Source organism: Neopsephotus bourkii, unplaced genomic scaffold (assembly GCF_033783945.1).
Source record: "Neopsephotus bourkii isolate Nb327-2 ecotype Australia unplaced genomic scaffold, CSIRO-AGI_Nbou_v1 NB_1292, whole genome shotgun sequence".
In the NCBI taxonomy this organism is placed as follows: Eukaryota; Metazoa; Chordata; class Aves; order Psittaciformes; family Psittacidae; genus Neopsephotus; species Neopsephotus bourkii.
The window spans coordinates 8650397-8794176 of record NW_026901776.1 but is presented as its reverse complement, the minus strand read 5'-3'; the positions used below and the strand labels follow the sequence as shown (position 1 = coordinate 8794176).

General features: G+C 47.3%; 2 protein-coding genes across 5 annotated transcripts; one reads left to right on the top strand and one right to left on the bottom strand.

Annotated features, from left to right (window-relative positions):
- Positions 1-100671: 100671 nt before the first annotated feature.
- MRPS18A (mitochondrial ribosomal protein S18A) lies at positions 100672-122308 on the top strand. Its single transcript, XM_061365946.1, has 6 exons — positions 100672-100881; positions 101053-101084; positions 104706-104816; positions 111377-111500; positions 112323-112389; positions 121749-122308. Exons 1-6 carry the CDS (start codon positions 100782-100784, stop codon positions 121891-121893), a joined length of 579 nt encoding a protein of 192 aa, XP_061221930.1. The 5' UTR covers positions 100672-100781; the 3' UTR covers positions 121894-122308.
- A 1215-nt stretch (positions 122309-123523) lies between these two features.
- Positions 123524-143282, bottom strand: RSPH9 (radial spoke head component 9). Of its 4 annotated transcripts, none has more exons than XM_061365942.1 (5): positions 142920-143281; positions 142528-142690; positions 141827-141956; positions 141121-141267; positions 123524-123787 (listed from the first exon to the last, which is right to left on the bottom strand). In XM_061365942.1, the coding sequence occupies exons 1-5, from the start codon at positions 143249-143251 to the stop codon at positions 123627-123629; spliced, it is 933 nt and encodes a 310-aa protein (XP_061221926.1). In that variant the 5' UTR covers positions 143252-143281; the 3' UTR covers positions 123524-123626. The 4 variants fall into 4 exon arrangements, with proteins under 4 accessions (XP_061221926.1, XP_061221928.1, XP_061221927.1 ...); XM_061365944.1 differs by lacking the exon at positions 123524-123787 and adding an exon at positions 123923-125364 and having other exon boundaries at positions 142920-143282; XM_061365943.1 differs by lacking the exon at positions 123524-123787 and adding an exon at positions 126832-127314 and having other exon boundaries at positions 142920-143282.
- Positions 143283-143780: the final 498 nt, after the last annotated feature.

Below are 143780 nucleotides of genomic sequence, written 5' to 3'. Positions count from 1 at the left end.
GAGTGGTATCTGCTCACATGCCTGAAGATAGCTAGGCTTAAGCCTCAGCCTTAAACCCAGCAACTTCGGTTCAAGCATTTCTGCTGCCACCTCTCTCCGCCAGCCTTCCTCTTCATGCTCTTCACGTTAGAAGACAGCAGACAATCACTTGTGCAGATTCCTATTTTTTCATTTCTTTAATAGAAGGGCTCAATGTCATTTTATGCATATTCCTTTTCGAATTTAGCTACACTTGCCCGATGTCAGCATCTCAACAACATCATTAAAGACACCAATATCACCCCATAACTGAAAAGCCTGTTTTGTTACGAGGAATCATTTCCCAAACCAAATTTTCCAAAGATGTCTGAGCAAAGAGGGAGGGGCTTTGTGAGCTTGTTCTAAACTTCCTTCCTAAAAAAGTGGAAGTGTCTGGGACATATTGCACCCTGAATGACCTTCTAGTCTCCGCTCTTCCAGTCTTCAACACTGCTTTAATTTAGCTTGAGTCAAAGGCCTAGTAGAGTCCAAAATAACTATCCACAATGCTAATTGATCTTCCTTTCAGACGGTCTACTGTAAGGAGTAATTTCCAAGCACTCCCTCTTTGCGTTATGAGCTAAGATTGTTTTTCTCAGTTTTCTTTTCCTTGTTCTCTAGGAACGCCTATTGGCAGAAGTGTCTTTGTTTCTTAGAAGTTCATCAGCTCTTGCCTTCTGTTTTCTCCCATGATGTCACCACTCTCACTTTTGCCTCATCGTTGTTTCCATAGAGGTCACTGGATGCCTCAAATGTCTGACCTCCACCAGGAATCAGAAACCAGAACGGAGCATATGGGAAGGAAAAAAAAAGGATAATGGGAATCAAAACCAGGGTAAACAAGCGCTCAAAGTTTCCAATTGCCTCTAAGTGTGATTCTTCTTCTAAATCTATTGTAGTATCTTTTAAGAATGTTTTAAATTTGACCTCCATGAAAAAGCTGTTTCAGTTTATAGGTTTTAAAAGCTAGATGTTTAATAATGTTTTCACAGCATTTTTAAAAGAAGTGCTTTCTCCTCATTCTTGCATTCAGACTGCTATAACCTATAATTAGAGATGGTGTGAGAACTATTGACAATTCTTACATCATAAGAAGATGAAGGCATTTTAAATTGAAGGATTAATTTCTTTTTCTTAATATTGGTGCCTAATAAACATAAGGAAATAGTAACTTTGTTAACAGTTACTCTGTGGACTTAGACACCAGACATTTGTTGGGTCTGAAACATACATCGAAATCAAGAAAGACACCACTGCAAAAGCTTTGATGCTTCTAGCTGAGAAACAAGCAAACCATTCCCTCTTCTCATTTTTCTTTCTTGTCGTGATCACACAATGTCAATAAACAAAAGGCCATAAACTCCGTTGTATTTAGACTTGGCAGGGCACCTGTAACATGTGCTTCTTCTTACATAAAACAGAGCTTTTTGGCTGTTTTTTATTGCTCTCTCCAGTATTAAGGTGCCCACGACATTCCAGCCAGAAGCTCTCTGCTGCTTCTGGGGTTGTAACTATGCCAGAAATACCACTGCAAAAAGGAAGGCTTCCTTTCCATACACCAGAAATAATATTTTCCACAGATCCCCAGCTTGCACAGGTTTGTGTGACCGCAGGCTTCTTCCTCAGCCCCCTGTAGTGTCTATCATGATGAAAGCATTTGAAAGCGCTTTGTACGCTAAACTTCCTGGACCCAACGGGAGGGCTCAGTATGGCGTTTTGCAATCTGAGCATCCATCTAAGCAGCCCATGTTCCTCATGAAGTCCCAGCGCTGCGTATGTTGCATATCTGCGCGAGCAATTACTGCAAAGGGGTGCAGCTGAGCCTGATCTCAACACAGCTGAAGCTCAAGCACTGCCAAGAACAGAATGTGTTCAGCACTGTTTTAAGTAGTATGGTTTCTCTTCACATGCAGGAGCTCTCCTTGTTCTCATTACCTCTCTTGAGTGCCAGAGACTTTGAGGTGAGAGTCCTCTCCTTCCTTGCCCATGCCAAAAAATACTTGCCTCAGTTTGGAACCCCATTTAACTAGGAATTACCCCCTCTAGATGTTTGTCTGTCATTACTGGAGGATATGGTACATCCCAAAGCACAAATCCGTTAAGTGTCCATCCAATAATCTCCAAGAGGAACATTTCCTCTGTGCCTGATAATGGAGATATCTCTCACTGTATCCCCAGTTTGACCTTCAGATTGTTTCATGGGTCTTTGATTTTATCCTTTTACCTCCTAGAAGGAGATTCTTTTTCTCTTCATCTCATCCTTGGGAAAGAGAAAAATGAGTACAAAGCTTTTTACCTGGATTACGTGTTTGTCTCGTTAGTAGCATACCTATCTTGGTGGGGGAGCGAGGCTGTGGTGGAACAACTTTTGTGCTTGGTGTTTTGCTAGCGTAAGCCAAGCAGAGGAAAAGGAGGATGTAAAGTCTCAGAAAATAGCATTTGGGTTCATCCCAGAAAGTGGATTGGTAAGATGATTATTGTAAAGATATGATGGCTGCATTACTGCATAGTCACCATACCCCTCCAGGTGGCCCTTCCCAGGAGTCCAGTGTTCCCCCTATGCAGTTTCAAGCAAGGCACCCATCAGTGCCACCCTCTTCTTCAAACATTACATGACTGTAACTGATCCTTTCTGGTAGTTATGGATGAGCACACTGCTTCTGAAGGCTAAAGCAAAGAGGGCCTCAGTAATCTCCAGTTTGCATTATTTATTTCTATATATGCATACTCAGACTATCCTCCTCCACTTCCCTATGTCCCACGTCCTTGGTTTCAGCTGCTCTTTCCCTCATCAGTTACTCTCTGTATGTCACTTTACCCTGCAATACTCTAAATCCACCTCCCACCATTCACCTTTACTTTCCCCAGCTCTACCAGACTTAAGTCTTCTTAGAGGTTAGGGAGCAGATTTTTCCTCATGTGCGTGAACCACAGTGGGTGGAGTGGCTGCTGAAATCTTACTGGATCCGTGATATAGGTCGTGGGGTCTGTATGCACTTAAAAACAAAATCTTGAGGGAAATTCTGAAGCCAAGCTAAGACATCAGGCTTTTGCTCAAAAGGCCAATAGATCCGTAGCTGAGAAAATGAACCGCTGGCACCAGAAAAAGATAAGCAGGAGATGTTGAAAGTTAGGCTGTTTGCCTAGAAGTCCTTCATACTAATCCCTGCCTCTGACTCTGAGGGTCACCTGGAAAGAGACTGTTAATTTGTCTCTAGAGGATGAGGGAGCTTCAGGAGGAGGAACAAGGAAGACCATTAGCATCTCATTTCTTTGCTTCACCTAGCCTGGCAATGACCACTTCTCTCACAGCTGCACTGACCCAACTATCTGTCTCATGGAAAGAAACCAGAGTTCAGTGTCTATTCTGGGAAATACAGATGGGAGTGAAGGGAAGGAGGGGGGAGACCCGTTTCCATGGTTTCAAGCCTTTTCTTTCTCGATGTTGCTTCCCTCCTTTTCAGCAGCTAATTTCTTCAATCTTGGGACTCAGGCCAGGTCTGCCTTGTGTGCCATGGCAGGGTCTTTCACACCTCAGCAAGTCCTTCACCGAGGGAGATGGCAGGGAAGTGAGTAATCTGCTCCTGCTTGTGCTGGGGTAGGCTCTGCCACGTGTTGCAACCCAGCTTTCAATGCGTTTCCAGGCTGATGTGCCCCACTGCAGCTCCCTCCTTCTCTTCAAGCTGCCCCTCACACAAATGAAACTCAGCTGCCTTGGCTGCCTCCCTTGGTTGCCCCAAACCACTGGGGATGTAATACCTCTAGAATAAGCCACAGGTCTCCTCTGTCCCTTCCCCAGGCCAGTAGGCTCTTTACAGCTTCACTTATTTCCCTCTCTTAGCCCCACTGAAAGGACATCCCAGCAACCCCATCTTTTCAAGGACAGCAGCCAATCCATCCAAATCCCTCAAAAGCTGCACTGGAGTATGTCCTGCTGGTGGCATGCAGGGCGTCCTCCTGGCAACTCACTCTGCTGCAGTGCCCTCCATCCCTTCCAGCCTGTGAGACAACCTCATGCCACTTTCCTCCCAGGCACTCCCTCACTCTTTCCCCCTACCCTTTCCCAGCAGATGCTCCCCACTGACCAAAGGCAGATAGTCCCCCCCCCTTGAGACTCTATAAAGTCTCCAGCTGGCTTAAAGAGATCATTTGTACTGCCCTGAGCCTGTGCTGAATTTTCCTGGGAACACCTCCCACCTGCTATTCCTGGGAAAGAATGAATGTAAAGGAGCTCAGAGTTGGGCTCATGGCTACAAGTCCAAACACAAGAAAAGTGAGACTGAAAACCTAGGTGTCATTAAAATATGAAAAGGATTAAGTTTATCTTCTCTTTAGGAAATAGAGAAGTGGGAAGTGCCAGTGTAAGGGGCCTACAGTTGAACAAGGTTTGTTTGCAGGATAAATGGCTTTTATTCCTGGTGAGGAGGGCTAAGCCATGTTTGCAAATAATGCTGACGGTCCAGCCCTGACTGTGCTCCAAAAATGCAGCATCCCGACTCCTGGATTGCCTCAGCACTGAATTCCCAGCGGCAGAGAGAAGCAATAAATCAAAGGAGCAATCCAAAACATGACCCAACTTTTAAGCAATATTTTCTTGTGTCTTGTGGTACATAGAGGGATGCTGTCCCCACATCCCACTGACAATTGCTCTGGTAACAAAAATATTATTGTCTGCACTGTGATGGACAGTAAAGACCCCTCAGGCTCATTGTTTTAGAGTCGGGATTTAGCCCAAGTATCCTTACCACGCCTCTGCCTCCAAATGCTGTGATTCAGTAACTTGGCTGTGATCTAGAGAGTCGCTCCCTCCCATCTGCAGCATGGGTCAGCCCTGTAGGTGGGACAGAGGTGATGTGAGGACCTCGGGCTGGTCTGCAAGAGAAGGGCAAGTTACACCCCTGCAGAAGACAGTACTTCAGAGCCCTTTAGGTGAGAGCAGTGGCAAGGTGACCCATGTGTCTCCTTTGCCCTCTTGCCCAACTCATGGCTCTGCTCCTGTGGACTCCATCCCGCATCCGTGAGTTCCCAGGTCCTGTATGTTCTGAACCCTAGAGGGTACTAGAGAGCAATATTCAGCCTTCTGAGAAGCAGGCTACTTGCCTCTGGTCCTGGAGGTGTCATTTGTGAAACTAGGAAACAGTCCTGTGTATCTTGGAGGAGCCTTGGAGGCACCAGGGCCTAAGCATCTCTCATTCATCATTGCTCTCTTAAGGAACACAAGCAGGCCCTGTTCAATGCAGGGAACATGCAAAGCCTAGAAAAGGATGTACTTCCCTCTGGAGTTTCAGTATAGGTGTCTCTGGGCTCTAGGTGATGATAAAAGGATGTTAACACACATACCTGTCAGCACCACCCTGATTTTAATAACCAGGCATCGCTTCATTCTCACCTTCTCTGTTTTACAGGGCATGTTGCTCAGATACTGGGGACCATACAGGACCAAAACACTGGTAGACTAGGCAGCCTGTCCAGGCACACTTTTCCATCCTCCTGAACAGTGGCTCCACAAATCCCAGCATAGAAGAGAGCGCGCAGTGTCAGCGCATACCCTGCTCTGCCTGGAATTGTAATGCAGAATGGGATCATCCTGAACCCATCCCATCCAGGCACTCATCCAGATTTTAAATGTTCTGTGAGTTCAGACACCAGAGAAACATTTCTGCCCTCCCTGCTTTGCCCCGTGATGACAGCAGCAGAGACTGGGTGGGAAGTCAGTCAAGGACCCCACCAAATGATGTCCTTGCAAATGATGACCAGCCTTGGTGGCTTGTTTCTCCCTCCTGGACCATGCAGAAGCCTGACGTCAATGAAGCCCTTCTGCTTCCAGAGGAAGAAACATCTCTGATTCCTGACAAGCCAGGGTGACAGATGTCAGCAGTGCTGTGGAGCATGGTGGCCATTTGCCAGCTTCTTGAGGTTGGCATGTTAATTACACCTAACTATAGAAGATTTGAATCAGATCTAACTGCTGACAGTTACAACTTCCTACTTGGGCAGCAAAAGCATGTAGACTTGCACAAAGCATGGGTTAAAACAAAAATCTGCTTTCAGAGCAATAGAGGAAAGGACCTAAAGACCATCCTGAAAAACTAGAGTGAAAAAAATGTGCCCCACTTATTTTTTAGCCCTTTTTAACCTGGTGGAACTGGTACATGTCCTATACTGCACAGCTCAACCTGTCCCGGAAGCTCTTTTTGGAAATCACTTCTTAAAGGTAAGATGTTCTTGTTCACAACTTCTTTCCTAGCCTTGCAAAGCTGTCGCTTCAGTGACCACTGAAGCTGTTCCCAGGGCTCAGAGAGAGACAAAAGTGCAGTTTTAGGAAGGAAAGAGGGTCTCATCTGATAGCACTTCATGCCATTCCTTCATACTTTGTGGGTGTGAGCTTCTCCTTTCCACCACCGGCAGGTCTTAATCTCTTCTTCTTGTCCATGGCCTCCACTGCTCAAACCTCTCCTGGCTGTTGTCCCTGCACAGCTATGGGCTCTTCAGTATTTCACACTAACAGCAAATTTGGTCCTGATATCACTTGCACCACAGCCTGTTTAAAAGAAAGAAATGAAGGAAAGCACAGGTTGGGATGGGATGATTAGCTGTTTCTCTGGTAGCTTATTGAAAAGCTTTTAGAAAGAGCTTAGAACAAAACTTTCACCTAGAAGGAAGAACAGGTCTCCTAACTGAATCCAGGAGGTGTCTTCTTTCTGTAACTTTAATGGTTTAGAAGTTCTACGTGGTTTAATTTGTTACTGGTTTTGCTGTTCAGATGAATGAGAGAAACAGGATGTTGCCAGATATGTTCACAAACCACTTCAAGGAATGCCAGAGAAACCCAAGCCCTCCTGTGGTCCTGCATGTCTATCACTCAACAGGCACTGACAGTAGTGTGCTGCGGCGTCCTCTGCAAAACTTCATTGCCATATTGGAGAATTAACAAAGAGTTCAGCTTGAAGGTGGAAATGGATCTGCAGTCAAGGTGAACTTTTCGTGTCCCTGACCACCTCTAAGCAGTTCTGCAAAGCAGTGTTGGTGTTCCCTGTGCCTTTCAGCATAACTGTTGTTGTTACCTTGGTATTGCCTTACAGTCTGAAAGAAAAATGAGAGACATTACTTTCCAGAAGTCATTTTTGAAAAGGCCACGATGGTTTTCTTGTCATCTTGCAAGCAAGAAAAGAAATAACTCATTCCTTGGCCTAAATATAAAGGACAATTTAGGTGTCTAAGAAAGCCAGATCGCAATGTGCCTCCAGGTACTTCATGCTTTCATTATAAATGTTTAGGGATTTTTGGTTTCAGAGGCACACCAAATTCTACCAAAAAATCTGGAAAGCCCCAGACAATCATTGACCATGCTATTTACCTACAAAAAGTATGAGACTGACATGACCAGCTCCCTGCCACCTGGCAGTCCTCACTGTACGAGCAAACATCCGGGATTTACTGTTTCTCACATACGTTTGCCTGCAGTACCTGTTTGTGGTCACCTGGATGAATTCTGTGCTTAACTTCACTTCTCAAGGGAGGCCCTGCCAGGAAGTGATCTAAACGCCAGCAAGCTCCCAGAGCCCTGCTCCATGCAGCCATGCCCACCCATAGGCACAGAGCACCTGCAGGTCAGCACACACATGGCCACGCACAGAACACCCCACAGCCACTGATACCACACCGCAGGCATGAGGAGAACCAGGGGAGCACCAGATGAAATTGGTCATAAGTGCAGGCCCAGACACAAATTCGAGGACATGTTCCTTATGAACCCATGGAAGAGGCAGCAGCCACCTTGACAGCAGCAACCAAAGCCCAATTTTACAGCAGGCTTTTAAAATTGTCAGACCTCCTGCAGTAGCGCAGAGATGAAGGCACATTTAGAAGCTATTTATTGCACTTCAGGTTCTGTTTTCACTCCATAAAGAAAATAAATGTTTTGGCTATGAACACAGTCAGTTGTTTGGCTTTTGCTATGCATACGCAGGGAAACTTCCTAGTAACTTCTTGCACTGTCATCAAATACCATGAATTTGTTCCTTTCCACTGAGCTAGGCTCAGGCTTGAATTCTCAATTCATAGACTTTGAACTTGACTAAGGGTAACATCGTTTTAGCTGAGGTTCACAGCCTTTTGAGACCATAATAGGGCAGCCAGAAACATCTCTTCTGACCTCCTGCAGCCCCTAGGCCACAAACTTCAGCAGTTCAAGAACTACAAATCAATGCTAGCAGCACCAGGAAGATTCCCAGGATTTTTGAAGGTTCTTTTCCAGTGAAGAGAAGGCAAGATATTTATTAGGTGTATTTTTCTAATACAGCTTTGATAGAAGGAGCCACACAAAGACAGAAGTGTGGGAAAATCTCCATCACTCCAGTCCTTTCTCCCCATCTGGGTTAGAACAGACCAGACCATTTCCAGTTGTTCTCCTGGGTGTCAATACAGGCCTCAGGATGAGGCCTCTCAAGCCAGCAATTCTGCCACTTGTGGTGCACAGTCACTGGAGGACTTCCCTGCCTCTCACCCCTACCCTCTCCACCTCATCCTTCCCCACTGGTGAGCCCACAAGCATAAACAACACCTAAAAAAGCAACATTTCTGAAGGCCGGTTATCCACCTTAGTAATAAAGGCTGAGATCTCTGTAATTGCAACCAAGAAGCTGCGTTGCAAAAACTGAGTTCATTCATGAAAAGAAACAAGGGGGGAAGATGTATGCAAGGAACAATTCAGAGAGCACAGCTCCATCAGCTCTGGCCCTTCAAACCCTCCACGGACCTTTGCTCTGGTACCTATTTACACAGGCTATTCCCAGGAAACCTGTATGGGAGAATGGAGATGAAGGTGAGATGATCTCCTCTGCTCACAGGCATGAAACAAACTACATGAGGATTTATGAGATGCTTTTCTTTTGCTTTCACCATCTTCAGACACTCATACAAACTGTCTAGCTAGTATGAATGCTCATGGCCAAATTCCTGTGGGAAAAGTTCTTGCTGAGTCAAGCTGGTAGGAAAACAGAAATTCTGCTTTGTGGGAAATTCCAGGACCTGTTTTCTTCCTAAATTAATCATAACAGTCAGAAATAAAAACTTTCTGCAGAATGACATTTCCAAATATTTTTCTTGAATATTTGGAAGATAGTTCAGCCCGAGTTTTACAAGCCACAGCAATGTGAGACATGCAACAAGCATAAAATCTTTTGGACACTTTTATGCTGCAATTATACACTGCAGTAAATAAGTGCAGCATCAGAGACAGTGCTCCTAGCAGCATCGGACTGCCCCACAGCGTGTGTGCAGGCAACATCTGTGATCTTCCTCTAGCAGACACACCAGGTTGGAAGGAGATTCCCTTCCTTGCAGGGCCATTTGTGGAGCTCTCTTCCGCTATCTGTGCAAGGTGAAAGTATGTTTACATTGTGAGTACTTTCTCCTTCCACTGTCATTACCTCTCCCACACACTGCGTGTGTCCAGTGACGTGCAAAGGAAGTTACAGCTGACATAGGAAAGGGACAGGCTTTTAAGATGTCCCCAGAGCCTGGAAACAAAGACTATTACAAGGAACTGTCTGTGCTTCTTCCAGTGCACAGAGTGCATGTACACCCACATGGCAGCTTCTGAAGCCTGAATTGTGCAATCCTGTGCAGCACCGGCAAGGCTTCGAGCAAATAATCTCATATAGCACCCTCTGAACTGAGCTCATGAGACTGAGTAATGATGACTTCAACCCTGCATCCTTTCTCGGCATCAAGGAAAGGGGGTAATCATCAGCAGCAGGCAGCTTCATAAAGTGGTATGCAGAGGATAGATCGTTTCCAGTGCAGCAGCATGGAGGACTGCAGCCTCCGAAGCCCAGGCTGGAACTGGGGTGAGAAGAGGGACAGGAATAGACCATGCTCTTACGCCACTCCCCTGTGTCAGAGCTGCACAGGCTTTCCGTAACTCAGGCCAGAAACAAACACAGATTACATTAAACAAAGCAGTGCCAGGACAAAGTTCCTCCAAGTGCCCAGGCACCACGGACAAAAGATGGTTTAATAGAAGTAGGATGAAAGAACTGTTCTGTTAAATCCAACCAGCACCTCCTGCTTCCAGACTGCTCTGTGGCCTATTTGTAACAGCGGCATGCTGGGGAGACTGCAGACACAGGTGTTAAGACTTACGCTCTGGGTGCCGCAGACCTTCAGTTAGTCGAGGCAGTGAATTTACCAAGGATTGACTGGAGCACAGAGGAAGGGGGGGGGGGGGGGGTGTCTTCTATCTATATGTCATGCTACCCACCTCCTAAAGCAAAGGGGAATGTCAGGCCTGTGAAAAGGTGATGTCCATGGTTTGGCAGCTACACATTTTTGTGGTCGCTCTGTGTTATCAGATGGGCATGGGAAATTCCCGCTGGACTCTGGCAACAAGTTTCTCCCTTGGCTAATTTTTAATGGCAAAGGTTTTGTAATCACCATCCGAGCCTGAGGAGCAGAAATTCCTGAGGGGTAATTGGCTTTGTCGGTCTGTTGGGCGCACTCAGCCTTGATCTCTTCAATTACTGTACGCATGTACCTACTCTCACACTGACACGCTGGTGAGGACGAGCCTGCCAGCTCCATGGATGGGTGCTTGCCTTCAAGCAGCACAACCGCCCTGGTAGCTAATGCAGCGCACAAGACATGGGGCAATGCTAGCAAGCAACACTGATATTGTCTTGGTGGCAGCCACTTCATGAAGAAGATCACATAGGAGACAGGACCTGTGGGGGCAAGGGGACAAATGAAGTGGCCCAGCAATTATTCCTCTTCTACCGCTTGACACAGATTGCTGACCCCAAACTTATCCACTTGCCACCACATAGGGCACCTTGTTCTCATTGACAGCTAGGCCTTCTTCACATGGAAAACTGGTTAGCCCCTGTAGCAAATCCTCCCAATGGAGCTTCCACTGGCTAAATGTCTGTCAGTGGCTTATCCCAGATGAGTTTACTGCCGGCAGAGCAGCACATTGTTTTAAGACTCTTGCCAGCATAGTAGTATCGATGGGAGGGACAGGATGACTTTTCCTTTACTTAATTAATGCGGTTATGCACGCAAAAAATTGTTGGGAATGAACGAGGCTGATGACCCCTTAATGCTGCCTCATCAGCACACAGCGTTTAAAGGATGTGTATGACATTGAAGCATGCTTTGAAGCCCCTCCATGGGGCCCAAGAGGACTACACATAGCGACAAATCTTCAGTCCCAGCATCTGTTCTATCAGATTACACACCAGGGTCTCAGGCACAACAAACAATGTCAGGATATTCCTGCACCAACCTCCCCATGCACCCCAAACCTTCATCACAGTGTGACCAGCACGTTCCTCCACACTGTCTCCTGTCCGTGTCCGTCCCACTCATATCCCTCCTGTCCTGCATGCTGCTCCCATCCTGCTCCATCCTTCCCATGGCAGACTGCTACTGCCTTTTCCCCTCCAGCCCTCAGCTCTGCTGCCCTTTCCCGGCTGGCCCAGAGAGCTGCAGCCCCTCTGGCAGAGGCTGGAGGGTTGGTCCCCGGAGTTCACCGCAGGCAACTTTCACTCCCTCATCTCCTCTAATTGCGGTCAGCACCCCCCGGACTGGGGGAGCTCATAAATACCACGGCCTTGCGGGGGAGTCTTCCAGCCAGTAATTGACTAAACTTTCCAGATGCGTTTCCAGCAAGAAATTAGAAAGCAATGTGACCCTTGTCGAGGGCACAGGCACCCCCCACAATGCAAACACGCTCTCCCAGGAAAGGGAGACATGGGGCTGGGGAGGCCAGCAGAAGCCATGGTGGCAGGATGCATTGGAGGGGTGGGGGACAGACATAAATCAGGCCCTGCTCTCCCTCAGACCATATCAGTGCTGCTCGGCATGGTGGGCAGTGCAGGAGGGATGTGATGAGGGCAGGCGCTACCACTGCTGGAGATAAGGGCCCCACCAGGGCAGGCCTTGCTCCCCTGGGAGCCTCCAGACCCTGTGGCCCAACTGTGCGGCTCCTCTCTGCCATCACAGCCTGCTGCTTGGCAGTCCCAGTGCCTTAACGGGGGCAGGCTGTTACTTTCCCATCCCTCGCCCCTTTGTCACACAAGAAACAGCTTTGGGGCTTAAAAAATAAGTAAGTCAGGAGTTTTACCTTTTCCCTTTCCCTCAGCACCCAAGCAACAGCATCACTTTCCCAACAAGCTTCTACTCCCCCCAGCAACACAAGGATGGGAGAGGAGGTGCAGCAGAGCCTCTCTCCTGCTGGAGACTTGACTCAGCTCAGGCTCCAAAAATCGTGGCACCACCCAGCAAAGCTGCCACCTCACTGTGCTCTGCAAAAGGCCAAGGAATTGGGACAGCATGGAGTGCAGGGTGGAGAGTTGCAAGGACAGAGTCCAGGTACGGAAGAGCAGGGAAAGGCAGACATCCTTGGTAGGGGTGCCTGCTAGCAGTGGGGTCTGGAGCCACTTGGGGATACAGCTGAGGGACCAGAGGGATCTTTGGGAGGGAAATGTGTCCCCTGTGTGCTGGGCTCCTGCACTCCCTGGCTACTCCAGCACAAAGAGAGACAGGGCAGAAATGAAAGTCTCCCAGCTATAGGGCTTGCAGGCAGGGGAAGGGAATCTAGTCTGAGGGAGGACATCCTCCAGCACCAGTGTGGGGTGAGGAGGCAAAACTGGGTGTGCTGTGGTGAGCTCCTGGCCAGCCATGGTTGGTGGCTGGGAAGTGGTGGCGGCCAGGGCCAGTGCAGGGAGAGCAGCACTGTGGGGCAGGATAGGGCTCCCTGGATGGTGCGTGGAGGGAAGTGCTTGGGGAGTGCCAGTGATTCACAGCACTGTGGGCAGGCACAGATAAGTAGTTGAAAGGTCTTTCACCCTGCTAATCCCACTTCCCTCCGATAGCTTTAAATCCATCAGTTAAAAATTCAGTGTTTCTCTGTTGGAAAGCTGGGTGGCCCACAGGATGAATGCAGCTCTTCAACCCTGGGGCAGCGGGGAGACTCCAGAAAACAGGGCCAGGAAGGTGCTGGCATGTTAGCACGTAGCTGGGTTATAATTTACACACATACACCATATGCTTACTCCCATTAGCAACTTGGCTTGGAAGGCACCCAGTCTCCTTTCACCCCTGGAGGAACCGGCCTCATTAGAAAGCACTTGGAGGCATGCGTGGCTCTATTTGCCTACAAAATAGAGGCAGCTATACTGAGACCAAAGCAAGCATGAACATCAGGTTTGGTCCTCTTTGATGGAGTCAGAAAGATGGCACTTCTCACAGTGCGCAGTCTCAAGCTGGCCGTTTTCCCTGAGGGAACACAGTGCACAAAGACACCCATACTGCAATTTCAGTGACCTCAGGTGGCATGCAACAGGGATCGTTTGTGTTTGCATATTTAAAATAACACCTATGAGAGATTGCCCAAGGGTCCAGTAAAGATCACTTAGCTGCTAGAAGAGAAGTCTAACTGCATGTCTGTCCACATAGCCAAGACCTTGGGGGCATTTAAAATGTGACTGAGTCCATGCTTAAGGATGGTATTTTTATTGTCACTGGCACCATTCACACTGAGTGCAGCAAATACTGTCCCCCCTCCCGCATTCGTTTAGGAAAGATGCAACCATTTCAGAAGCCTCAAATAAGCTGCAAAGGTCGGTGAGGTCCTCAAGGGTAAAACCAGCACTCCCAGCTACTTGGAAGGGCTTTGCCTTCATGTAGACTTACCTCCAAGCAGCTTACCCACTCTCCCACCACTCTGGAAGGCAACAGCCCTACACTGTCCCCTCCTCTGCTTTTCCACCATGTTTCCATGACTTCTGCTTAAGCCAGCTCCCTGATCCTGAGACAGGCCCAGTGCAGGGTCCCAGATGGAGGGCTGGGAGGAGGAAGGCTGCTGAGTCTGTATATTCTTCCAGATCAGCCCCTGCACACTCCTCCACGCAGAAATATCCCTGCTCCTATCAGCGGTTTTGGAGCTGACGTCCTTCCTGACGCAGGTAGCATCCCACAGGGCTCCCCGTGCTGGGCTCCTCGACCCTGCCCGCCCCAGCTGTGAGGGGAGACCTCACACTCCCCTCATCACTGGTCCTCCCAGGACCAATACAAGTCATATTGGTCCCCTGAAGGCCAGGCCTGGTGACAAAGTGCAGTAACACTGATTTAGACGCACCCAAAGAGCTGCCCTTTGAAATTCTGCTTCCCTGCTCGCAGCACTCAGTGTTCTCCTTCCTTTGGGCTGTTAAAAGGCCATACTTGACAAAAGCCTTTGCATGCCCTCTTGACCAGCATTTCCAAGCATTGAAACCAGGACTGCAAGTGTTGAAAGTGCTGGAGCTCAAGCCCACAGGCCCTGGCTAGTGCCTCTGTCATGTTGTCCTAAGGAGGACTTGGATCGCATACAGGAGCAATGGACTGTATGGAGTAGTTGCTTCAGGCAAGGAGCAGAACTCTCAAGGAATGGCCTTAAAGCAGCCTCACCATCATGCCAGCATATACCTGCCATGGAACGGTGTTTCCAGAGACCCTATCTCATTCTCTGTTCTGATTTGATCACATAGGAACCTTTGCAGTAGGAAGAAGCATGACCAGACACTGCAGGGCCAGAACAAAGGGAGTTCACATAGTGAATGCCTAAAGAAAGGTGCTGAAATCCTGTCATGCCCTGGTGCATAGGGTCAGAGCATTCTCTGACTAGTTAGGTGCTAAATTCCCTCATCCGACCCAAGCTACTGACTCAGGTCAAATACAACCTCCACCTCCGTGAGAGAAGTAGCTTCTGCACCTCCTTAAATTCCTTTCCTTCCTTTCATTCCTTCCATACCCATCACCCTCATGATGTCCCCAGAGCTCTTCCCTGTCTTGCTTTAGGAGCCACAGGCAGGGACAAGCTGGGGAAGGGGCACAAGAGACAGTTCTGCTTATCTCTCCCAGAGGGAATTTCTCACCTCCCCTCTATTCTGCTCAGCTGCCCATGATGCAGCCCTGTCACCAGAGACAGTGTCTGGCCTGCTGTATTGACAAAGTCACAAGACATATGGAGTGCACAAGGAGATCAAGGCAGGGCTGACACAGGCTTTAAGCCCATTCCCACTCCTCTGCTGATCAGAGAAAGGAGGTGCATGTGGGGTAGGAAGGGGAGAAGCGTTGCCTTCTGCACTGTGCCAAGAGCCAGGAGCAAACCTTGGCTGTTCTTCTCCTCCATCCCAGCTTCTCTCATACTTCCCTGCCTGGTCCTGGCTGGAAGCAGCACAGGTTGACAGATGGAGGCATCATTCCATGACCTTTGCAGAGGGCAGAAAACTCTTTCCTCATATCCAAGCAGAGCTGTGTCAAGCTCCTGTGTCAAGCACACCAACTTTTTGCTTCCTGAGTTGACAGTGAGGCAGGCTCTTCTGGACAGGCATCCAAGGGCACATCGTCTCCCTCCTCCTCTTCTGCTCTCCTATTGCATAGTTCCTCATCTGGATGATTCCTCATTCAGATGTTTATCTGCTGAGTTTGGCATCAACCCTTAGATCTGAGCACTCTGCCCACGATCCTGCTGCACCTCTGTTTGCAGAGGATCACGATGTACACTGTAACTGCCTGGCAGAAGAGGGCAAGTTAGCATTTGCCTGGCAGTTTTCACACACACTGCTCTACCGATTACAAGTGCTCATCCATGCCTCCATTTAGCACGGAGTTCACTTGCCAGGAGGGGTTTGCTCGTTTCCACAGGCTGGGGCTGGAACTGTTGCCAGCACCTCCAGCAGCAAAAGCAAAGCCCTGCTCTGAGTGCCCCCTTCCTGCATCCTCACAGATATGCAGATTCTGTTCCTTTCCCTTCACAGCCCCCAGCTGCCCCCTCTGTTCCCCAGTCTGCCCTTACTGCTCACTTCAGCTAGGTGGGAAACTCAGGAGCGTTCAGTGCACTCAAAAATAGTGCACAGGGGTCCCCCCAAGTACTTTGTGCTCTGGTCTTTGGATGCTGGGGCCTGGCAAGAGGTCAGGGAAAGCTGCTGGTCCCCCTGGGCTGAGTGCACATCCTCAGCCCTAAATGACTGCACTGAGAGTAAGTCAGACTCAGGCCAGGGTACAAAGCGCATTCATCAGGCTATGCATAGGGACTGCCGAGGCAAATGCTGTCCTTGCCGCTTTGGCAGATGGGACGAGCTAGCTGTGCTGGTGTTACAATGGCTATGCTTCCTAGGATAGAACACCCCATGCCCTTACATGTCTCAATTCCACCATGAGGCTGGCCATAATAAAGGCCAGCTTAGCCTGAGATAGCTGGATTTTTAATGGTGCTCAACTCCCCCTGAGCACAGCAGCAAATCCCACCCCTGAGGTCCAGCAGAACGGGTGCTGAAAAGCTGTCCAGCAGTGCTGCCACTGCTGAAGCCCCAGAGTGCAGCGGTGTGGCTGCAGGACGCCTCATCGGGAGGCAAGAACAAGTAGGACTTCCCCTTCCCTGGCGCTCTGTCTCCACCTTTGTGTTGCAAAAACAAAGAGGTTTGGGTGTGATCCCGCCCTGTGCCCAGCAGCAGCTTCAGTGGTTGCGTGCACAACGTGCCCGCTCCTGGTGCAGCTCATGGAGGAGGGCTCGTGTGCCCTGGGCACGTTCCTCAGCCCCCGAGGCACCATGCTTCTCCCTCTCCAAAGTACACACGCCTGTACTACCACCCCCATGCCGGCACTAGAACCGTTGCTGGAGATTTTTCCATGCTGTAAGCCAGGCTGGATGAGGAAGACCGGGCTCTTCCCAAGGTGCCTGGCTGCCTCCTAATATGAAATCATGGGGCTGCTCGATGCAGATGAGCACGTAGGGCAGTGGGAGGGACAGTGTGTGCTGTCCTACCCTGACTAAAAGAGCTTAGAGTTTACAGCCAAACCTGGCTTGACCTCCTTCAGGACTGCCCCAGGGATCTGGGTTCCCCTTCTCCAGCTTTCCTTTTCTCATTTCACTGTTTTAACCCTTATAGCGATATCCAAGTGAACCCCTCGGGCTAGAAATCAAGGGGCTGCAGTTTTCCTCAGTGGTCAGTGGAAGTCAAGAACAGGGAGAGACATACTAGCTCACCCTGCCGCCTAGAGCAACACATAGCGGATCCAGGATCCCACCACCAAAAACTAGAGGTAGGGTCATAGCTGTACAATGCAGGGCATCAGGTGTCAAAAGAAGAAAGAGCAGAGGAGGAGGAAAAGTCCCCTGACACTGCACACACACGTGTCACCAGCTAAAAGCCACTACCAGAACAAACTGTGAAGACCCCAGGCCAGAAGGAGCAGTTACAGTGGTGTCTCCATCCAGCCTGGCTCCCATGCTGAGAAGAGGAGACTGTGGCAAGCAAGTTGGCAAAGCCTGCAAAAGCCAAACTCTACAGTAACACTGGCTCTCAGGAGCACAGCCTCTGGGCTATTCTGTCTAGGATGTGTTGGGTTTTTTGAAGCCTTACTCTGCTTTTTCAGGCTCCAGACTCTGGCAAGCGTTCTGGACAGCCTGGTAACCATGTGCTAAGTCTGGCCTGAAAGTGTATCATTCTAATGAGAATAAAAAGACTGACTCTCTCTGTGGGCTCCTGCTAGGCTTCAAAGGCTCCAGGACTTACCAAGCAGTTTTGAAACCCATCCATGACTTCTGGCCCACTTTCTGATCACTCACAAGGAGGGAAGGCTGCATGCATGCCTGGGAAGGGGCATGGAAGAAGAAAGCAGGGGGTGTTCAAAAGGACGGGGGTAGGAGAGACAGGGGTCCTCATGCAGCTGGGGATGGCCCGGGGGAGCTTGTGTGTCAAGATGGGGCTAGGAGGAGCAGGAAGGACATACATGAGTTTTCTTCTCGTTGGTGAAGAGAGTACAGATGGCATGGTGGAGATGAAAGGGTGGGAGAAGGGAAGGTATCCGCTAGTGTCCAGGGGGAAAGACAGGGCAGCAAATAAGCACAGATCTGGGTGTCAAGGTAGACATTGTCTACAGACAGGAGAGGGCTAGAAAAGACACCCTGGGAGCACACACTTGAGCCTGCATGGATGCTCACATGCATGATGAATTGGGACTCCTATTTGTTCATCTGCCCACTGAGCACCAACCCCCTGGACCTTGTAATACTGTAAACACCTCTCCCAAAGAAAAGTGCTTCCTAGGGCTGGAGGGGCTCCGAGAGAGCAGGCTGGCTCATCCCTAACACTTTCCACCTTGTGCCAAAAGTCTGGTGATACCCAAGATGTATGTGTGGCACACTGCTAGTGCAGAGCAGGGCTATCACCCCCACAGGCACTGCTGGCAATTCAGTGCCTTGATTTCTTATGGATTTATACACATCTGGCCATCCTGCTGCTGGAAAGCCTTGTGTGGAAAGCCAACTGCAATGCATTTAGCAGACTGTGTGGAGATGCTCACCTGCCTGCCAGCTGCTTCCTGTTGCTCTGCTGACTTGCTTCATCACTCCCTCCTTGTGAACATCTGCCTTTTCGACACCAGTCAGCAGCAGTCATAGCTGATACTTAATGACTTGCTCCACAGGAGCTGCTTGCCCAGAAACAGAGACAAAGGCCTGTCTTCCCTGCTCTCCACATGTCCCAGGCTGCATCCCCAGGGAGGACCCAGCCCCACTACCCACTTCACACCTCCTGGCAGCAGCGAGGTGGGTGGCAGCATCCTATCCCATGCACAAGCCCAGCTGCACTCATCGCTCAGAGCTGGCAAGGCCAGGGCATAGCACTAGTCTGTACCCCAGATCATAATGCACCAGCCCTCTTAGGAGCCCCAAGAGCACACACACATGCACATACACACTCTCAGCCTAGGCCCAAGCAGAGCTTCTGATGCAGATGTGCTTTCCTACCCAGCACTCATAGACAATGGAAATGGTCTCATTAAAAAAGCTGGACACAGAATGAATCAGAGCCTCCTGCAGGCCTGGTCTCTGGGCTCTTCCCAAAGAGATGGGTCTAGCAAAAAGCAACCAGCCCGTCACCTGGAGCAGCAGCAGGTGGAAACATCCTGCTCACCACTCTAAGATCAGGCTCACCTTGGGGAAAGAGTGGAAAGAGAAGCCCTCCAGCAATATGGTGAACAAGGCCTAATACTACAGCAGCAGTTGCTGGAGAACAGCACTCTTGGAGTCACAGCCCATGCAAGGAGCTACAAACACCAAGGGATGCTGGAATGTTGTAGCAGTGAGAGAAAACAGATCTCCTCTGAGAAAAACAGCCCAGCTTTTTCCTCGGGGTGTGGAGGTGACTGTATCTTGCTCTGGGCTGGTCTGCTTTCTCCTAGCGAACATGAGAACTAGCACCTATTTGACTTGTCTCTCCCAGCCCTGGTTTCAATTGCTTGTAACTTGCCACTCGCCACTTGGGCTGATGTTTTCCAGACCAGGCAGATGCCTTAGCCTGTTAAGAAAAAAAAGAAGGAATAAATAATAATAATAATAAAATAAAAAAACACAACACACACGCATATTTAGAGATTTTGACCATTTTCAGACTATAAGAAGAAAAAGAGATTATTTTGTCCATGTCCAGCTTGTTAACTGAGAGTTTACATTTTAAAGCAAGAACTTGAAATTAGGCAAGGGAAGTGCCTAGCTGCCAAGAATATGTCTTTACTGTCCCCAAGAAAACTATTCCTAAATTTTCTTCCAGTTATGAGCTTGATACACAGAACAGATTTGGCAGAGTTGGCAGCTCCATGCTGCAACATTCCTGCTCAAAGTGAGTGTGTGATTTGTCCACATGTAACTCCCAAGTGCTGAACCGAACCGGTCCTACATGGGAACATCTGCATCTCCCCATGTCAGTGTGCTTGGGGTGGGAGGCTGTTACGGAAATTTTACCTTTGCTCCAGAACATAAGCATTTGTCTTGTAAAATTTTGCTGAATCACTCAGTCCCAGCTGCCAAACATTAACTGAAAACACTTGCCAGGCCTGCCCTAACTTCATTCACTTCACACACCTTTTGATTTCTGTTTGTGTCCCACAGACAGCTCTGGTTTCCTCCCCTAGAGAAGCCTAATTCATGTCCACCAATCCTGACATCCGTGCAAGTCAGGAAAAGCCATAGAAAAAAAGTAACGTGATGGTATATCTATAGTATCTGATCTCCTTACACACCTGGGAGTTAAATCCTAGATGCAAAGATAAACTTTATTCCATCACTTCCTCACTGGGGAGCTTTGACAGTATTTTTAAACTCTATTGCCGTGTAGTCTCTTACAGCACTTTTGTCTTTGCGGCTTCTAAGCAAGTCCTAAGTAATATTCATGTGCCTCTGAAACTCAGGCCTTTACTCTGTAAACATCTTTCACTCTGAACCCAGGAGAGGAATCGGGGTATTGTAAAGCCTCCTGTCCCAGGCATTATGCTTTTGGATAGATGTGGCAGAGTGGGGAACACAGCCCACGGGTGTTCACTCCCAGAAGAGCTAGCTGTAGCACAGCAAGCCCAGACACCCATGCACCCCTTGGTGCTCCTCAGCTCTAGAGAGGAAAGCTGGCTAAAGGAAGGCCACGGCACTTTTCACCAAGGGCTACTGGGCTGCATCTTTCAGCGTATTTGGAGGTCCAGATTTCCAGATTCAGCTTTCACATCAGTGGTGCAGAAAGCAGAGTAAACCACAGCACTAATGAGTGTACACAGCACTATTCATATACCGGGACCCCTAGGCACTTTGTGAGTGTCAGTTTCACCTCTCAACAGGGAGACTGGGTGATAATTATTACTCTTGTATAGAAAAACATAAGGCAAGTTTCCCACAGGCAACAGATCATCCATATGCAGAGTTCCAAGAGACCCTTGTGTCCTGACTCCATTCTCCCTGCTCTGGCTGTGACAGTGAGCTGACATAGCAAATATCTACCATTTACAGAAAATAAAAACACAGGACTACTGCCTCACAGAAATGTTGCACCCTCTGATTTTAGCCAAGACATTCGTGTCCACATCTTCCTTGTTCTGCTAAATATTAATTTGTAGCTATGCCTAGCCACACTGCTAATGATGGATGTAGCAAAGGGAGGTGAAGGGGAAAAGAATGATGATCCAGACTGATGGGTATTCATGGGGATGGGAGATAGGAGTGTTTTCCTCTCCTGCCCTCATTGTTAGCCTGTCGAGGTTTGTAGGGAGCATAGCGGGGTTTTCTAATTAGACAAGCTGATGTATTTGGGAAACGATGGACAAGCTGTCAGGAGAATGAGCTCTTCTAGGGTCTGAAAAAGACACATCAAACTTCAAGCTAAGTATAGACTGCAAACAAGCATTCCAAGTTCAACTTCAGTGTGTTAATCAGCTCGCTGTTTTGAAGGAAAGGAGGTTGTTAGTGCATCCACAGCAGTAAGAAATACTAGCGAGAGAGAGGGGTAAAGGCTGCTTGTTTCTATATAGCAAGTAGAGGCAGAAGTTCTTGCCAGGCAAACAGCAAAGGACTGGTGGAAGAGTGGGGAGCTGGGAAAAATTGTAAAAACAGTACTGGTGCTGCATCTTTGGTTTCTAGCATCCATTAAAATCACAGGTTTTAACTCCCTGCTCATCTTTTGAAGGTGTTTCCTAGGTGTGCCATAAGAATGAAGTCTGTGATAGAGTGGCTGTTCTGTGAACAGTGCTCTTCTGCCTGTGTAAGCCTGTTTCTGTCATGTACCAATGCCCAGTATGAGTTCATTCATGGCACAGGGATGGTTTGGTCACCCATGAGTTACCCTGAGGACACGGAGCATGCTGGAGGACATATGCCACAATCTGCATGCCACTGTGTTGGCTTTGGGAGGTCTTGGTGATTTTATCCGCTGTTGTTCAAGCTGAGTCTGACTCCAGGGTGACAGTGCTTTGTTGTGCCATGTAAAATCCCCAGCATGGATTGCTTCTCCCTAGCCTGAGTTATGCTAGCACCACCCAATGCTTCATCCCTGTCTTTTGATGACTGCCGTTGCGCATCTGTCTTCCTCTGAGACCTGGCATGGGTCTGGGAGCTCCCTGCAACTGAAGCCTTGCACTATGAAGGCTGTCCAGCCTCTCTGCAGGGGTTACAAATAGTTATCCTGACACAGGCAGGACTATGCTCATCCTCAGCCTGCCCTGAGTGCTGGGAGCTGCCATCACAGTAACCACACTTGGTTACACTGGATGCTGTAAATCTGGATGTCTGTGTAGGAGGCATGAGGCAATTTCTAAGGACGAAAGAGGTGGGACCAGAAGAGCCTTCCTTCCAGCCTGGGGAACTGGGTCTAAATAATACTCTTTGCTGAGTCCCCACCACATAATTCATTGCAAAGTATATTCTTCCTCCTGCATCTCACCCCACTGCAGACTTTCTGACTCTCTCATCCCTCTTTCTGTTTCAGTCTCTGCTGTTTGTTCTATGAAACTATTCATCAGATAATTCCCACAGACAGCTCCTGAGCATCAGTTCACTCATGAACAGCTCTGTGTACATCTGCTTGAAATACCAGCTGCTCTGAGTGGACATGCAGGTGCTGCAGGATCCTTCTGTCCTCTGCCATGAGGGGAATCCTTTGGATGGCACAGATATGCTCAACTACAAATTCCAAGCTTGTTTCCTCAGGCCACTCTTTGTTGTCCAGTGTTCATGTCTCTTTGGAGCACAGAGAATGCTCAAGGAAGAACCACCATGTCCAAAAGGAGTTCGCTAAATGAATAGCTATGGATCAGCTTAACCAGAGGTGCAAACATCTTGGGTAGTTTTGACAGCAGGGCTAGCAGCAGCCAGTTCTGCAGCACGTTTTTACGAAGTTTCCATGCCCCTGCTAATTGAAACAAGCATAGAGGTGGATAAATCAGTATCCACTGTGTGCTCTATCCTTTTACCATGGTTTCCTCTGTGAGCACAAACCAACCAAGCCTTTGCTTGGACCCATCCCCAGCACCACAGCTGAGATCATGTTGGAAGGCATTTCTCATGGTGACAGGCCTGCTTTCCTCTGAAGAGGGACTTAAACCAACTAAAGCCACTCAATTAGAGTTTGGGGTTTAGAAGGCCCTTTATCTCACAAAAAAAAAAAAAAAGAAAAAAAAAGAAAAAGGAAAAAGAGATTAAAGCTTTCTGATAATTTATAAAGCGCTTAAAAGTTTAAAGGAGAATTGGGCTTTTATCTGAACTATCAGATAACATGAGGCACAAAAAGGCTACGCACAAGGCAGCCCCAGGGAGCAGTCATTTCATGGCAGAGAGCTTGTGCTTCCAACGATGGATCTGATCCCCGTCACTGAAATTAATAGCCAGACTCTCAGGCTCTCATGGACCAGTAGCCAGGCCAGTCTGACATGTCCCCATGGCTCAGACATGCAGTCACGTAACTCTCGCTTAGAAAGTCCTTGGGTGTCCTCACTTAGTAGTGCCTGACAGCTCATGTAGTGAGATAGGCTGGATATCCCGGATGCCTTTGAGCGAACATCCTGGCGTTGAGGGCTTCTCCCACCACACTGACGGCCACTGCTTACTTAATGAAGGTGTGTGGTGTGCTCAGCATGCCCTAAGCAATGTATAGTTGGCCCAATTGCTCTCAGGGACTTGCCCAACTTGTTTTAATTTGAGCTGGTATTTCAGACAGCCAGTTATTATTTGGGTGGTTGAGGCCATCATTCATTGCTCTCCTTGTAGACTTTTTCTGTTGTCCCAGCTCTCTCTCTGCTCATTATCTACTTTGGCCACTGCTGAGACCACCATCAGACAATGGAGGGAAGAACATGTGTGGGACACAGAGTATGCCCTGGAGCTGGCCCTGGATGCTGGAACTCACTCCTGCAGGAGGTGGGGACTACCAGGCTCATGGCAAAATGCCAAGCTCAGCTATTCCTCAGCACTGCCCACACATAAAGGAAATGAGTTGCCCTTTGAGCAACAGAGCTAACAAAGCCCAGGGTTCTTGGGGGAAAGAGGGTATAGTTTGTGCCCAGGCATCTTCTCACTCTCTGCATTATCCCTGTCCCACATGTGCAAGAGACAACAGCGGTGTGCATAATCTAGAGCTAGATTTGTGCTCGTGGGCAGGTCATGTTCACATACAGTGATGGTGTGGCCTCCTGATGTCTAACAGCTGGGTTCTCCCTCTCTTTCCTTCAGAAGTCACTGGTTTGCATCATTTCATCTACTCCGACAGCCACAAAGTTAGTGTTTTTGAAAATTCTACTGCTCTTTCAGATGTGGTTGAAACTGGCTGACATGTGGAAGAGCTACTTGAGGAGGAAAGGATGAACAGCCAAACAGGCAGTTTCCTTTGGAAAATGGACTTCAGAAATACCCTGCAAATAAACCAGACTTTCTTTCTTTGTGCTGACCCTCAGTTAAAGCATATACTTCACCCAACAGATAAAAAAATCCTAACCCAGTCATCCTAGCATGCAGACCGAGCCACCCAGCCAGGCCCATCCTCACTTGACCGAACTCCTCACTCTCTCATGAGTAAATGAACCAAAACTCCACCTTGCATCTGCTTTGCTGGCAGCCCATAAGAGGATCAAAATGTTCCCAAACAAATGCATTATGCAAATTGTTTGCCAAATACTCACTTGTTTTCAAGGGCCTTTTTTCAACCTTTCAAGGCCAAGTTGAAGACGAAGGTCACCTCTGGAGATTTGGGTAGGTCTCAGGGAGACAGGGCTTTCTCAAGTTGCTAAAGCTCTGGTCTGAGGGTCAGGAGACCCGAGTCCTCCTTCCAGCTCTCTCCAGGACCTTCCACATGATCTTAGAGAAACAATTCTAATTTGTATTTTATTTCTCAGAGTTTATCCACCTGCTTCATTTTAACTGTTTTCTCTTTGGGGAGGAGGCTGGTGTTAGTGAAGATTTGACCAGCATTCCCAGAATGGGACCATGAACTGGACAGCAAGGCCACTGCAGCACTACCAGTGCATAAAAATATATAAGGACTTTGCAAGTCTTAATTTCTGGAGAAATATATTCAAAAAAGTAAGTATGAAAAATATATTTAAGGGAATACATACATACATATATATACACATATTTAATGTTCACATTTATAAAGAACCCAATATAAAGGGTGGGAATTGATGTATTTAAACCTTAAGAAGTCATCTTTGAAATGTCTGCAAGTGTTTGATCTGGTTACTGGTACTGGCAATGTGCATGGGACACTGGAAACTGGCAGCAGTTACTGAGATGTGCCACACAGCCATGCCTGCCTGACACTTCCCATGCAGGAGAAGGCCCACTCCTGGTGCCCATGGGCATCAGTACTCAGTAGCCAACAGCTGTCATCTGCTGAAGAGGACATTGTGTGTGCATCGCCACTGGGCCTGTGTGGTGGTAACCGTGAGAGCCACTGTGGGATGGAGGTGTTCAAAACACTTGAGAAGCATCAGAACATTTCTGGGGTTTGTGCTGTGGTTTGTCCCTTGTGTTAGGACACCACCAGAACCAGCCAAGAATACTTTTGCGTTACAAAGTTCTCATTCGCATGGCCAGCACGCTAACATCCTCATTCTTACCTTGCATGTCTGTCAAGTGTAAGCAAAGTATATATTAATTGTGTCTGACTGAATTTCAGATGCTCTTTTAAAAGGTCGCTGATTTAAGTTTTAGACAATAGGCCAAGAAGAGGCTGAATCACTGTGGAGAACACGAAAGGCATTCTCCTGTGTCACTGATTTAATAAGGAAGAGGTGAACACATTCCTCTTTACAAAAGCCCAAATACTTTGACGGTTTCTGCTTGAATGGGAACTGGAATTCACTTTGGCTGCGCTCTCACCCTCTGTATGCTCACCTCCCTGTGCTACCCCAGCCAAGTACTTTTACTGTGAGAAACATCTGCAATAGCGAGGGATGCTGCTAGCTTCTTGTGGGAAATCCTGTTTCCAGTAGGTACCTCTTTCCAAGTATGAGGTGCATCCTCCAAGAGGTGACGCATGAGACTCAACTTCCAATACTGTAAATGAAATGATCAGCATGTTCCAGGAAAATGAACTCCACTCTTATTTTGAAGCATTGGGAATTTGCAAGAAATAAACTGCTGAGAGTTCATCAGGAGGCAAGACATAAATGTATCACTTAGGATGGCAAATAATCAATCATAAAGTCATGGGCTGCTTGAAAACTTGACCAGGGCTGAAATGCCCAGATGGATGATTGGAAGTGTTACTCACTTGGTTGCAGGCATGTATCCTTAGGTCCACCTCAGCCAAGATCTCACCAAGTTGGTCCTAGCCGCCAACTCCAAAGCCCCTTTGCTTAGTCAAGTCCTCTGTGCAATACACACTTCCTGATCTATCTCTTGCCAAAGTCACACTCATCTGCAGCTCACCCCCAGAAGCAGATGGAAAACATCCACAGCAAGAAGCAATGGGAAAAACCAGTTCTGGTTGGCTCCTTACCCCTCAGCACATTCTGAAGCCGGTGAGCTGTGCTGGCTCTCTTATCCCAGAGAATGCTGCCATCTCTCCCTTCCTATTTTAACTGCCTCACATAAGGAGTGGAAAATTCTGTGAGGGAATTAAGGTGCTGGGAACACTGGTATGCACTGAGCTGTGAATAACCTCCCACTTGTCTGAGAGGCAAGAAATGCAATACTGAGGGAAGCAGGGCAGACCAATGGGACACTGGCACAGATGCCCTGCCATAATCACTCTGTGCCTCGCACACCATAAAAAACAATACACCATGCATTATATTTATTATATACCTTCATAAAAGCTCATAAAAGCTCCAAGCAGCAACACATGCCAGAGTCTGTGCTGCATTACACCTTTGCAGCAGCTCCAGACACAAGGTCTAACCAAGCACTACTCACTCCCTGTTGAAGTACATCATGGAGCAGCATGCCAGAATTTCATAAGCACTGTAGGTGCCCAGCTCATGAAAATGAGCAACTGTCACATGCCTAACACACTAGGATAGGGAGGCTGTGCATTATTGCAACTGCCATAATCACAGCTTCGCATCTCCAGCGTGATAACAGACAGACAGTTTCTATTACGCAATCTGCGCCAGGTAAGGCCAAGCAGCCCACAGCATGGCATCACTGGCATTCTAGGAACGGCTCTGCTCCTCTGCTGCCAAAACACACTACCCGCAGCACGTCCCAGTGCGGTGGCACGCACATGGGGAGCTACAACCACAGGGAAACATCTTCCTGCAGTCTTTTGGAACTGGCCAGGAGCATGTTTTATGGGGAATACTGTAAAGCCCTACTGGAGAAGGCCAGCGGCTGGGTGGCTGTGGAGCAGCTCAGGCAAGATCCAGCACCACCCAGGCTGCCTGTTACTTATATAAAACAGCTAATAAAGCTGGTTATCATCCAGGCAACTCCTGCATTAGGTGTCAGTGGCCATGTGGAGGACTCCCCGAACCAATATACATGCTGTCTTTGCTGCCAAAGGAGAGGAATGTAAAGTAGGAACTCAGCAGTTGGGTTTTGTTGGTCTTTTAACAGACATCTAGCAACAAACGTGGAACAAAGCTATACTCAAAAGGCACTTAAGCATGTGTGGATTAAAGTTAAGCATGTGTTTGTGTGCTGTCCTAGATGATATCCATTGCAATCTCAAGGCCTGTGTCTGGGGAGACTTTCTTGGCAGAAGGCATCCCAATACAAAATGCCACCTACTGAGAACAGGCTTTGAATCGGGTCACCACACCTAATGGAAGGATATATCAAATCAGTATGCAGAGACAGAGAATTACCCCAGTAGGTGTAGACACTCCAAGCATTTTTGGTAACACTCACCAGCAAAACCCAAACAAGCTCATACAGATGGACTGTGCTTCCAGATTTTTCTGTAAGAGCCTAGAAGGCACATAATAGTGGCAGGCTCATGCCTCTGCCTGGTGAGGACACATCCTTCCATTCCTTAGGGTGAGAATATACCGCAGTGTATTCAGTTGCAACCAAAAGCATGAGAGGCAGATAGGTTTCAGTGAGATCTCATCCAAGGAAATTGTTAACATGCATTACAAGAACCAGGGGCATCAAATGAAAGTGGCAAACAAAACAAGCAGTAGGAGGTGTCCGTTTACACAACAGGTAGTTACACTGTGGAAGTCCTTGCCTCAGGATGCTGCGGACAGTACAAGTTTACAGGGTTTCAAAATAAAACACAACAAATGTATGGAAAAAAGTCAACAAAGATACTAAGTCTGCCACAGGAAGTCCCCAAAGTACAAACTGTGGGAGGCTGGGGAACATTTGGGAGACATACCACTATACATTTGCCTGCAAATAACACTCTTTGTTGTGCTTGCGCTATCAGCCATGGCTGGAGCCAGGCTGCTGGGCTCCATGAACCCTTGGTCTGACACAGCACAGCTGTTCCTCCCCTGTGCACATGCACTTTGTGCTTGGTGGAGGCAGAAGGGAGCCAGAGGGAACACCCAAGCCTTGGATCAGGCTCTGTCCCATAGCTGACTGTGCACGATCAGGGATAGACATTTTACTCAAAATGAGATTGGGCAGAGGCTTGAATCCAAGCACCTCTCAGGCCATTTCCCTAGGCACAAACACTAGCATGCACCCCTCATCTTCCAGCTCTGAAAAATGTAAGTTTCAGTCTGAAAATCACATTTCACACACAAAAAATGGAAATCTGACACAACTCTGTCTCTGCCAGCATAGCTGAAATATTGTGGCTTTGTCCCAACACAGGCTGAGAGCTAATTAGGAAGCTTTGAAAGTTGCTCCCAAAAGGAACTGCTTTTCTCTGGGTACCTACCATGGCAGCCTCATTCCAGAAATGCATAAATATGCAAAAAAGACCCACCCCAAAAACCAAAACAAGACCCAGAGAAACCCATAGATGTGTATCAGTGCATCAGCAGCTCATAAATGTATCTGGAAAAGAATGGCATGGTCTATTTTACACAAAAGTAGGAGCATGGCTATGGTTAGAAATTGAAGCTCTGAAAACTGCTCCAGCTCTCTTTCTCCAAAGCTATGATAGGGAATTCCAAAACCCAAGGAGATGGGCAGTGCTAGAAGGGAGCTGCTGAAGGGTCTGGGCTCCTCTCCCATGTCAGCAGAATTAGGAAATGTCACGGATTCAAAAGCGCACCGGAAAGGCAGTGAAGCACCATTCTAACACAGCAATGGCTACCCCAGGCACCCAAAAGCATAAAACAGACAAAAATCTTCATGAGCTTTGTTTAAAATAAAGACATTAAAATCCAACATAAAAGTGGATTTTTAAAGTAAAGTGAAGTGACGCTTTCATGTCTGCCACGGAGTCTTTAATCCTTCAGGGCTCACAGTCCCAAGGTTTTCTTGAGGACTGTTTGGGCTGGGAATGTGTTTAAACAAAGCCAAGAAATGTGTGAAAAATAAACTGATTTAGGGTTTTTTTTTGGATCTAGTTTTTTGCCAGGGCCATTTTGAAATCCTTGCTGTTATGTGCAGAGCAGCTCCTGCCTAAATATTTACCCTGAAAAAGACTTCAGAAAACAGCAAGGTCACAGAAGAACAGGGCCAAGGATCCATCCATAGCTATCAACATTTTTAAAGAACAGAAGATGTATTTGCTACATGTCTCTCTGAAACAAATAAATATCAGCACTATCATTAAACAGTGGGGCCAAATTTTCTGGACTAATTGGTGAGTAAATTCACTCAAGTCAAGTGGCCTGGGAGCAGAATAGCCTGCAGAGTGTTAGGAAATAAGGAACAAAGATGTTAGGTGGTTTTGCAACACAGAAAAAGAACTGACAGAAATACTTAAAAGTCGTTGATGCTCCGTGCAGACAGTTCCTGACATTCAAAGTCATTACTGAATAATTAAGTTACCAACTCATTAGGGGCTATTTACATTGTTTACGAGCATGTGACTAATTACACAATGAAGATACCAAAACATAATCACCTAATAACAGCATATGGTTGTGGCGTAGATGAATTGGGTGAGCGGGAAGATCCTGCCTAAGTGCTGCCAGCAACCCCCAGCCCGCCCTGACCATGGGCTCACAGCACTCTCCCCCCATCTCCCACAGCAAGTACAGAAGAGGCCAAAAAGAATTCCCAAGGACACTTGCTCTAGAAGAGCCACAGTTCATAGGGAAAGTGAGGAGGGCTACACATGTACCCTCACAGGGAAACACTGGTGCGAGGCTCTGTACAGAACCTCAACACCAGTGCCACTAACATGGAGGGTGTAATTGTGATGAGTGGTATTTGGGAGTGGTTCTTACTCTGTTCAGAGGCAAATTCCAGCCCAGAGGATTCGATCCTGATGAAGAGTGTTTAACAGGTAGCCTTGAAGACCAAAGGTATCAACATCTAAAGAAACAGCAACATCAATGCAAATGGAGCAACCCCCTTTGTCCAGAGCAGTCTCCATGCTGGCCTTGCAGAGGGACTTTGAGGAAGAACCTTATCTCCAAACACCTAGTGAGTTGCAGCAATGGATTCTCCTCATGTAGAAACTTGTCCTTCTGGACCAAAACTCTAGTAGTGTTGGATCTGACATGATGCATTACTATAGCAGCTTTGCATGTCCAGGGTTGCTGTAAATACCTCCCAGAAATATCCTGTTGCTATTGAGTCTTCTCAGGCATGGAGCCGGCTTCCCCTTACATACTTTTATTCAGTCTACACAGATTTACTTTGCAGCTAAATTCAAGTTACTTAACAAATTAACTACTCACAATGTCACATCTCCTATCTCAGGTAGGCTCCCCCTAACCTCTTTGCCATTTAAAAACAAAAGGCTGACATGGTCCTGACTTAACCAAAACCGATGTCTCAGGGTAAAGGGTTGTCTCGAAGATGGTAAGGATAAACAGTGCTGCTGAAGGCCTAGCTCCACACAGATATCAAGTTATGGCACAGAAGCTCTGCAAATGCTGTAAGACGTTCCTTTCGTAGAAAAAAGCCATCCACCAACAGCTCACAGTGGTGTGAGCTTTTCTAGCACCAGCCAGGCTGAACCTCCTGTGCACAGAAAGATGCCCTGGGCAGCCAGCGCCAGCACTGAACTTGCAGATGAAAGTCTCAGATAGATGACGTTGCAAGGAGGGTGGAGCAAGGAGGTGGCTGGGCTCTTCTCCCGGTTAACAAGTGATAGGACAAGAGGCAATGGCCTCAAGCTGTGCCAGGGGAGGTTTAGACTGGGTATTATGAAAAATTTCTTCACCACAAGGGTGATCAGGCATTGGAACAGGCAGCCCAGGGAAGTGGTGGAATCATCATCCTTGGAAGTGTTCAAAAACCATGTAGATGAGGCCCTCAGTGACATGGTTTAGTGGTGGACTTGGCAGTCCTGGGGTAGAGGTTGGATTTGATGATCTTAAAGGTCTTTTCCAACCTGGCTGATTCTATGTGCTGTAACACAGATCCTGAACCATGGCTAGGAAAGAAGAGTGCAAGACTGGATTTTTACCCACCAGTGACCAAGAAAGACAGGGACCCCAAGGAGCTGTTTGCTAACCTCAATGGCAGCAACACCTTGGATGAGGCTGCTCCGGCAGAAAGTGCTTTATGGGCAATGACAAAATCAGCCAGACTTATGGCACCACTTATGAATATGTCATTTCATCACAGCACCTGCATGTACCAGAAAGCTGCCTGTGTCCCCCACACTGCTCTGCAGATCAGTAGTGCCTGGTCATGGCACCACATGCACCCTGGCTCCCTGTGCTCCAGCACTGGGGTCCAAAGCTGTGACCCCTGACAGACTGATATGCCCCCAGTGGTACAGCAGAGCAGTGGCAGAGACAATGTCAGACCACAGCCATGGGTATCTGAAGGCACCTGCAAGGAGCTCAGTTTGCTGCCAAATACCTGTTCTCAGTGGTGCTTTCTTCATTCTTCTTACTCAATTATTTTTTCTGCTGTTTGAAGGCACTGCGATGTGGAGGGCAGGAGTATACTGCATCAAGAATGGAAGCTGGAAGTCTGGAAGCACCTCTTAGTCTTGGGTAAGGCATACCCAGAAAGCCCAGGACATTCTGGGTGGGTATCACGCCACTGCATTTCTGGAAACACTGCACAGTCACACACACAGAGCATCCTCAGCATGACACAAAGGCAGAAGAAGGAAAAGAGCTCTTGCCCTGACTGGGAGCGTTTTATTCATTGCCAATGCCCAGAAACAGGATGAATGTCTCTGTGATGGGGCAGACCGGCAAGAAGGGTATGGTCCAGCACCAGTTTCTGCAGACAAACCAGTGGCAGCACGGCTGTGTTCTGCAGCTCCCAGTGCCTATAAGCTCCTCATGCTGTCCTTATTCCAACCACCCCAGTGCTAACTATGAACTCTAGCTTCTCATCTGCTGCCAGCTACAACCCAAGTTTATGCCTCCAAAGCTGCCAGGGATTTGTACCCTGAAGCCCAGGGAGCAGCCATGGCCCCTGCTCTTTGGTCTGGCTCTTTTGGCATAAATGCAAACAGAAGCTCCAGCAGGAACTGTGCTGTCTCTGAAGGAACCACAGGGAAATCCCAGCCTGACTCTGAACACACATGGGAGAGGCAAAGGACCCTGTTCTCTGAGTTACTCTCTAATCTTCTCTCCCCTCCTGCCCTAAACAGGATGGTCAAGAGGGAACATGCTGATTTATTAAAGCAGCTCTTGTGCTGAAAAGAGGCCCTGGGTGCAGGACTGCTGAGCTCAGCTGAAATTGGGCATCTCCCACAAGCAGCGGGACAGGGAAATTTGTGTCAGCTGAGGAGTGACCCTGCTCAAGGCATCCAGCTGTTTCCCTTCCCGCCTGGGCCTGAGACAGCGCAAGCCTGCACGTTTCCCTCCCTCAAAACCAACCGGCACATTTGTCACAGACTACATTGGCCTAAATAGTTAGGTGTCACATAGCCAGCAGCCCGTACGGGAAGATCTTACATAACTCAGATAAATGGGACAAGGTCAACGCCAAGCCCGAGCTCCTCTTGCAGAAGATACTGCACTGATGGGTCCTCTCAGGCCTCCTGCAGCACAGGGGACTGCTGGGGACGGGGAGAAGCAGGGGCTGTCTGGGAGCCCCAGACACTCTGTCCACAGGCAGATCAAAGGGCACTGCTGATACCTACAGGAAGAAATCCCTGGTAGGATTTTCAGGGCTGGAATGTGTCGGCGTCAGTGAGTAACCAGAGGTGCCAGATCAGGTGAGACAGTTTAGTGAAACCACAGGTGTGGCCCTTTGTGTGTGCCCAGCGCCTGGCCCAGTGGAAAAGTTTTCCCCGGGTTACCTCACATCCCCTGCACCTGCCGATTCAGGCTCCTCTCTCTATTTTTAAACAAGGAGCTCAGTGTCACCCCAGCAGGAAAACTACTCTGTGCCTCCAGAAACAGATGCTACACCTTATGCCTGCGTTGCCCCATCCCCAGGGGAGTCCCATGGTACCATTTCGGTGGTGATCAGCGCTGCTCTTTCATGCAGAGGGACTTCTGCAGTGCCTGCTCCAAGATTGCACAAACCCTATGTTTGCAGGAAACACTGTGGAGGAAGGAGAAAGGGGTCTGAGCTGTTAGGAGAGCAGGGAACGGGTCAGTGGGGGAGTGGGGCTGTGTGCTTTCATTTTCATGGAAAGAAGGAGAGAGGGTAAGAACCACAGGCTGGAGAGAGGGGCCAGCAAGGCTGGATGCTATGGGCAGCACTAGCAGGGGTCAATAGCCGGCCAGTGCCGGGCCATGACTTGGGAGCGTTGGCCTCAAGAGCAGACAGATTCTGTCTAGGGAGGATAGCTCTGGAGAGGGGCCTGCCCTGTGCAGGCAGAGGTACCCAAATTAGGATGAAGTCTGCAATAGCATGGGTTTTCCTTAGAGCCCCTGCTGTCACTGAGGGAAGACATTTTTCAGGGCTTGTATAAAACTGAAAGGCAGTTTCTAGTCATGGTGGTTTTAGAGAAAAGCTTACAGTTGTGTCCCAAGAGGAATTTTAAGGGTAAGCATTTGGAAGTGGGGGAGGAGGGGAAGGGCTGTTCAGTACAGATGCTTTGCCTTACTCATATATTTACTCACTCTGTCAATTTGTTGTGCACTTCAGGCTGGCACTGTGGGATTTTAAGGGCTGCTCTCTGGTCACCATGCCTTGCTGGAAAGTGCAGCTCCCTGGCCTGTGCTGTCCAGGGAGGGTCTAGCCCCACAGCCAGCCCAGTGCCACCATCTTACTTCCCTCTCCTACATCCCCATGTCCCTCTCACTTCAGGGACCATCGTCTCCTTTACGCAGAGCCCCTTTTCTACCCCTATGCATTGGCCCGTCATGCTCCACAGAGATCCAGGAAGCACCAAAGCAAGTCTGCAGGGTGGTGCTGGCTTTGTGACCCAGCATCATCAACCCTGACCCATTCAGGGACACAGGGCCAGTTACAGGTGTCCATCACCTGGAGGAAGCAGCCGGAGAGCAGTGTTTGTATCACGTGCTGGAGAAGGAAAACCACAGAGTCAGCCTGAGGCCAAAAACAACAGCCAGGAGAGGAGGAATTCATTAAGAGAAAAGTCAATGGAAGCAAAGTATGTTTGTGTAAGGGCAGAGTCGGCAGCAAGCATCCTGTGACCCACAGCCACAGAGGGTCCAGGCTGGAGCCATGCCCACCCCACACCAGCTGCCTCCTCGGCTGGCCTGTCCTGGTGAGAGACATTCAGGGACCCTCCTGCCCCTCCTAGTGGGCCTAGGGACCCTCTAGCTGAGGGTCTTCACCAAGTTGATGCTTTCACCCCCAAGGCAGCATTCAAGGCACTTCAGCAGCAGCAGCCCCTGGGGCAAGAGGATGGTTTTTCCGAGCCTGAGGCCCCTTTTGGGGGGCATGTCTCTGCTCCTCGTGGCTCCCCAGCTTAGCATCCCCTCTGGCATGCAGGCCAGTGAGTTCTCAGCAAGAGAGTTGGAACCAACTTCAAAAGGATTTACAGTGAGCAACCTTTCTATCTCTTGATCCTCTCAGCTGTACAATGGATTAGGGGCTGGCTGAAGCCTGGAGCCCCCACTCTGGGGCTCACTCCCCTCACTCTCTGGGGATTCACAGAGACCTGCTTATCCCTATGTCCCGAAGCTGCTTCCCATGCTGGCCTGCAAGAGGGAAGTTCTGTCCAGTGTCAGTGGCATTCCCTGGACTCTGGCTAGTGCAGGCCCCCTCCCAAGGACATTGGAGGCTTTGCCCAGTACACCATGTGGCAGAGCTCAGAAAGGCACAGCATCTCCTCAGCTCTGGGCTCTGCCACTGGGGCTGCTCCAAGCAGAACCCTGTATCCAGGAGAAGAGAAAGCTGAATTAGCCCAAACCCTGCCTTCCCTAACTGCATTTGCCAAGACAGCCATCCCAGCAAACCCTGCATTGCCTGGGGCTGAGCTGTTCTGATTTTTAACTGGGCTGCCTCTCTTTGGGAAATATATTGGTTCCTTCCACAGTACACCCACATCATGGAGCTGATGCATTTCCTCAGGTCCCAGGGAGGAGAGAACGGTGCTGGAGTAACAACACAAGGACTCAGAGGAAGGATAATTTCCCACCAGAGAGGGGAGAGTGGGTGAGGGGAGAAGAAATGCTGGAGGGGCTGCAAATCTTAACAAAAGGACTAAGTTTTCAAATGGAAAAGGAGAAGGAAACCTGGGCATGGAGTGTGGTTTTTATTTTCCCAATGGACAAAAGACCTGGTCCACATTTTTGAATCATGAAAACAGGGAGAGTTTCTGAAAAACAGAAAAATTATTCTGTCTCAGCTGAGGGAAGCAGAAGGGTGGTTTGAGCTCAGCATTACTAACTTCCATTTGCTCTGCAGGACGGGTCAGTGTGATGTAAAGTTTGTCTCTGAAAAGGATGTCCAGACTTTTTCCAATAGGTGGGTATGGGAACGGAGGTGGAGTCACTTCGTTAGGAACACGAGAATGGGAAACTGCTCAAGCAAAGTTCATACTGCAAAAGTGAAGATGTTTTGCTGTCACCAGAAAAATAAGTAGCCAGCACAGTGGAGAGGGTTACTGCAGGGCAGGACACCAGGGCTCCCCTCCAAAGTGGAGGAGAAGGGCTGAGCTGCGGCCCTGGAACAGTAGATCCAGGGTCCAGAGGCAGCATTGGTGCACTTGAAGCCCACTTTTGCCACTGACTCCCTGCATGGTTTTGTGTAAATCATCTCCTTTGTGCCTCAGCTCACTGCTGTAAAACACAGTGAGATGACTTCCAGGGGGTGGTGAAGGTGTCATCCACTATTGTCTTGTGTTCTGAGAGCCACTGACAAAGGGAGAGGACTCCATGAGTGTCTCCTGGGATGAGTTTGTTCACTAAGCCTTCAGCCCCCATCACACTTTCCCCACAGCTAGGCCAGCCAGTGCTGGGAGGGCCATTGCACCAGGAGGTGCCGGCGATCACTGGACAGAGCCACCACTGCTGCCAGTGGCACTTCATCTTGTTTGTTTTCCTTAATCCCAAGGGGCAACATCTCTGACATGACATGAGCAGCGTGATTAAAATGATCCAGTGTTGCTGTCACAAGCATGTAATTACGGGTTTCCTGTGTCACTCCTGCTGGGAGGTCAGTGACTTGCCCTCCCTCACTCCAGCAGCACGAGGGGACAGCCGCCAGCTCCCATCTGCCTCTTACCCCCCTGCCCAGCTCTGTCCTGAAGCCTCCACAGTGTTAGTGAGGGGTGGGCAGGCTGTGGCACATAGCCAGGCTGGGCAGGGACAGCAGGCTGGGAGGTGATGGCAAAGACTGGAGAAACAGGGGTTGAAAGAGAGACTGCAAAGAATCCCCCCTTGCTGGCACTCAGTAGCTTTAGGTTTGCCCAAAAGCCTCTGCAGCAAAGTGGCCTGCATGGAGGCAGCTTGATGGCTGCCAAAAAGGGGCTTGGCTTTCAAGAGGGGTTCTAGAGAGAGGTTTTGGGAGGCTCTCCTTCAGACCCCACAGAGGACCTGCCTGTTTAAGGGTGACACTGGTTCCAGGAAGAGGGAAGCACTGTCCTTGTGTGCACAGTGGCCTGTCGAGAGCCAGTATGAGGGCTACACTGCTTATGGATGCAGAAAATTGGAAACTGTGGCCTGTTCTGCCTCCCACGGCCCTTTTAAAACATAAGATAATACCTCTAGGACCATCCTGACAGACCTGGGCAAGATTTCCCATCCCCTATGTCCACATATCTCTGCCTACAAATACATGAAGAATGGGAGCTTTGCCATGGTCTGCTGCAGGTTCTCCCAAAAGCACTGCAAAATCATTTAGGAGGCCCCCAAGGAATCATCTCACTCCTCAACATCCACGTTTCCCTTGGAACTAGCAGGCTGGTCGGGGATGCACAGAGGAGCTGCTCTCACCAGATCAGTTTCTGAAGCTGTTGCACGTGGGATTAGCTGGAAATCACAGCAGAGAAGGACCCGCTGCTGGTCTGTCAGAACAAGAAGAGGTTTTGTGCTGCATTTGCTCCTGGAGAAGGCAGGGTTTCCTCAAGCTGTTTGTTTAGTGACCCCTACATAAGGGAATCCATCACATAGCCTCCTTTATTAATGCTGGCAATCATCTGCAACCAGCTGTTGCCCAGCTGTCAGAGCTGGTATTGCACAGGAATCCCTGCACAGCCAGCCACATATACTTATAGACTGGGCTCCAAAAGAGACTTAAGGGAGAGCCTGGGAGGATATGGCAGCAGCCTGTTTAGTCGGGTTACTTGTACAGGCAGATGCAGTGTACCTTGGTCTCTGCTCAGACAGCAAACTGCAGCTCAGCTGAATGCCAGGCTGGCCATATCCCCACAGAACCCAGTATCAGTGCTCAGTCTTGGCAGGAGCGTTTCTGTCTGAGAGAATCTGCTACATGGTCACTGATTCTCACACCAAGGAAAGCTTAGCTCTCACCAAAGTACCATTTGCCATTGCATTTAAATGGGGACCAAAGATCAGATTCAGATGTTCAGACCAAAACAGATTGGCACTTCATACATAAAGCAAGCTGTGAAACTGAGTCTTAGTTCTTCCCTTACTTATCCTAACTCTGCATCTACCAAGCCATACCTTCCTGAAGGTCATCCAAAACTATCAGGAAACAGAGAAGAAGAAACATCACCCACAATAGAGTGCTCCAGTGAAGAGTTGCCTTCACCACTGAAAAACTCTGATTTCTTCCTAGTTGAGGCCTGGCTGTCATGAGCTAGGAAGCAGGCAAACAATACATGAGTTGTGTTTACACAGCTACCAAGAGCTACAGTCTTGAAGTAACTGCTATATAAACCTACATGGGAGCAGACAGCAGTGAGGACTTTTTCTCTAAACTACATTGCATTAGAAAATAAATGAGCCCTGTCCATAAAGCTTGCTCTAAGCACGGGCAAGATCTAGAACCTCACAGAGTGAGAGGTAGAGTTTCCTGATTCGTGCCAGCAGCCTTCCCAGACATATGCTGTTGATCAAAAAAGGAAGGTTTTCTCTGAAACAGAAAACAAGGGAGTAAGGAGGTCCTTCAAGTGAAGGCTCTCAGGAGCAGCCTCACATTACAAAAAGCTCCAGCTAATGCACAGGCTTAGAGGTCACTGTGTGGTTTAGCTATAAAGAGCCTTCTTGAAGGAATAGCACAAAGCTAGCAGTGGGAGTGCTAATATAAGCTGGAGGAGGCATGAGGCAGCTGTGTGGATCCTGCCAACCACCCTTCCACTTCCTCCAGAGGAAGCAGAGCAGAATGCTGCAGCAGGCTGGCCTGTGGTGAGGATTACTGCTGAAATCCTAAATGCATGCCCCATGTAGCTGGTCTGTGCACTGATACAGCCCTCTGTGCAGATAAGGCCTCCAAATAATAAGTAGCCATCTTGCTCCCGACCACTTGCACAGCCAGGCACTGAAACGCCTCTGGTTTCTTCTTTGCACCCCCAGTTCCCACGACACAACATCTCTGTGCTACTGAATGCACTGGGGATGATTCATAGGCACCCGCACAATGGGCTGGTTTAGCACGAGGCCAGTGAGGAGCTCTGCCTGCCATGACAGAGACACTGCTGCTTTCTGAAACATTTCCCAGGAGGAAAACCCTTCACCTTGCCAAGCGCAGTGTCATGCTGGCTGTACTGCTGCAGGGTTAGCAGTGACTGACACAAGCAGAGTCCCCTCCCAGGATGTGGGAACTAATCACTTCCCTTGCCCTGCCACAGCCCCAGGGATGGGAATATCCCATAGCAGATGAGACCCAGGGTGTAAAGCCCAGAAGTGTTGCTTCTGGAGGGCAATGGTATGCTACTCTATACTGAACCAGTGGAAGGGACACCAAATTTGCACACGAGGCAGAAAACTTTGAACGCAAAGCAGAAGGCATCCTTTAAGCGTCATTCAGGGAAGAGGCAGGCAGCTATTTGTCACTGACAGGACTATTGGACTGGGTAGGACCACTAAGTCCATCTGTCACATTCTCTACAACTACAGGCAGATCCAGAGAGATCACAAGGACATTCACACCCATCCCCTCCATCACCCACATCATTATTCTCCTTTGCAGTTCACAGGAACATCTCCTGGTACCCTGGGGAAGGAAACCATGAAGAAGTTTAAAAGGTTAAAGACCACAACAGAAGGTGAAAACATTGTTCCTGAAAATCTGATTTGGATGGAAATACTTTCCTGACCTCAAATCAGGCATTTCCTTAAGGCTGGAACACGTGCGTTAGACATGTCAGGCAGGCCTTGGAGGAGATTCTGTGTGCCACTAAAATCCCCACAACACCCCACCACACCTCGTCTCTAGCCTTAGCCTTGGTGCAGCAGGGCGGAAAAGAAACTTTTTAAATGTCTTTTCAGCATTCTTTCGGAGTGAATCTAACGGAAAAACGTCTGCTGGTGGGTTTATATGGGCAACCTGAGATAGGGAGTCATTTAGGGGAATTGTGTGTATTAACCAGGATTTATTAGTGCGCTGCACCAAACTGAAATGAGATCACTTTTCATGTGCCTTTTGGCAATACCACCAACTGGAACATCCAAAACTCAGTATTGTGAGCTTTATTCCTTCAATCCAGAACCCTGTTATCCCGACATCTGATCCCCTCCATAAATCCAGCAATTCCTGCCAATGAATTATTCAGCTGTCCTAGGTCTTATGCATCAGCTGCTGCCCCTATGTAAGACTCTTCATGGGAAGAGGGACAAAAAGTAAGACAGTTCGCTTTCTCTGTAACTAAAGATCACCCTACAGCACATCCCAAAAAGAGGACCAGAGCTCCCTAAAGTGCTTGTGTTCTTCTAGCTAAGATGCACAGTGACCCTGGGGAAGGGCAAGAGATTCATACAATTCACACGAATCTTGTATTTAGACTGGTTGTTGAACTTGTATCATTTAAAGGTCGTGGTCACTGAGATTTCTACAGAACACTATTTTTCACTGCTTTTCTTTTTTCCCCCTGTTTATCTAACCCACGCAGGTTACTCGTGTGGGAAGTACTGACAAGGCATGACTCAGAAATACACACAAGCGGATCCCTCTATATTTACGCAAGTAAATTCCCAAGGATCTGCTGCTGAGGACAGCTGCATTGCACTGGATAGAACAGGTACTTGTACAAAACATCCTCAGAGCCCTCTGAGCTCCTTGGACACCCTGCGGCCTTCTACCATGATGGAAAACAGCCATGCTTACTCAGGCACTGGTCTGTGATGGAGGGCCCAACACCACAGATCCTACCACTTTCTGCTAACAAAAGCAAGGAACATTTTTGTGATGTTCCTTCTCCACAAAGGGATGTAAATCCAAAGAAAACACCCTTCTCTCATGAAAAAGAAAGATCTTTTTCCTAGGAAGCAGACTATACCATAGAGGACTGCTGCTAGTCACCTCTCTTAGCAAGTAAGGTGGTGTGTTTTGGAGGGTGAGGTGAGAACATCATCATATTCTAGCTGACCCTGTACCAGGAAGTTAAGCCCAGCCTTCCCTGTAATGGCTCTGTGGATCTTTATCTGCTAGAAATGTGATTAGTCTCTTCAGAGCTGGGTCTGGTGGGGAACTTGCAAAAGGTGAAAGCTTAGCAAGGGGAAAGGAGAGGTGGAGGAACAATTGATAGGCCCTGCCAGAGAAGGGCCATCCAACAGCTCCTGTAGAAGGGGACAGAGCTCTGCAGGAGAGGAGGGGAGAACTGAAAGTCAACTGAGGAAGCTCCTTCATGCTTCTTTGGAGAAGTTCTTGCAGTTCATTACCCGCATGCCGTGGCCAGCTGCTGAAAGTAATGGATTCCAAATGACAACAAAAGACAGAGGTTCTGGGAGTTCTGAAACAAAGATCCCCACAAAGAACTAAAGCAGACAAATACTGCCACAAAGACATAGGAATGTCACTGAAGAAGGTGACCTTGCCATCAAGCTGTGCAGAGCAGCACCAAGTCGTTAGACCATTTCTCCATGTGAGCATCATTCTTTCTTGAGGTCTGATTGCCAACACCAGAGAAAAGCAGAACTTCCAAAAAGCAATACACGAGTGTGGCAGACCAAGCATAAAGCTTGGTTATGTGTTGACTGCAACACATAACACCTCCATCAGGAATTCCAGGGAACTCCAATGCCCTTCACAAGAACCAGGTAAACTTCCTTGCAACAAATGCATTACCATTTTACTGACCAGGAAGCTGAAGGACCAAGAGATTCCAACCAACATTTCTAAATGTAGAAGCCTTAAATCAGATGTGTAAAAACCTTGCAGGCATGTTAGAAAGGGTCTGTGTCTTTCCAAGATGCTTCATGTCCCCACTGTTCCTAACTGAGTAATTGCCAAGTGACCTACTTCAGGGCTCATGATCACAAACCTGTACATAAAGGTGACAGGCTATTCTTATAATTGATAAGAGGGCCCAATTCAATCACTCCATTCTTCTATTTCATTCCAAGGCTCTCAATGCCATTCCCACCTGATAAGACACAGAAGGCTGTCATAATTTGCTTAAGATTCCCCCAAGTTTTCTGAGTTACCTCTTGCACAGATTTCTTTCTTCCAGTCTGAAGGCAGCAGAGTCATGCATGACTATGTGGGGCCATTTGATCCTATCAGTTTGAAACAAACGCCCCCCTAGAAATCAGGTGTTAGCAAGCCCAAGCAAGAAAAATCTCTGTCCCAAGACCATGAATGACTGTAGTAGAGATCTGCATTAACATGTCCTTCCCAGGCCAAAAGAGACTTCACAGCTTTTTACTGTAAGCTAACTTTATCCAAACTTCTGGTTTGGATCACTGAATTGGATGCTTGAACAAATCTTCTCACTGCTCCTCTTACAGCAGGACAGCAAGGAGCTTATGTGACAGGCTTGAGACTATTTTGTTAGATGAAAGCACACAACTTTTTGGACATCAAAAAAAGTGACCCTTCATCACTTACAATGCAAGTAGGAATTCCTGACCATGAAAATACTAATCTCAACACTTTCCCAGTCTGTGTTAAATTAGTAGCTTTCATACGCAGCACTTCAGGCCATTTACAAGGGGCATTTCCTGCAATCAAAAACATATGTCCTGTAAATGGCCAAGTTCTGCCTATGTTTGCTTTCCTAGAGCAGCTGGCCATTCCTGAGAGTACAAAGGAGAATATTTAAGCAAGTGTAGTGTTCGCTGATACCCAGAGCTGGCTGGGAAATAGAAATCCCTTCCAGCGAGAAAGAAAACAATAGTAACTGAGTTTCTTTTTAAGGACAAACCAGGGCTGAAACAATCAAAAATGCTGTTCTAATTAAGGTTCCACAAAAATCATGCTTCACAAGGACCAAAAGGAAAACTCCTGGCTTCCTGGCTGCCCATCTGGTAGGGACTAATTTGATGTCTGGTGCAGGTGAGCTGTCAAAAACTTTGTGGGGTGACTTCGCCTCTCCCTGCCTTCTTGTGCCTCGGACTGCTCAGCTGTGTTTCTGATTTGTAGGCCTGAAGGCTGGTGGCTGAGGGCTGCATGGAAAGACAACTTCTGCTGGTTTGCCTACAGTCCTCTTGACAAGTTTATTTTTTCCTCACAGAAAAAGAGCCAAGGATACTTCACTTTGATTTTCCCAATAGAAATCTGCAATTTTCTTGCAGAAAGTGCTGAGTTAGTGAAAAGGGCATTTTCCATTGGAGAATTATTCTGATGGAAAATTTCCCAACTGGCTTTATTAATACCCTTGACATTGTTTTGTCATTTCTCCTATTTGTGTATCAGTGTCTGGCCACTGAACCGAATTTCCAGCCTGGACTTTCGTAGTTATTATTCCCAGAGGGCTATCATGTAATTCTTGGAGTACAGTAGACCTGAGATTTATTACAGTAACTGTTCTGGTGCCACACGTTAGGCAACCTGGACGTGTATTTCAGTACTCTCTTTCCATCCAAGGAGGCTCAAAGAAGCTCCGTGCTAAGCCCATCTCCTCCTCCTTTCATCAGATGCCTAAATCAGGCCTGGCTTGCTCTCAGTTTCAGATTGCATCAGGGTACCTGTCACTTGCCAGATACTTGTGGCAGCGGTCACTACGTATTCCTACCACACTACCAGAGCAGGGAGTACCCCAGAGCAGGGAGTACCCCAGAAAACTCCCCTCTCCCTAACCAGGCTGTTACTCCTAACACTGAAGCCAGCGTTTGACATTTGCAACCAAAGTAAATTGTTTCCTTTTGAGATAAGCTGCAGTTAAACCACTGACCTCCCAGGATGATGCGTGGATCTTTTCTCTGGGTGTGAGCACAGTGCTGCAAAGCCATGCCAGTGAGCCCCAAGCATAGGTCTTTTCAGTATCTGACCCTGACAGCTGACTTTCAGCATTGGTGTTTCAGGGGGAAGTGCTGCAAGCTAATTTTACAAGCAGAGTTTCGCTTTCTGATAATCCAAAGTTCTTGGCTTCGTCTGGACCTTGGTACATCATGTGGATCAACGTTACTTCTGTCCTTTGTGCACTGGTCTATTTAGGGAGTGTAATAGTGTTGATGTATTGGGCAAGACCCCTTGGTAATAACTGCCTATCCCCAGAAAGGAAGATAATTGTGACATATCTTGTAGTTGAGGTGCCTTGAGAATAGCTTTAAGCATTACTGGTGATTTATGAAAATAATCTGCAAGTCCCACAGCACATGGTTGAGTTTCTGAAAGATTTACTTTTCCTTCGCTTGCTGTCCAGCCATTCTTGGTAACGTGACCGGTACCTCTGCAGACATCCCTCATTGCACTTCCATTAATCCATATATTTTCTGGATAGCTCTGAATGGTAAAAATGCTTTGCAAGAGCTAGTCCATGGCCCTCCACCAGAACATGGGTGTGGAAGCTATCATAGTGCTAGCCTGTTATACTGGAGTAAAACCTTGTGTGCACTATTCATAGTGGGGGGGAGGGTTTGCCATTAGCCAGCACCCCCATGTGGCTGATAGGTTTTGCCGAGTCCAGCCTAGGCAAAGGATACCCATCTCTGTTCATGGAGATCGGGGAACCAAGACAGAACGGAAAGCCCCCTCCTTCTTTCTCGCTGGCACCACATCCTCCCCATAACCCATGAGAGCACCCCAGGTCCTGCTCATATGGCTCTGCCCCTACACAGGTTGCCATGCAGATGGGTCCTCGGGAACACAGAGGAATTAAAAACACATTTCTCTTTCAGCAAAGCTTTCTCTCATGAATGTTTTCAGTTCTGATATTCTTCTGAAAGACTTTCACCCCAAATGTGTGACTGTCCCCTAAAGAGGGAACAATAAAAGTTTTGTTTCAGGCTGTTTCATGCTGTTGCAACTCCCTGTCTTTTGGAGTAGCTGTATCCTTTGACACAGCAGTTCCTAGAGCACGATTTAAGGGCAAATCAGCCTCAGTTAATAACTGTTTTTGTATTGCTTCATTTTACATACCACACACTAACCGCTCCCTTGACGCAGCATTTAAACTCTCTCCAAACTGGCAGCACACTAGTAATTTCCTTAAACACCACCACCCCCCCCCCCAACACATATTCAGAAATCGTTTCGTTTTCCTTTCTTATTGCGTTTTTCAGAAGCTCAAATGCACTGTTATCACAAGTGCCTTTTTGGAGAGAGGATTTGGGAAAATTTCCACCATCTTGGCAAGCATTTCACCCACCAGTTTAACAGAAGCCACTAGTCTGTGGTTTCCTCTTTAGCTTTTTAGCAGTCACTGTATTCCTGGATTATAATCCCACTCCGGTATCCATTTCTTGGTTTTCTTTCCTTCTTAGACATAACACAAGGAGCCATATGGTTATGGATGAGCACTTACTGAGTACACACAGCAGCTTCTCCCACTACAACTTGGCCTGACTGTGGAGTAAATGTTGTGTTCTCCTTCAGCACTTTAGCCTGCCTTCTTAACCATTTATTTTCTCCCTGGAGGTTGTTTGGCTTAGGGAGGTAAAGAGCCCAGGGTATCTGTGAACAGATCTCAGGCACCTGGTGATCTCCACATCAGGTGCTGCTCTCGTGCTAGTGAATCCTTGCTGGGTGGAGTTCAAACACCCAGGTTTGTTGTATGTACATGGTCAGTGGTGTCAAGGCTTCACCACAGCACACAAATAGCTCTCACCACTGCCAGTACACGTCTCTGATCACAGCTTCAGGCCTTTGGCTTCCTTTCTTCTCTTCTTTCCATATGGGATGATGTGATGCCTTTGCTTTCTGGTTCAGGGTCCTGGGCAGTGCCGGCTATCTCCCACCTCCCCTGCCCAGCTCCACAAACATCTGACCCACCTCAGCTCTGGCTCAGCACCCACCCTCCTCTGGATACTGTCTGTCAGTTTCAACTGTTGTATTTATTTTTTTTGCTCTTCCCCCATCTACCACTCCTCTAAACAGCCCTAGTGCCAAAACCACTGGAGCCCCACAGCAATTATTGCTGCCAGCATCTCCCAATGCCTCTCACACCAGGCTCCACCGTCTCCCCAGATGACCACTGCACTCACCACCCCTGCTGCTGTCTCTGCTCATGGGCAAGCAAGAAAGTATCATTAAGTGCATCTCTTCTGGAGGGCACAACAGAGAGAAGAGAAAGGCAGCCTGTGTATCTAAGGAAGGACAGTCCATCCATACACAGGTACAATACAGGGACCTGAGTGGAAAAAGGCATTTTCCACATCTACCATCTGGCTGTGCTCTATATGCTGGCAGAGCTGTGGAAATTCACCTGCAATGTTGCATCACTGGGGCCTGACATAAAAAGCTGAAAAGGAAGAGGCTTCACCAGGCACCCAAGGACTGGCTGCAGGCACAACAGAGTGGTTGGAAAGGTACTGAGATGGCAGTGAGTCACAAGTACAGAGTCACATCAGAAAGGGGATACCAGCTTGTCCCCTCCCAGTCAGGTTTCAGAAAGAGTTGCTTCCTGGCTCCTGCTGGTGGCATTTTCCATGCAAACCTGGCAGCACTGGTAATGCCCAGGATTAGCTTCATTGAGGGGGGAAGGGAAACCAGGTGATACTTGGGGTCATGCCAGCCTCATTCGCATGCAAAAAAAGACCTAGCTCTTTCCAGGCTCTGCTTCTTTCTCTTGCCTGCACAGGAACACCCACTAGGGACAAGCCAGGAGGGTCCAGTGAGAGACAGAAAAGGTTCAAGGAAGCTTCTGCTGTTGGCAGATATGCTACCTAGACTAGCCCGATGCAGGACCTCCTGGATCTCCTGGGGCTCGTCCTTCCTCCCTGGCATGCTCCCCCTGTTCCCCTTCTCTTGCTTGGGCACAGTGCACATGCCAAACCTCACAACAGCTGCAAATTCTCACTGCTTGTGTGGAAAACAACAGGCCAGCAACCCCCCTGTGTTTTCTTTTATCTTAAATATGATAAATGTCAAAGAAAAGATGAGGAATTAGTTTGGCCTGAAGTTCAGGATGGACAAGAGTGAAAGTCAGGCCATGGGCAGTTTTAAGGCAATTATCCTACATTTTACTGTCTTGCAGAGCATCCCTGTCCTGCCTCAGCCATCACAGGCATCAGAGGGCCACAGGACAGCAGCAGAGCTGGGGCCCAGGGCTGGACCAGAGCTGAGGGGCAGGAGTGCAGAAAGAGGCTTTGGGCTGTGTGAGCTGCAGGTAGGAATGAAGGGCACGAGCTGAGCAGCACGGATGACATTTCCACAGTGGAAGTTTGCAATACCTGACTCTTCCCTCTGCCCTTGGTCTATTCACCCTTTACGAGCCACAGTCGTTTGTTTCTCTGCAGCAATTTCAAACCCAAGAGTAAAGCAGGAGTTGCCCAGAGCAGTGCTACTGTCCACACACCAGCTGACCTCACGCATATATACGCCAGGGAGATATATTCATCATACAGTAATGACCCAGGACCTGCAGCTTTAAACTCCAGCTATAGGTGTTGCGTCAGGTTATGTAAAGTTCAGTTGCATCACGGACTGTTTCACAACACAGCCGGTGCCTGACGGCAGCGTGCCAAACCCCACTTCATTCATCCATCAGGTCTCGGCAGCCGCAGCAAGCTGGTCAGGAGAGGTGTCTGCTCCTGGGGGTACCCCAGTGTGGGAACGGCCTCTCCCAGCTCACCACACCCTCCTGAAACGTGCAGGGGGAGCTGCCACCCAGGTCTCTGTTGTACTTGGCACAAAAGCCAGGTGAGAGCCGAGGGAATGAACAAGGCGCAAGCCACCCAGGTGGCCTCCTCTTGACCAGAGCTGAGACCGTGTCTCCTCTGAGACAGCCTCTGCCAGCACCACTCTACAGGAAGCTCTGCCAGGCAAAATGTGCCATTTCAGAGCCCAGCACCCACCTCACCAACGGCCTGCTTCTGCGGTACCTCTTGCAGATGGTCTTGGCCAGGCCTCCACAGCACTGAACCCAGCTGATGTAGCCCCTGAAGTGCACTTACCTCCCCAAGGACCTGCAGAAAGCATTTGCAGGTCTGCCCAGGACAGGGCACCACACCAGCATTGCCCACACAAGGAATTCAAGACACGGACTAATGGAAAAGATGGTGAGCGGTCCTGTAAGGACCAAAGGTGGTGGGAATGGCCTGTCCAAAGCAGCTGAAAATCAGATACCACCAGGAGCACACCTGAATCCCAAAAGGGGTTTGTGTCCCTCTCCAGAGAGCCCCTGCCCCTACCCCTGCCGGGCTCCCATGAAACAGCCTTCCCTGGACGTGCTGGGCCACCCATGGTGGCAGGCTCAGCAACGTTCCCTGGATTCACCGCTACTGTGTGAACTGCTGCCTTCTTGCCAAACGCTCTCCTCCTCTGCTAACAGCGCAATGCCGCGATGACCCACTCCAGGGCGCGGCATTGCAAGCACTGGCCCATCCACCAGGCTGAACTGGGTGAAAGCCCTACGGCATGGGAGGGTCTCCTCTAGGAGGGGTCGGGGGGGGGGACCTATGGTGCAGCAAGGTGCTCTGTCCCCCTCCAGTGGCAGAGACCTTCAGGAACCAGCTGCCGAGCTGCCCTCACCTGGCTCACCCAGCCACAGCCACCTCACACTTTCCAGAGCACAGAGTGGGCATCTGGGGCCACCAGGCAGTGCCACGTCGTAGATGTGATGGGCTCCAAAGACACCAAGGCATTGCACCGAGAGAGTCCTTACCAAGGAAGGTGCCTTGGCAAGAGGTCCAGTAGCCTGCAAGAGCCAAGTACAGCCTGATCCTGTGTAGACCTTGCCTTTAGCACAGGCACACAGAGCTTTGAAGCTCCTATATTCACTTAAGAAAAATAGAGGTTTCACTTCTGTTTCTTCCCTACCCAAGATACTATTGCTAGAAATTGAGGAAAGAAATCCCCAGTATCTCCATATACAGAACTATAAACTTGCTTGTGCATTTTCCATGCCTGTGATTTCCTTATGGAGCTCTAGTTGAGCAGGGACATGGACTGGTTGACTGCAAGCCTGCGGGCGTCTACAGTAGATGTCCCTCCACAACGGAACGTTCCAGCTCTTGTGGAAGACACCAAGAGAGCCCAGGACAACAGGGATCCCTCCAGATTATGGCATGGAGATGCTCTGGCTATCTTCCTAGAGTAGCTGTTGATATGGGGGTGATGCAGAACAGGCAGACACAAACCCAAGTCCCCTACAGACCCAACTACCTTCAGGCAGCAGGAACATCCTCCAGGCTGGGCATGAATTTGGCATACGGAGGATGAAGGTGAGAGGTCTGTGAAAATAAAGTCTGACAGGGTGGCACATCTAGTATTTTCACTCTGTGCAGTGACAGGAAGAAAACATGTCCACACCCTCATGCCTGATTTTGCTACCAAGATATCGTACATTAGCTGCAGCACAAGCACACACCATGGGAGAGAGTCGCAACCAAGCCATGGCCCAGCTCTCCAGCAACTAATTGCTCCCTCCAGGAAGGCACCCAGCAAGCCACAAGCTGGCTTCGTCGGGTTTGCTCAGGCTGTTGAGTAGGAGGAGGGTTTATTACCAGTCATTCAGCGGTGAAGTGTTTAAGATGTGAGGGCAGCTTGGTTTGAAGAGGGCATGGGAAATTTGTTGGACCTACTGTGACCTCTACTGGCTTGGTCTGAAATCGGTGTGCTGGTTAGCCTGCTCTCTCCATGGTGGGAGCTGGTCCCCCTGCTGCAGGGCTCCCAGGAGCTCCCACACTGCAGTACCCTGCACACCCTCCCTCCAGTTCAGACTTTGCTCTCACTTCTGATGCAAACGTAATGCAGCTCCCTCGGATCCTCTGGAAAACAAATTGTCCTCTAATCCTCACGACAACATCCTTCTGTGGTTCCCAGGCATGCCAAGTTTAAGTTGTAATATTCTCAGAAAGCCACATGAGCTGAACCCAGGACAGACTGCTACACTGAGACAAGGGATTTTCATGGAGCACTGATGTCCTGCCTCGAGCAGGACTGGTGATACATGCAGTCTCACCCCAGGCCTCCCCCCATGGCGTGGTCACTATTAGGTCTATGCTATGGAAAGGACCCTCTCAGGGGGAGTGCAAACGATGCCCTGAACACCTATGACTACAAAACGTAATGACAAGTCCCTGCTTAGGTCTTCAATGGAAGAGCCTTGTAAAGGACACCCAACAAGGTAAGCAGGACAGCTTGCCCCCTTCAGAGCTGCTATATCAGGGTCTGAATCTGGATTCATTTTCTCCAAAGAACAAAGCTGGCTTAAAAGCTTCTTGGCTCTCCCAAGCCTGGCTGCTTGCCCCTGAACCTGTGCTGCAATGTTCTGCCTTCTCAGGGGCATATCAGTGGCAATTTTTCCTTGGTAGCAAAGCTGCTTATGAAACTCCTGCCACAGCCTGGTGCTCCTGACGCTGCACAGCAGCTTGTCTTTCTTTCTGCCTGCCCCTCACCCCAAGTGGTGCCACTACATTGCTGTACATGACCACAGAGCAAGCTTATTCACTGAAATGGTTTGTGTCCCTTTGTAACCCACCCCGTGGTCCATCTTGTAGAAAACAGCAGTAGCAAAACCAAACACACAGCAAACCTTAGTGCAGGGGCAGGAGCAAATGCTCTGGGACAGGAACCTCTGCCCGTCTTTGCTGCCAGTTGAGCTGACTCACTGAACTGCACCCTTGGGGGTTTTGGACCCCAGAAGCAGCTGTTGCTTTACTTCTCTTTAGCTCAGGGGTTTGATCTTCTCTATGTAGGCAAAGAGCAGGAAGCTTCCCTTTTTAAAGGAAATCTGAGCTTTCAATTTAATCCTGTGTTTTTAGGAATGCCTCGATCTTAATCCAAGCCTGGGGTTTGGACTGTTTTAAATAGCTGTTGTGTGACATTTCAGAGCTAGTTGGATTTAATTAGTGACCTAGAGTCTGTTCACACTGCTTTGTATGAAGTTTTAGGCTATAGTTTGATGAAAAACACTAAAACACACTCACCCACCTACCCCTTCCTCTACATATAAGAAGAAATATGGAAGAGAGGCACAATCATTAGCAAACCAGGAGGGTGCTGAGCCTCACTTTGAAAATCAAAACCAGAGACTCACTAGTGGCGACACATTAAAGTGTCACAAGCTGCTCCCATAAAGGACACTGCAGAACTAGTTTTGATCAAGTGTTTGTGCTTTTCCCTATGCAAGCTACTACCTGTAGAACAACACAAATATTTCTTGTAGCAGAACTTCTCCAGTAGTTCCATGTTTTAAGCACAATTCCTCCTACAGCACTGAACAAGACTGAGCGCCCATACAGCTTCAATGGGGTTTGCACTCATCTGACCTCTCTTGTAATCCAAATACTCTTCATCACAGCAAGTACACCTTCCTCTGGGCTGTTTGTTCCTGCTAAACACAGGGCAGATTCTCACCAGCACTGTAGTATGTACTGAACAAACATCGTGCTGTGATTTAAAAATAAAATCTGGCAAAATGAAAACCTGAGACATTTCAAACCTCCTAGAAGACATTCCTGGGTTACGGGGATGTCTTTGGAAAAGCAGAGACACTCAGACAAATGACACAACACATCCTTATCAGCCAACCTTTGTCCCAACCCATCAGACTGCTTCTCTTCTATATGATGTATAGTATGGACTTGTGGACTTGACCTTATTGTGATGCTTTAGTAAGAGCCTAGCCTTTCTTTAGCAAAAGGGATTGTCCGCACAGAAGAGAGGAACACCTCCAGATAGCTGACAGTGCCACAGCAGAAAGTACTTACAGCAGTGAATAACCGATGGTGGAAAACATGAGGCAGGAGGCTACATTATTACACTTACTATTGGATTTTTGTTGCAAAACTACCTAAAAGATTCAAACTCACATCTTTAGGCCAAATGTGCAAGGCTGATCTACATTTGCCAAAAGCTGAGACTCAAGCAACAGACAAACTGAAACAGACAGATGAATGAAGAGCACAGAGACAGGCAAAGATATTACAGAGGGAGTTCACAACATGTGCTGTGCCCCATCCCAGGGGCAGCTGGATTCTCCAAGTCAAGCTGGTGCTGGTATGAAAGAAAATATGCACCATTGAGAGTTATGATGATTGTGACTGTGAGAAAAACCACCCTGTACTATCGGTCCTGACCTCACTGAAGCAAAGCCTTCTGAGTCCATGAGGCAGGGTGGAGTGAAGCAAGATAACTTAAGGAAAAAAAGACTCAAACACTCTCAAAACAAGAGTCTCAACAACAAGCAAAGAGTGACTGAACAGGAAGGCAGTTGTGGGCTCTGCCGTGGGCTGTATGCTGAATCCCCAAAGCTGGAAAGTTCCTTTTGGTGTCCATATAAATATTTCTGTAAGTTATTTTTAAGTGTGTGTTTTGAAACTGAAATATATTTAGACTGGTTAAATGAAAACGCGGTTTATAGAAGGCTGCTTCTCCAGAAATTTCCCACGCTGGGGAGCCTGCTTGGCCATGCCAGGACTGACCGGATCTGCAGGTAGCTTCACAGGCTGGCACCATGCAGGCACTGTGGGGCACAAGCAGGGGCATCTCTCTCACCAGACAGGAGAAGACAGCCATGCACCAGCCCCAGTGTTTGCACAGAAAGGCTGGCAGCCTATGCAACATTTCCATGCTGCTTTTTGACCCTAGCATGCATGAGTGGGGTAAGATGTGGTGCAGCACATGAGAGAAGGGAAGGGCCAAGGAGGAAATCCTGGATCTAGGGAAAGCAAGCTTTCTCCTTCCTGTGAGCCACAGCCAAGTGACTTTTCTGGGCGCAGCAAGGGTCATGACGATAGCCTCTTCCCAATGCAACAAGAATCTGGGGTACTTGTCATGTGTGGTCCAATCCCAGAGCACTTGCCACAGAATCAGGATGTTGCTTTTTGAACAGCCAGGGCCCTTTTGCAGAAATGTTCATGAGCTGGACAGCACAGTCCCTCTGCCTGGTCAGTGGAGACTGCCACCTAGGACCATGGCATGCCATGTTCTGCCTCACTTTCCCTGAAGGAGTTTCACTGAGTTGCAAACTTCTTTTTCCTTGCACATCCCAAGCCATTCTGAGGTGCTGCTGTGCACACATGGGCAGTTTTCTGTCTCATCTCAGAAAGAAGTACTTTGCAGTGGATGGTTAAGTTCTCTGACCTGTGTTTAAGGTTGAAGGAAAACAATCGTTTATACAATCGTTTATACACTGGTTCACATAAAATAATGCTGGTAGTGACATCATGTAGAAGAATACTTTTTCTCTTATATTGCTTGCTTGCATTATCTGTCCATCTCGTGAGCAAAATTCTCACAAGCTTTCCTGTGGATTTCAGGCGGCTGGGTTGATTTAGGAAAAACCTTTGAAGCTTCTCCACTCCAGCCTGCACAGTTGGATTGCTTTTCAGGGGAGTTCTGGGAAGTACACATCCAACAAAACCTCTTTCCAGGACTCTGATTTTCTTTTCCAGCTTTTATAGATAGTCCAGCTGGAACAGCAGCATCATCTATGCTATAGTTTAGAAATCTGACCTAGTTCCTTTAATCCACACTAGCCATGGGAGCTCTCAGAGGGCTCAGAAACAGTGAACAGCCTCACCAGGTCACTTGCAACACAGGCTTTAAGGAAACATTTTCATCCAAGAGTAAAAACATCCTTTGATGGGTATTAAATTAACCAAATAGGGGGAGGGGGGCACTTTGAGCTTAAGCAACAGCCAACTTCAAGTGAGTCTGGTTTCTTCTGCAGATGAATGAAAGCTAAACTCTCCGTGATGCAGCCTGCATCACCCAGCAGAGCTCCTTCCAGAAAACCAAGCGAGAGAGTATCCAGTAAACACAAATACAGGATTAACAACAACTGGCCCAATGGCAGGACCCCAGTGAAGCTGCCGTAATGAAATAGAAAGCTTACAGTAAGTGCTGGTTTCCCTGTTTACTGCACTGCATAACCCCAGTGCTTGGGGGCAACGTTCCCCAGTTGGAAAGGCTGCTGAGGGGGACGGCAAGACCGCCAAAGTGTTACTAAATCCCAAACAAAAGCAACATTGCTGCTTTCTGCCCCTCCCCCAGTGCTACCCTTCGAGGTCCAGAAGTCACCTCTTTGAACACTATTTCTCCTCCCAAAGTCATCAGCCAAGCGTTTTGATGTTCCTTTTTTTTTTTCCCTAACACACACAAGGGCTTCATTTCTTTTCTTCTTTTTTCCCAAGTGAGGGGTTACTCCTCACAATAAAGCAAGGCTGTGAAACCCACTTCCAGGCGTCCTCAGTATAAGCAGAGGTTTTTATAAGCCATATTCACAGTCTGTTCTCTTCCTACAATGATAGGTGTCGTTTAAAAAGTCATAAGAGGAGCAGACCTGCTTTCCTTCTAGCTGAAGCCAACGACAACATTTCTTATCCTAAATCACTCCCATCTTTTCCCTCTCTCATTATAGAAGTGCTTTTCCCAGGCTCCCAGCCTTTCTCAATAGCAGTGCCCCAGCCCCCTCTGTTTCTTTTTTACCAGAGCTGGAGACTGTATTTCCTTCCCATGAGAAAATGCCATTATAATATTTTCTGCTTTTTCTTTTTTCCCTTCCATCCCACTCCCATTTTTTGTTTTCTTTTGACCCCAGTGGCACAGTGGGAAGAGTTTTCCACCCAGCAATGCCCACTGATAGTGACCCTCCTGTCCAAGCAGCTACAGCTCATTTAAAACATGGTCCTGTGAACAGAACAGTCAGTTCGACCAGTCCTTTGCCGTGCACCTTCCCCCAGCTTGGTTTGCTTCTCTGGACCTCAGGGTCCAGATGTTTCCACCGCCCTTATCACACCTCCTTTGGAACAGAGATAACACTGTCCCAGGGAGGAAACCTCTGGGCCTCGCTAGCGATGTTGAAAATACATTTTGGATGCAAGTCTTCATCTTGCGAAGTATCCCAACAGCAGCAACATACTTGTCTCATTGCTTTGATCAGGCCTTTGGAGAATATCAAGTGTACAAGAAGGACACTTGCTAAGATCAGCTATGAAAATTTAAGAGGTGGCCACTGCCTGCCTCATGCCAAAACTCCTCTTCCTACTCTGTGCAGGGAGACATTTGCAGGATCGACTGGAGTTTTGTTTTGCTTGATTTTAGGCAACAGGGATTTTGCTTTTGTTTCCCAAGATGCACATGCAGCTGAGGGGGTTTCCAACACAAAACCCATCCTCCATTACAACCCGCAAAAAGATGGGCCCAAAGGGCATTCTGACCTCACAAAAGCAGATATATTATGATAGTGATAAATTGAATAACGAGAATATTCAGCGTGAGTTAGGTAAGCAGAAAGAAATAAAGGTGAGTTTCAGAAAGGTATATAGACCCTGCTGACACAGAGCTGATTCTGCATTTGGAGCCCTGGTCTCACCACCCTTGGGTACAAGTCAACCATAACCTTGCTGTAGGGGTTCATACACCTTCATCTGTCAGATGTCCTCACTTGGCTGTGGTGAAGGGGAATCCCAAAGCCCCCATGCGTGGCTGGACCCCGCAGACGTGGCGAGCCTGTGGGGCCAGCCAGGCGCCCAGCACACAATTTTCCCCACCTCCCTCCTTTTCAAAGGGTCCTTTCTTATCATTCTCCCCCTCCCTGCCCCACCTCCCCATTTCCACACGTTACTCACATTCAAGTCAAATATTTCTCCCAGCCCCTTCGGTCTGGTCCTCCCCCGTGCTTTTAGGAGGCCCCTTTATCAGGCAAGATCATGGCGAGCCAGGCAAACATTACCTCAGGGGCGCTGTGAATCGGGGCTGGGGCGTGAATAGGCCCCACACATTCTCTCCAGCCTCTTCCCTTTCCTATAGCAACCAAGTTGGGAGCAGGCAGGTCACACAGCCCCTCTGTTGTGTGGAGAGCCCTGCTGGGGCCCGGGGGGGGGCCAGCCATGAGGCCATCCTGTCTGGGAGTGGGTCACAGGGGGACAGGGTTGGGAGCAGGGGCCAGGGGCAGTGCTCAACTCTGTGCAAATATGGCAGGGGGTGCCCCAGCTCCTCGTCCAGGGCCTGGCTTGCTCTTCCCAATTAACCAAAGTCATCTCTTCCTGTGTGAAAGGGGAACTCTCAGCTCCATCCCTGTCTTTTCCGCCCTTCAGAGAGGGGAAAGGAAAGGAGCATTATAAAAAAAAACCCTCTGTGTCAGCCATAGATCCCAAAGGAAAGCACCAGGCAAAAGAGGAGGAGGGAGCAAGAGGAGACTGGCAGATCTTTCCACCAACAGAAGCTCCTCCAGGTGCCTTGGAAAGGGACCTCCTGCCAGCAATCCCAAGCCCCCACACGAAATGTGCAAGGCAGGAGCCACTGCTCAGGAGTGTCCCTCCAAGGCGGCATTGCACCTGCCTCTCCACTCCAGCCCCCAGCTCCTCCTGATGGACCCATGTCGGGAAGCTCCCTGTGAGGCCCTCAGCCTTGGCATAATGTGGACCTTGTTTCAACAGTCCCCTCGACCTTCACAAGGCATGAATACCAGCTCCCTCAGGGTAGCAGTGGCATGCTGCAGCCCTGTGCATGGACTGTCCTGCTCCCTTCCTCATCCCAGGGGAATTTGTAGTGTTTATCTAAAGATGCCAAAGGGACATCTAATCTCTCACCCTTGGCCTCTCACAGGTCACCTCCCTCTTGGCATGCTTCCTTCTGTAAGTATGGAGGCAGGGTTTAAACATGGTTGCCAAAAGGACTCACCCTCACAGGGCTCCACAGAACTCCGTATCTGGATGTTCCTGGGGACAGCAGACAAGGTTCATCCCCTGGCACCAGCAACATGAGGGGGGAGAGCACCCATTGACACCCCAGGAATGGGAGGCAATCTGGATTTTCACAGGGGAAAGGAGAAAGGATGCCGGCTCGGCACTGTGAAGCTTTCCCTCACAAAATCTTTTGCGGCTCCACACGTAAGGAAGAAGCACAGGTGTGCTGGGTCACACTGAGCACCCATGTAGCTCTGTCTCCAACACTGGCTGATAGCAGATGTCTGAGGGAGAAGAGGAGCAGGCCAATAGCAATATTGTCTCCATACACTCTCCCAGGCCGATTGTGGCTCAAGGACTTCCTGGCCAAGAGGCTGTCCTCATCTCTAACAATACTTAAGGGACTTTTTCTCCATGAGTCTGATTAGTCATCTTTAGGGGTCACAGACTTTTAGCACCCACCACATCCTGATGCTTAACCAAGGGTTGTGTGACAGACTAACCCCCTTTGCATGATGATGTCTGGGATTCCAGAACAGATCCTCCGGTTCCAGGCTTCTAGTAAGAGACTAGAAGCACCTCCCAGTAACAAGCTGCACAGGCAGATGAGCTCAGTCCAGTGTCCTTTCCATCATGCCCAGGTGTGGTGAGACTTGCTGCCTTTCCATGCCAGAGCCACAGCTCCTGGCGTTGATATAGTGCTGAGCTGCATGGGACAGATTGTGCCTCTGCCAGGGAGCCCTTCCAGGAACTCCTGCAGCATGCAACTGGTGCCACTACTCCAGCACGTTTCTCACTTTTACTCTGCTCTCCTATTCTGTCTTCTGCAGCCCTCCCCCAGGAGTCATTTCAGTCACTGACATAGCAGACACACAGAGGATGGCCATGGATGGACACAGTCCCTTCCATGGGCTTAGCTTGGTCCATCAGAGAGCTTCCAAGTCTACAAATAGAGACATTGAACCGGACTTTGTTTCCAGAAAGTAGGATAGATTGTTGAAGTGTAGACATGAAAGGGACCCTACTCAGGCACCACCAGCACCCTCTGGGAGATACTAGTCTAAGCTCCCCTGAAAACATCACAGGAAGCCCATCAGAAAACAACCCATCAAGCCTTTAGGTTGCTTGCCCCAGAATTAACTGGCCTGACAAAGTTTTTCCTAATGCCATACCTCAAATATTCATGGACATTTATGCGTGCTAAGACTCATACCCACTGGAGCTTTTTCAGGATCTGTGGCTTTACTCCTAAGTATAGAGGGAAACAGTCAATTTGAATTCCCATCTGTTGCCAAAATGAGTGTGTTGTGGTTATTTTACTAACATTTTTTATGTCATAGTAGCAGTCGTGAGGCACTATGAATTGCACAGATAGTGAGGGAAGAATGGACTTTCCAAGATCCTACATGATTCATGGCGAATTAGGACACCGACAAAAGGTGGGTAGCAGGGAGCAGCACGCCAAGAAAGCGATAGTGATGGTGACTAACATCCTGAAAGCCAGGAGCTGTTTGGGCATTACTACCCACGCCTGAGACCCTCCGTCACTTGTGGTTTCACAGTCATATATTCCACTTTCTATAAAGGCTTTCACTCTCCCCCAAAGGCTTGTGCAAGGCCCACCCAAACAACGGAAGAAACTCACTGACCAGACAAAAACTGATTGCACCCAAAGTGCTGACACACACACGCACCGCACGACCCAGCCAGGACCCAAGAACGAGTTTTCCTCCATTCTTGGGATCTTGGAAACTTCCCAGCTCAACATCAGGATGGAAATAACTATGTGAGAGATGTACATTTTTAAGTGGATAGCACCCCTTCATAAATTGCTACATTCTCTGCTGAGAAATAATTGGGTTTATCGTGGAATATTTTTGGAGGAAAATAAGACATCTACCATCTTCTGCTGATTCAAGGATAGGGAAACCCTTCCTTACAATGGTCTCTCTCATGCTCTCTGACAAGAAGTCAGCCTCCATCCTAACACTCATGGCCATTCCCACCACATGACAGGGCTTACACTCTCCAAGCAATGGAGAAAACCAGCTCTCTACTCTTGCACCAGAGACACTGCTGGCTGTGTCTAAAGGAAGAGGCTGAGGGACAGCAAAAAGCATGCTGTCAGTTGCACAAATGGTTTGCAGAGCCCACGAACTTCTCCTCATGGGACTCTGAGGGCTTCAGGAAAGACGGGACATAAGAAAGAGCAGATCCTGTGCCAGACAATGTGGTCTGGCAGACCCCAGGTTGTGGACCATCACCCCAGTGTGCCAGGACGATGTGATGGGCTATGGCAACACCACCTGCATGGTAAGCTAACACGTTACACCAAGCGTGAGACACAAGTTGGCACACTAATATCCTCCAGCACCACCCCGACCCACTCCAGAGCCATGCACTGCCCCAGCTCGGGGTTGCTGCCCACATGGCACCCAGGGAGAGGGTTAGTGCTGGTTCCCAAAACATGGCAAAGCTGGCAATCAGCATCGAGAGGGGCTGACCACCACCATGGCACTGATAGCCTGGACACACAGAGCCGCCCGCATTCCTTCCCCCTGACTCCAGGGAAGAAAACCAGGCACTGCCTGGCAACTGGCTATGTTATTTGGGGTTAGGATCCTGGCCACGTAGGCAGGTTTGGTACGTTGGCCATGCTACAGACAGGGTTGGCTGTATTCACAGCACAACAGGGAGAATGTGCTGCTAACAGGTCCCCAGCCTTGGCCCTGGAGGGTTCCTGCCACCATCTTTCCACCAAGAAAACCTACCCTTGAGGAAGAAGTCTGGTGGAGAAGGCAGCTCCCAGCACTGCCCAAGAGGATCTGGTGGCAGGCTCTTTGTCTCTGAAAAACTCAAAGGCTTGGTGAGGGAAATTACTGTAAGTCCTGAACTGTCAGATGACGCTCCTTCCTAACACAGGTACCAGTCACAACTTTTGCCCTGAGCACCACAGAAACTTTGCACATCTCTGCATCATTCTCAGCCTTTGCCTCTCACCAGGTACTCCCATGGAGGAGAAAACACAAATCTGTGATTAACACACTGGGCTCAGGACTCCCTCCTCTGCATGCAGCAGGCATGAGCCTCCTTGCCTCAGTGCTCCCACCCTGGGAGTCAGGGCTCACAGGTAACTGCTCCCTTCTCCTGGGGCAGTGGAAAAGTAAGCTGCTGAGGGCTCTGTAGGCATCAGCCCTCATGCTTCCTGATGGTGAGCAGGTTACCATGTAGCACATGCATCATATCTGCAGTTTAATTAAAAACAAAGGCAGGCAGAAGAATAGCAGGGATGCGTTGGCTAAGGGCCACTTATCCTGCCACCCCCATGCGTGCAAAGCCTCCATTTGAGGCATCTGTGCCTCTCCAGGGACACATCTTCTGCTCCCGGACTGTGGGCAGAGCCCTCTCATTCCAGCTACCTCCTGCCCCCCAGCCCTGCAATTGCCTGTGAATTAAAAGGAGCTATTGCTACTTCTTTTGAAACACAGAAGTTCCCAGAAAAGGCACTTCTACAAACAATAATCTATGCTAACGGGAGCCTTCAGGAAGGCACCCACTTTTGTCTTCCTGTCTCATTGCCACCTACCCAAATCAGCAAGAGCAGTGGGTGGGATTTACAGACTATCTCCCTACTCAGAAGCACAAGCACTAGGAAGGTGGCCCAGCTACCGGAGTGGAAAATGCAGTGGCCTGAGAGCACTTGGCCTCAGTGGTTTATTTCTGGTAACTCAGCCACAGCAGCTTCCAGTAACGCTCATAAAGCTCCTTTCCGCTTGGGAGATGCTGGCTTCCAAGGGCCAGCACAGATATCACTGTAGTTTGGCTTCCTTTAGAGCATGCTGGTGGTAAACTGAAGTTAATGCAGGAGGTGAGGCTACCCAAGATCCCATGTGGGGGACACCAAAGATTTCCTAACAGAACCCACAAGGCACTTTTACACTATGAGCAGTGATGAACCAACCTCATAAGGTCTGGCCAACATCCACATGTTTGGAGAATGATAGGACAGAATGGCTTATGAAGACTACCTGTTCCTGTCATTCCTGTCACTCCTGTCATCCTAAGATCTGCCTTATCCAGGCAGGGATTCACAAAGACCTGTTCTGGACAGGTTGCTCACGTCACCTCACTCCCACCAAGACCAAGACATGGCAGTCTTAACTGGGAACAGCTGAGGCTTTGCCTTACATCTGCTCTAGACCTAATGATGTCCTGCATATGCATTGTCCCATGGGGAACCTGGGATGCTGCTTGAAAGACATCTCTGGGGACAGCTGTAGGAACAAAACCACAGTACATCAAAGCCCAGCCTTGCCCAGACCCATTGTATAAGCAGATCCAGTGACTCTATGCTGTAAAAATGCCACCAGAGCTGCACCAAGGTGAAGTGAGGCTGAAGAAGGCATGGGTCCAGCCAGCTACCACAAACCCTTCTCTTGCCATGCCAGACTTAATCACTGATCACTAACTTGCTTCTCACCAAAAAGAAACAGGCATTCTCACCTATCATGGCATCCTGCCTCCCTGCCACACTGGAAAGCAGTAGCAGGGTCACAGTCAGAGCACCAGCAAGGCAACATCACCTCTGCACCTCATGGCACCCCTTGTTCTGTGTGGGGTTTCTCCTGACTGCATGCACCAGCCCCTCACCCTTGCCACAGGCAGGCACTCAGACCTGAGGAGTTGACCCTTACCAAAGCCTCTGCAGATCCTGGCTCCAGTGGCTAAACAGCACCACCTGGGGCACTTTATAAAGCAATTGGCTAATGCTGCTTCTTGGTCATTAAAAATACTACATGTGTTCTGCACTTTAGTGTTCACCTGGGTTTGAGGGTCGCACAATCACCCCTTTTATCTGCCTGAAGTTTGGCCCCTTTGCATTTCAGCCTGTGCCCCCTTTGCCTGAGACTGAAACTGGAGCCTCCCTGGGTTTCTTTGCACCATTTGTTCCACTTCTATGTTGCCCCATCTTCTCTTTGAGCTACCAACAAGGCCACAGTGCTCCCTTGCTTGAGGCAACACACTTCTCAAATTGCTCCCTGTTTTGTCTCCTGTCCGATTATTTTGGGCCTCATAGCTAGTCTTGTGCCTCTGAACAGGGATGCAGCACCGAGACAGGGAAGGATGGAGCAGCAAGGACAGACAAAACCTCTTCCCATGGACAGCACACCCCATGGGTACATACAACGTGGCCCCAGCAGCATTCCACTGTGTTAACAGACACACACATGCAAACACACCAGCAACATACACACATACCCAAGCACTGCCATTTAACATCAGCACACTGGTTCCAGAGCCCACGTCAAAGAATCTGCCCCTGAATCTACAGATGCTGCTTCCTCTTTATCCCCTATTCCCATGGACCCCCCAAAACACTCATCTTCCAACCCAAATGTCAGGAGAGGAGTATCAAGGAGGTTGTCACAGCAGATCTCATCTCCTGCTCAGTTAGGCAAGCACTGCCAGTTCACTGGGGCAGCCAGGAGCCATTGTTAGCAAGGGAAGAGGGGATCTCATTCCCGGCTGAAGTGGAAATGATGGGCATCAGCTGAGAGCCCATCCTCATCCCCTCCACTGCTTCAGGCTGTGCTCTGGGCTTTCCTTGGGGCAGTCATTTTAATGCCTGAGCATGTCTCTGAATTTCCTGCCAAGTTTCAGTCACAGGGATCGAGAGAGAAATACACGCAATGAAGGGGAAAGGGGAGCAAGGCAAAGGGAGGGAGAGATATGTTATCTTCAGCACGTCAGCTGGGGAGAGAAGGGCCTGAGCAAATGAAGGCAACCAAAGCGGTGTGTACTAGCAATGGGTGGCTTCTCCCCCAGGCCAGCCCAAGGACCGAAGCTGGGCAGGGAGTTAATGTGCTGCAATGAAACACAGCCAAAGAGCAAAGGACCCCAACGGGGAAAGTAGAGGAAGAGAGGGAAAAGATAAATAAGCGTGCAAGCATCTTCCCCATGGAGACTTAGTAATTGGGAGTATCTAGGAGCCTTCAGGCTCTAGACAAGAGAATGAGTGAGGATTAAGATCCAGTGGAGATCAAATGTCCAGAGCAAGTTGGAAAACTTGGACGATTATTTCCCAACATGGCATGTTTTCTAGGAGCTTGCTGATCACTGAAGCTCATAAACACAAGAGCCCTATGGTGCCGCTGACCGTCTCACTGGAGAGCCCAGCCACTACAGCACATGGCCCCAGTACAGGGCATTTTCCAATTGAGGCATGTTCCCTTCCTGTCTGTGCCTCTGCCTCACCACCCTGCACATGAAAATGTCAGCAGGGATGTAGCTGTGCTCTGTGTTCTCCAACAGGGTGCCAAGGCTGGGGGCATGCCTGTCCTTTCAGTTCCCTGGCCATTGCTGACCCTGGACCAGGATCTTCCCTATGTCTGCCAGGAGGCCTGCATCAGGCTCCTCTGTGAGGAACCCAAAGCCTTTTCTGCTCCACTTGCCCCATCCACTCAGACCACTCCCCCCACCCTGCCTCACTTTGGACTCTAGGCACAAGAGCCTTGAGCTTGTCCTGTCCTCCTACAGTGACCAAATTCCCCAAGGATACGCTGAAAATGCCTCCCCAGGTCAGCTATGTTTGTCACTGTGGCATCTTCCCAAGCCAGGACCTGAGTGCGTCCCAGGCTGAGCTCCTACAACCCCCCTGCCTCCCTGCGGGATGCCGCATCGCTGACCTCCAGTAGTTCCAGTGCACCAAGGAGGGCAGGAAAAGATTCCTTTTTTTTTTCTGTTTTGGAGATGGGAAAAAAATGGAGAAGGTGGTAAAAAGGTGATGGCATCCACGATGTCACCTCTCTGTGCACACTTGGGTTCCTTCTGCCCTCAGTTCTGCAAACACCATGCATTGGTATTAATGCAAATGATTTTTATTCCTAAAACAACTGATATTAAGAAACAGTGTTGTCTGAGGACTGGAGAAAAGCCTCCCAGCAGATCCAGAGGAGAATGAAGACAAGGAGAGGAAGAGAAACTCTCCCCCTTCCCATAATACATACATGTGCTTCCCCCTGCTCCCATTTTTATTTAACCCATGATGCAAGACTGCTCTCAAAAAACTACTCCTGAGACTTAACTCACCAGACCAAGGGTGCTCAGACCCAGCTCTTCCAACAAACATCTTCCCCACCCTGAGCACTGCAAGCTCTGCTCCATGAGTGCCTGAGGATTGGAGGATGGCAAATGTCACACCAGTCTATAAGAAGGGCAAGAAGGAGGACCCGGGTAATTATAGACCGGTCAGCCTTACCTCCGTCCCTGGAAAGGTGATGGAACAACTTATTCTTGACTCCATTTCTAGGCATATCAGGGATGAGGGCGTTATTAAGAACAGCCAACATGGTTTTATGAGGGGGAAGTCATGTTTGACCAACCTTATAGCCTTCTATGAGGAAGTGACTAGGTGGAGGGATGATGGTAGAGCAGTAGATGTGGTTTTTCTTGATTTCAGTAAGGCATTTGATACTGTCTCCCACAGCATTCTCATAGATAAGCTAAGGAAGTGTGGGCTTGACGATCAGGTAGTGAGGTGGATCAAGAACTGGTTGGAAGGAAGAAGGCAGAGAGTTGTGGTCAATGGTTCAGAATCTAGCTGGAGGTCTGTGACTAGTGGAGTCCCTCAGGGGTCGGTGCTGGGACCAGTGCTGTTTAATATTTTCATCAACGACCTGGATCTGGGGAAGAACAACCCCATGTACCAGTACAGGCTGGGGACTGACCTGCTGGAAAGTAGCGAAGGGGAAAGGGACCTGGGGGTCCTGGTGGATAGGAAGGTGACCATGAGCCAGCAATGTGCCCTTGTGGCCAAGAGGGCAAATGGCATCCTGGGGTGCATTAGAAAGGGTGTGGTTAGTAGGTCAAGAGAGGTTCTCCTCCCCCTCTATTCTGCCTTGGTTAGGCCACATCTGGAATATTGCATCCAGTTCTGGGCCCCTCAGTTCAAGAAGGACAGGGAACTGCTTGAAAGAGGCCAGCACAGAGCCACAGAGATGATTAAGGGAGTGGAGCACCTCCCTTATGAGGAGAGGCTGAAGGAGCTGGGTCTCTTCAGCTTGGAGAAGAGGAGACTGAGGGGTGACCTCATCAGTGTTTACAAATATGTAATGGGTGGGTGTCATGATGATGGAGCTAGGCTTTTTTCAGTGATATCCAGTGATAGGACAAGGGGCAATGGGTGTAAACTGGAGCATAGAAGGTTCCACGTTAACATCAGGAAGAACTTCTTTACTGTGAGAGTGACAGAGCACTGGAACAGGTTGCCCAGGGGGGTTGTGGAGTCTCCCACATTGGAGATATTCAAGGCCCGCCTGGGCAAGTTCCTGTGTGATGTACTCTAGGTTACCCTGCTCTTGCAGGGGGGTCGGACCAGATGATCTCTTGAGGTCCCTTCCAACCTTTGGGATTCTATGAGTGGAAAACCCATGCCTGCACTGCCCACACCACGCTCAGCCCCCATACCACTGCTCCCTACCACTCCACATCTCCCAAAGAGCACTGTCACATCAGGGCAGAGACAGTGTCCTGGGCTTTCTCTCGCCCCACAGAGCCAATTCCTCCCGTACAGCAGTACTGAACTGGCCTGGAAAGCACTGCAAGTGACCAAGGAGAGGAAATTAATTCCCATGCCCCTCTGCCATAAAGCCCAAGAAGTAATCTGGGAACTTTATTAAAAAATAACAGCAGTGATCTAAAGAGAGAACAGTAAGGCACCTTGGAAGCTGTTCAAGCCAAGCACAGGGAGCACAGGAGGCCCTTTCAAATGCAACCACAAGTGAGCCCCCTCAGGTCCAAGCAGTGCTGGGGCAGCGGGTTGCAGCTATGAGCCATGCCGAGGTCCAGCGATAGATAATTCTGGATCAAAACCAGCCCCCACTGGCTCTGCTGGGAATGAAGCACATCCCCTCGCTGCCTTTTGCCAGGATCAGCTCCTGCCTGGACAAAATGAATGAAAGAGTTGCACAAAAGCCGGCAGTGCCTCTTCCCAGCAGTTTTTCCCTCTGCAGCTGGGGATTCCCCAGCAGTGAGCCTGAGGCTTTCCCAGGACGGGCTCTGTGAGCAGCCAGAGCCCTCCCAGCACCTGGTGAAGTGGCAGGTCAAGGATCATCTGAAAAGCCTTTTATTAAGTGGGGCAGGGGCTGATGGCCCCAGAGGCAGATGGTATATTTATACCTTGTAATGGCATTTCACACCCTCTCCTCCTCCAGGACCCCTTTTGGCATCACTGCTAGGAAGGGTGAGGAGATGGGAAAGTCATGCTGATTTCTCTGTTCTCCAGCTAGGGAGATGGAACGTGGCTGAGACCCATATACAATCGTGTCAACTTCCATCCATGCAAACAGGGAGAAGCCAGCCCTTAACTGGGGATAAGGTCCCATCAACTTAGAAATGCTCTGCGAAGTCCAGCCTCTTCCTCCATGTGGTGCTCCTCCTCTCCGCAGCTGTCCTGCTTCACTGCAAGATATCACACTGGTTACTAGCCTCCACCTATTTCTGACTTGGGCTGCTCTCTAGCAGTTTCCTTTCATATTTTTGTCATTTTTCTACTCAGATGAACTTGCTCAACTTGAGGGAAGAGCTTCCCTGATTTATTCTTCCCACTCTGGCAGATGCCTTTCACATCACAGTGGAAGGAGTGCTCCAGCACATCCCTCACATCTCTTCACACCGCAGTTGTTCATCCTTCCAACTCTCGCAGTTTGCCTCTCTCACAAGAGATGTGTTGTTTCAGCAAAGCATGGTGCTCCATTATCCACCACACCTGGAGTTCATCACTCAATCAGTGAAATCCTCCAGGCAGAAAAAGGCCATTCAGCATGCTACAGCGTAGGGACTGTACCTTCAGCTTTAGTCTCCAGGTGGTCCTGTCCTCGTGTGGATTCACCCTCCCTGCTCCCTCACCAGCAGCTAATGGACAAAGTGGGCATTTCATGCAGGTGAAGCCCCTGTGACAGGAGACCACCTCTAGGCAGCATGATGTGCTCCTCCAGGGAGGATTTTCTCACTCCAGGAATGAAGGATACCCAGGCAAGAGGCAGGAGCCAAGGGGAAGGCTCAGGAACAGAACAGGCAAAGCCACTGCTGGGAGCAGAGCTACTGGAGAAAGGGCCAAAACCATGGCCTGCGGGTGGTTGGGTCCTTCAGAGCTCTGTCTGCTGCAAGCCAAAGCCATGGCTGCAGTTGGGCTATCATCATCGTACTGGGTTTGGCTGGGACATCCCAGACAAGGTGATACTGTGGCCACTGGAGGTGGAAACCATTTTGCAGTGCCCAGTTGCACGTTGCCCTTCATGCTGATCCTGCCCATCCCCCTTTTCTCTGCTCCTCTGCACGCAGCTGTCCCACAGTGCTCACCAGCAGCAGGAACAGGATAGCTTGCAGGAGCCAAAGGCTCCTTCCAGTGACATCCTCCTGTGGCTGACTGGGATTGGGCTCGTCAGCCTGAGTCAATCCCAAGACAAACAGCCAGCAGCACGCCTCCCTGCAAACAGACCACGCCAGGGCACAGCGTGCTGCCTTGTCATATCGGGTGCTTCAGGCATGAACTTGCTTGCAGGTAGAGGAAAGATTAAGGAAAGCACGAAGCCTGTCTCTGCATCTCTCCGTGGCTGCCACCTCTGGACAGGATCAACAGGAAACCAAACATCCTGTACACACAGAGCGTATCGTGTGGCGGGGACAGGAGCTTATCGCCTGCTTCCTCTGCCAGCCTGCCTGAGCCTCCCAGGCTCAGCCCCGCTCCCAGCTCCACGTAATGAGAGGTGCAAACAAACTGCCAGCTCATGCCGACCTCTGCGCTCCTCAGGCAGCCTCCCAAGAGCAGCTTTCCTCCCTTCCCCTCCTCAGGGCGCAGGGAAAGCAGGAGAAAGTCCTGCTCCTCTGCCCTGGGGAGGAAGGAAAGCTGGAACCTGCACTGTTGAAACCCAGGTGCCTTCCCAGTGCTTTGGTCCCCTCCAAGCAGCATCCACCAGGCTCAGCCCCCAGCACTTTGCCAGTGTAACAACAAATCGCTCCAGCCTCTAGGCTGGTCCTTCTCCCCAGCCTCAGGGGTGTCCCGGAGTACCCAAAGGTGTTGCACCAGAAGGAAAGGGTGAAGGCATTTAGGACAAGGGAGTTAACAGCCAATGAAAGCCACAGACAAACACCTCAGCTAGGAAAAATTGGTACCAGGGTCTGTTCTGCATGTCATGGCCACTAGCTATGGGGTTTCCCCTTGCAGTCTCTGTTTTCCTTTGGGCCAGCCCTCATATTTTTGAAGTCACAATCCCAGCACGAGTCCATTGCTACTTCTATTATTTCCACCATGCAGTCCATTACACAGCTGGATGTTTTGGATGTAATAATCATCTCTTGTGGCTAATTTGACTGGACTGCCTTCTTCAATCCCAGCCTGCTTCATCAGGGCTGTGAGGTTTTTTCTGGAGGGAGAAGTGACAGTGTCACTGTGCTGCTTCTGTTAGGTTAAACATGAATTTGTCTCGGGCTCTCTGGAAAACTGGTCACCTGGGAGCTGTAAAGTGCCTCCGGGACAGCCTGGACATGGAGAAGGAAGGCTGAGAGGGGAGCAGAGAGCTCACCCACAGATCTGGATTCCATCTCAAGCACTGAAATGGAATAACCCCCATGAGCAAGTTCTCACTTTGCACAAGGACGCCTTCCGAAGGGAAAACACATGCCTAATTAGGTCCTGCAGGAGATGCTGCACCAAAAGCCACAAACTAAACCTTTGTCTTCATCTGCAGGCAGAGGAGACACACATTTCACAGAAAGCCCACCCGGTTTCCCCTTTCCTCTGCAGCACTCTTTGCCTGCAGAAGGGGCCACGGTAGGGATGCTGAAGTGGCAGCCTCAGTCCCCTCGGGCTCTTTACACCCCTCCACTCTGCTCCTGGGCTCGAGGAGATCATTATCAGCCACAAGTGACCACGGATTAGCTCTCTCCACCCGCCAGGCTCTGCCATCCCCCATCCATTACAAACCTCCTCCTTCCTCAGGGGTAACATGGCTTTCTGGACCCCCCTGCAAGTTTGTCAGGGATGTTGGGACACAGAGGGGTGGTGGGAACCCTAACTGATAGCCCATGACACGCTAATCCTGGGATTAGATGGAGTTCAGAGGTTAATTACAAAGGTGTGTAGAGGAAGAAAGGGAGAACAGGGACCATGGGAAGATCCAAAATGATTCTTCTGCCTATGGACCCTGGCTGGCTGCAGCTTCTGAAAGACAGCATGAAGGAGGCAATACTCTGGGAAGACTTCATCTCCCACCTGGGGTCAGAGGGGCTGATCCCCCCAGTTCCTGACCCATCTCTAAGCCACCAAGCATCCCCAAGGCCCCAGCTTATGGAACTAGCACAGACCCACCCACAGGGGGGTGAGGAAATCAAATCCACTGGAGACTGTGCATGACTAATACAACCCAGGCAGTGCAGAAACATAAAATGGGGATGAGCAAGGCAGATATTTCAGGGGGAGGCCACAGGATTTACAAACCTTCCCACCCATGCTGATTTCTCAGACATTTCTGCGGCAGAGAGAGGCATCACGCAGGGAGACCTGAATGGGCCCCCAAGCGGGAAGCAGCGTAAACGCTTCAACCTCAATTCATTATCAGAAAACATTGCTAATTTGCTCCAGCACAACCCTACTAACCGCAGCTTTCTGGCTTCCAGGCCGTGAAGTAGCTATCTCCACAGGACACCGCTCCTGGATTAAGTAGCTTTACCCACCCGTGGAGAGCTGCCTGGGTGCCTGGCATGGCAGACGCAACCCCTTGCCATCCATCAAGCCCTGTGGATTGCAAGGGGAAGAGAGGGATGGTGGAGGGTCGCTCCCCAGCCACGGTCCCCAGGCAGCAGCCCCCCCCGGCCACCTATGAGCTCCTGGCATGCCCCTCACCTGCCTCGTCACTGCCGCATCCCCAGGGCTTTCCTTGGGGATGTCATTAGTCAGAAACTGCAGCATATGACTGCACATCTGGAAGGAGTTAGATGACAAGAGCCTCTGCCAGCTGTCTTCGTTTAGGTTTATTCATACTTGGAAGCGCTCTGCAGCGTGATCTGTAAAATAAAAAGTTGTGCTGATTGACACAAGCTGAGGGTTTCCTCCAAGGCGCTCCCTGCCCCCATGGCCTCCGCTGAGGAGCCAGCATCAGTACTTACTGCATCCCTGAGGCTGGCTGTGTACAACAGGGGAGGCTGCGTAATAATTTCAGTGCAGCAGTTAACCATCACCTTTCTTCCTGCCAGAGCATGGCCAGCTCCAGCCAGGACAGGGAGCCCATGGGAATGTCATCCCTAGCCAACAGCAGGACAGCCCCACCAGTAAGCGTCACAGCCAAAGGGGCACCCAGTGGGGCTTTGGCACAACCCTACTGGAAGGCCGGGGCCTGTCCCTCACGGACTTCACCCCATGCTGAGTGCTGAACCACAGGGAGGTCCCATGGGCTCTGGGGCAGCCAGTTCCTGCCCTCTCCCCATTTCTGTACATGCGATTCCTCCAGCCCCCTTCCCAGGCCCCAGCGATCCCCTGAGCTCATGTGTTTTGCTCTGCTGGCAGAGGGAGGAGAGCCCCCTGCTGCAGTGTTGGGGGGAGGAGAGGGGACGATGACTGGCCTTCCTCCAGCACTTACCTCCGACCTACACGTGCTGGACTAGGGCAGCTAGACAGGTTGTCCTACGTCCACTCTAAGGAAGGAGATAGGGAGAGAGACACCAGTGTTGTGAGGCACATGGGACAGAAGGTAATGCCGCAGTGAGCATGCTGGCAGCAGTGTACCAGTGGGGATGTATACCCTGCTGTGACCACAGCTCAGGCATCCCTTACCTGTGAGTTCAGCCTAAATATCCCTGATAGCTGCACCACCACCAAGCTCAGGAAGGGCTGCAGAGCTCACTAGAGAAGCAGATGGGAAGCTTGGGGACCTCCCTTTTCCACACCACACAACAGACTACCAAGGGAGACTTTCAGGAGAGTGGTGTCCAAACTTCACTGAATCTTTCTGTATTTGTCCACAGCCTTGGGATCAGCTGTTCCCAATCTGATAATCCAAGTCCTGTACATGCAGCCAGAGGTTGCTGGGAAAACAGCTCATCTGTTTTAGAATACCCCAGGGTTGGATCCTTCCCATGAAAGATGAAGCAGGACAGGAATGGCCAACCACTGACATAGAGTCCTTCCCAAGAAAAAGGATGCTGCAATGCAGGGAGGTGGGGAGGGCAGCAAGGAGGTGTGGTGGTGGGAGATTATGTACCCCTGCAAGAGTGGCATGCATTCACACAGCCACCCTCAGCTTCCGCAGGGCATGTGTGACTTGCCCAAAGCAGCATCAGGGGCTCACAGCAGAGCCTGGGCAGTCCTCTTGTCTGTACAACACATGATCTCCCAATGAGGCTGCCAATGCTGGGCCCCAGCCAAGCGATCGCGTTCCTAAGGGCATGTCTTCAATTAATGTCTTTTCCTCCCCATTTTGTTTAAAATTGGGGTTGAGCTGCTTCTAAACAGATGTGTTGGGGTAGCCAAAATATTTGCCTTTCTGCTGGCGGCTTGCTTGGCATCCATGCCTGGCTGATGATAAAATATTCTTTCCCCCCACCCGCAGCTCGGGGGGTGTCGTGGGCACCCTCCATTCAACTACCCAGAGCACCAAATTCAGCCAGGTCCCTGCTGCCCCCATGGCTCATCTGCAACCCCAGCATCTCCCACGCCAGGTATGTGCTGTGGGAGCACAGAAAATGCAAAAACAGCTTCTCCCCTGAGAAATACAGGGGATAAGGGTCCAGCACTGGGTGGAATGAGCAGGAGCCCTGGGAAGGAGTGGTCATGGTAGGGACAGGACAGCAAGCAAAGCCCTCCTGCATCGTGAGGCTACATACAGCAAGCACCGCTCACTCTGCTCATTTTGCAGCCCCTGCATCCAGCCCATTCCAACTGCACCCAGAGAAGCAAACCCTCCACCACACACCCAGGGGAGCAGCGTCAGGGCTTGTCTACCCTGTGGAGAGAAATGGCTCTGGAGACACCCTGAACTATAGGAAGAAGTAAGGATGCGCTTGGGTGAAAGACACCATACGAGGGGCTGCAGGACGGTCAGCACCCTCTGTCCCTGTGCTCTCTGTGGGGACAGACACCACAAAACACATCAAAGCCCCTCACGGACTTGCACTCACTGAGGGACACTCAGCCCTGGCTTGTCCAGAAACGTGTCCTTGGAGATAATTCCCAGCCGCCTGACAAGAGGCTCCTCCGCACGCAAACCCTTGCGCTGGGTGCTGGGAAATCCCCCTGCTTGCAGCCCGACCCCTGTGATTCAGAGGCTGCGGGGCCGGAGGGGCAGTTTCCGTGCAGGCGCTGATGAAGCAGGCAGGCGTCCTTTAGCTCTGCTCTGAGCCTCGGGAAGCAGCGGGGCTGCGCAGCATGCAGACACCCCATGACTCAGCCCGGCGTCAGGCTCAGGCTGCAGCTGGGGAACCCGCCAGCACCAAGGACATGGGGGAAACCTCTGCCTGTCTCGTCCTTTTCTTTAGGGATGTAAGGAGTAGCATCATGCTGTCCCCTCCTCCCAGTCCAGATGCAGAACCCTTCGTGCTAGCAGAAAACCGCAGTCAGTTTGGGAGTTGGGAATGGGGCTGTCTCTGCAGATTACACGCTCCTGGCACATTCTTGTCACCTACAGGGTTAAACGCAGCCCCCTGCCCTCTCAAGGGCTCTCACCAAAGCTCCCAGAGCCTGACACGCCAGCTTGACTCTCCAACAAGCTAATAACCAATGGAGAGAGCATTAAACCAACTGCTCCCGCTCAGCAGCCAGGTTCACCCGTACTCAGTCACGCACCTGTACACTCATCCATGATGCAGACAACTGTTTATGCCAAGGCTTCCAGGCCACAAAGAACCCTAGTATATCCTTTGGTCCTGAGCATGAGAGGCCATGGTGGGAGGAAGACATTTCAGCATTGCAAGCTCCTGTCCTTTTTGCTAAGTAATATCCCAGAGGGTGGAAATGTCACTACTGGTTCACCCCAACCCTAGGCTGAGCCATCTCTGCCTCCTTCCACATTTTTTACCTCTTCTGTTTCCCAGGCTCCTCTCTCCTCACTCATCAATGCCTGGGTCCAGATATTCAGGAGACCTGGATACCAAAAGGCAAAACAAACCAGCCAGGTCAGTCCCTGGGTCCCATCAGCAGCTATTTGGGTCTCACTCAGGGGCTTATTCTTGCTGGTGGCTTATACAGCCACCAAACCCTCAGACCTGTGGCTGCAGCACCACAAGATGAGGTGTCATGATCCTGAGGAAGACATTTTTACACTGGCTGCTTGACAACTTGAGACTGGAGTAAAATTCACCTCTGAGCCAGTATCTCAGCAATGTGGCAAGTCACAGAAAGCGCTTATCCAAAACAGGAGGGTCAGGACCTGACCTGGGAACATGTCTCTTGCTATAATCTCACAGATGTTTTCAGAGTTTGGTGCCAGTTTTTTGGACCCACATACTTCTCAGCCTCCCTTGATCTCTTTAGGCTTCAGTGTCTCTGTTACACTATTTTGTCTTCCACTATTTCCCTGAAACAGAACCCAGTCTCAGCTGGTCTTGACCTCCAGCAGCAGATCTGAGCAGACCAGATACCCTAGTGCTCCAGCTCAGAGACAAGCAAGTTAGTTTCAATATCAGTTTAGATGCCCAACTCCACGGTAGGTCTGCCTCTGGCCCTCAGCTCGAGGTCTGCTCTAGACCTGATGTTCAGGCTCTCAGGTGCCCTGGAGTTTCCTGCAGCTCACAAAGACTCACCATATTTGGACCTGCATTTGGCAGTGGATAAATCCAAGCCATAAGAGATGGGAATCAGTGGCTTGGAAGAAGCAGCAGATGGTGGGACATGCTGGTTAAAGTCAAATGGCTGGCACCCATGGTCAAGCTGGTCAGAAGTACAGAGCCAGAGGGTTAGCATGATCCACCTCAAAGGAACACGTCACAACACCAAACTCCTCATTACTGCTCCAGCTACATGGCAGCACTGCCACGAAGGGTTTGAAAGTCAGGTAGACTGGTAGGCAAGGCCAAGTAGCTGTATCACAGATGCCTATGGTATCTCTGGCTGCATAAACACAACATGAAGGAGGGAAGTCAACAAGGGGTTCATCCCTGAATCAGGATGTCCACACAGCTTCCTGGCCTTTCCCTTCAGTGAATTTTTGCCTTCTCTCCTCTGCCTGTGAAAGGCCAAGGGGAGAGGACAGTAGTGCAGCAGCCTCACAGCACTATGCCCCAGCAACACCCTGCAGTTGATGATGACTTCAGGTAAATGCCACAGGCTATAAAACAGGCTTCCACCAGTGCCTGTGGGATCATGGCTGGGATCTATCCCTTCATAAGGTAGAGGCTCTACCTCTCCAGTTCTCCCAGTCCAACATGACAGGAGACCACCCAGTCCCTAGGCCCATAGGCATGCAAGAGCGAAAGGCTGAAGTAAGACATAAAGGATAGATACCCCAGCTCATCCCATGGCTGGGCCAGCACCAGCCCCTCCAACAGATGAGCCTTTGAAAGAAAGGCCACAGAGCTCAGGAATATCCACTTTCACACCTGCTCTTCAGAGCAGCCTACCAGCAAAGATGGGGGCATGTTGTGAGTGTGCTGTGCAGCAGCACATCTGTGACCCAGCTGCATGCCGCTGGCAGCACTGGCAGTACCCAATGCCTCCTGAGGGGACAGAAATCACCACCCCATGTGTGCTGAATGGGCTATTCCTCCAGCTCTAGGTCCTCACCACTGCCCCTCTCCCAGCCTTTTAGACAAAAGCCAGCTGGTCCCCTGAGGAAAGACTCCCTCAGCAGGGCTTTGCATCCAGATGCCACCACATAGGAGCATCCAGTGAAGAGGAAGCATGGTCACAAGGCCTTGCCTGTTCCCTGGTTACCACCAGCTCACTCTCTGCTTCATCACAATGTCCCAGACAGGTCAACCTCCAGTAAGTGCTCCCCCCTTCCCAAGACACCCACCAGGATGAATTCCTTCCCACTTAGCAGAAATGTCTAATGATGCAACAAGACTTCCCTTGTTTCCTCAATACCTGAGATTTAGGGCTTTGATTGCCCAACAGTCGTCTGATGAGCTGAGATCCCTCCCCCTCTCTCAGTATCAAGCCAGTATCCTCAGAACTGATGAGTATCACCCCAAAACAGCTTTGAGCTTGTCATGAAGCTCTGCCCCGAGTCATTCCCTTTTGAACTCAACAGTCATAGAGTAAACATCCTCTTCTTCAACACAGCAACATCAGATGCCTGATGTCACTGACTGGCTGCTCACACACACTACTCATGTATTACTAGAGAGCACTTACAACTTCATCACAGCATCAGAGTGGGATTGTACTTTTCCAGTCTATTGTGAGTCAGTGGTGAGCAAGTGAGGACATGCCGATTGTGTCCGGTGATGGCGTGCCATGCGTACTCACATCTGGGGGAGTAATTAGGCACATGGTCAAACTCACCTTCCTCTGTGGTCTGACGCTCAACCTGAAAGCCAGAGACTCAGGGCAGTCCGGCCTCTCTGACATCAAGCAGAGCAGAGCTCTGGTTTGAGAACATCGCTGGGGTGAGAGGTATTGTGATGTTAACTTCGGCCCCAACTACCCAGTGCCTTATAGACAGGGCAAATGGTGGTGAGATGATGTGAGGGGAGAGGGTGCTGGTGAGGCTCTCAGTTCCCCAGGCTCAGCACCAGACCCCGCAGTGCACGCCCCTGGGGAGCACCGTTACCAGCCCTGACTGCTCTCACTACTGTCCCCACACCCTCAGCTCAGTGTCCTGTCCAGCAGGACATCTCCCAGTGAGTGCACCTAGTGGGAAGCATGGGCATGCTCAGCTAAGGGAAATGAGGCTCATTCCTCAGTCCCACACCAGACAGGCAGAGACACAAAAATTTGCTCTTTATTTGTAAAAGACTCTTTTTTTTTCCCTTACCTTCCCATACCCCCATCTCTGTCTCCTCACCTCTGACAGCCCTCCTACCTGTACTCCCAAGGAGGAGGCTATGAGAGCAGCAGAGCTGGATAAGATCACTTCACTGATGCCAAGAAATCCTTTGGTATGTTTGCTGCGACCTGTCTTGGGGTAGCTGCAGCCCAGGCTCAGGCAGAATGAGACACAGGGGAGGTTTTCTGCTGCTCAGAGTTCCAATGGGGAGGACAGGGATCCTCCAGGTGGGGCGAGATGTGAGCATCACCACCCTGGCCCCCTGCAGATAAACTCCAAGGATAGGATTGGGTGTAGCTGCTGGGAAGCAGGGGTGGTGGCTGCCCAGCTCAGCAAGGGAGTCCTCCCAGATGAAGAATGGTTGTGGCTTAATAAATGCAAAGTTTTCCCGCATTTCCCTACTAGTACAGTTTCTACCTCACCTCATTTAACATCAGACCTCGAGGAACACGCAAGGAGCAGGACCACCGCAGGCAGCAGCAGTGCAAACCCTCACACCCTCTAGTAGGGTCACCATCACCCACCAACTGACTCACACCAGTCAATGCTCTTCCCCAGGGGCCAAAATGCCACCAATTTTCTGCAGAGAGGGCTGCCGCTGCCCCTTGGGATGGATGCTGCCTCCCCCCGGTTCAGCCAATAGGAAGGTCAGACAAACCCAAATCTGTAAACAGTCCACATCCATGTTGAAAAAAATCCCTTCATCAGCATAACAAATCCTTTGTAACAACCTATGTCCAGGATATCTGTGCTCCCATACTCCATATCAAAGCCAAGGCCTCTTGGCAAAGCCAGGCTGGGCTGGCAAAACCTGCTTGGCTATTATGGCCTGGTGCAGCCAAGGACCTTTGGTTTGGAGGTTTCACACTATTGTCTTTCAGCAGCTCTTTAACACACAAAACATAACAGCAGACAGCTGCTCAACCTGCTCTCCACAGAGGAAGCAGGAGTGCCTGTTTGCAGGATGCTTTTAGAGAAGACAAGATTACTCCAGCCTACCCCAGCCTACCCCAACCCTCAGCCGTCCCCTTTACTCATAGCTAGGGAAAGGGCTCGCTGGCCCCAGCCGTCTTTCCACCCCAGATACCTCACCAGCTGTTGGCAGGTCCCCCCATTAACAGGGACCAGCATGAAGCCAGGCTTGCCTCTGGGAGCAGCCTCCATGTGGTGTTACTGGTACGTGTGTGTGAGCAAGCGTGTGTGTGTGCAAGCCAACACGTGTGTCTGCAAGTGTGTCTCCAAGGGCTGCAGTAACCGCTGCTTTGGCCTGCTGCCTGAGGTGAAACATCTTTCTCACACACGCAGGCTCTTGGCTTTTCGCTCACTCTTGCCCCCTTGCTGTTTTGCAAAGCCCCAGACCCAGCTGACTCAACAGCTGAAGTATCCAGAGGCCGGGATCTGGACATCTCCATCCTCCTCAGCTGCGTTCACATTTAGTGCACACCACTTCCCCAGCATGTAGAGGTGCCAGCCTCTGACGCTGCTTCCGCCGTCCCCATTTGGCTCACTTGCTCTTGTCAGTCCAGCTCAGCCTCACTCACACAAAAAGTCCAGCTTTCTGATTCATCTACCGTGGGTCCTGAGGAAAATGAATCCTCAGCTTTTGTTTTCTGAGGATGGAGTGGGATCTGTTTACACACGGAGGCAATGAAGTCATTTTTGTCTCGTTTATGCCAATAGCAGAAACCCATTTCAAAGGAAAAGGAGTAGGTTCGAAACTGGCCTCAGCCAGAAGTTGAATGAACACAGACCAGAATCAAAGGCAAACAAAACTTCTGGGTGGCTTGTCCATAATACTGATAAGTTCCTGACCCACGTTCTCTGCCACTATAATCAAAGACTCTCCATTATGCATAGGACTACAGCCTATGAATCCTGGCTCCTCATCTCCTGTCTCCCATGATTTCAGCAGTGCTGCCTCCCAGGGTCGTGCTTCATCCATTAGGGCAATTTATTTCCTAGAGCTGGAAGGGGAGAGCCCTGGACTCCTGCTCCAGCTTTCTGGCATCAGAGTTTGGAAGAGCTCTTGATCTACCCACTGAACACAGTGGTGGCTGTGGAGGCACCTAGGGATAAAGCAAAAGTGTGGCTGCCTTCATCAGCCTTTTGGAATGTGGACACAGGATCCTCAGCTCATGCCCAGTTCAATGACAGGTGGAGGAAAATCTACAGTAACACTGAATCTACAATAGCATTGTCTCTAATGTAATTTTTTTTCTCCTCTAAGCTTTGATCTTAAAGTCTTCACCATTTGGCATTTACACCTTCCAGCACCAACTCCCCAGCCGATGCAACCAGAGTGCATCAGACACTGGGTGCTTGCTTAGGAAGATGAGCAGAGGCTTGTTGCCTTCCTTGCTGCAGGACCCACAACAACCATTGCTCCCACTGCTTCGTTGTGAAGCAGCAGCACATGGGAGGTGGCTGGTAGAGCCCAGTGGCTGATAGCTTCAGCATTTCCACAACTTTCTTGGCCTCAGTGAGTCAGTGGTCCTGGGGGTGGCCTCAGCTCCCACATGGGACTATGCATGCAGCAAAAACACGCCAGAGTGCAGAGGCATGGCCAGTGTATTTACAAAAACCTGTGTTGCTAAGCAGACATGCAGCTGGGATTCACACCAGTTGAAGTCTCCTTTATTCCCCCCTTGGCTCTGTTCCCAGGTGTTAATGAGTTGTACTCAAGGAGCTGAAGGGTCCTGCTGCCAGATCTGCATCCAGCAGAATAGGCATGGGGGCAATCCATGGTCGTGTAACCTCCCAGAACTTGAGATGTCATCATTGATTTCACTGGGTGCATTTCACTGCTCTCCAGAACCCCGCAGAGCGACTCACTGACATCATTCCTCTGGCCGGGCTTGGCAGAGGTGGTGGGGATGAGGCCCACAGCAGCCAGCAGCCCGGGGATGGTCTGCATGGTTTCCATATGTCAGTTCTTTTTTGGCACTTTCTTCACTGTTCAAAAGCCTCAAGTGCCCTCTTTAGTTCACCAGTGCAACAACCGTGACTGCTGCTGTGCATGCAACTTCAACAGACACCCTGGCTAATGGGGCAACTGACTGGAAACCCTTCAGCTGCTTCTGCTACAGGCAAAGAGAAATTAAATGAGTTACCCACAAAGAGGGTCCTTCCTTTTTTGTTGAGTTGGCTATGAAACGTAAGATTTTCACCACTGCTGGAACACTTTCAACAAGTCACACTAGGATTTGGGACTGTAGACACATCTGTGCTTCCCCAAAGGTACCTTCACATACAGGCCCATGGCAAACGATGGGCAGAAGGGAAGGAGAGAGGAGGGACAGCTGGAGAAGCACAGTAGCAGAACACTGCTCCAGAAATGATCAACACAGAAAAAACATCATGGTTGCCATTACTAATTACCATCATTGCACCCCAACAGCTGAGGTCCACAGCATCCATAACGTAGACTGGGGGTCACAAGAAGCTTCCTTCCAGTAATATTTCTTTCCGAAAGGAAGCTAGAAGAGCACTTATCTGGAGCAAAATGCACACACCAAACAATGGTGTTGTCTACAAATAGCCAGAGAGTGGCTCTGCGTCTCAGCACTTCAAAGACAGATTAAAATAAAGGCTGTAAGTAACATAACAAAAAGGACAAACATAACTTTTCCTAATAAGCAGGAGAACTAGCTCCCCAAATAGACTAACAATTTAATGTATGTGCATGCTATCACAGAGCAAGATGTGTTTGAAGTGAAGAAAGATTTCACTGGAAACTGAGACACTGAAGACTTCCACGCACAGTCCTGGCCAGGATACCATGAACAAGGCTTTACTTTCTCATGAAAAATACCACCAGTCTCTACACTGATGAGGAGGAAGATCACAGCTCTTTTATCCCAGCCAGCAAACAGCACTTCCTATAGCCTAGTTTCTCCTGGCACCACGATGTGCCATTGGGTTCAGCAAGGGAAAGTGCCAAATCTTGAATCATCAGGACTTGCTGTTCACTCTGCAGTGACTCAGAAGATACCTTTCTAACATTTATCTACTTCTTGTTTCTCACCATGCTGTTCATATTAGATATGGACAGTCAGGCAGAAAATACTATACGGCCTGGTTTCAGTTACTTTCCATGTCAAACTGAAGCTCTTTTCTGTTTTTTCACTTGCATATACTAGTAGGCAAACTACTTAGAGCTAACTATGCAATGCATGTCTTTTGCTATGATGTTCAGCTGGTGCGAGATGATTTCTGGAGCAGATTCTGTTCTGGGAAGAAGACTGACATGTCCGGGCTAGATCTTACCTGCTATTTCTCAGAAAAGCTTTTTTTTTAATTATTGGAAAAACACCAAGTTAATTGAAATTAACCTTTTTGTGGAAGCTTATCAGGGCTGACAGATCACACAGGTAGAGGTTTGGCACTCAAGAAGGATGTGGGAAACCCAGATTCATGGTCTGCATCAAATGTACCAGAGAGACGGATTCATTACACTGCTGTGGTTCCTCTGACAGGATGAGGCCTGTACTCAAATCCCTCACCTAATGAATATTGATCCCCTTACACAACATGGAACAGCTCCTTGGAAAGAGGGAGAGCATCTCCACAGACAAACTTGCAGGATAGGGAAAATGTCTGGGGACAAAACAAGCTGAGATCTCAGTCCCTGCTTCAACCCAGGCAAACATTTAAGCAGCTCTCACTTAAGCATCTTCAAAAGAGTTTGTGCCACTCTGCCCACAGTGCTCTGAGTGGCCACTGTGCTCACTATAACTGCAGCAATCCCCACCTGGCAGATGTGACCTGAAGCACTGCTCTTTGTGTCCTTTCATTCAGGGGAATCAGTGAGGATGGCTGAGCTGCTCCCAAAGCACAGACCAAGGCATTAAAGAGCTGAAGCAAAGTGCTAACCCCTGCAGAGATCAGCCAAGTGCCCTCTACAAGGGTAGTAAATGGTGACGACAGGAGACATTAAACACTGTCTGGGCAGCCAGTTGATAAGCCACATCATTGCTGAGAAGAACAGTGAGACCTAAATCTCCTACAAAGTTGTGGAAAAGCAGATGGGATTTCAGGTGCTTCAGCCTGCCCACCAGAGGCTCGTCTCCTCACAGGCCCTGAACCGTCCATTGCCTAAGCAGGTCCCTAAGCTGGTAAGAAGCTGGCATCTCCAGGAAGACTGAAACCAAGACAGAGCAAATAAAAGCCACACTGCACATCCACTCCTCTCCAGCAGAAAGTACATGGTATGGGTCCACAAGCCACATCCTGGTCATTAAGGCCTCAGTATCTCAGTGCTCCTTTCTGAAGCACAGCCCACACCACAAAGCACATTTTGCCACCAGCAACAGAAAAAAAAACCCTAACTCCCAGCCAGTCACAACAGCCCAACACACCAGAACTGAACAGTAATCCCCTGGCTTTTACCAAACCATTGGAAGGATGTGCTGACAAGAAAGCTAAGACCCTGTGTCCTTTTTTAATACCAACCTATACCTGTGCCCTGGGGTCAGGCAGATGCTTGCCATTCTATGGTGAACTTCAGTATCAGGAGAGCTTTGCAAGCTATTCCCAGGTGCTCCTTGGCAAAGCTGCTTTTTGGAGGAAGGAATTCCCCAGAGCTAGCTGGTTGCCATAGGCTAAGGAGGGCTGCACCTTCTGGGCGTTCCTCCTGCTTTTCCTCCCTGCTCCTGGTGCTAGCCTTCACACAGCCAGGGCTGCCTTGTTTGAGGGGCAGCAACTCCTGGGCTACAGGACAAGCGCTTCTGACTGCAGAAATGCTCTGTGCAAGGCAGCTACCCCCAGCTCTGCCCTCCCCAGCCAGCCCCATCCAGCTCCAAAAGCCCTGTTGGCAGAGCGCCTTCTGGCTCCTGAGAAAGCATCCCCTCGAGGGCCGTTCCTAATTGGTGGTTTCCTCCTCTTTCTCTTATGTCGCTGTGTTTTGCTTCCTAGCTCATATTTTATAAGGCTGGTTTTTAATAGCCTGAGCAGGCTGCCAGACCTGAGTCTACCTTCAAACTTCTACTACTGGGAGAAAAAGTCCTGTCTGCAAACCAGAGTATAGCAGTGGCTTTGTCTGGATGCAGGCAGGGCCAGTGGGCCCACACAGAGATCTATAAAGGCTCTAAGCTTTAACGTTTCAGGCCTGCAATAATTTGGGTAATGCCCAAGTATCACAGTGATGAGCGCTGCAGCCCAAAGAAGACAAACTGGGGGTGGTTTCTAATGTGCAGTTCTGATATCTGTTAACCCATAGCATAGTGTGTGTGATGCAAGGAAAGATCTTCACAGACTGTCTGTCAACAGGCTGAGTATTACCCTCCTACCATTACTATATCTTCCTTGGCCAGGGGATCACCAACTGGGACAGGGAGCAGCTGAACCTGAAAAAAGCACTGCCTGAAACACAGGCAGGTTTTATTGCTGTACATCCCATCTGCTGAGCAAGAAATGACTAGACACAGGTAATTTGCCAGGACATGACAAACACACAGGAGGAGCCTGGCATCAAAGACAGAGGCTAGCAGATCCAGCATGCTCCCTTCCCACTGCCTTGGCCATTTGTGTCTCCATACTGCCCCCAAGAATATGCCTAGACACCCCTGAGAGTCAGGACACTGCTATCTTCAAGGCTCCTTTGCCCTTTCTTCCCACGCGGGGACTAGTGGGGTGGTCCGGGCAGCAGTTGTTGTACTGAAGATGAACACCCATTACACACCAGAGCCAACTGGGCTTGGCAGCATCTTTCTCCTTGCCCTGAGCTGCCACAGCAGCAAGGCTAGCCTCCACCTCTGGGTGAGCCTCCATTTGTCTGAACACCTAAACTCCACACCCAGAGAGCAGACAGGAACGGTGGCACATGGCTATGGTTGATCAAAGCCACAAGCTATTCTTCAAGAGGAAGCCCAGGCTGAACTCTGCCATGGCAGCTGCAGTCCCAGTCCCTAGAGGCAGACTGCAGAGAGGAGGAAGCCAGAAAACCCCCACACATGCACAGACCCAATCTTCCTCCCTGCTTCCAGCAGACTGGCTCCCTTACCAGCTGCTCAGCTCCTCACCTCCAAATCCCCACCAGCTCCAGGCCTGAGCAAATCTACAAGTTATCAAACTTCACCTGCCTCTTTAGTCAGATCAAAACCAGGGAACCATCACCCTTCCCCACTCCCACCTCTCACCCCCATCATAGTCCCGTTGCTGGTTGGAAAGATTTCTCATCTCTGAGGAGCCCACACATGGTGTGACTACTGAACCCCACACGTGGCTGGCAAGTCATGAGGAGCTGTTTGTGCTCCTGCTTCAATTTACAGAACTGGACAACATACCATGAATTACAAGTGTCAGATATCACAGGCACATCTCCAGCTGGATTTTCTATCCAGAGGGGAAGTACTGGTTCAACAAACTGCAGCAAGTGCCTCCCAAGAGTAAGAAAGAAGGGTGACTGTCAGGGAAGGGTCAGGGCTTGATCCCCTGCTTCCATCCCTCCTCCTCCTTCGTGAGCTGAGGATGGGTTGCTCTGAAGTGTACCGCCCCAGTGCCTGCCAGTGAATATTCAGGCAGTCTATCTTGCATCTCTGAGCCTTTGATCCTATTTGCATACAAATGTCCTCAGAGATAAGGGGCAAAGAAGGGAGACAGAGGCAGGACTGGTTTTGGAGAGAATTATGTGCCTTCTGCTTTCCCATGGCAAATTGGGAGTGCTGCATCCCTTCCAAGCTACTGGCTTCGTTGTGCACTGGGAATGAGCCCCACCACCAAGCCTGGGCGCCAGGTCACCAAGAATGAGCTCTCAACCCTACGAACGGCAGAGCAGGATTTACTGAAGAGTAAATAATTACTAATCACTGTATGCAGTACAGGAGAGCACAGAGGTTCTAGCTGAAATCATGGCTTGCAGCCACAAACACACATACACAGAAGTTCATCCCTGCCACAGAGCTTGTAGTCTAAAGAGGTGCAGATGCTGATGCAAAAGGTCACAGCAGGAAACAGAACAGAGGTTGTCTCAGACCAAGCTGAGGTTCTCAGCTATCAGGTAACACACACAGGGAGGAAAGAATACTGGGTGAGGAAGCAGGGGCTATAAAAGAAAGCAGATAAAGTAAGTGGGAAACTCAAGCAAAGACACTCACTGGCACAAATCCCCAGCGCCATGCATTCTTGCAACCAGAAGGCACCCTGATGAACGCATACAAAATACTCACAGGTAGAAAGTCAACTGAGCATTCCTGCTGCCCTTAGACACACCAGGGAGAACAGATATTCAATAACATGAAGAAACAACCACTCCAAACTTCATCAAGGTAAATAACTTCCTTCATATTACCTGTAATTGGACTAAGCCACCCCTAGCACAAGAAGCTGGGGAAGCAAAGAATTTAGCAAACCTTACAAAAAGATTGGACAGTGATGTGGATGCGAATAAAAGGAGGAAAGAAAAAAAAAAACCAACAATATCATAATGAGAGCTAACAATGTTTTTTTAAAAGATGCTAAAGTTCATAATTCATACTGAGGTCCCAAGCCCATCCCTAATGGATAGGAACCAGAAAAGGATGTTAAGTGTGGAACAGATTATGTTACATCTGCCTACTGCAAAGTTCTTGCACATTCCCCTGAAGCATCTGGCAAAGGTATCAAAAGCAAGCATCAGATCATCTGAGACAGGCTCCAGGAATAAATGGATTTGGGGGCTGATCAAGTTTGGCCATTTCAAGGCTCCAGCATTTCCAGGGTCAAGATTGCAATCTCCATGTTTGTGTATACAAAGTCCTTGTAGACACCAGTGAAGTGAAGCCATTTGAAGCAGCACTGCCAGTGCCTACAATGGGTTGTGGATCTCATTATACTGGCCCTGTTTTTCCTTAAAGCTCCAGATCCTGATGACAGATGATTAGGTGAGAAACATGTTTTCTACAGAAGTTTCTAGTCCTCTTGATTGTGGGGAAAACTGAACATTAGGAGCCCAATGCAACACATTTTCTACACGAGAGAAGTTTCTAGTAGTCTGCACTGTGGAGAAAACTACAAAATGCCCTTTGAAGGCAACTCTACAGCTCAGAAACCAAGAGGCGAAGACAGAAAATACAGCACTTACTCTTTTACAAAAGCTCATGATTTTAAAGTTATCACAAGTTTTTGTGGTCCAGCTTGAAATGCCTGAAACCTTGGGAGTCAGAGTACTGAACTTAAGCCAATATGAATTGCTTTAAGCTTCCTCACATCTAAGGTCTTGCTAACTTCTCTCAATCACAGGGCTTCTGCTCAGCAGCTATTCAGAAGCCCTCCTCTGCAGGGTCTGTCTCCTCCTGCCACCCTGTGCTGCTGTCTTTCTAGATTTCATCAGACATCCCATTTGAGTCACTGTTTTTCTTAAAGCTCCAGCTCTCAGACTTACTCAATTACATGAAAACGTACATCTTATAAGTGAAAGTTCTTCCTCCTCATAGCTGCCAGGAATAGCTAGCAATGGAGCCTGACTCTTACCCAAAAGCCCAATAATGCAGGCCTGATAAAAACACCAGTATCTTCTTACACTGCTGAGACATTTATGATTCGAGAGATTTGAGTCTTGGCAACACTGCTCTCCTCACCCCTCTGTTTCAATGGATCTCTCTTGCCTCCAGCCTGCTGCTATGCCCTCCTAAATTTACACCATCACTTCCTAAAAAGGCTGGGAAAGGCTCCACAGCAGTATGGATTCTGGATTAAAAAGGAGACTCATGTCCAGTTCCTTCCCTCGAACACCAGTTTTTGCAGAGCTTTGACCCAGAAAACATCACTGTTGTGCCTGCCTCCCTACACTCCAGCTGAGCTCTGTGCCCTTCTCCCTTGTCACAGGACACAGCGTCCCCTGGTGCCAGGGAGAAAAAGCAGCTCTCCTACCTCCATTCCTGGCTCCCCAGTCAGGTAAGCAGAAGTAACGAGGAGCTGGTAAAGGTTACAACCAGTTTCCCGGTGCTGCTGTAATTTGGCTCTTGTTTCTACAGCACAGCACCCTGTCAAGGCCAGGCTTTCAGAGCCCCAAAAGTTTTCCGGTTGAAGCTGGAGAGAATTGGATCTGAGGGTTATGGCATTCACAATTTGCATGGAAAGCAAGTTAGTACTCTAATCCAGGCTCTGACCCAGGTTTAGCATACAGTGGGAACGTACCCACGTACTATAGTCTTGTCCTGGGGCCAACGTCTTATGGCAGCATCCTGAAGGTGAATGCACGCATCTCCTAACTTTGTGGAACCTGCTCAGTCAGGGGTTGCCAGTGTGTCCCTCACCCTGATATGCAGGTGTGTGAGATCTGCATCTACAGCTGCTGCACACAGGCAGAGCTTTCCAGGGAAGGTGTGTTTTCCAGCTCTTTCCTGTGCCAGTATTGCCGCCACCTGGAGATGAGAGGAATGGAGGGCTCCCAGGATCTACTTACCTTTATCCCTCTGCCTTTTCTCAGTCACAAAGCACACCCCTTTGCTTCAGCTGGAGGGAAAGCTGGCAGCCTCCCAGCTCTTGTGGTTACGATGTCCCATGCGTGCAGCCTGCTGCAAGCCCTGCTCTCAGGACAGAGCCCTTATGCTCATGGTAAAAACACAGCTCCTGGGCACTAGAGGAGGCTTTGGCAAAAGAACGTGACCCCCTACTCCGTGAACTCTCAGTGCTGCACCTTCTGTGAGGGGGCAACTTGCCCTGGGCTTTCCTGTCCTTGTTGGTTTAGAATTCAAGTTGCAGATCTGGGTGAATGAATACAGGCTTGTGTGTTCAGCAGAGCTGGGCACAGAAAGGAGAAGGGGTTTCCTGCACGTATTTTATGGCACTGTCTGGGTATGGAGATGGGAGGGAGCTTATACGCTGCATGTGCACGTGCACGTTTTCATGTTGCCTGCACGTGTGTGCATGCGTATATGCATTTCCATATTGTGTCTAATAGGCTCTTTGTTTCTCCAGAGAAGAAGGAAAAGGAAATCCGCATGTAATGAATCCATTTATTTTATGGAGCTCCCCTGGAGAGGGGCAGGGGAGCAAGATTTATGCAAAAAAACAGGCAGCTGCTGTTGGGAGGGGGACATCAATCTGGTTTTGATTTTAATTTGTAAGTGGAGGTGGCCACACAAGCCAAGGCCTCATAAACTCCCTGTAGAGGAGAGTGGCCCGTTGGTGTGAGGCTGTCAGAGCCTATCTGGCCATTAGTATCAAGCCGCCCTGCTCTGCCTCTGACTAATTCCTACCCTGTTGCTCTGCCTTCCCAGGACTTGCTTCCCCATTCTGAGGCCTCCCATTAGAAAACGGAGGCAGAGCTGTACTGGGCCACAGACTGAAATCTTTGTATTGAAGGGCAAAAAGCCTTTTACAGAGCATTTGCAGTTCATGTCACAATCCAGTGTATACTACATACTACTGAAAAAAAAACAAGCCACCAAAACAAAACACAAAAGCAACATGACCTGTATGCTACAGTCCAGTTCCTCTCTGCCGTTTATAAAAACACAGGGAGTGAGGTGGGGTAGAAAGACTCCTGTGCTGTAAGAAATAGCCTGGACACTAGATACCACCCATGAGACTTTTTTCCATCCCTGCCATTTTGCATAACTCGATGCATATTGTCAGGAATGTGAGTGCAAAGGGACAGTGGAGAGTTGCCCAATGGGAAAGCTATCTGAACAGGGGCAGAGCTCTCAACAGAATTCTATTATCTGTTTCTTCATCAGATTAAGGGTCCGTGGAGTTTATCCATCAGCAACATAAGAGAAAACTGCCCTTAGCACACTCTAACTCACACTATGACTTGTCCCATATGACAAGGAAGCTACATTTGCTTCCTGAGGATCTGCCCCCAGCTGCCTGTGCCAGGCACAGCTCACATACAAGGAATCTAGCTCAAAGTCTAATTCAGGGTCTGTACTCTTCACCATCACCTCGTGAAGGTATGCAGGTAAGCGGCCAGACAGATAAATCAATTCAGTAAACCAGGAATGAAAGCTGGTCTTTTCTGAAAGCTGTCTTCACATGCTACCAGCAATTAATTACTGGACAAAGTTAGTAATTTGTGTATTTTAGTTCCTCTCTGTAACTCATATCCTACAGAGGACACAGATTATCTAGTTCTCCACACAGAATATTTTCAGATCCCTCAGGTACATACTGTCTACACAGAGAACAGACAGCACTAGCCTGTTGACACTGAACTTTAAAAGATTTTTTCTTTGGCAGAATTAAGGCCCAGTGATGGGTCAGTGAGAAGAATCTGGAACAAGAGGTGTGGTCCATTTACCACTCCTTAAAATGCCTGAATTACCTTGTAGGAGAAGGATTCATTTTGAGAGCTGCAGAAAAGGAAGGTGGCTCATTCACATGTAACACCTTTGTAGATTTTTCACCTAGTCTTACCAAGGCTCTCTAAGATCTTCCTTTACCACCAGGTTGTAAGACAAAAATGTTAATACTGTGCTGCCTGTAAAACAGCCCGTGGCATCACACTGCTTTTGCATTACCAGACATTCTGAACCTCTTGTTCCCTAATATCTGGAAGGGGGGCAGAAGGGGGGGGGGGGGGGTAGCTGCTCTGAAAGTATAAAGGCCAAATGTGCACTAATGTGAAATGCTGACTTTAGAGAAGCAGCCACAAGGAATGTTTGTTTCTGAAACCAGTGGGATCAAGGTCTCTTCCTGAAGCCAAAAATGGTAGGTCAACTGGGCCATCAGTATTCAGGCTGCTATGGAGCTGCTTTTTACAGCATATGCTAGAAAAAGCTCCTATAAGAGTCCAATCTGTGGCAGAATGGATGAGATCACAGAGCTTCCACCAGCAGAAGCTTTCAAGGACAGAGTTAGATCCATTTCACAATTTTGTTCTGAAAGAGACCTACTGGCATGGTTTAACCCCAGCCAGCAACTAAGCACCACAAAGCCACTCACTCACACTCCCCCCACTGGGATGGGGGAGAGGCTTGGAAGGGTAAAAGTGAGAAAACTTGTGGGTTGAGATGAAGACAGTTCAATAGATAAAGCAAAAGCCACACACAAGCAAAGCTAAACGGGGAATTCATTTACCACTTCCCATCACCATGCAGGCATTCAGCCATCTCCAGGAGAGCAGGGCTCCATCATGTGTAACAGTTACTTGGGAAGACAAAATGCCATCACTTCAAATGTCCCCCTTTCCTTCTTCCCACAGCTTTATATGATGAGCATGCTACCAAATGGTATGGAATATCCCTCAGGTCAGTTGGAATCAGCTTTCCTGGCTGTGTCCCCTCCTAACTGCTTGTGCACCTCCAGCCTCTTCACTGGTGGGGTGGTGTGAGAGGCAGAAAAGGCCTTGATGCTGTGGCAAGAACTGCTCAGCAGTAACTAAAACATCCCTGAATTTTCAACACTTTTTAGCCCAAATCCAAAGTGCAACTCCATACTAGCAACTATGAAGAAAATTAACTCTATCCCAGCCAAAAGCAGCACACTTAATTGTGCATTAAGTCTCAGAACTACTGGTCCTGTAGCAGAGACTAACAAAGATCAGTTGAAAGGCCTTGAATTTGCAGTAAAGTGTCGTTATCCACATTTGCCCCTTGAGAACTCCTAGTTCAAGAATTTTCCTCTGCTTAAGAGACAAGACTTAGAACCAATGACCAAAACACTATGCAAGCTGAAGTGAGTGGCTAAAAGTAAACAGATCACCTTCATGCTCTCCTGTTTTATGTTTTCCTTCCTTGTATATAAATGTAGGTATCTTCAGGAGTGTTGCAAAGGATATTTAGAATTAGGGAAATGCTGAACTGATATACCTCTCCACCTCATGCATGCTTTCACCTCCACTTATCAAGTTACATGTTTCAAGTCATCTTATGAACTGCTTATCTTACGAAATCTTGGCTGAACAATACTGTATCTACCAGTTTTTCAATGGTTCCTTCTGCTACAGCTTGCACAACTCTTAATTTTAATGTCTTCATACAGACCTAGAAGGAACAGACACCCCATTATGTCCCAGTTACAGTTCAGTCCCTGAGGAACTTGAAGACTAAGGCTCGTTCCACTTAGCAAAGCTCATCCAGTCAGAGGGCTTCTGATGTACTGTGCCACAAAAAACCCTCATGTAGATGCATTTAAAGTGATGCAACCCTGTACTGTCCAACTTTTTATCACTGGGTAAACAAGCAAATGGCCCTAGGCTGGAAAGAGAGCAAGCAGTAAATGACGCCCAGTCCAGCACAAAGACTTCTAGATATGCAGACCATGTTCCCACTAGGTGGCTCTGCCATGTAGCTATGCTCTTGATCATTTGGTAACTACTTAAAGCTATTACTTCTCAAGTACAACCGAAGAGAATATATGTGCTCTGTACTTCATGAGTAGCCAGCATGCAAAAGCTTATTCTTGCTATTATTGCTAAATTTGAACCCATGAGGGTTCTGACTGTTGCTTCTAAAAATGTGTCATTTGATTGGTCACAAGAAAAATGTGTTGGAAAAATCACTTTGACTTGCCAAAGTCATGAAAAACACCTGTGGCAAAGTAGAGGATTGAGCGCAGGTGGCCTACGTCCTCAGCCAGTCACCTAAGAACACGGATGAGATGCTGCATTGCAAGGAGGACAGCCTGGAAGCATACTGAGAAAATTTATGCCAACAGGATGTAACAACCCATAAAACAGGAAGTCTTGACAGAGTCACAATGACATGCTCGCATATGCTGTTGCACGACAAGAGACATGGCATGCTGAATATTCCACGACATAGCACTACATACATTTGCATGTCATGCTATATGACACCTCTTCAAATAGATGGCTCTAAGGACAATGAGAGGAAACAGTTTCCTGCAGTATCTCTGAAATCAAATAAGCTTCCATACAACTAGGGTGAGGACAATACAGTGAAATGAGACAGCAGCTGTGAGCAGAGAATATTCCAGCTTGGTGTCAGGGCACCTACAAAGAGCATAGTAAATTCTGCTACTCCTTACACAAAATCTATAGGTCCGTTGCTGCCTGCTTGGTAAGGGTTTTAGTATAGACTGGGGAAAGATGAGAAAAAATCTTAAAGAGCCTAGTTTAGTTCAGCAGGTCAAGAAAAAAGTCCCTTCTTCTAGCAGCAAATAACTCAGCATGGCCCTGACTTCTTCATGTAGGAGGTGAATTCCAACCAAAAGCTCCTCATCAGTAACTACACCTTTTCAGCCAGCTCTCTGCAGTTCCTACTGACTTGGCATTATGAAAGTTACTCCCGATCGTAACTGGTTTAGTAAAGTTCCTGTCAGCTCAAAACTGAACTCAGCTGGCTCCTGTCATTTCCAAAAAACTCCTGCTAATTTGGCTGAGTGTCAGAGCTCCAGGAAAACTGCACTTAAGCCTTGCATTTGCAGAGGGTAAATTCTCCCCTTCTGAAACACAAAGAAGCCAACAGCAAAGCCAACAGGAAAAAAGCAGAGTCAGTTTGTCTATATGGAAACGTTTGCAGCAACACCTGCTCTAGGGCTACGGACCCTGAGTAGGGCATCAAGACACTCTGGGCAGACTGGCACCCTGGGCCTCAGTGACACAAGCTGCCCCAGCCTCCTGGCCACTCTCTTTCTAGCTCTTTTTGACTGTTCCAGGGCTGGACACCAGAACAACTTCATGCTGCAGCCACTTGCAGAGAACTATCCTTACAAACAGTTATCTCATCTTACAAGGGGCCAATAACGTAGCCCTAAAGAGGACACTCGGATGCAGTCTATATCTTGGAGATGAGCCCATCAGAACTTTCAGGAACCTTCCTCACCCTTCTCAAGCCCTTGACAGAACCAGGATTCATAACAATTGCTTTAATTAGGGGCTTATGGCCACTTAAGCATCTGACTTCCATGCATGTCCCACCTGGCAAGGCAGGCACACCTCCCCCAGACCCACACTGGGCCCATAACATTTGCAGGCTGTGTGGGCTGCTCTGCTTTGGGGCCAAGGAGCCTGCCGTGTTCCCCTCCAGCTGTGTCGTCGGCAGCGTCATGCTGATAGGTTCAAGCCATGCAGAGAGGGTTGTTTTTATAACCCACTCTCTTTTAACAAAACTTCCCCAAGCTTATTCTACCTTATAGTCACGATCACTTGCTGCTCAGGGGGACCCAGATTCTTAAAGGAAAATTGCAGGAAAAAAAGGAAAGATTGACACATAGTGGTATCCAAGGAAGAATAAAGCACCTCGGCACTAACTAGTTACTCAAAATACTGAACTTTGCCAATGTCCCTCATTCCTGACTGGCAACTCCCCTCCTTTCTCTGTTGTTCCCTGGTGTCACCGTAACAAACTCTGCAGATGCTCGTCATACTGACCTGCAGCTCTCCTACTATTTCAACCCTGAGACTATAACATATTTTCGAGTAGCTGTCTTCGTGTCTTGATCGATAGCCCCAGTGCCACAGCAACATGCTGGTTCACTCACAAGTTAACCACAGCTCAGCTCTGTGATCCCATAACCCACCTCTGCTGGCCTGTCCTGGCATCCACTTACATCATCCCAACTGCTCTAGTCCCACATTCACAGCATGGCTCCTTCCACGTACCTCAGTCCTGACTCACCACCTCCTTTAGCCCATACAGACAGAAACCAGCAAATGTGGAACAAGTTAATCACTCTGCTGTATTAGTCCCCAAGTCTATAGTTCAGTATCTCACCTCTAGAAAAAGCTACCAAACAAGTCAGAGGAAGATGTAAGTCTACTTAGCAACCTGTCCACCATCCAAATTTGAACTGGTATTAATTTAAAAGCCTGACTCATAATGCTTATTCTGGCTTTCAGTTACGTTATTAATAACTACAGTGACTCTCCACATAGTGCCACTCACACAATGCCCAATCAAGTATATTCTCAGTGATATTGATGAATACACTCAGTAGTGTTGTTAAGGTCTTTTTCTAGACTAAAGGGATAAAATTAGAGCAATTGAAGACGTCTGAGCAAATGAGTTTTCTCCCAGTCATGCATTATCTTCTGTGGATACCACAGGGAACTTAATTTGCCACTGAGCTGCCTTTTCAGTAAGCTTAGCTGAGTCTCTCTGAACTTGCTCAGTGTTGTTCTCTAGTCTTGACCCACCTAAATTTGGCTGGTGCTCACATACTAATATTTAAAGCTCCTGCAGTGCAAATGAAGAAAACATGCTACAACAGGATTCTAAACAATACCATTTGGCTTTTTTGGTTTAAAATTTTTGTATTGAATTTCATGTGCTTGAATACACAGCCCTGGAGAGCAGAATGCCCTTCTTACCCAAAAGAAGCTGCACAGGCAAGACAAGACCAAGTTTCTTCACAGTGTGCTGGAGGATCAACTTCTACATTCCCTAGCAAGTTTCGACTCTGAGGAATATTTAGTCCAAAACTTCTTTGATTGAACTATCAATGAGCATGATGAAAGTCCAGTGCCTTCCTGAGACAGGGATATTCTCACCCAGTAGGAACTGGACTACAAAACAACAACTTATTTCACACAAGTGCTGCCAAAGAGCTGTCAAATGGAAATAGCTTACTGTAAAATGTGTTTGTCATGAGAACAAATATTCACTCGAGAGCAAAACAAAGCCTATCAACCTCTCCAACGTTAAAAACAAAAAGCCCTCTGGCCAAGAGTTTCAAAGTTGTTCACCATCCTCAGTTGGCTTGAGATCCAGGATCCAACAAAGTTCAAGACCTGATGCCCAGTAGGACAGGGAATGAGATCCCAAACAGGTGTGGACCAGGTGTGAAAAAGTAGAAGGTTAACATACCCCATCCATCACTGTACAGCATATATGTAAAAATGGAAATAAATATTAACTCAAGTCAAAATCTTGATGTCTGGAGATGAGCAGAATTCTCCCCAGTGACAACTAAACAATATCATGTGGTGTGGACTGCAGCTGAGCTGATTTACTGCTAAAGTGTGCTTCTATGGCTGCAGGAGGCTCTCATTCCCTTGCTGCTGAATTGCTTCTTAGTACAAGAAACAAAGAGTCCTAGTGCTCTTCTGAATATCGTCCTGGTTCATTTTTCCACTTGCAAAGCAAATGAAGTTTCATTGTCTTGCCAGACTCATAAAAAGAAACTCTCAAGCACTAGCCAAGTTGTGAAGAACAGCATGTTTTATGAAAACCCAATTAAATTCTGGCCATCAGTATCTCACTTTCATCTCTGCTAAGCACTGTCTCAGCTTTCTTGTTGCATGCCAAGCTCATATTCGTCTCTGATTCACTCAGTGAGATTAGTTAGAAGTTTTGTTTTGGGTGATTGTTGGTTTGTTTGTTTTTTTTTTTTGTGGGTTTGTTTTGTTGTTGGTTTGGGGGGAGGGTGGGGGATGTGGGGGTGAAAGCAGAGCTCTTCTTGTTTACATACGAGATCTGCAGGGTATCAGAAACAAGTACCCTCAAGGTCAGGAGGGGAGTTTACTTCCACATCTCAGGTATCAAAATGAGAATTGCTTATCATTATCACTCACACAAACAGACACCAAATGCCTTTTCCAGAAAGAACTGACAGAAATTAAATGCAAAGAGAAACAGCATTGTGCTTCAATACACTCTGGAAATCCTCATCAGTGGAATAGCTCTCTGAGCTGCACAACATGGCAGAGGCCCACATAGACCCTACAGTCCAATGTACCAGGAGAACCGGAAAGTGTCATAAAAGTGCTCCCGTGCCCTTCTTTCTACAAGGGAATTTCCCTTTTCCCTTATCTGTCTCTAAACAGATAAGGTATCTACCTGGTTGTGGCTCATATGAGGAAGCTGTAAGAAATGCAAGAGCATACTGTGTTTTCACCTGCCTGGCAACGAGGGCAACACTGTTATTCTCCAGTAGCCTCCAAGTCTCTTCCAAGCCACTGAATGTTTAAAGAATTCACTAAAAAATGCAATGCAACAGATTACAAAGCAGACAGCACTTATGGTTAGGGATGATGTAAAACTGATTTCAACAGACCAACAACCATCACTCCAGCCCAGCGGATCTGTTTTCCAACATGCCAGTCCAGAAAGCGTGCTTGATGATCACTGAAACAGAGTTGTCCTATGGTCTTGTACTGCTATCACTCTTCCATTGTCTTCTTCTGTTTTCTATTTAGAAGATTGTCTAATAATACTGTCTCCTACTGTCTGCCTCTCAGTGTAATTCTGGTGCTAAGTGATAAAAATGCAGTGAGTAGGGCAGTCGCTGCTTTTATTTGTCATTATATTTGAGGCTTTCATACTGAACAATATCAGAAGATGCAAAATAACATAACCTAGAGAGCAAATACATTCCTTCCAGATTTGCAAAATGCAAAGATAAACTGAGTTTCAGGTAAATGTGATTAGCCAAATCTGCTAGGACTCACAGTAGTAGCAAAAATAGGTGTGCGCAACAAGTGCCACGTCCTAAACTTCCAACCAGCCAGAAAACAGCAGCATCACAAAAAAATAGCATCTAAGAGCTACATCAACAGCGCAGTTGCCTAAGTGAGCATTCTTCTCAGAAATACTTGGAGGAGTTGGATGACTGAAAGCCTCCAGAAGGGCTTTGAGGCGAATCCAGCTGATATATTTGTTGTATGGTGCCAGCGTAATTTCCCTTAACGGCTAGAGAAAAGGGGAAGCATGAAAAGGGTCAGTTGGGAATATACATGCACACGGGGGAGGGGGCAAAGAAAAGGCAAAACTAGCTGAGAACAGGCTCCATTTAAATTGCATACAGACCTCACACAAAGCACAGAGAATTGGTCAGTAGATTGAAGCCATCTGGCTGGAGGAGCCATAAGAGTAAAACCCTGCTGGAGATCTCTCCATCATGTCCCATCATGGTCCAACATCAGAGCACAGCACGGGCCTCCCCCACTCCAATCTCATGGAGCCAAATCTGTAAAGAAGAGCAAGAAGAGGACTGCAAAGTTCACTGTTATGACAGAGCCTCTACTCTTCTCACAAAGTATAAACCCAGCTGGCATCCTCTCGTACAAACCATTACAGTCTTCATGCATTGTTACAAAAATCCTACTTCACTGAAAGTCTAGGTGTTTAATGGCTTGGCTGGACCAGGCTGCAGAGCCTGCTCTGTGCTCAGACAGCCCCATGTAAATCTTGAGTGGAGTGATCTAAGGCTGAGCTTGTGCATCCTCCTGCACTCAGAGACAAGGAAGCACACAGATGTCCACACTAAGTACTCAGTGAAACAGGTTCTAAAATAACGCATCTGTTTGCCAGAAGGAAGGATTGGGCATCACTGGGTTTTGCCTACACTTTCCCAAGGCTTTTCTGGTAAACCTCAGGCTTTCGTGGCAACAAGAGAGGAAACTGAGTCAAGGCTATATGTGCTGCAGCCAACAGCACAGAACACTGATGCAGACAGCTGGCCTCAGGCTTCCGTGACTCCATAGTGAGACCACCCCAGGACTCTCCTCATGTGAATGACCCAGGGTCTCCTCCTGCTCATCCTCGCCATTTACAAGCATGTCTGTTGTTGAAAGCAAACTCAGCATTCACTGTAACACAGCCTGAAGACACAACATTTTTAATACAAAATAAACAAATGTATTTCAAAACTTATAAAACATCTTAATTTTATGTCCCAAGTAAACCCTCTGACATCATTTAATGCAGACTAACACTGCTTGTGTTTCAGTGCACTGGTATCTGAACATGCAACAATGTGGTGGTCTTTATGGCAATGACCCCTTACAAATTCAATGTTTTTCATTGTCTGTTTTTCTGAAGTCCCTCCTTCACCTGCGTTAGGAAAAAAAGGCACTTAACATCTGGAAAAATTAAAGCTTTGGAAGTTTGCCGGTTTGATTGCCATGGTGTTGTTACAGAGTTTTTGTTCCTGACAATTCTCTCATGCAGACCTATTAACTGTCAGAGATCAAATCTCAGCACAAGTGGTTCAGTTGTTTTCCATCATTTTGACGTGCCCATATGGAACATTCCCAAAATGTCAAAAGTCATTAATATTTTTTAAACACTGAAAATCTCAGAACTTATCGTTTTTGTATCAGAAGTGATTTTCAGTGATCCTAAAGGTTTCTCCCTCTAACAAATGCCATCACCGAGGTACTGCAGCTGGTGTCAGCAATGCCACATATACTGGGTATAAGAACAGTAGCAGTGAAAATATATAAGGAGAGGGGCGGGACAGAAACAGAACTGAAGTGCTCTCAAAAAAGGAAGTTGGATTAATTTTCCCAAAGGATTTTTCCTGTTTACACTTAGCTTGAAATCTTGGAAAGAAATGCAATGAAATTATTACTTGGTTATTTTACTTTGAAAAATAACCATACCCACTGGGAAAATAATAAAACCTTAAAAATATAAACAAGTTATTTTCAAGTGAGTCGCTCATTCTTCTACCAGACTGCCATCTCTCCCTGCTCTTTCTGCAGCATTTCCTTCCTACCACCTCCAGCCACCTTTTCATTCCCATCCCTGCTTCAAATTATTAAGTTCTGTCCCAGCGTTATTCTCCTCCATGTTCTGAAGTCTGTTTCAGAACCTTAAGATGCTGGCGTGTGGAGTGGGCCCTTCTTGCTGTGGCCGCTCTCCACCAGGACACCTGACTCACATATGTGAAATGATCCCTGCAGGAGCCCCCGTGCCAAAACAGACTCATGACACTGGAACAATCTTCAGAAAGGTTGCTGTACTGCAGTGCTTGAGTAGGATGAACTGCATTTTCGGTGCAATGTGATTGTTACCCTCTTCCCTTCTTCAGACTTAAGAGGAGTGTTGACACTTTTATATTTACGATCAGAAATTTCATTTGAATTCTCCAGACATTTTTTTAATGTAACTAAAAAGTATTACTGTGATAAGCTCTAAATATGGACTAGACAAAGCTGTGAATTGGTGTCTTTTTTGCTACAACTGGGCCTCCCCAGAGCAGTTCTCAAGATCTGCAGCATTTAATATGCATAGCTAACAAGTTGAAGAGCTCACTAACTTAAATCTCGGACGATCAGTTGTTTGACTTGAAGACATTTCTTCTGCTTTTGGTCACCCAACATCATATTAAAAGCTATAATATACATTTTAGCCATTTTGCAACCTACTCGTCACCAGATTCAGGTTTTCCTAATGTTGCAAGAAGGGGGAAGGGAGGCAAACTGTTGGATGCAAAGTGAACGCTGACCTGCACTGACCCCTTCTGGAAAGCACCAAAAATGTACCATTGGAACAAACCTGTACTGGTCCGGGGGGTGCATGTGGGAACTATGTGACCTAATAGCTTTTTCCATCTCCATTTCTATAACTTTTAATCATGTTTTGTTGGAACGGCCTCAGCCTTCATAAGCTATTTGCATGGGTAAGGCTCTGGAGCAGATATACACATCATCCACTAGCACTCAATGGACCAGAAAAGGCCCAAAGGACCACAAAAGTTTCTTTGTAGTTGGAAGCAGAAAATAGCAATATGTTATAGGAAATCAGAAAGACAGCAAAACATATTCTGTTTTATCAGATAAGACCAGGACACACATTAGTGTGAAAAGAAAAATGAAGCCTTACAGAATATCTACAATGTCAAATCCCAAAGCATCTCAAACAAGGGAATACCATTTCTTTGAGAACAGTTCCATAAAATCTCCAGAGACCATAAGCAGCTAGGACATACGTTTCTCATCTAAAATGGGGTATTTCCTTGCTCTTGACCACACCTACGTGTGAGCACAGGTTTAGTTTTAATCCAAAAAGAAAAGGAGTCATTCTTCAATGGCCAGCAACATCCCTTGGAAACATTCAGTTCTAACTAAACTGGATGACCCTCCGCAGTGCTGACAAATCACAGACCATGGCTGAGCTGACTTACAGAAAGAAAATCACTTTATTTTCTCTCTTGTGCAGGGACATAGCATTCAGGGCTACTTTTCTTTTGCCCTGAATACAAGGTCTTGCTGAAATAAACACATTCAAAAACTCTGCAAGAAATCAGAAATATGTCAAATTCCCAAACTTGGAAAGTGATGATGGGTTTCAACTCAAATTGGCACATGCTTTGTTTGTCTCCTTGGGACTCAATGTTCTGCATTACTAACAGTTGTAGAAAATACTCAGGAGACAAAGAAATCATCTCAGGAGTACAGGCAATTTGCTCAAACCAGACTTCTGGTTTTTAAGAAAGCAAGTGTTTTCCTTCTTTGCATTAATTTATGTGTCACTGAAATTCCATTAGAGACAGCATTTCTTTGAAGGTGAGGTGAGCAATTGGAGTACTTACTCTATCTGAACTATCACTGTGCTGCTAGCCCCTTTCTGTCCAACCAAATATACTGCTGCTTACGTATCTGCATCAGAAGTCCTGTGACACAGAGAAACTCTTGAACAGCCCTTGCTCCTCTCTCTACCTATCTTTTAGCATGGTCAGCCAGCACTATGCTTACCAATGGTTGGTCTCTATCCCATGGAAAGAGTCACCCCTTTAGTTTTCCCTATCACAGGATGCAAGGAAGCCAATATAAGAAATTGCATTTAATTTAAGCCATTGAATAACTCCCGTTAGGCTGTTGCAGCTAAACTCCTTCCACTAGAATAAAACTCTATAAAATAATAAAAATAAAAAAAAGTAAAGCAGCAACTCATAAAAACATGACATCACTACACCACTGAGCCTAAGAGTGTTCCTTCTCCTCATAAGGAAGTTATCCCTGGACTGGACGGCAGTAAATATTTTGTTTGGCTCTTATGTTTAAGCTTTTGGACAAGCTAAAAATCACCCTGCTTCTAGAAATCATATAGCATAATGTGGCGAAAGATCTCTTCCGGCAAGCTCTCCTACTGCCATTTGTTCTCTAACTGGGATGGCCCCATTTCCATTGCTAGGCATAGAGCACAAGAGTCTGGACAGAAGCCCTGCTTTCATTCCCACTTCTTCAAAAAGTCCTGGAGCTAGGGGCTTAGATGTGCCACAGAAAGAGGTTAGCAGACTGGACTGTAACAAGAAGCTAGTGTACCACACAAGAAGGAGGTGGAAGACCTCCTGAAACAGGAAGATCACATCTTATTTTACATGAAATTTCACATTTATGTCACGATTTCTATTTTACATGTTTTAGCTGCTGAGAAGAATGTACAGAACATCTCAGGTGAGCACTGTTGACCACTGTTGAAACAGAATGGCATGAACGTGCATCAATGCACATGACTTCCACGGGACTTCATCTCTGTTAGGTTTGCCTCCAGGACTTTTATGAAGAGTTGAAATTACAAAGAAAAAGCAAAGAAGCTTTGGGGAAACCTCACAAATGACCTTTGCTATTGACTACAGTCCAACTCAACCTTAAGAACGTGCTTCATGAAGATACAGGATTACCATCTAAAACAAACAGTCTGTTGGTATAAGTCCCAGCTATCTGACACACACTCCCAACGGGCACCTCTGATCTATCTTCCATCAAAGCCTTATGGAAGAAGCTAAAAGATGAGGCATAAGAAGAAGGATGATAGTACAAGTTACCTCTCAGCAGCAGACAAGCCATGCAAGACCCACCAAAGGCAAGTGATATTAAAGCAAAAATGGAGAATACCTAAACTGGACCACCTGGTTACCGGAATAAGTTTACAGCCTGGTAACATGATGCTTCAAACCTTTACCTGCCAAATTACAAAAGCCAGTGCAGGAACATGGTCTGACCTCTGCATCCCTAGCAGATACAGATTTGAAACAATTCCCTTCCCTGCACCCCACAGCTGACCTGAACACCAACCTCCACCCCTGGTACAGGAGTCACTTCCGAGTCGATCCAAACAGAGAAGCCACTCCACAACACTTTAAACCACCCCTTGCCCTTCCTCTCACTGGAGACTCAGGAGCTATGGCAGGAGTGTAGCTCTGGCCTCCGTAACAACTCCGTAACACACAGCAAGCGCTACCTCTAGATTCACCTCCATGCCAAACCAAACCAAGCTCAAAAGGAATCAGAATCACAGAATCATTAGGGTTGGAAGGGGCCTCTGGAAATCATCTTGTCCAACCCCCTGCCCAGGCAGGGCCACCTAGAGCAGGTTACACAACAAAGTGTCCACACGGGCTTTAAGTATCTCCCGAGAGGGAGACTCCACAACCCCTCTGGGCAGCCTGTTCCAGTGCTCTGCCACCCTTCCTCACATTGAGGTGAAACTTCTTGTGTTTTAGCTTATGGCCATTGCTCCTTATTTTGTCACTGAGCACCACTGAGTCTGGCACCATCCTCCTGGCACCCACCTTTGAAATATGCATTAATTTTATATTTATAATAATTTATATGCATTAATGAGATCCCCTCTCAGTCTTGCCTTCTTTAGACTAAACAGGGCCAGCTCACACAATCTCTCCTCACTGGGAAAGATGCTCCAAGCCCCTGATCGTCTTTGTGGCCCTCCACTGAACCTTCTCTATTTATTCCTTGTCTTTCTGTACTGAGGAGCAGGTAAACTATACAGGGGAAAAATGCTGGGTAAAGAACAACAGACTCCGAGCTCTCCCTCCCCTCAGGTGTCGTGGGCGGAGAAGAACGCGTATCAAAATGGCGCCGGCAGAGCCCGCCTTCCCTCCGGCGGAAGCGGAGTGACGGCAGGCGACAGCGACAGCAAGATGGCGGCGCCTAGCCTGCTGCGTGGGGGGTTGCGGCGGTTGTTCACCGGGCTGTTTGGCAGCGGTTGGACGTCGCCGCCGGCCCGAACCCTCCGGGAGGGTGAGTCTGGGGGTTGGCTCTGCCCCGGTCCGCTCTCCGCTGTCTCACCGCGGCCGCGAGAAACGGCTGTGTACGCTGTATTTCACCCTCTTCCCCGCCCCCCCCATAATACTGGTCCTGTTAGTCTAAATGAGTCTCATTTTGCCCTCCCGTCTCTTTCTTTTTTCGCAGTCGTGGAGGTGACTGAAGGCAATACGACCACAGTAAGTCCCTGCACCCCTTTTCGTCAGTAGTTGCCCTTGCTGTCCCTTCTCTGTCCTTCAGCCTCCTGTTGTGCGTGTCTGTGTCCACCAAGGCCTCACTGCAGTGCCCAAAAGAATAAGAGGATAAAAAGGTCGCTTTTGTGCTTGAAAGACATCAGGGCAACCTGATCTATTTGAAGATGTCCCTGCTTATTGCAGGGGAGTGGACTAAATGTCCTTTGGAGGTCCCTTCCAACCCAGATCATGCTATGGTTCTATCACAGGGTGTGAAAGGAAAACCAAAGTAGGAGTGCATTGCAAATGCAGGTGAGCAATGGAGGGCTTGGCAGTCAAAGGTTAGGGTTGTCACCCTGTTGCTGGTGATGGGTACATCCAGTTAGAGTCACCCATAGTGCTAAACCCCTCCCTGTACTCTGGGAAAGTTGGAAGCCCTGAAAAGAGGCATTCAGGACCCAAAATGCAAGAGACATTTCTTCAGATGCTTGCTTCAAATGAACTTTTGAGAAGAGTTCATTTTTTAAAGGTGGCGCTTGGCATCACTTTGAGTGCAAGGAGGCATGAAGGAGGTTTGTCTTGTGGCTTTGTCACTTCACCCCGTGCCAGGAACACTGTGGTGTCATACGATGTCTCTCTACCAGCTTCATGCCCCACACAGCTTGCCTTTGCTCTGTGTTGTGTTTGTACCACTGAGTATGCCATAGTGACTGTAAGTGATACAGAGTTTGCATCTTGTAGCGCACTTGGTTTGGTGAGGAAAAATTTTCACTGAAAGGGGTGTTGTCAAAGGAATGCCTTAAATACTAAAGGAAAACTGCTCCTGAAAATAAAACATAAATTCTGTAGTAACTGATAAAAAAGAATATTTTCTCGGCTACGGTTTAAGGTGAGAAGGAAAAGACCAACCAATAGAATTAGAATTTTACTTAACAAGCTGCAGCAGATCAGATGGTGTTCATCAAGTGAATTTTCATTTTTTATAAGAAGTACTGAAATTTGGCGGAGGGTGTAGGAGTGGAGAGTGCATTATTCTGCTCACATTATATATGTTAGTAGCAGTCTGTGCCTTAGCTGGAGACAGGCAGCACAGGTACTTTGAAATGTGTAAATACAAGAGCAGAGCAGGAATTATTTGGGAATAGCTAGAAGACAATGCACCTAAATGCTAATCTGTATATACATAACACTAAGGACGGGACAGACATTTTTGCTTACTAATGAAACAGGCAAAACCTGATAGATCATGCCTCTGAAGGTCTTGAGTTTCCTTGTTACATTTGTTAGTGGACGTTGTCATATTGGAAACCTAAATGGAGCATGCTGCTTGTATTTTAGTTATATAATGTCTAATAGAATGTGGTATTTAGCAAGATCTCAAAGACTGTCAACAAAAATAAGGTGAAGGTGTGAGCTGGTGTAGTGAAAAGTCTCTTTTTTTTTTTTTCTCTTCAAGTGCCAGATTACTAATCTTTGCCCAGAGACCTGAAGAGAAGTGCTCACAGTCATGCACTGAAGTCGTTTTAACAAAAACAAGGGGGGGAGTGCACACACCAGTACAACCTATACAGTAGATTGCTGTACTTTGCCCTCAGCTTCAGGGGGAATGCATATTATAATCACAAAGTGCCAATACATTAACTGAGGCTTGAAGTAAAAAAAGTATGCATTGCAATAGCAGAGCCCTTTAGAAAAATCATTCTCCCCGGCTCATTGTAGAAGCATAAGGGACACTTTCTACTGTGTAATATCCTAGCATCAATCTAGGATCCATCAGTACCCATACATGAGGAACATCTCATAACAAATAGTGCAAATTGAGCAACCAAAGGGCTGATACTCTTCTTGGCATGTCCTCTGTTCACTCCATTTATCCTACCAACTCTACATCAGTCTTTCTGAATCCATCTTTCTATGTTCATCTTTGTATGTGTCCTTGCTTTTATTAGTATTGAAGGAAGTGTTTGACATGAACCAGATGAGTGAATTTCAGAGAAATCTGTATTTTATCAGCATACTGAGAATGTAGAGTCCCTGTATTCCCTCTCAGTTCTCTCACAGAAGAATAAAATCTGGGTAGGTTAACAATATGAAAATCCTCAGTAGCTGGGGAATAATTGCCAAAGAACTGTACATTGAAATTTATCTCAGGAAGAAATGATATTGACATTGTCTTCTGAATCTTTATCCATTTCCAAGATGGAATTACAGTTAAATTAAAGTCTGCAGGCAGACTGGCAAGAATCAAGACCGGATACACTGGCTTCCCAGAAAACTGGCTTTACTAATTAATAGAAAATTAGACACTGGCCTATGTTTTATATTCATAGTAAGTTTTTTGGTTTTGTGAAAACTGGCTGTTCTACTTGTGGGGGGAGGAGTCTTACTTAAAAATTGACAGTATTTTTTCTCTTTGAGGTAGCAGAATGCTTGAACTACATACAACTTATCTGTTGCCATTTTGCCACCACTAGACAAGAAAGACAGAAAACCATGGTTTAAAAATAATTCTGACGGTTCAGCTGGATGCCAGTTTCCCATGCACAGTTACAGAAAACATCATGCTTTTTTCTTCCCAGGTTTTCAGGCACAGAAACTGATGGCTCAGTCTAAATCAGCCAGCTTTTTTCTTTAAAGTAACATTGCATTCCACCCAGGGTTTGTTTTTAAACCCTCTGGTGCTTGCACTGTTTGAGAGTATCATTTGGTGTTCAAAATCTGGTTCTAATCTTGCCTTGACCAGAGGAAGGTTCCAGAATATTTTGGAGGAAAAAGAAGTGGCTTAGTTTTATTGTCTTTTCTGTCTCATTCATCTGCAGTTTGAGATAGCTCTTGCTTCTATTCATAAGCCCTCAAAAAAAGACAAGTGCACGTGTAGATAGGCTTCATATTCCTAACATCTACATTTAGAAAACATATTTCTCAAGTCCTTCCCCCACACACCTTCTACATCTCTGTGTGTTACTTTGGAGAAAACGTTGAGTGTTGGGTGTCACCACTTCGTAGTGATACAGAAAAGATGACAAAATGATCTTTGATGACAAAAGGAATTGTTCAGAGAATTAAACTGGATTAAAAAAAAAAAAAAGTAAACATCCACAGACATTTCCTAAGTCATTTCTTAAATTTAACTTTTGTCAAGAATTTTTCCTGTTGGTGACTTACAATTTAGCAAGCCCCTGTGTGTTTTCATCACCTGCAGTGGCCATCTGCTATTCTGTGACATTCTTGTATTCCCAGAAAAAAATCTGGTTTAAAGCTTTTGGCTAAAAGGCTGCTAAAAGGCATGGTGCTTCATAGGAGTACTGCAATAAGTGGAATTCAGGGAGATATGGGAACTTCACACTGACTGTGAACTAGTTTACATTTAGTAAATCATATACGTAAAATTACAAAATGGTTCTCTGTGCCCCTTGGATTTGTTCTTCTCCCCATAGCCTGCGTATATGCAAAGTGCTTGGTATGTCTACAGGTAAGCAAGTTGAATAATGCAGATACTCTTCCCCTTATATATACACAAGAGTGGTCAACATGTTGTGCACTTGATGAAAAATATTCCTCTTGTCACAGGTGCTGGTAGAGGTCTAAACGATGCCTGATCATTTCATCCTCTGAATTGTTTCCTAGATCGAAGGGAGGATTATAGAGGATAAAGATGCTGCAGCACCAACTCCTCCAAATCCCACTGGCCAGTGTCCCATCTGTCGCTGGAACCTGAAGCATAAGTACAATTACGTGGTAAGTTTAATGAAAGAGAGTTCCCCTGTTCTCATCTCTCTTTTGCTCTGTGCTCTATCTCTGCTGCTTTTTGACTTAACAAAAGCTTCCTGAACACTAACTGTTTGCCTTGGCTGATGGTATTCCCGGGAAAAAGAAGGATGAGCTCATATCAAATAGAAGGTTTGGAATTATACACACGGCCATCTGATCTGAGAAGGTCATATATCTCTTTTGTGCCCAGCTGCTGCCTTTCAGCATTGCGCTTCCAGGAGAATCAAACTGGAATGCAACATACAGTCAACTGATAAAAGGCCTGTTCCAACTCCGGAGAGGCCAAAAGACTTGAGTAGATCAGTTATATATCTTCAAGCACTACCATTTCTCACTGAGTCACCGTCTTTTAACAACTGGTTTATATAACTTTTAAACTCTTGATGGATATGAAGGAGAGCGTATGGGTTTACATCCCTTGCAACATCAGAAATAGGTTTGAGTCAAGCTTTTTGCAGGAAATGCTAATGAGAAGTTTATTAACTAATGAGAGGATTACTAAACTAAATGCAGAAGATGGGAGTGAAATCCTCTAATGCTTTAAAAGAAAAGCATAATAGTCAAGACACTTTAAAGTAAGCATGAGATACAAGATACAGAATGTAACTTTACAAGAAGTCATTCAAACACAGTTTACAAAAGGACTGAGTGCCCTCCTGGCAAGCTAAAAACCCAGTACTGGAATTAGAAAAGAAGAAAAGCAGAAAGGAACATGCTGTTAGTAAGATAAGGCAACAGAAAACTCAAAATAACTTAACATCAATAGGATTAGGGCAAGAGAGATATAAGTGCACTTGAAGGAAAAGAAATCTTTGTGAGAAAGTCCATTAACGAGAGTAGAGGGGACTGAAAGCCACATTGGCTGCAGAATGACTGAGCTGCTCACATGCAGTCCTAGGACATACACAAAAGAAAAATGATGTTTTAATATCTAGGTAGGAATAGCAATCTTGCAAATGTAAACCAACAGGAAAAAAAGATACATAAATAACTTAAGTATTGAATTAGGTACTGACCAGCAGGCCTGAGTTGTATATAGCCCAAGATTTTAAAGGTAATCAGCTAAAAAACACATTATTTCACTTGCAGGATTTTGGTTTTTTGTTTAAAAGCCTGACAAAAAAAAAACTAAACCTAAAGAATCACTAAATGGTTTTACAATAGCAAGTGAAATCCTAAGTAGCTGAGAGAGGAAGGAGAATGATGCTGATGACTGCCATTTGGTAACTCAGACATTGCGAATTCCAAGTAAAATGGTGTCAACTAGGACTAAAAAGAACCTGTTGCATGGGGCTAATTATGACTCATGAATTATGAAGAATGTGAGTACAGCCATGATGCCAGATAAAATACTTGCAGTTACTCCAGGAAGGTGAAACAACAGATGGGAGATGTAAATGAAATACTAGTTTACTATCTTTCAAAGCCTGTGTTGCCGAAATAAAGTTGTTCAGGATCTGAGGGCTGTCAGTGGTTGACTCGGGCTGGATGCAATATTAAATGGTGAAATAGACTGGGAACAGTGGAGTATTTAGTGTTCTCTGGTCTAGTTTCTCAACAGTCTGGGAAAGCTAAAATTACAGCAATTTGCAAATGATACAAAATCAGGAAAAATAGCATATACCATTAAGGTATGGAAAGTGCGACAGGAACAGATCACATTTGTTTTATTTTGCTTGTGTGTGAATGTAGCAGTTTCTTGCAGCTCTTTCCTCCTTTGTGGTTGCTGAACTGTGTTGTGATCAAAACAGACCAATCACACTGGAAAATATTTACGGTTAATACATTTTTATGCGACTTCTAAATGCAAGGGGTCAACAGTTTCATTAAATGAGGTAGTTCTACAGACTTCCAGAGAGCATTCCGTAAGTCACATGTTAACAAGTCCAGAGAAATTACAAACTGATGCTCAGGGATGAAATAAGCTATAGGAGCAGATTAAATCTCGAAGGAGGTGATCCTGCCCCTTTATTCTGCTCTCGTGAGACCTCACTTGGAGTATTGTGTACAGTTCTGGTGTCCTCAACATAAAAAGGACAAGGATCTGTTGGAACAAGTCAAGAGGAGGGCCACGAGAATGATCAGGGGACTGGAGCACCTCTCATATGAAGATCAGCTGAGAAAGTTGGGGCTGTTCAGCCTGGAGAAGAGAAGGCTGTGTGGAGACCTCATAGCAGCCTTCCAGTATCTGAACTACCTCTTCTGCTTGAGTAAGTCCCTTATATGTTTGACAGGTTTTCAGGCTTTTAAATGTTAAGGTGAATAAAATACAAAAGTACTGTCTATTCTTCTTTGCTGCAGCAGTGATGAGCAGCAGAAACTTGAAATGCTTAAATAATAAAGTACAGGCATTTAACTGTGTGGGTAATTAAACAGTGTCACAATTTACTCACTGGTTAATTGTCCTGAAAGTCTGTAAATTGAGAACAGCTATTTTTGTTAAAAGGTAGAGCTTAGTTCATACAGCATAACCTATAATCTATGCTTGGTAAGAGATCATAATAGGTGGATCACAGTGGTTCCTTTGAGATTGATAAGCTGAGATCAGTCAATTGCACAGAAGGGAAAGTGTGAGCTTTTTTGCTTGGGATGCTTGTAATTGGACTGAATGAGGCACTATGAAAAGGGAAGTGTTGAATTAGCCCCTGAGGGAGCTGAGTAATATGACCTCACAGGACTTTCCTTTTGTCATGTGCAACTAGCACCGTCTAAAGTAATGGCATAATGAGTTACTTTGGCTGTCAGAGAACTGGGGGACCAATGTCTCCAAAGTTATTAATCAACTGAACAGGCATTGTGAGCCCTAGCAGATCATGATTCTAACCTGCAGCTGTGGCGTGGGGGGCTGCAGTTGTCCATGCCAGTTCAGCCCTTAGTCTCTGCTGAGGCTCAGTATAGCAGAGCCCAAGGTATAAATGCCCATGGTTTGTGGTCTGCTTGGGTCTGACCATTGAAACTGAGACCTCAGTTGATGTATTTTTTTTTTTTCACATCCATTGGAGATTAAAAAAATAAAATATTTTGGTCCTTGTCAGGATGCAACTGGGTTGAAACCTGCAGTCCTGTTATGAAATGCCTGGAGAATGGTGTATGGCTCCCAGGGGTAAGGGAGAAAGGAAAAACTAAACTCTTGTATAACTGGAAATAATGAGTGGCAGACTCGTCTGATACAGCCCAGTAATAAGTTGGCTACACAGACAGAACTCTTTGTGCGGTAAATGAAGGTTTTAATGAATTGCATGTAATCAATCAAGGATCCTGTGTTTCAAAGCGCATGCAGATATTAAAACTCAGAGATGCCTCTGTATTTTGGTTGCCATCTACTCACAAGAACTTGCTGTACATAGTGTTTCATTTAGCAAGTTTATCCAGACCTTTTAGAGGTAAAGGCTAAACTTGTTTTTAATTTTCCCCCTTTTCCACTTCAAACATCATTAGTCTGAGTAGGCAGTAAATATGTCATCTTGCTTTGGCAGCAATTAGGGGAAACCAAAGTGCAAGCTTTGCCTGTTAGCCCTAGTTTAATTCAATCCAAGTTGTTTTCATCAAATGCTGCAGATTACAGGGCTGGGAATCTGGGTCCAGCCTCGTGGGAGCTGTCCAGTGATTAAAGCAAATCCGTGGTTATAGGCTTGGCTGTCCACGAGCACAAAATGTGAACTTCATGGAACATGACGGTACCATGAGAACCTGCCAGATATATTTTTTTTGTTGACCGCTCTACATACTTGTTCGCTTCACTCCACAGCTGCCCCATAAAATTGGCTGTACCTGTCTGCTTGCTCCCAGTGGTAAGAGGCATCTGTGTGAGTACTCTGGGAGCGGCACCTGGCCTGTTGTTAGCTGTAGGGATCTTCAGAAATGAACCAACCTTCTGTCAAGTGTGCAGCACTTAAAGCCAAACAGTGTGAGTGTAATTTGGAGCTGCAGCGGCTTGGACTGGGTGATTTGAGTTAAGAAATGACAGCCACGCAAGGGTGTTGATCTGGTGGTGACACTGTTGGTCAGGCATGGTAGCAGACAATGGATTTTCCTGATTTTTTCCACAGGGGTGAAAAAGACTATCTCCCTTTGCTTCCTGCCTCCTGCATTTGCATGGAAACACTTGATAACAAGCTTGTGACTCCATGAGGCGTGGTAGTAATATGAGAAATCACTTGGACCACACACACCCTTCACAGGAGCCTGTGGCTAACATAGGCTTTCATGACTGCAGCAACCGGAACAGTCTCAAACTTGCCATCAGCTCCCTTTTTCTTCTTCCCCACAGACTAATGAAACAGTCTAGTAGAAAAGTCTAGGAAGTGTTTTACTTTTTAGGCACTTGGCACTGAACAGCCCATTTGCACTTGAGGAAATGATAATGTTTTTGCTAAATGGCAAATTGAGCTGTTAGTGATTTGGAGAATTGCTAAAGATGAGGGAAAAAGGGGATGGAGACTTCCCCTGGTTTCCTGAATCCAATCCACTGCATTTCAGGAGTGTCCAAGTCAGTGCCCTTGGACTGTTTCGGCTGGCCTCCATCCGGTTTCCACCTGTGCAGCCAGCACCAGCTGGTCCTCTGGTTACTGTTCTCATTGGCAAGGCCATGTGTTAGCTGGGCTGAGGACACTTTGCTTCTATTTTAACCATAGATGGCTTCTTAGAAGCTTGCTGCTAGTTTCTCAGCTGTGCTTTTCTTGTTCTTTTGATACACCATCACACTGTATGTTGTTTGATAAGTCATTTTTTATCAGTGAGAAGTTGCCTAACCTTCTGTATTTTCGGAGGCGCTGGATCTGAAAATCAGTCTGAACACATTGTACACAAGTGGAGGTAGAAAAGAGGGCAGATAAGGCTAGAGGGAAGTTGTCTGTCATGATGTGAGGGTGGGATTGAAGGCAAAGAGGAAAAAGAAAAAAACCACAAAACCCACAAACAAACGAAAACCATCTAAATTTTGACTGCAGCACTTGTATGACAACATCTGTCGGAACTGGTCATTACCAGAAAGCCCTACTGACTTCCAGCAGCTCTCTTCAAAGCTGAGCTGCTCTTTTGCAGTGGAGGTGGATGTATAATTCCCAGATAGCTAGGTTTTCTGAATATTCATTTTATATCCACTTGTGTTTGTTTGCTTTTGCAAGGGCAGTAAATGGAGGTAGGAATGGGCTGGGGAGCTCTTTGTAAAAGAGCAAAGATAAGGGGGTGGGAGCAGGTCTGTGACTCTCTGAACAGCAGGCAGTCATGGTAACCCCATGTGAAAAGCAGTAAGTACTCCTTGTTCTTGCCTGTTGCCCTAGACAGAGGAGGTGTAAAATGCTGATGTACCCAGTTTGAGTTCTCTTTCTGTCAGGGTGCTCCCTGGCAGGTCCCTTCCAGCCGGCACGTAGCCTCCGCATCGTCCAGCTACCTCAACTATCAACATGTTTACAACAGCAGTGAAGAAGTAAATTCCCAACCAGCAACAAATCTGTCCACAGATGGGGAAGAAGCAAGCAGAGAGTCTCCAGAGGCTAGTTGGACCAATTTATGCTAATGTCAGCATGTCAAGGGGACTTGCCTGCATTGGCTTGAGGGGTACATTTGCACTTGTGTGTGGAAGTGGAGAGCATGTATATAAATGCTGAGATGTTCTGCTGTGTACAGTTAATGGGACACTTGTCCAACAGCTGTTGCTGCTGTGTTTAAAAAGTGGTCATCCCAGCCCTGTGATAGTATCTGTAGAGATTCCTTTAATTTTGTTTTTATTAAGAGTGATTTATGTTTCTAGAGCTCTTAATTGGAAAGGTCAACAGCAGTCTAATCTAAATGATCCTCAAGTCACAGACAAACACGCTCCACATGCTGAGTGCTCCTTCCATCCAGCATGGCTGTAACAGCCCCACCTAATGCACGCACAGTTGAAGGACTGAAGGCAGCAGTTTATCCTGTTAGGTCTTTCTCATCAGCACATGTTCTCTTCTTACAAAAAGCTTCTTCATGCAAGATCTTGGACCATTTCCCTGCTCTCCACCCCTCCAGAGAGACATAAGGGAAGTTCCACCATGGGAAACTGGATGAAAGTTTGAAGAGTAGATAGCAGAGAACAATCCTGCTCTGAGGGGACAAGGAGGGGGCCAGAGGTGATCTAACGTATCTGTGACCTTTGGGACAGCAGCTGTGATGGCATTTCAAGTTGTGTAAACACTGTCCATCTGTAGGACTTGTGTAACCGTGTCTGAGTACCTAGGACAACATTATCTTAGCTAGAATCTTGGAGCAAGTGACAATGAAGTAGCAGCATTGCGAATGACATCATGTGTTTACACTGGTGAAGACTCAGACCATCTGAGTGACCTTATTGAGCTAAGCTGGCAGGCAGAGTGACAGAAAGCAGAAGTCACTTGGTGTCAGACTGCAGCCAAAATGCGTAGGAAGGAATCATTGTTTTGTTTTGCTTTGTTTTGAGTTGTGTACACAGTGGGAGGGTCAGCACAATACCTAAGAATCACAGCAGTTAACATAGCAGTAGTACTGATGGGTTTGCCCTTCTCTTGGTCCCTCAGGATGTCTTGCTGCTGAGTCAGTTTATCCGTTCTGATGGAGGGATGTTGCCACGAAGGATCACAGGCCTTTGTTTGGAGGAGCACAAGAAGATTACTGTCTGTGTGAAGATGGCTCACCGTGCAGGTACCTAGCCTCCTCCTAAGACAACCCCTTATTATGGGGTACCCATAGAAGCCTTTGATAGGGGTCTCCTGTCCAGTTAGTGTAGCTCAGTGAGATGTCATTCTCCAGTCACCCATCAGACTCATTATGGTCCAAGAGCTGAGACAGGATGATGGACCATAGGCTACTTGTTCCACTTTCTATATGTCTTGGCTCCTGCTATGGCAGCAAACGCTTACCCCCTGCAGATGGGTTTGCCATTGCAGAAACATCTGACAAGTGGCATAGTTCCTAATAACTAATGGTTAGATACCAGCATCTGACATTACTTGATTTAGTGTAAGCTTGACATACCCTGTTAATAGCATGGTAGCACCTATCATCTGCCATGTGAAGCCTTTTTTATTTCATCCTGGGAGTAGGACCCAGGTTAACACAGACAGGAGTATAGTGCTGATCTTTATGCCTGGTACCTGAGCTGTATCCATGTTAAATGGGCTGAGAATTTTAATGGTCAGTTTATCATCCTAGAGATGGAATCTGATTTGACACTAGTGCCCTATGTCTTCTCAAAAGGCCTATCTAGTGAGCCCAAGTGGTTGTGTCTTTAGTGTGCATTTCCTCTCTATATGCAGCAAAAAATCCTAGCTTCTCTTTGGGTGGGGTTTCAGGTTCAGCAGTGACTAAAGATAAAATACCCTTTCTACTGTACTTGAGTTTTTGTTGTGCTGTCCCAGTAGGGACCTGGGTCACTGGGCTTATGAGGTGTAATGTAACTTCTGGATTCTCTAGAGGCAAGAAGGAACTGCAAAATATTCTCATGCCTTTCTTTTTCTGTTTCAGGTTTGTTGCCAAACCACAGACCTCCACTTCCTGAAGGGCATATTCCCAAGAAACCCAAACTCAACAGGTGAATAGTCTTGTCTTTCCATTGACTGGAAAAGGAAAAGCAGTTCCTTATAACAGGGTAAAAGATGCCTCAGGCAACAGGACTCATATGTCCGGCTGGAGACCAGTAATGAGTGGTGTCCCTCAGGGATCAGTGTTGGGACCGGTCTTGTTCAACATCTTTGTCGCTGACATGGACAGTGGGATTGAGGGCACCCTCAGCAAGGTTGCCAATGACACCAAGCTGTGTGGTTCTGTTGATACGCTAGAGGGAAGGAATGCCATCCAGAGGGACCTTGACACGCTTGTGAGGTGGGCTGATGCAAACCTCATGAAGTTTAACCATGCCAAGTGCAAGGTCCTACACCTGGGTCGGAGCAATTCCAGACACAGCTACAGGTTGGGCAGAGAAGAGATTCAGAGCAGCCCTGCAGAGAAGGACTTGGGGGTGTTGGTCGATGAGAAAGTGAACATGAGCCAGCAGTGTGTGCTTGCAGCCCAGAAAGCCAACCGTATCCTGGGCTGCATCAAAAGGAGCGTGACCAGCAAGTCGAAGGAGGTGATCCTGCCCCTTTACTCTGCTCTTGTGAGACCTCACTTGGAGTATTGTGTACAGTTCTGGTGTCCTCAACATAAAAAGGACATGGAACTGTTGGAACAAGTCCAGAGGAGGGCCACGAGGATGATCAGGGGACTGGAGCACCTCCCGTATGAAGATAGGCTGAGAAAGTTGGGGCTGTTCAGCCTCTAGAAGAGAAGGCTGCGTGGAGACCTCATAGCAGCCTTCCAGTATCTCTAGGGGGCCTATAAGGATGGTGGGGGAGGGTCTCTTCATTAGGGACTGCAGTGACAGGACAAGGGATAATGGGTTCAAACTTAAACAGGGGAAGTTTAGATTGGATATAAGGAGGAAGTTCTTTAAGGGTGGTGAGGCACTGGAATGAGTTGCCCAGGGAAGTTGTGAATGCTGCATCCTTGGCGGTGTTCAAGGACAGGTTGGACAGAGCCTTGGGTGACATGGTTTAGTGTGAGGTGTCCCTGCCCATATCAGGGGGGTTGGAACTTGATGATCTTAAGGTCCTTTCCAGCCCTAACTCTTCTATGACTCTATAAGTGTACTCATAGCATTTCAGAGAAGGTCGGCCTATCATCATACTCTGTCAGTCTTTTAAGGACAGACCACATCTCATTCAGACCATTTATTCACACAGGATCAAAACTGCCACACATGTTAGAGTCTGCCCTTCTTTCGTCAGTTGCTCTCACCTCCACATCGCTAACACTCAGTAGGGCAGTCACAGCACATGGAGTAGTTGAGGTTGGAAGGGGCCTCTGGCGATCATCTGGTCCAAGCTCCCTGCTCAAGCAGGGTCACCTAGAGCAGGTTATCCAGGACTATGTCCAGTCAGGTTTTGAATATCTCCAAGGATGGACCTTCTGCAGTTCTCTGGGAAGCTGCTTCCAGAGAACCACCCTCATGTTGAGACAGTGTTTTCTTACGTTCAGGCAGAATTTATTGTGTTTGAATTAGGATGCTGGGGAAGGACTCTTGATCAGGGACTGTAGCAATAGGACAAGGGGTGATGGGCTTAAAGTGAAGCAGAGAAAGTTCAGGTTAGCTAGAAGGAAGAAATTCTTCACTGTGTGGGTGGTGAGGCACTGGAATGGGTTGCTCAAGGAAATTGTGAATGCTCCATCTCTGGCAGTGTTCAAGGCCAGGCTGGTCAGAGCCTTGGGTGACTTGGTTTAATGTGAGGTGTCCCTGCCCATGGCAGGGGGGTTGGAACTAGATGATCTTAAGGCCCTTTCAGCCCTAACCTATGAATTTATGCTGTTGCCTCTTGTCTCACTGGACACCACTGGGAAGATTCTGGCTCAGTTGTCTTTACACCCTTCAGGTATTTCTAAACATCGCTAAGACCCCTCTGAGTCATCTTTTCTCCAGGCTGAGCAGTCCCTTTCTCTTGCCTTTTGGTGCCTGGCTCCCAACAGCAGTGGAGTGCCCAGGAGGGGTACCAGCAGTTAGTGTGGGGCTGAGCAGCCAGCAAGGGACTATCACAAGCCTGTTCTCCCCTGCCCCTTACTGTTCCCCCCAGTCAGCAATTCACCCTCTGCCTGTCCTTGCTATGCAACAGGGTCTCTTCCCCCTCCCCAGCCTGAATGGCCCCTGGCCTTTGGTGGGTGAAGGGAAGGCCTGCGTCCACCTCCTGTGCTGCACCAGGACTTCGAGGTGCTAATCCCCTGTTTATGACCTCACACTCTGTTTCCATGGGGATGTCAGAGCAGTTTATGAACCTTGCATTAGCAAGCTGTGGGGTTACCAGGGGATATGGGGCTGTTGCTGGGAGAACTTAGGCTGCAGGGCTGGGGAAGGCTGGAAACTCCTGCATTTCAGGTCTGCATTCATTTCTTCAGTGGGGATTTAAGGCAAGCTCTTGGAAAAGGCCCTTGGATGCTGTCAGGCTATGTACTAGCTATCAGTGAGGATCAAATTAGAGGAATCTACATTTGATGGAACCCGGTAGCCATCAGATACTTTAGCTCTGAAAACTTCTTCCCTGTGTCTTACAACAATTTGTGATGCTTTAGCAGCTGTGTCTAGCAGCTGTGGGGTGGAGTGCATTATCTAGTTAGCATTCACATAGCAACCCTGCTTAGCAGGTTGAGACAGGAAATGGTAAATCCTTTATCGCTGGAATCACACCAGGACTCCAGCTATAGTGCCCTGACTCTTTTAAGTTGTTCCATAGACTTTTAGTGAGAACAAAGAACAGATACCTCCGGATACATTGTATGTGCAAGTAGGTGAGCTACACTTCCAAAATCAAAGAGATTTAACTTGGAGATTAGTATCCAACCTCCCTATTATATTGCTACTTCCCTACCCCACCCTTGGTTTTCTCCTCCCAGCAAGTGAATGTAGCAAGCGAAGTGGAAGCAGAGTTTAAAAAAAGAGCAGAGCTGTTGCTGAGGAGATAGAACAGCATTGAAATAGGAAGCTTTGGGGTCTGGCTGGAGAGAAGAGAATGGGATCAAGAAATGAAAGTTTTTGTGGTGGGGCTGGAACTAAAACAAGTGAGTCCCAGAGCCAGGATAATGTGTAGGGATACTTCAGGAGTACTCCCCTCGTCCCCTATGATACTATCTTCTCAGCCTGCTGCAAGCAGAAAGCTGTGCAGAATCTTGGCCACTGAAGTTCAGTGGGAGTTTTGTGCATAGCCCCACCTGCATCTCCCACAGTGTTCTGTGGAATAGCAGCTGACATCACATAAGACAGGAGAAACATAGCATTGCATGGGGTTGTTGTGGCCCAAGTGCAGGACCTGGCACTTTGCCTTATTGAACCGTGTACCATTGTCCACAGCCTGTCCAGATCCTCTGCAGAGCCTTCTTACCCTTCAGCAGATCAACAGTCGCACCCAACTTGGTGTCATCCACACATTCACCAAGGGTGCCCTCAATCTGCTCATCCAGATCATCAGTGAAGATGTTAAACAACACCGACCCCAGTACCAAGCCCTGGGGGACACCACTAGTGACCATCCACCAACCAGATGTGACACCATTCACCACCACTCTGGGCTCGGCCATCCAGCCTGTCTTTAACCCAGAGAAGAATCCACCTATCTAGGCCATGATCAGACAGTTTCTCCAGAAGGACAGAGTGGGAGACAATGTCAAACGCTTTACTAAAGTCCAGATAAACAGTGTCCACAGCCTGTCCCTCATCAGTGGGGCGGGTCACCTTATCACAGAAGATCAGGTTGGTCAAGCAGGACCTGCCCTTCATGAACCTGTGCTGATTGGGCATGATCCCTCTGTTTTCCAGCATGTGCTTTTCTCTCCAGTCTCACAAAGTTCTGGCTGATGCTCCCTTTTGCCAGGCTTCTTCCAAGGTTATGTCAGTATTTTTGAGAGCAGCTTCTTCTCTTGCCAGAAGAGGGACAGATCACTCAGATGGAAAACCTTTTTTGTCTCTGCTCTTCCCCGTGAGACACTGTACAGGTCAGCGGCATGAGAAGAACCCTATGGATCCTAAGGAAGTGCATAAAGAAGGGCTGAGGAGCTGTGTTAATGTATGCTTTTAAGAACACCAGAAAAGCTTCTCCTCAGCTTTTCCTTGGCTGCACTTGGTGGCTGTCTTGGCCAGAATGTTTGGCCCCTGTCATGGTCACCTTGTTTAAAGTGAGCCTGCTTCAAATACAAATTGTCTGGCATGCACTAGCTAGCACCTAGCTGAGATTAAAACGTAACATGGCACCATATGGAACTATCAGCAGACTGTCTTAACAAGGGTCAGGAGTGCTGTCCTGCTGTTGATCTAGTGACGTGAAGTGTGGATTTATCATCCGAATGCCTCTGCCTGCTCTGCTCCTCCAGAAGGTGCTCTTGTGGTGCTTATTCAATGTTCTCCAGAAGGCAGAATCCCTGCTTTATTTTCTGAAGGGGTTTTATTGTCTCCATTTTATGAACTTTGGGCATTCCCTTCTACATGCCTCAGATTTCTCTGCAGAGAGGTAAGAATTTCTTTGCTTAGCGCTGGGTCACTTGGCAGCTGGCTCCCCTTACCCACCCCATGTCCTGATCCTCTTCCTACCACTAGAATGGAAAAGGAGAACAAAATGCTTTGGGATGTAGTGGCCTGCAGATTCCATCTTGTTCTTGGTCTAGCACAGTATGGAATTGCCTATCCACAATGTAATTTTAACATAGAGGATGAGATTGGGAACTGTAGAAGGTGTAACATGAAAGTGAAATGCTAGTCTGAGCCAAGCTGTATGGTCCTGTGGGTGGCAGGAGACATATGAAAACACCTTGTAGTCAGAATTCAACTGGGGAGTGCTCTGCAGTGCTCTCTTCTACCCCCTGTAGTTGTGACACTGTCCAGGTGAGACTTGCCATGGTATTTCTTATTTCTTGGACTTCAGTGCTTTGACTTTTTCCTTTCTGCCTGATTTGGTTTTGACAGTGATAGCTCATGAGTGTTACCACTTAACTGCTTTACTATGGGTGCTTTTGAAGAAATATGGCCATGGGAATACCCCTGTCATCCATAAACTCTTGAGTCTTCTGTCCTCTACCTCTCTTCTTATCATGTGTCTGCAGAACTAGACATGGAAAACTAATGAAGTTACCCCCAGTTAATGCAGAATTACTTCCTACCGTTCATTTTCTCATGTTTGGCCCAGTCTGGGTCTTTCACTGTTTCCAAAGGATGATTCCACAAGCAAATTTGTCTTGCAGCCAAGAATTGTTCCCTCATCCTTAGCTTGAATTCTCCCTTTCATAACCTCCTGCTGTCATTTCTGCATCCATTTGTGCTTCAGCCGGACACGTTCCAGTGAAGTGCTTCAGCAACAAAATATTTTCACTAGCCCATGAGGCTGAGGAAGTTGTCAGGGATTTTCACTAGCACTGTGCACAGTGACAGACTGTTCTCGTATTCCAGAGTCGTGTGTGTGCAGGCCACCACCAGAACTGTTTGGGAAGCGGTCAAGCACAGCTGCAGGTCAGACTTCTATCCTTGCTTTCAGGAACGGAAACCTGAATAGCTCAGCAGTTTTCTTCCCAGCATGGAAGCTGTCGCATGGATAGTGTGGACTCACACTCTATCCAGAACAGTCGCTGAGTTCATCATTTAGATGAGGCATGAGTTCATCATTTAGATGCTCTCTTAATGTGAAAATAGCACTCACTTTCTTTTGGCAGGTCCAAAATATTGATTAAAGCAGTTGTTCCCTTTCCAAAAGGGCTAAGGGATATTACAGGTTCCCTGAGTCTGAGCTCTGTCAGCAAGATGTGCTGGAGTACTTATTATGGAGTACTTGATTTTGAGTGCTCAGTTGCCACTGCATTTTCTGCTTCCTGCTGGAAGAACAGAACTTGGCAGGGACAGTATCCAAGTCAATCCCTCCTCCATCACCTAAACTGAAGAAGTTGCTATGTGTTAGGAGAGAGGCAGTTCCGTATGAACTCCTCATGAATTACAAAGTTCTCGGGCTCTGTGGAAACCTCTCGTCCCTAGGAGCAGAATCTGGTTTCACTGCTATCAGTGTTTCACTCCAGCAACATGTGGTTTCTCTCATCTGCATGGAAACTGTGCATAGCATGTGAATTCAAAGCAAAGAGCCAGAGCGGCTGCAGGTGAGCAAAGCCAAGAGGTGTCATGGGAAGAGATGTGGCAAGGAGGAGGCAGTCTTGCCAGCACTTTGATCAAGTGCTTCCTGCAGTCTGTAGCCCTCAGCCTTCTGCTCTGAATCCAAACAAAAGCCAGATTGAGAAAGTTCAGTGAGGGTTCATTAGTTCAGCCTTGAACTGCACCAACACGGCCTTTGCTTGGGCTGTGTGCAGGACTGCAGTTACCCCATGGGTAGGTCATTTCCCTTGCCAAGCACGTGGAAGCCCTATGCCTACTACTAGGGGTTAAGTGGCAGCCTCTGAGTGGGAAGGCTTTGGGGCCCTCCTGCCTGCTGAATAAATGGACTCGGACATGCCACAGAGATTATAGGCAATTGCAGTGACTGCAGGTGACTAACCACAGGTGTTTCTGTCCTGCTTATATCTTGCCTTTTCCCATCAGGGAAATCCTACCAGGATTCCGATCCCTGATAGAGCATGGATTCCCATGCTTTATCCAAACTACTCATTTGTGCAGCTGGAGTCTAGGATTCTGGTTGTTGCCCAGGATTCTATGGTACTCAATGGGAGAAGCAGAACCTGGAGGTGAGCTGCTGATCCCCTAGACAGGCAGTTCTGTCCCTATTTGCCCAGGGTGAGCGCTCTGTACACTGAGATAACAGGTTAGGAGCCTGTGGACCAGCTGCCTTTGGCATCCACATGGAGGCTCTGTCCTCACAACCCTCAGCAGGTTAAGCAAATTCAGACCATCTGTGAGTGTGTGTTTTTAGGTGATTATAAAAACTCCCCAGGACAAACAGTGTGGTTGAATACAATGGAAGGTTGGGTGGCTTGGCTAGAAAAAGGGGTACGCTACCTTACGTGTACATCAGAGTGTGCAGAAAAGGCCTGTGTGCTGGGCTTCAAAGCTCTTACATGCGAGTTTTGTGGATTGTTTTTACTCTCAGGAAAAAAATGAAATAAATCTGTGGCACAGTAGGAACTGGGGTTAGTCAAAGAGGAAAGGCACTTTGTAGACTGACTGCTCCCCGGCGTGAGGCTTTTGCTACTGCTGAATCAAGGTAAAAGAAAATTCAGAAAAAAGGGAAGAAAAAAGAGGCAGCAAACAAAATAGGACAAGTTTGAATCTGGGACAAAGCAAGTATTAAAAGCGCTAAAAGCAAATGTGTTTCAGGAAGGGAAAGCATCCAAATGTCTGTTTCAGCTAACAATGAAAAGCCCCAGCCTGCAGTCCCCAAAGGAAGCCAAAAGCCTGGACCAGAGGGCTGGATTAGACCTGCTCAAAAGAGAAATAACAAAAGCTTTAAAATCAGGCCATTACTAAATCCTCCTTCCTATGCAGAATTGGGGTGTGCACTTCCAGCCCCCACACAGAAACAGAGGGATTTCTTAAAAAGCCACTGTCTATCTAAACCTGCACACAGCATTGATGTGTATCTGACATTCACACATTCACTTCTCTCCCAGTGAGATCATTTAGTATCATGGGAGCACTTTCCCGTAAGCGTGTGGACACGTGACCAGAACTGCACTTGGCACATTGATACATTAAAACAATTTGGGGTTTTTTTTCCTCCTTTGCTCTAAGTTCAGTTTTGCAATACCAAAACTTGCGCTACGGACCTCTCTCTGCAGCAAGGGCCCCATGTGCCCATCTAATACCCCTACAGCTTCTCCCAGAGGAGCTTTGCCATGGTTCTTTGCCAGATTCCAGGCTGGGACCTGGGTCTGGTCTCTCTGAACTCTCCTTGCATGTGAAATCAGAGACAGGAGAGTCTCTCCTGCTTCCTGTCCTGGTGGTGTTATGTAAGGGATTCCACTAATGCACTAGCATAACATTAAAGGTCAAAAGGGACTAATCTAATGCATGCATAGGAGAACAAGTGGCTGGACCTTGCTGCATACTGGATCCTCTCCACTGTTGCTTCTAAATGTTTTAACTGTCATAAACTCCAAAAAGCAAAAGAAAGCATTTCAGAAGGGGCTTTATTTCTATGGCAGGAACCTCCAAACGTGATTCATTTTTCAATCTGAGTTGTCTGGGATCGCTGGGGAAGGAAAGTGCTAGGGGAATGGGCTGCTGTTATATAGTCTGTAGCTGCCTGGCATAGCAAGCTTTCTCTGTAGTTCTCAGGAATGTGCCAGATGCATTCAAACAAATGCATTACATGGTCTCTGTCCAAAGTTCTTAATATCTCACATTTGCGCAATGCAAATAAAAGGTAACAAAGCTGTTTGGGGAGAGGATGACTGATGGAGGTTACATTAAGACCATGGGATTACTCAACAGAGGCATGCAAACATCCCTGGACAAAGTTTATCAGTCTGTTCCAAATTCTAATTTGTTGGAGCATTGTTTGTGCAGATTATGCTAGGGTTTTACTTTGGATCTTTATTGTCTGAAAGACTCCTCTTTCTCTAAGGACCTCTATTCCCCTCTCTACTGGTAGCAAAAGATTTAAAGCTTAACAAAACTCCAGGCCACCCAGCCACAGGGTAAGATTTCCAGTAACTGATTCTGGATCTGAAATCCCCCGCCTGTTTGCAAAGCCAAGTCTAAAACTTCAAATGGTAAAAGCAGAGGATATTTGCCAGACGTTGCTCTTCCCAGAGATTTGTAGTTGTGATGATAATTCCGTTCTCATACCTCTTACACTGTAGGTTCTGGCTTCCTGCACCAGCAGGCTGCAGTAGTATTGTACAGAAAATACCGAAGCAAGTTTAGACATACGGAAATACAAGACTAGGCCAGAAATCCATCACATGCAGGGAAATAACCGATTATCCAACAAAAGTAAAATTAATCCCTTTTTAGAGACCTTTTTTCTCACAGCGCTTAGCCTTTGTAATTAGTTTACCTTATTGAGGCCAGCTGTTGAAATAGCACCTCCCATAGAGGCTGGATGCATGCAGGCTTGGACTTTGTTGCAATGAAGGGATTTGGCACTCCAGTTTAGCTACAGGTAGATGGCTTGCCAGCAGACTGGAGACTACACCTGATTTGTTTTGTGAGGCTGAAAGTAAAGCGAGTGCTGGTGAGTGCAATACAGAGGTCCAGCTTAGAAGTTCCAAAACAGAGATTCCTTTCCAGTGGTCCCTTCTGAATGGAGCTCTGCTCACAGTTATTCTTTTTATAAAGAGGCATGTGGGGAGGCAGAGGCAACAATGCCTGCTCCTGCTTCAGTCAGAACCTTTTCTCAGTGATCAGTCTCAAACTGAAATGTGTTTGTATTGTTTCGACAGGTATCTGACCCGCTGGTCCGTCAGGTCTGCAAAGCCCATCTGGAGGAGGGGCCCCAAGTGGTGCAAAAAGCCCTTCCCAGTCGGACACCCTTTGCTGAAAGATAATGTCAAATACACACAAAAGCTTCTCTGTTTAAACCACTAGTGGCCAGAACCAGCATAGCCAGTAAGCACAGCTGTTTTCCGCTGTTCTGCTGTTTTTGCAGGTTTGTCAGTACCTCCAACTTTATTATTCCAAAACCTTATTAGTATTGTCTGCAGTGTGAATGAGCTGCAGTCTGCTCCTCTAGGAGAATACAATATTCAGCAAAGCAAATGTAATGTGCAGAATGATTTGGAGAAAGGAGGGGGCAAAGGTGCTTACCTCAAAGCCAAAAAGGGTCTGAAGGCTTTTGTTTCATTATGGTCCACAGCTGGATTTGGAAAAGGATGTTTCCTCCTTTTTCCAGCAGTGAACAATGATTCCCCATTAACCTATATTTCAACTCAGATTTGCCTCATTTGGGCTTTTGTGCCTGGTCTGTGCTTCACTCCTGGATATAGCAAATACAGAACGTTGACATCTTTGATGACTTGGCTTGTTTTTTCCCCCTCCCCCATTCTATTTGCCCTAAATCTTCCATGTCAGCAGTACTGCTGCTTCCTGGGATCATTTGGGGCTGATAATGTGCATCATTTTCCATCCTGTAACTAAGAAGTGGCACCATTTCTCTCCCTGTACAGTACATATATGCACCATCCACCTACTGACTACTGCTGCTTGAAAAGTGCTACTTACAGGCCTGGTATGAAAGGCTCATTAAATTTATCAGGGTCACAATTGCCTTTGGCTCCTTTCTTTGATAACTGCCTGGGGGCTACAAATCAACACAGCTTTTTTATGTACTACTGTGTCACTTAACCTTGTACTGCCTTCATCAGAATCATCTGCCAATACCTGTTGGCATGGACAGGAACAAAAGTAAGGGTAAACCCTTATTACCCAGGAAATCAAATTAGATCGTAAAGGCTCTTTTTAGCCTTTCTTGGTGAAATGCAAGCCCTACATTCAGCCCTGTGAGCTGACCGAAATCTTTTTGCTTTGGGAGGCAGAGCCATCACTTCATTATCACAAGATAAAATCTCTGGCTGACCACCTCTCTTTTATGAAGCTACAGCCCCTCAGAAAGGAAGAGATTTTTCTTTCTCCTACATACAGAAGTTACTGTGTCTTCTAGCCCAGATAGCTCTGCAGAGTGAGCTTTACAAATAGAAAAGTCACTGGATTAAATCATGCTTTGAGATGAACCTGAATGAGCACCTTTTCCAAAAAGACCGGGTGATGCAAAAAAACAGTTTGGGGGTTTTTTCTACAGTTTAGTGCCATGAGCTGGAAAGATCCCTCTAATTTTGGTGAAACCTAACATCTAAAAACCAAAATACTCTCTTCAATATGCCTTTCTACAGTTCAGGGTTTAGAACAGTATGCATCAGCTTTCCATGCTGACTCAAACTCTATTTCTGTTTGTCATTCATGGGTGGCAGCTGGTATTCATTCATGTTGTCTCCAAATTAGTTTTTGTGTAAGCGTGGTGTCTTTGTAATCAGACAGATGGCCTTGGTTTGATTTCTGACCTCAGGCTTTGCCCATCAGGGAAGAAAATGCCATTTGTTACTATCTAAAGGATCTGCATGACACATTACAGGGAATTCAATCTGGAGTTGAGGGAGGATTGCACACAGTGAAGTCCTACAAAAAGAATCGGGGCCAGAGTCCAAACACAGAAGAATCCTGCTTAAAGTGCAGAGGTTTCACATATTTATTAGAACAAGCACTAAGCAAAAATATCCTAAGTATAAAATCTAAATGTTCTTGAATCCTCACCCTGGACAGGAGAGTCACAGCATGAAGGGCAGATCCAAGTTCTTCTCACCGTTGCCAAAGTAGATGTAGCCATATTGCTTGGTCATTGGGACGTGGTAGAAGGTCAGTCCGAGCCATAGCAGGCTCCGCAGTACCACCACGGTGCCTCCCTTCTCTAGCTGGACACTCCAGGAGCCTGTGCAAGAGGATGTGCTAATGAGTTACTAGGAAGCAGGAAGAGGCAGTGCTGCTGGAGCAAGCTGTCTAAGCTGAGCAAAGGACTGCCATGGGTTCAGCCTCACCAGTTAACAGTGCACAGCGCTGCGCTGGTGTTTGTGACACCTGAAAGAAGGAAGCTGGAGACCAGAAACCTTGATAACCTTTTTTCTTTTGTCAGTTCATCACTGTTTCCATATGTCTGCCTCTAGGTTCACACAGTAGCATATTCCCATGGCTATGATGGTAATGCCATATGCGTCACAGGAAGGGACCCCTGGAGCTCCTATCTTGTATACTTGAGACCTAGTTGAAGCTACAGCTATTCTTGGCTGCTTCTGAGTGGGCAGCAGTTACTCTAACAAGCTCTGTCACCTACTTGGTCTAGCTAATAGCTACAGAGAGCCAAGACTAGCTACAGCAATCCTGCATAGGTATGAAATTTCTTCTTAAAATAAACTTGTAGCATCAGTAGTGGGAAGAGAAAGAAGGTGCTTTCCTGATCCAGGGAAGACTGGTTTTCCTGATGCAGCAACTGGGAAAGAGGAAGAAGAGAAAGCAGAAAGCAGAATATTTCCTATCTCAGAGAAATTTACAGAAAAGGTTAATTCTCTTCAGTCTTTCTTGGCTCCACCACTGGAGAGGATGTGCGTGGTAAGGGCAAAGGGATTAGTTTCTGCATTAATTTCGCTTTGGCTCTGAAGAGGATCTTCAGAGCCAGTGTAAAAATGCAATTTCTCCTGGATGCAAGGAGCTCTGAGCCACTGAGTATTTATTTTGCATCTGACATGACAGCCTGGGAACAATGCCAGAAGGGAGGGAAGGGGGCTGGAGCATCAGCTTGGATTCAATACCCTTGGAGGGCGAGGAGCTGCCAGGAGAGGAAAATGCCAGCTTCAGCACCAAATCAGTAATGCCTAGAGGCTGCATTGTAGGGAAGGTTCCTGCTGAATCTCCATCTTGAGGCAAAAGCCACAGGCACAAATTAAAAGGAAAAAAAAAAAAGGCAGTTGGAGCTGTCAGGCTACTACTGGCCTGGATTCAAGTCAGCCTATCTGCACCCTGAGCCAGAATCTGCCAGTTCCAGAGTAAGCAGAAGGCCCATAATGTGTTGGCCAGTTAGCCAGTATTCATCTTGTAGATAATTTTAGGCTCATCAATTTATGCTCTGACTCATGCTTACTCATGTCATGCTTAGCCTGGGGAAGGGCTTCTGTGATTGCTGTCAGCTGCCAGTCCTCCCCCTCACTTCCGACTCATGGCCAATTTTACTCACATCCGACAAAGGGCTGAAGAAGTTCCACCACAAGTTCCTACTACAGGTCTCCACAGAACATGGCCCAGGGGTTGACTGCAGCTATTTGGTCTGCCCACAGCTGTGAGGGAGCACAGTTTGCTTGGTTTGCCTGGGAGCTAGGAGGCAGCAGCTAGCTGGGCAGTTGGTGTTGGGGGTAACTTTGGGCTCTTGCACACTCACAGTACACGTAGTTTCGTATGCAGTTCATGGCAAACTACAGTAGTTGAGGGCTTGAAGGAGGGGAAACATGTATGTGGTGGCTGCAGAATCAGAAAGAAAAGCCACAATTGAAAGCCCTGTAAAACCAAGTGTTACAAGTTGTGCTGCTCACCTGTTTCCTATCTCTTTTCCTTGTATTTCCATACTTTTCAGAAGTTTGTTGGACAACATTGTTTGCCCTGTCTCCTTCAGCAACATGTTCCACAGCTTTGTTATACCATAGTATAAATCCTATGTCATCTTTATCTGTTACCTTTCAAAGTACCCTCTTCAGTTATGTGCAAATGTGGAACTAAATGGATAGCAAGAATGGCTGCCTTCTGTGACAGTCACTGAGCTAACAAACCGAGTCTGGCTGCAGGACACAAATACAAAAGAGACATTCACAGTCTTTAAAAACTCAGGAGATTTCTGCACTGGAAAGCTTCTGACTCACTCAGCTCCATGTTTCCACTAAAGACAAACAGCTGAAATCACAGTAAAGCAAAGCACTACTTAATACAGGGCAGGACCAGTACAGGTGTGTGCCATCTTTTCACCTTCCTTGCATGCCTGTAACATTCTAGTTAAAACATGAGCTACTGTCTTCACAAGCAGTGGTTTCACATACAAGGCAACCCCAGTCTCCCATGCAATCTCTCCATTGCCTCTCATGGACACAGACTGGATCAGATCTATGTCACACCTGAGTAAAAACACATGCTGTGTTTCAGCCAGTGGCATTAAAAATTCTGACCTATTGGGTTTTCAACAAAATCTGCATGTTCTTAAGAAATTTCATTACTTTGATAGTATGGAAACCCAGATGAAGAATACTTCACTCCAAGGCAGATCATCCAGTGGCTGAAGCACTACAGCCATCTGCTGTCAAAGGACAAGCTTTCAAACAGTTTCTTGAACTTTGCCTCTACAAGTTTTCAGTATTTGCTTAGTGGCAGTAGCTAGACTGTGCACGGGGCTGTTGAGCAACCAGTGGCAAGCACATAGGTCTGAATGCAATTGTGACAGATAACTTTTTCCATTTCTCCTTTGAACACTGAACTGACTTGACTTTAAGTGCATGGCTCTTTCAGCTTGAACTTGCAAAGTTATCTGCATGCCCTTCATCCAAATACTGGTGGGTCTCGCTACAGCTTTACACATTGGTTTGCAGAGGGGGGACTGTAAACTTTTGGAAGAGTTTCTCTGACAAAAAGATAATGGAATGAGGAACTCTGATTGTATTTTAGGACCAGTCCTCTGAGAAGCAAGTCTCTCAAGAATAGGACTGTGGCTTGCCTTGTTGGATAGCAAAAGCCTGTAGGGATTATCTAGTTTGCTAATGCCTCATGACATACTGAAAGCATCCAACAGCCTGGGTACACGATAGCATGTATATGTATGTTCATGTACACAAATGAACCCTCTGCCCCAAAGTATTTACAAAGCACAAAAGGAAATGCCTGGACCATGGCAAGTGGGAAAGGTGAGAGGGAAAGCAGGGGTATCAATGCTCTCAGGAACTATAACTGGATTCGGACTTTTTTGTTGGACAAATTTGCAGAGAGGCTGGAGAAAATCAAGTTCAACTTTATTGAATCCCCATACTTATGCTCTGGGACAACAGAGTACACTGATCTATGATCTTGGAACATGTACCCAGTGTTACACAGGCTTATCAATCTCTGTGGAGTATTCAGCAGCAGTTGACTGCTGATCAAAGGAACTTCCCATGCACCTTCACACCTGGCAGAAGTGGACAGATGTAATTGAAGACAGCTCCATTCACTTTTATGCCAGATCTCTGAAGCTGTGGTGTGCAGCTGTTTCGTTTCCCTCCAGCCTGTCCAAGCTGCAAACTCTCAAAGGGCTCAAATTCATAAATGTGAGATGTTTGGGAAATACCAAGTTGTTATACTTTCAGGTTCTTCTCCAAGCCTTGATTCTCCATCTAATTCTATGCAAATATGGACAATAAAGTTTTGCTGGTGCTGTGTAAGTATTCGTGTGTACTGAGGGCAAAACAAGCAGGTTACTTCAGGGCAATCCCAAATGGACTGACACAACATGGGCTGATAGGAAAAAATTTTAAGAAACTGCCTGAAACTATAATATCATTTTCACACAGATCCTGTTTGCAGCCAGAATTATGATTAGCCATAGAGCTGCAGGGCCAAACAGCAGCAGCAGTACCACCTTCACTAACCAGATCACTGGGCACGTTTCTCTAACCCAGCTATGGTAAGTGATTTAGTCATGTCCTGGGGTCAGCAGTAGCAGTCATTTTTCTCCTTAGTAGCTGGTGCAGTGCTGTGGTTTTGACTTTCAGACTGGGAATAACTCTGATAACACTGATGTTTTTTAGTTGTTGCTCAGTAATGTTTACTCTGACCAAGTACTTTGTGAGTCTCATGCTCTGCCAGGGAGGAGGGGAAGCCAGGAGGAAGCAGAGACAGGACACCTGACCCAAACTGACCAAAGGGGTATTCCATACCACAGCACGTCATGCCCAGTATATAAACTGGGGGCAGTTACCCGGAAGGCTAGCTCACTGCCAGGGTCAGGCTGGGTATCAGTCAGCGGGTGGTGAGCAGTTGTATTCTCTTCCCTTGTTATTTCCCTTATCATTATTATTGGTGGTAGCAGCAGTGGTTTTGTGTTACACCTTAGTTACTAAACTGTTCTTATCTCAGCCTGTGGGAGTCACATTCTTTCCATTCTCCTCCCCAACCCTCAGGGAGCGGGGAGAGGAAGGAAGGGGAGTGAGCCAGTGGCTGCATGGTTCTGGGTTGCCAGCTGGGCTTAAACCACGACAATTCAGTACACTTTTCCAGGCTAGACTTCTGCAACATACAAAACCAATTCAGAAACTGCACTTGATACACAGTGCTGGTGTCTGCCTTCTTAGAAGACATCACATTACAGTTCTGGGACCTGTCTGCTTTTCTTGGTCCTTTAAAATCAGAAATTAAGAGTCCATTATCTCAATACTTATTTTCATAGAAACAATGAACAGTTTGGGCTGGAAGGGACCTCATCCAGTTCCAACCCCCTGCCACAGGCAGAGACACCTTCCACTAGACAAGGTTGCTCAAAGTCCTGTCCAACCTGCCCTTGAAACTGCCAGGGATGGGGCAGCCACACCTTCTCTGGGCAACCTGTGCCCCACCATGCTCAGAATAAAGAATTTCTTCTTAATGTCTAACTTAAATCTACCTTATTTTTTTTCTACATGTTAGTATTTAAGGAACTAGTATATTAAAATAAATAAAAGAATATTTGAGCTCACGAGACATGGAGAAAGTTGTTCTCCTTAAAAGATCCAAGACAAGTGTATTCTCTTCCATCACAGCTCAAATTTCACGATCTTCAGACACAATACTTTTTCAGGCCCACCTTTCTTGTAGGAGTTTGAAATAATAATGTTATAAATCACTCCAAAAGTACTTTAATCAGCAGCTAATGAACAGTATGAAATAATAGCTTAAAATTAATATGCCTTCTTTCCTCCTTCAAAAGAAGGTCTTAGAAATGCATTTAACAATACAATTTTAAAAAGGATGAGGAGAATTGGGGATTACTAATTATGAAAATTAAAAGCTTTTATCTTCTTTTTAAGAACCTTCCCTGCTATTGCAAATGGTTCTTGGAGTAAAATCATTGCATAGGTAACTGTAGGTCTGTATTATAATAAAAATGCAGAAGCAGGATGCTGGGTTCAAATTCTTGCTAACATTGGCTCAGAATATCCCATGCCAGTCCCTGTGCTCATCATTGCCCTTGTATCAGATAACAGGTCTCTTACTGGGAGGCTAGGAAGCTGTAAGCAAGCATCATCAGTCTGTAAGGCACACCAAGACTCCTAGATAAAAGTCGTTAGGAAAAACATTATTACTTGCATTAGAGGGAATAGAAGTAGAACTTGGGGACAGCAAGTAAAAGCTGGCTTTCCTGGTGTTAAATACTGATTTTAACTTGCATCTGTGTGTGAGCTGTAGCCTGTGTTGTCTGTAAATCAGGCAGCAGAGTGAACTTCGCAATCATGCAAAGCCGCTGAGGTGCAGGGAACTGGAGGTCATTGCTCTCGTGCTGGAGATTTCTAACAGTAACACTGCCCTGGTGAGGTTTCCATTCTTCAAAATACATTTTTTTTAAGAAAAAGTTAATTCTTAAGCTGCACCCAGCAAACCTAAGGAAGCCAAGCACTGTCTGTGCTGAGGCCATTGCCTGTTGCTGCTCCAGAAGGGAAGGGAGGGAGCTGCTGTGTGGGAGGAAAGAGCATGGGAAAAATATCCGCTGGATGAAGATCTGGAGCTTCCTATTCCCTCTTTGGATCAGCCTGCAGCCTCCACCCCTCCAAACACAGGCAGGAATTCTGAGGAGTTCCTTACATCTTTCCCAAACAAGAAAGTGCTTTGAAGATCCTGATGCTCACCCAGTGTTAAACCACTGCCTTTTTTATGGCCCTTCAACAGCTGCCAGGACACCAGGGCTGAATTTCAAAAGTCAACATCCTTCTCAGCTTCTTCTTCCTTTCCAGTCGCCAATAGAAATCCCTGTCTCATCCCTCATGTCTGTCTCGGCTATGGGCTGAATCTTGTAATCCACAGAGGCAAGAGGGTGCGTGAGATGTTAGCTTTTAAACAAAAGCCTTTTAAGAGGGCTGTTTGCAGAAGAACTTTCCTGCCATAACTGGTCCACTTTCAGTATGACCTCTCATAACATTGCTGCTTTGGAGGTGATTCAGCAACGCCACATTTCAGTGCAAGCTTGAGAAGAAACAGCTTTAAAGAGCTAGACAGCCTGATAGAGAGGCTCCATGTCACAAATGCTCACAGAGGGTCATAAAAGTGACATTATCAATTCCTCTTCAAAGGAGGAAATGTCTCAAGGGAAAAGCAGCTACAGCTTGGTTGCACTTACCATTAACACAATATGCTCCCACAAGAGCACGTTATAACATATCTTGCTGCAGTCAGTCCTGAGAGAGAGTGGAGTAATAGGACAAATGTTAACACCCAGAGAGGGGCAACGTAACCATTTCCCTTTGCAAAAGCAGCCACTGCTTGGCTGCCTGACCCTAAGCACTTAGCTCTGACAAAGCTACACTACACCCATGGGATTTAGCTTCGATTTGCTTCCAACAGAAAACCCTACACTGGGAAGAGTTTCCTACTTTTAATCTGCTGTCTGTAGGGAACAAAGACAAATCGCAAAGCACAGCAGCTGTAAGGAAAGGCCACCGTGCTTTGGCTCTCAACAAATTTCGACACACGGACATTTCAAACACAGCCTACCAGCCATAAGGACACATCCATTCTTATGTGGGGCTCAAACTCCTTTATGCCACTTACTGGCTGCAAACTACATCTCTTTCATTTGCTTGACACACCACCTGCACCCCATATGTTAACACTGCTGTCAATATTGCCAAATCCCCGTATAACTATTTAATAATAATTAAATAAAAACACAGACTGGTTGCAGGTTCAGTACTGTTTTAAAAAGCCTCCAGAGCCAGGAAAGCACAGCTTACAAACAGTCAGATGCTGCCAGGCTCTTGCCTGGTCCTAATGCCTGCCACATCTTTGACACACAAATACAACCATGCCCAAAACTCAAAGTAAAATGATCTTGCTTCAGAGGCTTTTTCTCTCCATTATCTTCTGCCACTGGGGACACCTCTGCAGCAGAAATAATTAAGACAGGCCTGGCCCTTCTGTTTACGCACAAAGTACCTGTTTCCTGCTGACAAGGAAGACTCAGGCACTGCAATGATGAATAGTATTTAGGTGCCTCTGAGTACTGGGTGAAATTCAGGCCATACTTAGACATCTGACAACAGGGCTGCTTAATCCAGTTAAAACAGCCTCAGTCTTCAAACCCTTATTCCCCTCCCTCATCACTCTTCCCTCATAGAGACCACAAAAGTGTTTATTTACTGCTCAGTGAACCAGGTCAGGGAAATGATCTGGCTGAAAAATAGTCTAGCCAAAAATAAAGTTATTTTCCCAGCTGGAATCTGCTGCACAGCCAGCAATGCCAACACAAAAGAACGGACAATATGCAGACATAAATGAGCAGCAGAGGATGGTAAGGACTGAAAAAGCCAGCACAGAAGTAATACACATTACATTATAGCCTCCTCCAGTTAGTTTGCCCTTTAGTCATAAATCCACCTGATAAATAGAATAAAGCTATAATAGTTTTTTACTTTTTGTTGTTGTTGTTAAGAAAAAGATGCAGACTTTGCGCAAAAACCATCCAGAACAGGGCTGTGCACTGGGGGAAACAGCAAGACAATATGCAATCAGAACTTACGAGGAGTAGGAAAAACTGATTTGAATCCCTGCTATCTAGATTCTGACAACTACAGTACAGACCATTGTATTTAAGGTCTTCTGTAGTATGTTTGGAAATCTCTCAGAGTGGTAATGCACCCTCCTTCCAAAGCACAAGTTTATGCTGGATCTCGTCACACTCCATATTTCTTGTTCAGCTGGTCGCTCTGGAAACGTTTTTGGAGCGTGCCACGAGTCACGTAGCATCTACCTGGGGAGCCCCTGCATTAATCCGTCACCTTCGTGGGCTCCTGTGAGCCCATTGGTTGGTAGGAAGAAAAAGAAGGAGTCTCTCGCTCCTCCCTGCTCTGAATGAAAGACGCTTCCTCTAAATCTTGCTACAGGATTTCAGGCTCAATTCAGCTTCTTTGGGGCTTTTGTTACCAAACAAATGTGATGTCTTTGAAAGAAAGATTAACAGTTTGATGAAAGGATGCAAGGGACAGCTTTGTTCTAGCCTGCTTCCCCCTAGAGCTTTCGGTCACTGTCACTTTCTTACCCACGGGAGAATATCTGTCTGACTCTCAGAGGAGATTATGACCACCTTGTAAGATTTTGCCTCTCCTGGTAACAAAGCATGGGCCACTTTGAGGAGGTGATAATGATGAACAGGGGCTGGATTAGGGGCAAAGAACCTCACATTGATCTCTGAATCCTGAGAGAACACAAAGCATTCGATGCTGGGATTCAAAACCCACCAAATACTTACGGCACATCCAATTCACTCTCCTCCAGGAGGGGCCAGGCTACAAGCCCTGTCAGTTTCCCAGTTGTACTTCTTACCAAATCATCAAATTAGCAGGACTGGTTAAAAGGGCTTAAGATGAGGAACAGATTGTAAACTGTCCATGTTTTCCTACTAAATCAGGTATGAATCCCAAATTACCTAGAGTTTACCAGTTTCTGGGAAGACTGTCACACTGAGTATAGCCCCACAGTTGTGTTGATAATGAAGCTAGTTCAGACCACTAAGGATGGCCAAGCATCTTCCGATGCTTGGGATCGCCTAACTATCTCTGTGCGGCACAACTGCTGTACAAATATACCCATATATTAACCGTCCTTTTCCTTTTACACTGCCACACACCCCTTCAGCATGCAGAATTCCAATCCACACGATGCCTGTGTACAGTAAAACAAGTCAACACCCACTGACTTCCTCCCTGCAGAAGTTCTATAGCCAAAGGGGCAGCAAAAAGCAGAGCAAAGCTGTATCTGCAGGGCTGGCACCAGTGCCAACTGCTGCACTCCTTACGTGGAGTCCCTTCAGAAATAGATCATTCCCAGCAAAAGCTGACCTCGTTCCGACTTCAGTGACACACAGACTGCCCTATGCGTTCCCCCACAGGTAATTTTTCATTTCCTAGAGAAAGGGTTAGGCCAAGGCTGACTGATGTGGTGATAAAACTACTACTTCTGGTTCTAAGAGGCTTTACCCGCATTTCCCATCAGTTCAGCAAGAAGTTCACCTCCTTTTCATGCCCAAAGAATCAGGAGCTAAAATGCACACAGGGTAGGCCACGGTTTCTTTTACTAGGAGGGCAAAATTTTAAGTACAGTTCCTGGAAAGTTGCTACAAAGACTCTGCTTCTGTCCTCATTTTTTCACTGCAGCAGTCAGCTGAGCAAAGGACTCTACCACAGACCTCAGATGATGGGCAGCTCTGCTCCAGTATAAACTCATCCAAGGCCTCTGACTAAACAAGACCCCTGAAGTGATACAGACCTAGGACCCAAAAGCAGTGAATGCACTGCTTTATTACCCACAGACACAAAGCCCAAGGAAAACAGACTCCTTTCCAGAAATCAAGGCAGACCATGGACAGCCAGTCAAAAGCTATAACAGTAGCTGGCTCTGGCGCCCTCCTGCTGTGCTGCCATGTGAGAGGTTCCAATCTGATCGTGAACTCATGAGCTGGCAGCACCCCAGCTTGTAGGAGAGACATCTTGTCTTGCTCCCAGGCAACTCTCTTGGGTCACTGCAGGAGTGGCCTTAACAGCCTTTAAAGGTTCCCCAGCCCACACATCACTAGCAACAACGAAGAGCCTGTCTACTTTTGAAGGATGTGGAAGACATGTTTATGTATTTGTATATGTCCATTGCATGCCTGTGATCTCTAAGGGTGATAAGAAAGCTATTGAAAAGCCCAGTGACCATTCCAGAAGCAGCCTAAGCTTGGAAGGGACAGACTAGCTTCTCCATACCTACAGTTCAGGAGGTCAGTATACCACACACAGTCTGGAAACTCAGGCCATAGCTTCTCCTCAATTTGATGCTGCTGTTCGTGCTTTTCTTTCTCATTTTACTTCTCTGTGGTTTCCTTTTCTGTGCTCAGCACTGACAATGCTGGCACTAGAGTGCGCCCTGCTGGAAGGCAACAGCTACAGCCATCCTAGGATTATTTCTAAGGATGGCCGACTTCGGGTTTAACTGAGAAATTCAGGTACTGATGCTGTAACTGATTACCCACTGAGCTACTGGGTTCGAGTATAACAATTGAAAGCCGACTGTTCTGGTGCACAGTAATCTGTTTTACTCCTTCTATACCACTCTTATAAAGCTTATTTGTCAAAACCACTTGTGTAAGTGGCAGGTAAGTCCATGGGATAATGTAGCTCAGTTTCACAGATTCACTGAGCCTAAAGATTACCTCTTCTAATCAGGAATAAGATAGCTGTGAGCCACATGAAGTATTTCGGTCTACATTTTGGCCACCTCTTTTTTTCCCTTGCTAACACGAAGCAGTGTCCTCTCATTCATTATGGATCTTTTAGTTTGGATTTCAGTGAGACAGCTTGAAAAGCCTTGTCCCCGTGTGGCTCTTGGCAGGCTAAGAAGTAAAGTGCTCTTGCTCTCAGCTTTCACAGAGCTGGGGAGGTGCTGCTTATTGTTAAGCAATGAAAGGGGAGGGCTCAGGTCACATCTGTGAAATGTTAGCAGAGAAGGGAGGCTGGGTGAAAGTAGGTGGCCAGCACAGCATAGCACTTTGCTGGATTCTGCAAGGCCACTGGGGAGATAGGCAGCCATTTGTCTTAGAGCCCTGATAACGGGCAGACTTGTTCTCTGCTGGCTAGCTGAGGGTTGTAAATACCTCTGCAGACACACTCTTCAAATGGCTGTAGACGAGGCTGATAGGGGATTAATCGCCTGGAGGTGGGGTCAAAAGGGAGTTAATTAGCTGTGCTAACGCATGGAGATAAAGCAGGTTCCTGCCTCCTCACCTCCATCCTTCCAGCACCTAGGTTTTTGGGCAGCCAAAATGGGGCAACCAAAATGGGTCTTGAGCGCAACCAAAGGAAACTATCTCCCACTTAGAAATGCAACCTCTCCATCTTCAAAGACCCATTATGTACCAGCTTTTGCTAAACCGATCAAGAGTGTGCTAATGAAGCTCAGAGGACAGGAGTTAGTGTTCTAACCCAGGCTACTGTTCAACAAGTTTACAAAAAAGTTAATTCCAAAAGTATTCAACCAAGGAAATAGCCAGAGATCCCTTTGTCTGTAATGTGGTATAAGGAATGCTCCAAATGCAGTTTGGGGTGAAGAAATAGAGCTACAGACTGAGTGGCTGTCACTCCCTCCACAGTCAAAATGGCAAAGAAACTGAAATCCTCTTCTGTCTAGGTACTATAGCCAAATCTTGAAACAGCAAGTAGACAACTCACTATGATCCACCCTGCCACTTTATACATATTTAGAATAATACTATAGTCTCCACCAGCATTACAGTCAGCAATTACATTGAAAGGTCTCAGCTCCCCAGTTTAGCCTTCAAAATGGACAATGGTAAGTCAAGAATCTCCTCGGTCCTACTTTTAGCCCTCATGCATCATAGTCCAGAAAGCAAAGCCTGTGCTTAGAGTCACTGTCTCAGGGACCCACTGTCACCTTTGTGTTATTGTCACTGACAACGAAGAAGCCCATGATCACCTTCCATGGCTGTTGTCAAGTTTACAGCCAGGGGTACCAGGAAATCATCTGTTCTGGACTCCTACACACCCCTGCCCATTAAACTGAACTCAGTTACTCATGTCTTGGACTAACAACTTCTATTTGCATTTGGCTAAAACACAGTTCCCAGGAAGACATCCAGCATGATGTTAAGATGCCAAGAGACACAGACCCTCCGTTGCCCTTGCTAGGCTGGTAATCATTTCACTGTTCAAATTTGTATGTAATTTTTTCACTTTAGTTTTTCTAGCTATAATTTTCAGATGCTGATTCCTGTTATGCCTTTTTTCTCTGCTACATTAAATAGATCTTTAGTACCTAATACTTAAACCCCATGGAGTATTTACACAGTCATTCTGTTATTTTCTGCAAGATAAACAGATTGAACTGTTTATGTCTCTTACCAGCCCTTGAGTCATTTTGTGGCTCTTTTCTGCAACTGTCCAATTTTGCAATGTGTAGTAATCCAGTTATGATTCCACTAGCAGTAGATGCAAGAGTAAAGTCATCTGCCTGTTCCTATTCGCTACACCTTTTTTTGTACATCTATACATCAAATTAGCCTTTAAGTCTTGGGATCAGACTGGGAGCTGGTGTTCACTGCGTTGTGTCTCAATTTCCTTTTTCAGCCATAGCTTCCGAAATACCGTTCTTACATTGCAGACTTCCAGTCCCTGCTCATGACTTTGTAGATAGCTACATCAAAATGTGCTTTCTTTAAGTAAGCCCATTTTATCAGATCTCTGTAGCCGCCCTGCCCTTGTCATTATTTGTCTCTCCACCAATCCCCTACTTCCAGATCACTTAAAAATAGGTTGGAGAATATCAGTACTGGCACTGATCCCAGCTGAGGCCCCCTCTGACCCCTTCCAGAAACACACTTGTTCAGTGATTTCTGAATCACAACTACTAATCAAGATAAGTCATGGGGAATATTTCTGCAATGATGGGATTTATTAACAGTTAACATTGTAAGTATGCCACAAGTATCCTGAGATAATGATTTCAGGAGTAACTTACCTGGCTTTGCCATTTTCATTTTTTGACCCACAGTAAAGGTTGTCTAACTCCATCCTCCCTTAGCAAACAGTCTGAAAACTGGCTGAAACACTATTTTATTTTAATTTGATTCATCTCCTAAATAAACAAATAAATTATTGAGCATTTCTGCCCTTCCACATTCTTCGCAGCCTTTTTACCATCGCTGCTTAATGCCAGTTTCCAGTACCATTGCTGGAAATGCCAGTGTTTTCTTTTCTTCTCAATATAGTTAGAAAAAAAAATCCTCCTTACAGTTGTCATGGATTACTCCAGGATATTGCAGCTTCCTTTGTCATTTTTTACTCATTGTAAATTGCAATTTTTATCAATCATTTGTTGTTCCCACTTTAATGCATTTCCTTTTATATTGATTTTTCTATTCTTTAAAAATTTAAATTCTTTAAATTTAAATCCTACTCTTATTTAACAGTGAACTCAGGCTTTCAACCAAAAGCAGCTATTTATTGACTGGGAGTCATGACTTTTGAATAAAGTCTTCTATATAAAACTTATTTCTACTCATATCTCTTCCTATCTACATTTTTCTTTTCCTTTGCCTAGGACACACCTCCACTCCTGCATCAGTCTTTAACAGTGCCCTGTTGGGGTCCCATATCTCCATATCAAAGTGATCTATCTGAGTCAGTAATCTGTAACAAACTTTCAGAGCAGGGTCAGGTTACTGCTTTACTGAACCACAGTTTGAAAGCTCAAAGAACTGAATTCTCCATCCCGTTTTACTTCCAAGCTTTCCATTCTACACTAGCACCTTAAGCTTTCTGCCATCCCCTTCCTTAATCCTTGCAGAATGTATCATTGCTTCATCCAATGCCATGGTCACAGTAAAACCATCCTTCCCTCTCCCTTTTCACTTTCCCTGTCATGTCAATGCCTGATAAATGACTATTATTTCGTATCTACACAACATTAGGTCATCAAGTGAAAATGCTGTAGGCATGCTAGGAATTACTGCTATTTGCTTTGCCATTCCATTATCTGCAAGCACATGTAAAACTGCCACAACTCCAGTTCCTGAAATGCTATTGCCCAGGGTGCTGAACTGCATGCAGCAGAAAAGACCACACTGGCAATCTGCCAGGAGCTGAAAGGCTACATCTAATTGTGCATAAAGTTGAGCAGATTGTCTGCTTAGACTAGAGCAAACAAGCTTATCTTTAATGCAGACATATGGCAGCAAAACCTACAGATCCCAGCATGCAACGTTCTGGCCAGCTGGCCATTTGGATCAGAATGAAGCATTACATGATCTGATACTGTGGTGACAGAAGATCAGTATCGCAGTCAGTCCATGTTCAAAAAAATACTCCATGTCCAAACTCAAATTCATGCGTTTGGCTCAAAAAGCTGAAGACTTTAAGGGGAATAAACCAACTGAATTTGCTTTTGTGACAGGATTCACATTCTCCCACTTTTCTCTGCATTTTTTTTTTAAATGTGGGGTTTTTAATAAAAGCTAAGTCACAGTCTCTGGGAGCTGAGACATCAAGAAAAAACAGACAGACTCACAGTATGATTAGGGGAGGAGCAGCAACATATTCTGAACTCTTAAAGTGCACAGATAACCCAATAGACACACACACAGAATCTGGAAGGTGCAATCATGACAGGTACCACTGGTAAAGATAAGAGTGGCAGACAGTTTTGTTATAAAACTCCAGGTTTTCCAATCTTGTACTGAACTCTCCGCTTTTACCATCGTTTCCCTTATTCAGCCTGGATTTAACTTCCTTTCTTCCCACCTCTCAGCTGTCATATAAAATGTTCTCTCTGCCTCCAACTTTCCATTCTGTAAGACACCTCTGCTCTCCTATAATGACACACCATACATTTTATGACAGTTACCCCCTTGACAGCCGTCACAGAGGCTCAGTCTCCAATTTATAAAGAAAACTATTCCAACAGAGTTGTTACTTTTAGACAAGTTAAGATTAGCCCTTAATCTCTCAGTCCTATTCTTCAGGTCTTTTAAGATGCTTTTAAGGAAATTCTAGCCAGTGCAGGCTAGAAGCATCACTCAGATGTCACTCACCCCCAGTCCACTTCATGTGTATTTGTTGAGGGCAGAGACAATTCTGACTTCAGTCACAGTTCAATAGATTTGGGAATTCCTACTTCTACTGACAATAATTGTTCAAGAGAAGACCTAGTTAGGAAAGGGAAGAAAAGTTTTAGGTCAAAATGAAGGGATTTGACAGAGCTATGAACAATCAATGTGTCAGGAGACACAAAAAGCACTGTCTGCTCTGGATCAGGACCAACACACACTGGCAGACCTGAAGTAAGGTAATCCAAGAACCAGCATTTGAGTGCCTTGCAACCAGAACTGAGTGACTTTGGCAGAGCTATGCTGATAATATCAGCAGAAAGCCTGTGTCTGCCCTCCATTCTTCCCCACACACGCATTTTCACAAGTAACCGGTACTTTAGGCAACTTGAATGCTTGTCTAAAGGTTGACCTTTCTTTAATGTTACAGCTCCTGTCTGCATGTGATAGAGTGCAATTAGAGAGGCTACATGCTTTGCTGATCCTGTAACCAGTTCATGTCTTACTTCCTTCACCTGACAAGCTCATTCCATCAGTCCTCAGGTCCAGTCCAAAAAAGAGCAGGACAGAGCAGCCAGAGCTGCATAGGCACCATGATGAATCTTCTTTGCCATTAAGAAGCACTCCGCCTCCCTTGAGCTCAGGTAGTCTTTGAGAGGTAACTTTTTTGAGGAGGCTGAAATCTGCATTAACCACAACCCCCCAGGAAGGGGGCAAAGGTTCACAGTAACACAGACCTCAGGTTGCCTCAGGGAAGACAAACATGACAACAGCACAGCTGAGCCGCAGCTTCTATTTTCCACAAGGTAAAATACAGCTATAAGTCAAATTTGATTTAAAGACTTCAACAAAACCACCATCTTCATGTCTAACACACAGCATGACTTGCCAGTTGCCTGGTCCCTTGAACTAGATGTGGAACACTGCAGAATAATATCTGTAATCTTTCAGAGGTGGCTAAAACCAGCTCTGTGATGCAAATCAGCCTTCAGGCACTTAGCCCTTGGTGCCTGTATTCTAGTAGAAACATAGAAAGCACCACAGATTCATCTCCTGCTTCAGTGGCTCTGTAGTTTCAGGCCTCACAAACCCAAAAATCTCTCTACCACAAACCCTAGTAAAAAAGGGAGAGAGAGGGAAATACAAACCGTAGCAACACCTGAACTACCATAAGAAACTGCAGCTAAAGTTTTCTTAGGAGTTGACTAGTACTAATCCCGCTTGCAATACTCATTTTTTGAGACAAAAGGGCCAGCTTATTGAGCCAGTGTATGTAAAAATGTGCAGTCTCTCCAGACTGCACCTCTGGAAAATGACTGCCACAAGGACATTCCTACTAAGTTGAACAATGGCTTAGATTTTCCTGCTGTTTATGCTCTGAACAGTCAAAAGTGTTCAGAATGCAGGCAGCAGCTCACTAAGCTCAGTCTTAGGTCTTTGGGGTTTTTTTGCCAAAGGAAAAACTGGAATGTATATATATATATATATATATATGTAAAGCCTGAGAAGCTATTTACAGCACTGGCAATGCACTGTCCTTCCAGCCAATTCCATCTGGCACAGGTCACCTACTATCCTATCTTGCTACTTCAGGATAGGAAAGAAATAGCAAAGCAAAGTTCTGACTGTGTCCCGAGACTCTTTCTAGACAGCAGAATGTGAAAACACTTGGTCCAATTAAAGAAGAAAATTAAAAAAATACAGCAAATCAGCAAAAAGCAGTTAGAAGCTAATAACAACTTGTTCCCATCTCTTTAGAGAAAGATTCTGCCAGAGACATCCCTAGAGGAGGCTTTAAATATATTTAACAGTTGTCCAGCAGAACCGTACAGATGTGAACTGAATGTACATTTCAGTATGCACATCTTTCTTCCTCCTTCCACGGTGAGTAATCCTGCTGAAGTACAGATTATTTCACACTGCAGCATTTCTATCAGAGTTTATCAAAGGAACTTTTGAATTCAGCCTCTCAAAGATATCAGTTTAGTGTTAATGACAGCCCATTTAGACAAAAAACAGGAATAGTGAGGTGGGATGAGAGGTGTGAATTACTTCAAACCATATAAATTCCCTCGATCAGTGGTGGAGTTCTCTCTCCCCAGAGGAACACCAGCTACCACAGGCTTTACAGAAGTGAGGCCAGAATATGGCATTCAGGCAGAAAGAGTAACTGCTGGTGTGGTCAGACCTGTGGAAAGGGTGTGACAGCCATGGTACACTTACATCTTACCATTGTAAGCCTTTATAATTACTTAAAAAAGGAATTAAATACAATATGTAGTAAAGGATAAAGTTCCTTTACAGATTTGCATAAGCAAATACCAACTCTACAGTAACCTAACACCTTGTTACCTTGGCATTTCCCAGACTACTCAGGCAGCCTTTCATTTCATTATAACTGTAGATTCTGCTACCTTTACCTTGTGGGATATCATGCTCCAGAGAGTCTAGAAAGTCAGTGGATGGGTCCAGATCAGCCTTTTCCAGCAGAGTTTTATTCTTCAGATTAACAGGCTCAGTAAAATGGAAATAGGAACTTAATTTTTTTGCCTCCATGAAAGAAAGACCTGCGAACAACCATTGGTGACCATTAATACAGCAAGCTAGGCTAACATTCACTGTATCATCAAATACCATATTGTTTCTCTAACACCCACTGCATAGAACAGAAACACGATCTTTCTTCAGTGGACTCCACAGAAGATCAAAGGCTTGCCAGAAACAGGGCAGCAGCACTCCCTGATACCGTGCACTGCAGACCATGCTAACTGCAGCTCAGAGAAGCAATGGAGACTGAATTGAGACCAGCCCTCTGTGCCCATTTGCTTGCATCCTGTATCTAGACGGAGAATTCACTGCAGCTATAATTGCTAAACACTGACATAAACTATACAGACAAATGGAACTACAGGTTTAATGACTCAGAGCCATTACTAACTCTCCTCCCACCTCCCAGAGTTGAATCATGCACCTGAATATTAGTGGCATTGAATTCTCTCCTCCCGTTCATCTTACCCAAGGAAAAAATAAACCTGAAATCAAAATATCAACTAGAGAAAGTCATCTTAATTTACAGCCTTTATGATCAAAGTACAGTTGATCCTGATAAAGAAAATGGGACTTTACCTTCAAAGTTTCTGTTTTCATGCACAGACCCAAGAGGAGTCTTCACAAATGCCCCTCGGGGGATGATACCAACCGCTCTGTCTATCTGTTCTATTGTAGCCACAAGGCGGACCTCCTCCTTGATCAAGTTCTTTAAAGTAAAATAGGCACATTTTAAAGGCAAAGACTAGCCTTGTTGTCATTTCTGAAAATAAACTCGAGGTGACAGTAGAAACCACAACTGACTCATCAGCTTGGAGCCCAATGGCGCTAAGAGTAGGACCTCAACCTGGACATTCTTCTCATGAGATGACAGCAAATGTGGCTAGGAGCAGACAGTCAGGACCCACCAGTGGTCTAACTATCCCTCCCTCCATCCCTTCTTCCCTCCCAATTAAGCCACTTATGACTTGTCTATTCATTTATAAATAATGGTGCCTGCATTTCTATTAAAGCTTCAGAAACTGCAGTGTGAACCTGTACCAGTTGTGCATAATAAAACATAAGGGGGATACAGTATTTCTGAGCCATGTCTTTAACTCCAGCAGTAACTGAAATCAATCAAGAAGCTGTTGCTACACAATGACAGGAAGGAGAAAATTGGGTATATTTTGCCTGAGCTCAGGCTGCTTATTACAAACAAGGAGGAGGAGCCACCACCTGTCCAGTGTGAGGGGTACAACTGTAGCAAAGACAGTGCAGAAGTGTTTTGCTGTATTTACCTCCTTATCACCTTCAATCAACTTCTCAGCATCTTCTGCGTTTATCTCAGCGAGCTCATACGCAAAAGAAGGATCTCCCTGGAAGCGGCCCGTCAGCTGCTCAGCCTGCGCAATCATCTCCTCCGTCACTGGTGGCAGGAGGCTCCATTCCACGCAGTTCAAGCTGTAGCGCAAGCATGACACAGGCCTGAGCTCGCGGAAGAACCCGGATTAATGCAGCCTTGCCAGGTCCCTCACGAGACAGAGAAGCCCCCTCCAGGGGAGCTGGGCAGCCCGCCCTGGCTCCCCAGTCCCTTCTCCCACCAGCTCCCAGAACGGCCCCCCCCGGTCCCACCCGCTACCAGGTCGTCCCCTGCACGGAGCCGCGGTGAGGCCCGGCCCGACCTCCGCACCTGTAGAGGCGGCTGCGGGGCGCGGCGCGGTCGGGGCCCAGCCCCTCGGCGATGTAGTAGGCGCCGCGCACGCCCTGGATGCAGCCCCAGAACCAGACCCGATCGAAGCGGTAGTCGCGCTGTAGGAGCAGCAGCGAGGACCCCAGCACTGCCCGCTTCTCCGGGCTCAGCCCCACACCGCCGCCGGCCGCCAGCTCCAGGGCAGCGGGCAGCGACGCCGCGTCCATGGCGGCCCCGCGTCGCCGTTGCCAGGCAACCGTCGGTCGGGATGGAAGGCTAGGGTCAAAGGTGAGGACGTGCTTCCGCTGCAGGGAAGGGTCCAAAACGTCCATCAAAGTCAGCGCCCTGGCAGAGGCCCGGGGGGAGCGGCGCTGCCATGGCAACAGCGGGTCCCGCCTCCCCGCTGCCATGGAAACGGTGCCGTGGGCGCAGGCCGACAATGGCGAGCACTCGCTGCCGCCTCTGTGCCCGCTGGACGGCCGGTGCCGCGCCTTCCCTGAGCGGGGCTGAGGACCTGAGAAGGGCGGTCATGGAATCATAGAATGGTTTAGTTTCAGAAAGACCTTCAAAGATCATCAAGTCCAACTGTTACCGCAGGATTGCCAAGGCCACCACTAAACCATGTCACTCCAGACCCTTCACTAGCTTTGTTGTCCTTCTCTGGTTACCCGCTCCAGCACCCCAATGTCTCTCTTATAGTGAGAGGCCCAGAACTGAGCACAGGATTAGAGGTGCAGCCTCACCAGTGCCAAGTATGGGGAGGTGATTACTTACCTGGTCCTGTTGGCCACACTCTATGATATAGGCCAGTTTGCCATTGGCCTTCTTAGCTGCCTGGGCACAAGCTGCTCATGTTCAGCT

Coding starts and splice junctions, on each gene's coding strand:
- MRPS18A (XM_061365946.1), top strand. CDS start 100,782: ATGGCGGCGCCTAGCCTGCTGCGTGGGGGGTTGCGGCGGTTGTTCACC. Junction 101,085..104,705: donor CTGAAGGCAATACGACCACA/GTAAGTCCCTGC, acceptor ATTGTTTCCTAG/ATCGAAGGGAGGATTATAGA. Junction 112,390..121,748: donor AAGAAACCCAAACTCAACAG/GTGAATAGTCTT, acceptor TTGTTTCGACAG/GTATCTGACCCGCTGGTCCG.
- RSPH9 (XM_061365942.1), bottom strand. CDS start 143,251: ATGGACGTTTTGGACCCTTCCCTGCAGCGGAAGCACGTCCTCACCTTT. Junction 142,691..142,919: donor CCCCGCAGCCGCCTCTACAG/GTGCGGAGGTCG, acceptor CTTGCGCTACAG/CTTGAACTGCGTGGAATGGA. Junction 141,268..141,826: donor TGAAAACAGAAACTTTGAAG/GTAAAGTCCCAT, acceptor GGTTGTTCGCAG/GTCTTTCTTTCATGGAGGCA.